General features: G+C 33.9%; 9 protein-coding genes and 1 long non-coding RNA gene across 12 annotated transcripts; 4 read left to right on the forward strand and 6 right to left on the reverse strand.

Annotated features, from left to right (window-relative positions):
- The first annotated feature begins 4,460 nt into the window (after window positions 1-4,460).
- Window positions 4,461-6,864, forward strand: LOC144855629 (uncharacterized). The gene is made up of 4 exons (XM_078713533.1): window positions 4,461-4,715; window positions 4,888-4,912; window positions 5,657-5,722; window positions 5,861-6,864. Exons 1-4 carry the CDS (start codon window positions 4,476-4,478, stop codon window positions 6,370-6,372), a joined length of 843 nt encoding a protein of 280 aa, XP_078569659.1. The 5' UTR covers window positions 4,461-4,475; the 3' UTR covers window positions 6,373-6,864.
- A 3,669-nt stretch (window positions 6,865-10,533) lies between these two features.
- LOC144855654 (uncharacterized) lies at window positions 10,534-12,843 on the forward strand. The gene is made up of 7 exons (XM_078713569.1): window positions 10,534-10,694; window positions 11,157-11,205; window positions 11,407-11,441; window positions 11,785-11,880; window positions 12,104-12,174; window positions 12,297-12,432; window positions 12,611-12,843. The coding sequence occupies exons 1-7, from the start codon at window positions 10,635-10,637 to the stop codon at window positions 12,647-12,649; spliced, it is 486 nt and encodes a 161-aa protein (XP_078569695.1). The 5' UTR covers window positions 10,534-10,634; the 3' UTR covers window positions 12,650-12,843.
- A 946-nt stretch (window positions 12,844-13,789) lies between these two features.
- Window positions 13,790-16,187, reverse strand: LOC144855655 (uncharacterized). Its single transcript, XR_013614847.1, has 2 exons — window positions 15,759-16,187; window positions 13,790-15,556 (listed from the first exon to the last, which is right to left on the reverse strand). It is a non-coding gene; the product is annotated as an uncharacterized LOC144855655 (long non-coding RNA).
- A 118-nt stretch (window positions 16,188-16,305) lies between these two features.
- Window positions 16,306-29,908, reverse strand: LOC144855639 (TBC1 domain family member 30-like). 2 transcript variants are annotated; one of them, XM_078713549.1, is made up of 13 exons: window positions 29,237-29,908; window positions 28,479-28,643; window positions 28,226-28,287; window positions 26,226-26,417; window positions 24,217-24,402; window positions 23,889-24,057; window positions 22,975-23,143; window positions 22,651-22,756; window positions 22,127-22,376; window positions 21,488-21,715; window positions 20,481-20,532; window positions 18,492-18,571; window positions 16,306-18,129 (listed from the first exon to the last, which is right to left on the reverse strand). In XM_078713549.1, the coding sequence occupies exons 1-13, from the start codon at window positions 29,811-29,813 to the stop codon at window positions 16,841-16,843; spliced, it is 3,525 nt and encodes a 1,174-aa protein (XP_078569675.1). In that variant the 5' UTR covers window positions 29,814-29,908; the 3' UTR covers window positions 16,306-16,840. The 2 variants fall into 2 exon arrangements, with proteins under 2 accessions (XP_078569675.1, XP_078569676.1); XM_078713550.1 differs by lacking the exon at window positions 20,481-20,532 and having other exon boundaries at window positions 18,492-18,575.
- Window positions 29,909-30,059: 151 nt separating this feature from the next.
- Window positions 30,060-36,699, reverse strand: LOC144855646 (protein-serine O-palmitoleoyltransferase porcupine-like). Its single transcript, XM_078713558.1, has 13 exons — window positions 36,641-36,699; window positions 36,060-36,317; window positions 35,341-35,539; window positions 34,813-34,856; window positions 34,296-34,477; window positions 33,658-33,764; window positions 32,901-33,026; window positions 32,686-32,786; window positions 32,314-32,390; window positions 31,999-32,062; window positions 31,585-31,667; window positions 31,093-31,200; window positions 30,060-30,729 (listed from the first exon to the last, which is right to left on the reverse strand). The coding sequence occupies exons 2-13, from the start codon at window positions 36,310-36,312 to the stop codon at window positions 30,628-30,630; spliced, it is 1,446 nt and encodes a 481-aa protein (XP_078569684.1). The 5' UTR covers window positions 36,313-36,317; window positions 36,641-36,699; the 3' UTR covers window positions 30,060-30,627.
- A 4,949-nt stretch (window positions 36,700-41,648) lies between these two features.
- On the reverse strand, window positions 41,649-51,710 carry LOC144855161 (peroxisomal acyl-coenzyme A oxidase 1-like). Its single transcript, XM_078712976.1, has 15 exons — window positions 51,562-51,710; window positions 51,046-51,208; window positions 50,290-50,444; window positions 49,776-49,883; window positions 49,275-49,394; window positions 48,893-49,008; window positions 48,398-48,567; window positions 47,963-48,125; window positions 47,606-47,796; window positions 47,139-47,297; window positions 46,797-46,902; window positions 46,365-46,511; window positions 43,586-43,656; window positions 43,098-43,233; window positions 41,649-42,678 (listed from the first exon to the last, which is right to left on the reverse strand). The coding sequence occupies exons 1-15, from the start codon at window positions 51,677-51,679 to the stop codon at window positions 42,616-42,618; spliced, it is 1,986 nt and encodes a 661-aa protein (XP_078569102.1). The 5' UTR covers window positions 51,680-51,710; the 3' UTR covers window positions 41,649-42,615.
- Window positions 51,711-51,822: 112 nt separating this feature from the next.
- Window positions 51,823-53,664, forward strand: LOC144856566 (uncharacterized). Of its 2 annotated transcripts, none has more exons than XM_078714586.1 (3): window positions 51,823-52,200; window positions 52,576-52,711; window positions 52,899-53,664. In XM_078714586.1, the coding sequence occupies exons 1-3, from the start codon at window positions 52,056-52,058 to the stop codon at window positions 53,266-53,268; spliced, it is 651 nt and encodes a 216-aa protein (XP_078570712.1). In that variant the 5' UTR covers window positions 51,823-52,055; the 3' UTR covers window positions 53,269-53,664. The 2 variants fall into 2 exon arrangements, with proteins under 2 accessions (XP_078570712.1, XP_078570711.1); XM_078714585.1 differs by having other exon boundaries at window positions 52,896-53,663.
- On the reverse strand, window positions 53,633-71,787 carry LOC144856565 (inner nuclear membrane protein Man1-like). The gene is made up of 14 exons (XM_078714584.1): window positions 70,582-71,787; window positions 67,251-67,285; window positions 65,989-66,058; window positions 65,741-65,835; window positions 64,479-64,573; window positions 63,976-64,133; window positions 63,252-63,353; window positions 61,990-62,065; window positions 61,488-61,647; window positions 59,982-60,021; window positions 59,596-59,683; window positions 58,948-59,056; window positions 58,367-58,445; window positions 53,633-57,956 (listed from the first exon to the last, which is right to left on the reverse strand). The coding sequence occupies exons 1-14, from the start codon at window positions 71,783-71,785 to the stop codon at window positions 57,802-57,804; spliced, it is 2,466 nt and encodes an 821-aa protein (XP_078570710.1). The 5' UTR covers window positions 71,786-71,787; the 3' UTR covers window positions 53,633-57,801.
- Window positions 71,788-76,542: 4,755 nt separating this feature from the next.
- On the forward strand, window positions 76,543-84,524 carry LOC144856265 (uncharacterized). Its single transcript, XM_078714210.1, has 3 exons — window positions 76,543-76,661; window positions 82,538-82,627; window positions 82,981-84,524. The coding sequence occupies exons 1-3, from the start codon at window positions 76,604-76,606 to the stop codon at window positions 83,181-83,183; spliced, it is 351 nt and encodes a 116-aa protein (XP_078570336.1). The 5' UTR covers window positions 76,543-76,603; the 3' UTR covers window positions 83,184-84,524.
- An 877-nt stretch (window positions 84,525-85,401) lies between these two features.
- LOC144856264 (ATP-binding cassette sub-family C member 9-like) lies at window positions 85,402-103,641 on the reverse strand. Its single transcript, XM_078714209.1, has 31 exons — window positions 102,997-103,641; window positions 102,488-102,730; window positions 102,066-102,257; window positions 101,530-101,682; window positions 100,424-100,579; window positions 100,006-100,140; window positions 99,572-99,734; window positions 99,234-99,274; window positions 98,717-98,989; window positions 98,222-98,425; window positions 97,943-98,021; window positions 97,509-97,614; window positions 97,119-97,217; window positions 96,757-96,922; window positions 96,176-96,313; window positions 95,547-95,769; window positions 94,751-94,962; window positions 94,141-94,295; window positions 93,725-93,794; window positions 93,315-93,472; window positions 92,783-92,875; window positions 92,357-92,459; window positions 92,031-92,144; window positions 91,761-91,872; window positions 91,493-91,623; window positions 91,321-91,399; window positions 90,519-90,627; window positions 90,272-90,375; window positions 89,226-89,359; window positions 88,686-88,748; window positions 85,402-88,056 (listed from the first exon to the last, which is right to left on the reverse strand). Exons 1-31 carry the CDS (start codon window positions 103,621-103,623, stop codon window positions 87,919-87,921), a joined length of 4,773 nt encoding a protein of 1,590 aa, XP_078570335.1. The 5' UTR covers window positions 103,624-103,641; the 3' UTR covers window positions 85,402-87,918.
- Window positions 103,642-119,747: the final 16,106 nt, after the last annotated feature.

The raw sequence follows: 119,747 nt of genomic DNA on the forward strand, positions 1-119,747 counted from the left end.
TGTCTTGCAACATTTTTACGAAAGTTGACTGATGGAATATAAATGTACAAATACTCAATTGTAAAACAATAAAAACAATTTATGAGATAAAAATACTTGTTTTTGTGTCAGAAATGCTTTATTATATTTGTTATTATAGAACAAAATAAATTATATAAAATTATATAAATCCAAAGGCAAATTACTGAAAAAATGACAATGCTGTGGGTATCAGTAGTTAGATCTCAATGGAGATACAAAAAAAAATAAGGAAAAAGCTAAATCAAAACAATAAAGTAAAACAGCCAGAAACATTAGCAGAGCTCTCGGGCAACACTAGCCCTTATAAGTGGAAGTGCAAAATAACTATATATACAGTATATATATCAAAACATTGACTGGAAAGCATGACGTTGTTGTCTAGGTATAAACAAAAATCATACAAAATAGATTAGAAAAAAGAATCGTTTAGTTTGTTTTCAAGGATTTTTTTCACACAAAGAATTCCAAAAGAAGATGGAGGTCCAAAAAAAAAATTTTTTTTTCTCATGGATAGTGTACATGAATTTAAAAACAAATCATTATTAATTTAAGTTTTGTTTGTTATGGTTTTTTTAACTTTGCTTTTGTAAACACCTTTCAACTTTTGTATTTTTTTAGTTACATTCTACTTCTTTTATTTCTTTAATTGTTATTATTATTAGTACTAAGCTATGTGCATATATTTCAAAAGCAATTTATGTTTCCTTCTACATATCTTTTAAAGAAAGTTAATATTGGCTTCGGAGTGGTCTTGAGTTTACAGAGTACAAACCACGCAAGATAGCTCAAGACTATCTTCATACACCGAACAATTCAATCCACCACCAGATTGATTGCATTTTCCCTCAACGAGGAACAACGTACTGGCTTTATTATTAATTTGACGGGTGCTATTACTATCAAAAACAGACTGGTTTTCATCAACGCATATGAACTCTGTACGCTTACGGTCGTCCCGAGAGGTCATTAAATATCCATCATATTCTTTAGTCCAACCGTTTGGACATTCTGTAACAGCTGGAATCATAAGTGTGACACTTCGTGGGGCTTGACAAACGGCACGTGATTGTCCTTCAGTGGAGCAAACTTCATATCTCCGTACCTGTATTCTGTACCATAAACTGACCCTCTTTGCTCTTGAGATAATCCTACCGTAAACCTGTATTGTGGTTTGTCAGTCAGACAGAGATAGTTTGCGCCACTCCCAGTTGAACCATATGGTGGCCCTGCTGTCCTACCTAGGATTGTTAAAAGTTTACCACCAATTAGGTTTATTTTTTAAATGTAGTAAATGGGATCATAGATAATGACAATAACAAATAAACAACAACAATACCGAAATTATAAATAAGGTTTAATTTAATTTATTAAAGATGTATTGTCCCCCAAAAACATGAAAAATGAAGATTAACTAAATCAGACTTTGAATAGGTTATTTAGTAGTTTTTTTTTTTCTTCCATGAAAAAAACCCCCCAAAAAAACAAATAAATGGTCAAATTCAACCAAAAACCTATTGGCTCGCAGCCAATTTGACTATATTTTGCTTTGAATTACAGTTTTTCAGGTAAATACATTTTTTTTCGATTCAATTTTTTTTTAAAGTGGATAACTATTATGTGACAATAAAATGGCATATTCAACAAGAAAAATGTAAACTAGATTTGAACTCGTCACTACGGACGAGTTAGGACTACTAGGTCCCTAGATAAGTTATTTACCACAATTTAGCGCATAGTTAAATTACACACACAGTAAAATAGCCAATCAGTACTTAGTCTTATTTGGCCTGCTACATTATAGGAATAGGTAGGAAATAAATGATTTGGGCTATACCAAATGCCGTTACAGTATATACAGTATAAACAGTATAATCTTTATACATACTATATACAGTTCAGAATAGATGAAAATAAGTGACCAAAGTTATTGACGCTTTTGAACATGATGACGTCATCACAATTTTTAAAATAGTAAATCATGCGAAGGATAATTGATGGACCTAGACAATATACAAAATTGGAGGGAAATGGAATACGGATAAGTGGAGATGTGTTCTATTAAATGTGATGAGCTATGACGAATAAGACAAAAATCCAACGTTTTATATTCGAGTGGCCATACAATGACTTCTCAATGTGTCCGGTTAGCCATATTAATGCATGATTCGATAAATACTCCTCATCAACTTCCAGAATATGTAAATTAAAACACGTCACTGACAATAACAAAGGGTTATCCGCCAAGTGCGGATAACCAAAAATTATTTTTTCAGGGGGGGGGCAATACATCTTTAAAACTTGTTTAAAGAGGGTAACCCTAAACAGCATATGCTGACAATCAAGGGGCCTTCATAGAAACATATATTAAGACAATCATATATGAAAAAAAAACAAAGAACTAAACAATTTACCTTTGTAGATCAATTCCGCAGTATTAGGACAGTCAGTACGCCCCCAACGAGTGAATAGAGTAATTTTAGTAGACTCAGGAACTGTTGAACAAAGTAACAAAAACATGTAAATGTTGTACTGAATACTAAATACACAATATTATGATTTAACTTTTATTGAGGGCTTTGAATGATATAAAGCCTGTGCTTGCCTGTGCTGTACCACAAAGCAAAACATCTGAACATGCTAACCAAAACTTTCCCTATTGTATAAACTAATTTAAGACTAAACAAACCAGATATAGGCTATTTTACTTCATTTTAAAGGTTCAGGGACGATTCGGCCCTGAGACGATTCGGCCCGGGACTATTCGGCCCACTTTTGGTGGGACGATTCGGCCCACTTTTGGGCCGAAACATCCCACTTTGTGGGCCGAAACGTCTCACTTTAGACCAAATTCATATTCATTTTTTTTTTATTTATCAAGTTTTTAAAGGTGTTTAACAATCCGTATTTTATTGATATTGACAAAGTTGATATAATATATATAATAAATTACTAAAAAAACGTAATTTTATATTCAATTTATTACTTCGAAAACCTTGTTTATTTCGTGCATTCGCCAAGCGGCCAACAGGTAACTGGTAACTGGTTTACATCGTTCGCGTGACTAAAAAATGATTATTTTCGACAATGTTTTCAAAATGTTTGCTTTATTGCATCTTTATCCCTAGTAGTGCTACCCCATAGTCTCTCTGAAAATAAAGTTTGGGGAAAAAAGCTTATTTTATGCTTATAAATGCTTATCAAAGCCGATAAATGTAAGTGTGCCGAATCGTCTCAGGGCCGAATCGTCCCGGGCCGAATAGTCCCGGGCCGAATCGTCCCAGGGCCGAATCGTCCCGGGCCGAATCGTCTCAGGGCCGAATCGTCCCGTTACCATTTTAAAAACCCTACTGTTTTAAGAGTATAAAAAAACCTACCTTTCTGTGACTGGATAGTCATGATACTGAAAACTGCTACTACAATACATACAAGAATGACACATGCAACAGCAATACCAAGTGAAACATGGTGTTGCTTCTGTACAACCACCACTTGTTTTCCAGGAGGAACTGCATCAACATCACTATCTTGGCACTTGCCTATTCCTTTCTCTGTATTCTCCTCACCGGCTATTACTTCCATATACACATTTTCCTCCTGTGTCTTTTTAAATCCTTATGTTGTTTGTCCTTAATACTAAAGCAGTACAGACGTAGCTCTACAAACGGCAAAGTAGCAGGTTGAACAAATGTTTTAATCGTAAAACAACAATCTATTAATAATCATACTGTAATACAATTATATTTGAAATATTAACAATTAATTATTATTTAAATATTATATTAACCTCATCCTTCTAAGAAATTAATTATTGATTTTTAATGTACTACTGTTAGTATTGTACTACATAAATAATGATAATAATAATATCCTGGATTTATATAGCGCCTAATGTTGTGAAACCTCTAAGCGCTGTACATAATCTAATACGATAAAAGGGAGTCCAACCATGCCCAAAAAAAACCCAAACCGAAGCTCATAGCCGTTACGCCATTGCTTTGATCGTTCTCCTGTTTTATATATACTGTACCGCAAACTTTATATCAAAACAAGTCAAGACCCATAGAAGAACCACTTCAAAATTATGTTTCATAGAAAACGAACGAAAACTGATGTTACTGTATTGAAATTAAGAATTTGTTTCAAGTATATCCGATCGGAAATTAATTTACGGATGTACAGTATGCCAACTTGTAATTTAATCTTGATATATAACACATTTTAATGTGTTATTAAAACTCTTTAAAAAAGATGTGTTGTGGTCATTTTAGTAGAAGTGAGGAAATAATTGTTTTAATGTAGTATAAACAAAAAATCTATGTACAATAAGTAATTACACATTATTACCTAGTAATTAAGCTAAATAGTTTGAAGTTCCTCAATGTGCGGTTTTGCTGTTGGTATAAAATACTGTTAGTGTTAGGGACAGACAGACAAACAACAAGAAGAATCAAAGAATGGCAGAGATGGATAATAATATGTATATGGAAGTAATGAGCAATGAGGGGACCCACAGTAAAGAGAAAGGAATAGGCGAGTGCCAAGATAGTGATGTTGATGCAGTTCCTCCTGGAAAACAAGTGGTGGTTGTACAGCAGAAGCAACACCATGTTTCACTTGGTATTGCTGTTGGATGTGTCATTCTTGTGTGTATTGTAGTAGCAGTTTTCAGTATCATGACTATCCAGTCACATAACGTAAGTAGATGCAATTATGACAAACATTACAATACCTGTAGTAGTATTGACAGCATGTTGTTGACAAAAACAGATTACCTATGTAAAGTACATAATTGGCTAGATATAATAGAAATAACTTAAACCGAATTTCAACATCTTGGTAATGAATATTTTTTCGGCTTTAATTTAGGAAAACATATGTTCACAAACTAAAGGTAGGCTTTTTTTCTACCCTTTAAACACAATATTAAATAAGGAAAATAAAGGTTCGGCCCCTAGAATATGACAGCTTTTAAACAGTTTTAATGAACATTTTGTTTTCCTCTTCAATAATATGAATGTGAGTGTCCGAGCGATTAAGACAGTGGAACCGTAACTCAGGCACAACATCAGAAAGGGTTTGAGGCTCACTCAGTCCATGGTTCTGGTGGTAGTCTTCTCGGATAAGAACTATAAACCGTAGGTCCAGTGTACACACATTGCTTGTGTGCACTTTAAAAAACCTAGTACATCTTTCGAGACGAGTAGGGGGTAAACCCCAGTGTACTAGTTCACACTCAGCTACTGTGTCGTGGACAGAAGAGAGAGCTGCGCAAGTGGCTGCAGGATATGACAAGACCCTTAGGGGAGAAGTATCTTATTGAACATCTAGTCCACAGCGCCTTGAGCACTTTAGTGGATATGTGCGCTTTACAAATCTTTACAAATTATTAATTTACTTGTTGGGTATAATAGAAGGCTGCTTAGAAGGCTGCTATGAATGCACCTAAAAAAAAGTGGAAGACCAGGCTCATATGCTGGGTTGTAAATGGGACTAAAATTTGCTTTGCAAATTGTCTCAGCTTAGGTGGAAAAACTGAATAATTGGTTGATTTGAAATCAATTAAAAAAAATGTGGGGATCAAAACCCAGAATCGCAAATAATCTTGTATTAAAATTTAATTTTTTAAAATTTACAGTTTATAGTTTATACACACGTTGGGGGCGCACGGATTGTCCAAGTACTGCTGAATTAATATACAAAGGTATTTAAATAAAATGTTTTATAAAGTAATGAAGATGATATGTCTTTGCAGAACATACTGTAAATGATGAACTTACCTATCAATGTTTTGAGGTAGTAATACTATAGCCCAATATTTAGGGCATATTTATATTTCTAGGTGTGATGTCTGGTGCACCACATAGTGATACTGGGAGTGGTACAAACTATCTTTGTTTACCTCACCAACCACGATACAATTTCACAATGGCGGGCTATCAATCCACGAGAGGATCAATCACTGCTGTGGAATTCAGGGAATCAACAAAAAAGTTTGATCCAACAAAAGATCTCCATGGTTTAAACTTTCCTTGCGCCGTTTGTCAAGCCCCACGAAGTGTCTCGTTACTTTTACCAGCAGAAACCGAATGCCCAATTGGTTGGATTACAGAGTTTAGGGGATACATGATGGCTTCTAGAAAGGACGAAAAACGTGCAGAATTCGTCTGCGTAGATGAAAGTCCATCTTACATAAAGGGTTCAGATAAACCTGATGGTGATGCGGACTGGGAAATGGCAAGCAGGCTATTTCCTGTTGAGGGCAGATGCAATGCAGAAGCTGCAGTTGGAGGGTTGCCTTGTCCACCCTACGTTGATGGTTACGAGTTGACTTGTGCAATTTGTACACAGTAATTTACTTTACTTTGACACTGTAATGGCGATACAGGTGTCATAGGGTCTTGCATGCTAATTTGTATCCTTCCTTTTTATTAGTTCGTTGCAAGGGGTCTTGCGCAAACTTGCCAAGTTTGTACTCTGTAAATTCAACACATCTCTTGGCAGTTAACCTCTATGGATAACCAATCCCATACTGCACCTTCTTAGAAAGATGTATAGAATAGATTTTTTATGGTAAAGGTAAAATATTTACTCTGGTTCTCAAGCTACTGAGGAAATTTGGGTTAGGTCCTCCAGGTACCCACAGCAGCCTACTGTCTTTGTTTGCCTATCTCTGATCATCATGAGGCTTCCCAGTGCTAAACAAATGTTTAATACAGTATATAAAAGATTATAGGCCCTACAGGCATAGTCTAGCCTAGTAATAATAATGTTATTTCCAGGTGCACTAGACTGCTATGAATTATTTAAAATGTTTTCTATATCTACGCGACCACATGCTTTTCTTGCTTTGACATAATATTTTGTATACTATAGCATTAACAAAGTTATTAACATTTCTGACTCAAAACTACTATTTTCGTAAATCGTTTTTATTGTTTTACATTGAGTATTTGTACATTTATATTCCATCAGTCAACTTTTGAAAAAATGTTGCAAGACAAAAATATAGTTTCTGATATTTTAGCATTTAGCATTCTACCATAATCTTTTATTCACAACATAATATTAGTAGGCCGCCTACAATACAATATCTTGCATGAAACGGATATTTAAAAATACACTATAATGAATTACAATTCTAATGTAAAAGATTAACAAAATAAAAATTGAACAGTGTTGTGTGTTGATCGCGAATAACTAACAATACCATCTTTCCCACAGCACATGTGCACACTCATTTGCATAACAAACGCACGGCATACCAAACTATACGATGAGATATTAATTCTCTTCTAAACACGTAACGAAGAGAATTTTTTTTACATTAAAATAAATTGAGGGCGCTAAACATAACATTTTAACCATCAAAGCAGTTGGCGAGAGCCAAAAAAAAAGATGGTAAATGTGCTCTCCCTGCCTCAGCACTAAGGCCCTGCCACAGCCTTTTGGGGTCGTTTCCACCACATCACCAGATGCATTGATGTTGTCGCCTCATGATGTGTGGTGGAAAGGGGGACGTATGATCTGTGAACCCCAAACACAGTGGCCGCATGCCTTTAACTCTATTCCACCGACCAGCGTGGGAATCGAACCCACGACATACGTGTGTTAACACGACGCTCAGACGACTGAGCTAACTGATCATTTTGGTTTTAGAAAAGTTAATAGGATATTTATGACGTAATGATGAATTACGTAATACACGTATAAATAGACTATTATCAGCTGTTCAGTCATGTTTCAGTTTGTGGTGCAACGGGTAATGCTCAGTTTTGGGTGCTATCAGATGGGGTTCGAACCTCTACGGATATTTTTTTTATGAATATTGTTTTTTTTTTTTTTATTTTGTATGGCATTCACTTTTCCATTAAATAGACACCATAAAACCTCGAAAAGAGCCCATGTGTTCCTCATTTTTTAGTACTCTTGGGTACGGTGGGCTTCTTTTCAACGGGTAAGCTTCTTTTCCGCATGGGGTTCTTTTCAAGATTACTTTTGCAAACTAAAGGAGGGGCGCTTCTAGGTTCCCGCCCGGAAAATTGTATCTTTACATGATTTGAATTTCTAATAAAGATTAGCAAAATCAAAATTTTACTTTTAAATTTAATTTTATGGCGTGTTCACCGCGAATGACTAACAATGCCATCTTCCCCATTACACCTGCACAAACTCATTTGCATAACAACGCACGGCATACCAAACTGTTTAAAATAACTACAAGGTCCCCAGAAATGACACCTAAGTATTTTGAAACATGATATATAAGAGTCTTCACTACCCCACCATGATTGGGGCTGAGCAAAGACAATTTTGAAAAAATATTTATTGAAATATGAAATTAAATATTAAGTCTCCAGTTAAGCTCACCATGGTTAGGGCAGAGCTAAGAATGAAAGCTTATTCCCCGGAAATTATGAAACGAAATATATAAGTCTTCAGGACCAGCCATACAATGGTGGGTGTTTCCCAAGTGTGAGACATGCAATGCACGCGGCCGTGACGGTAATTCAACAAAACAAAATTATGAAATACAAACAGAGCGAGCACACAAAACCTACTTACTAATCTTATATTTCTATAATTTAGAAAACAATTACAATTATCACCTTTGATAATTATAATGTTAAATTTCAACTATCCAGATGCGAATTTTAGGTTGGGTTTTAAAAAACTTGACTTCATATGCTTCAATTTCGAAGATCTGCTTAAAACATATTTATTTATTTATTCTACCATAAACTTTTATTCACAACATAATATTAGTAGGCCTACAATACAATATCTTGCATGAAACGGATATTTAAAAATACACTATAATGTAATAAATCTGCGAAAAACGCCGAACGTTTTACAATTCTTTAAGAAATTGATATCCGCGTCTGCTTTTGCGACCTTCTTGTGTAACGGTAGAATTACAATTCTAATGTAAAAGATTAACAAAATAAAAATTGAACAGTGTTGTGTGTTGATCGCGAATGACTAACAATACCATCCTGCCCACAGCACATGTGCACACTCATTTGCATAACAAACGCACGGCATACCAAACTACGATGAGATAAAATTAATTCTCTTCTAAACACGTAACGAAGAGAATTAATTCCCTTTGTTTTACATTAAAATAAATTGAGGGCGCTAAACATAATATTTAAATCATCAAAGCAGTTGGCGAGAGCCAAAAAAAAAAGATGGTAAATGTGCTCTCCCTGCCTCAGCACTAAGGCCCTGCCACAGCCTTTTGGGGTCGTTTCCACCACATCACCAGATGCATTGATGTTGTCGCCTCATGATGTGTGGTGGAAAGGGGGACGTATGATCTGTGAACCCCAAACACAGTGGCCGCATGCCTTTAACTCTATTCCACCGACCAGCGTGGGAATCGAACCCACGACATACGTGTGTTAACACGACGCTCAGACGACTGAGCTAACTGATCATTTTGGTTTTAGAAAGGTTAATAGGATATTTATGACGTAATGATGAATTACGTAATACACGTATAAATAGACTATTATCAGCTGTTCCGTCATGTACTTTGTGGCTTAACGGGTAATGCTCAGGTTTGAGTGCTATCAGATGGGGTTCGAACCTCTACGGATATTTTTTTTATGAATATTGTTTTTTTTTTTTTATTTTGTATGGCATTCACTTTTCCATTAAATAGACACCATAAAACCTCGAAAAGAGCCCATGTGTTCCTCATTTTTTAGTACTCTTGGGTACGGTGGGCTTCTTTTCAACGGGTAAGCTTCTTTTCTGCATGGGGTTCTTTTAGAGATTACTTTTGCAAACTAAAGGAGGGGCGCTTCTAGGTTCCCGCCCGGAAAATTGTATCTTTACATGATTTGAATTTCTAATAAAGATTAGCAAAATCAAAATTTAACTTTTAAATTTAAATTTTGTGGCGTGTTCACCGCGAATGACTAACAATGCCATCTTCCCCATTACACCTGCACAAACTCATTTGCATAACAACGCACGGCATACCAAACTGTTTAAAATAACTACAAGGTCCCCAGAAATGACACCTATAGTATTTTGAAACATGATATATAAGAGTCTTATATATTTTGTTTCATATTTCAACAAATTATGTCGTAACATCATTAGGAAACAAACCAAGATAATCTTTTGTAAAATGTAAATGTGAGGAAGCAACGTTGGTTCTCACTAGGATCATAGTCAATAGAAACTTTCTATTCGTACATAAGTTGGGAACCCTCATGAAACGTCACAAAATAAACATGAATATTCATTAGTCATATCCATAAGATGTGACGTAAGAATTGAGCCACCAGTAGAATTTTAAACAAGATTAAGAACCACACATATAAAACAAGTATATTTAAAATATTTAGCACTTATAGACAGAAATTTACTTTCTAAATATTAATAATTAAATTGATATATCGTAAGTTCTTATGTGCTTTTAGAATATCTATACGCCGATGATGTTCATGACCTATTTTTGCGTTTAAGTACCTATTTGCCGACGAGTATTAAACGCATTTTGGTGAAGCAGCGCAGTCTCTATTTTTTCTCTCCAAAATAAATCCTGTTGAAAGTTGAAAAGCGAAATAAAAACAAAACATAAAAAGCAGAAAAGTGGTGAAATGGGTGGCGGTAGCAGTAGAACAATTACTTTGGAAGAAGAAAGAGACGGTGCAATAACGGTAATATTAATGTTAGAAATGATTAACAGGATCTTAGCGAAATTAATATTTTAAGCTAGGCCCTAGCTTAATTAGCAGAATCTAAAACCTGCACCGACACTAGCCTAACCTCTCTGTTCTCCTGAGCAGCATAATACGTAGGCCTAGGTAGTAGGTGTCAGAATCTGCCATAATAATAGGCCTGCAAGAAACACTAAAAATCGGAATTTACACATTTTCTCATTTATTGTACGCTTTGCAATGCAAGCTAGGCCTACATATAATTTAAATTAATTACAGTACTAGGCTAGGCCTAGCTAGCTAGCTAGGCCTAGCCTATATAATAAATAAAGGTTTAGGTTGGGCCTACAGCAAAGTAGCTTACAAAACATCATATTCATAGTATATCCTAGCTAGGCTACTCACTTAGACCTGAATTTAATAATAAATATATATTAATAATTATTATTTTATTTATTTAAGATATCAGAAAATGTTCTGAAATTAATGATACAGTCTTCTCAAGTACAAGGTAAAACTTTATTGTTGTTTCATTGATTTGAAAAACATATTTGAAGATAGAAATACAAAATTTTTTATTTTATACCATGTTGGGGAAGGGGGTAATTATTTAGAAAGAAGTAAGGATTGTGTTCAAAAGATGTTTGATTTGTAATTTATATAATATAATTTTAATTTTTTGCCTAAAATTAAATTGTGTTCTCTTTCACAGATGAACATGGCAACATGACAGACTTTAGCCAACAGGTATTTTTGTGTAAATTTGAAAACAAGTTACATACTGTATTAAAATAGACCAAAATAATTCAAAACATTTTAGAGTTAAAACTTGACCTGAAACCACAAGTTAACCCGATTGCAATTATGGAGAATAAGAATAAAAAAATATAAACATTTTTCTCCTTAAATAAATATTTATCTTATTCTATTGTACCAAACAGATAGAATATTTCATAATACTGCAGAGGATTCTAAACTTTATGTGACAAAAAAATGTGATGTGCCCATATATGGACATGATGATGTCACATCACTACCATGTTTGGGCATACCACTACCATATTTGGACACATTACACTTTTATTAACAGGATGAGCAACACACCCACAGTGACAGAGTGTGGCAAGAAAGATTACGACAAATTGAAGATCACTGGAGTGAGAGGCTAAGAAAGGCTGAGGAAAAGGTGAGGGCAGTAGAATAAACTATAAATCCAACAAAATTATTGAATATGGAATAAATGTAGCTTGCTTACCAATGTTGGGGTCAAGGGTCATCCTATAACCAACCTCAGAAAGCACAGGACGTGTCCACAAACGTTGGTTTGTTCCCAGTCTTTATATATAACTGTACAGTACACCCTTCTTTTGTGAAAACCAGATTTTAAATCGGCATAATTTTATTTTTAGAACTCCAACTTAGCACAAATAACATCTGAACAGTTCAATCAAGCAGCCGAAAAAGTAGAAGCAAAATTTATGTAAGTTTAAACAAGAAACAAAAATAGTTTTTTTACAATGATTGAAATGTACAAAACATATTCTTGTAGCAAAGTAAAGCCAGTGTTTAGTAAATACAGTATAATGTTTTTGTTAATGACAGGAAAGATAAGTTTGTTTGCATATGTGAGAACCTCCAGCAAGCCGTGTTAGACTGTTACCAAGCCAACCCTAAGCAAGTACTCAAATGTTCAGATGAAGTGAAAGCATTTAATGCATGTGTTCAACAAACACAAAATGTACGTACTTTATTTAGCGTAGCTTTTAAGTTTAAGTGCTTAATACATTTTGCTTAGCAGCTTCTATAGCAAGTGCTTAGTGAATTTCAGCATTTACAGATTTGTTACTTCATCTGCTCAAGTTGTTCTTTAATTCTAAACACAGATATTTATCTATTATGCTCTATTTTTTTTCCAGAGTATTTTGACAAAAAAAGGGATGCCCCTTTCAAGTTAGCCAACAATATTCTAAAAGTTGAAACAATAATCTATGAAAGGATACTAAGTAAAGAGACGCCACTTTTAAGTTCTGAAAGAACATCAAGTAGCGACACCAACAGTATTTTCTAAAATCTGTGAATAGACGATCAAAAATGGCCAAGGAGTGTTGGAGTTAAATATACTTACAAATAAAAAACAAAATGCAAATTATTAGTGTTTGTTGTCAATCCATTAAAGCCCACTTCCCTACGTTTTTTAGATCTAATTTAAGATCACAAACTATATTTAATGTAAAAATAATACTATATGGTCCTATTGCGATAACTTTTTTCGTCTTTAAACGGTTAAAAATGTGAAAAATAAGTCGATTCTAATAATTATAGTGGCCCGCTATAAATCCCAAAATGCATTGCGCGCGGATTGATATTTTTGTTTTTCACCTGTAATTCGCCCACTTTTCGATCGATCGTGAGGCCAAAACAAATGGAAGACTCCTAACTTTTCAGCGAAAATACCGGGTTTTCCCCATTTTGTATCAACGGAGTCTGGCAAAAATAGAAAGACAATTAATGCAGCAACTATACAACATCAGGCTAGGTATATAGCTAGCGTACGATGTTTGTACGTTACCGATGTTTACCAGCTAGGCCTACAAAACTAAGCCTAGCTAGGCTAGGCCTAAGACCGTCCACGAGAGGTCGATCGCCACGAGCTACTTAGGTAGTGCATTGTTTCTCACTTTTTATCATAATTTACCATAAAACGTACATTTAAGACAAGGAATGACATGGTTTAATGTTTTTAAAGTGATATATATGTATTATTTTCCAAAAAACGTCCAAAATTGCAGGGAAGGGGTCTTTAAATTGGAATTGTTATCCAAAATAATTCCTGAATGGTAAAGCTCTGTCTACACTATCAAATAAGTTTGACAAAAGAGTGTGATGTGCCCAAATATGGTAGTGATATGGTCAAATATAGTATTGATGACATTATCATGTCCATATATGGGCACATCACATTTGTTTTGTCACATAGTCAAGTTTGATAGTGTAGACAGAGCTTTAAACAAGTTTTATAAGTATGCTATTGACTAGAAATATGCTGTTTGGAAAGTTTAAAATAATGACATCTATTAAAAAAGTATGAAAAATAATTAAATTATATATTGTGGTTTAATCTTTCTGTCTTCTTCAATAAATGCTATTGCACAAACAAAGACAAAAGTACAAATAATTATTAATATCACATGAAACGGCTTTGAAACAAAGCCAAAAAAATTAAAATAAACTTGACAAAAGAGTGTACAATTCATTCTGTAGCACCATGGGTTGGGAGGGGAGGTTAAATCAAAGTCCCATGTATGCAATCTAGTGGTTTACATGTATATATGACATTCAATTAATAAACACTTAAATAATAATATAGTACAGTAATATAGTTTCAGCGTAAATAAAAAAAATTGGCAAAATCCATTGGGGACTAGTGAATATTGTTTGTGAGTATTAAGTGGAGTGTTTGTGTTGGGGTATATTCTACATGTCATAGTGACCATCCCCGATCTCTTCAGTGGCATACCCCAAAATTAAGTTAGTACTCAATGACAAGGGCTTGCATTAAATATGTGTACTTTAAGGCTACAAGACTTTGACTTATGAGAACAATACCGTCTGTCTGGAGAGCTTAAGATTTGCTAGGACTGAGTTAGATCAGGTCATGTTAATGTGTCATCAGTCATTGCCTCCTGGACCTAGAAACTATAAAACTATTTTGAGGTGGGAAGCAACAAGAAATCATGTCATGACTTTCGCAAATGTGCAAAATGAATTAATATGACGTAGTTAAGTCGTCGGAAATCAAGGCCTTGTCTACACTATCAAACTTGATGTGACAAAAAAATGTGATGTTCTCATATATGGACATGATACAATATTTGGGCATATGATATCACTACCATATTTGAGCACATTAAACTTGGTCAAACTAGTTTGATAGTGTAGACAGAGCTTTATAGCATCTACATGTTATTTATTATCATTATACATGAATCTTAAGTACTACACACTCAGGAGCTGGATCTGACGTACAACTATAAACTAAACTGTTCATGAATAACTTAATAATAACTTACAGTTTACATATTTTTCAAAGAAGAAGCCTCTACAATAAAAACATACAAGAACCGAAACAGTAAAATATTATCAACTTCTCATTGGTTTTCATCCTAATTGTCACACACTAACGAACAGGTTTTAAGGAGAGTGAATGCATATGAATACTGATTCTCATTTATGGAACCACAAACAATTTTAAATTTAAACTTCTTATTTTTCATAAATTAATATTTATAATTTAATATTTCACATCTATACTTTACACATGTAAATTAGTAAAATTAAAATCTGAAGATAAGAGAGCAGGGTACTGGTTTGTGAAAAAACGCAAAATTGTAAATACCCCCGAATTTACTGCCAATTCAAAATAATTCTATAAAAAATTAAAAACTTAACTACAAATTAAATTTACCTTGAATTAAAATGTTTTTCATTATAAAATCAATTTATCAAAAAAAAGAAGAAGAAAAACAACCAAAATTGGACAACGAAGAAGGTGGGTTTAGTGTGTAAGTGTAAATAATAAATATGGTTGTATTTACAGTATTATTATTGTAATTTACTTAATGACCTAGTTATAAGCCCTGGGTGGGCTTACAGACACACAGTATGATATCTAACTAATCCCTAATACCAATAAATTCAAATTCATCTAAATCTACAAAATCCTGATTTGTTCCTTTGTTCGTGTCATAAATTTCAAAATCCAAATCAGATGATCTTGTATCAAGTGATTAGGGGGAAAAGCAGATCTTTGGTTGTAGATACTGTAGCTGACCTGGATAGGGGTGCAACCAAATGTAGCTGACCTGGATAGGGCTGCAACCAAATGTAGCCGACTTGGATAGGGGTGCAACCAAATGTAGCCGACCCGGATAGGGGTGCAACATGGTGTGCAACCAAATTTAGCTGACCTGGATAGGGGTGCAACCAAATGTAGCTGACCCGGATAGGGGTGCAACAGAGTGTGCAACCAAATGTAGCCGACCTGGATAGGGGTGTGTAGTTGACCTGTATAGGGGTGCAACCAAATGGAGTGGGTTGCAAATGAGCCACCAGTGTATATTTTGTTGCGGAGTATTAACAAATTAACAACCAATCAAATATCTGCATGTTGCTTGCTCAACTAATCTAGATTCAGTGAAAGCCTTCACAAATTCTACCTTTAAATGTTATAAAATATATTACCTTAAGCTTGGTTCCCACATAGAGACGCAAGGACGTAAACGCAATGTAACCGTGTTGACCAATCACAAGCGACAGTTTGAATAATTCATCGCTTGTGATTGGTCAACTCACTTACGTTGCGTCTCAGTGGGAACCAAGCATTACAGTTAAATATCATTATTCATTCAGCAGATCTGATTTACTATACATCTTATATATTGCCCCGTGGAAAGTATCCCTTTAATAGGTGTGTCCCTTTAATAGGCGTGTCCCCTGAACAGGTGTGTCCCAAAGGAGGGGTTTGACTATAATCCCATAATTCTTGGAGGTAATGTCTGGGACCATCAGGAAACAAGCATTCAATTCATTGCACAAAAATGGAATGATTATGGAATAGTAAAATAATTAACACCTTAAATAGATTAAAATATAAATTCAATAATTTAAATTGCTTTTGAATAAAACGTAATAAAAATGAAAAAAAAAATAGTTCATTCATAGACATCTAAAATTATTTAATTAAAGTATAATTATTTTTTTTTAAAAGTCTTTCATAAATAAATATTTATCTTAATAATCCCTATGTATGTAATGTATTAGAAGAACAAAAACTATTTTAGAAGGCCAATAAAAATTTATATTATCCCACATAAAATAAATACAGTAATTGCTTTTATAATTTAAATCTATTCAAATATAATTAACCTTCGAATGTAGATAAAAATTAGAAGAAGGTTTCATGATCGAACTTAAGTTTGGAATGCGTCTCAGTTTGAGGCCTCCTCACGTTTTAAGTTTGGAATGCGTCTCAGTTTGAGGCCTCCTCACGTTTTAAGTTTGGAATGCGTCTCAGTTTGAGGCCTCCTCACGTTTTAAGTTTGGAATACCTCTGAGTTTGAGGCCTCCTCACGTTTTATTGCCAACACTTAACTTTTTGATCCTACAATGTGTCTTAAGTGCGCGTTCAACTCTCGCGATAAACACTTATTTACTTGAGATTTTTTTGGTGCATTTTTGTCATGAACAGGAGGGTACAACCCAACTTTTAAGCCATTTTTAGTTCTTTGGACATCATGTTTAGTTTTTCTTGTTGGAAACGGATAAAATTCTGGAGACTTTTGGACAAAAGGGTCGCCGTCTAAACTATCACCACTATGACTGCTACAGTTTGAGGAGGATCTTGGACGCATGCGATGCGACTTATGCGCCTGAGGTGTGTCAACGAGTTGAGGCTGGAAACCCATTGTAGAAACATTAAAAGTACTCCCATCTGGCGTTACAGGTGTAGTAGGACGATCAAGACTACTTGTCCGTGATAATGGCGGTTTACTTGTCACTTTTGCTTCATACAAACTACTGGCAGTTGCCAGGTTACCAGCAGTTGCCAGGTTACTGGGAGTTGTCTGGTTACCGGCAGTTTCCAGGTTACAGGCAGTTGCCAGGTTACGATGTTTTGATTCTATGTTACAGTTGTTCATATTGTGATTTGTATCTAACTTAGTTTTTGATTTTTCATTAGAATTATTCAAACTAGTGTCTTTCTCAATAGCAGACATTGTATTTTGCTGTTCAGAATTCATTGCGCTTTCTTCGCATTTACTTTCACTATCTATTTTCTTGGAATCTTCTACACAATTATTTTCTGTTTCTTTATCATTCACTTTCTCTTCGTCCTTGTTTTCATACTTTTCTTTCTGTTTCATCTCTTCGTTTTCATCTCCATTTTCTTCAGATGTTTTAATCTCATTCTTATTTTCCACGGACACACCATCAGGACTGTTTTCGTCTTCATTTTTCTCACCACTTTCAAACCCAAAATCAATCAACCACTCTGTGACCTGGTCACAAACAGACTCCTCTTCTGTGCTGCTCCTCAGAACCTCTCCAATAATCTCCTCTGCTTCTGCCATCATCGTCTCCGTGCTCAGGTCAGAGTTCATGGACGTGTTACAATCTAACGACGATCCTGACGTGGTGATTGACAACCTATCGTCATCATTCAAAGAGGTCAGTGTACTGCCGCTACCGAAATCTTGACCCGAGGACTGCTGTGAAAGACTGCCAGTACTTCTGCCTCTGCCTAGTCTTCTATCCAGACCCTTGAATGTTTTTACCTTTCTTGCTGGATGATGTAGGCTACTCATTACTTCATCTATATCAACAACGGGAGATATATGTGGTCCAACTGTAACTTTGATGTTTTTAGCTCCCAGACCTATAGAAAAAAAAAAGTGTAAAAGGATATCCAAAATAAATTTGTTCGTGTTATATATTAATTAACCATTCATTTAAAAATAAATGTAAATGGGAATAACCTGTGACTTGCAGCCTACTGGGCTGAACTGCACACAGGTGTGGACAACACATACCACACCTTTCCTAAGGGTCTCTTCATGTCGAGTGCTGCCACTAAACGGCGCCCGTTCGTCTGTCCACAACGATCGTGGCTGAATGGACCAGTACACCGGGGTAACCCCTACTCTTCCGAAAGATGTACTGGGTTCTTTAAAGTGCACACGAGCCAGATGTGCACACTGGACCTCCAGTTTTAAGTCCTTATCCGAGAAGACTTCTTACCTTGATTATCAACAAACAGGTGATTCATTGCGGCTGGAGACTCAATCTTAGCCGTCAGGCCTCTCTTGGAACCAAAATTTCTACCTGTTAACATATAATGTATTGATATAATTTTACTCTCCAGAAAATGATATTCATAAATACAAGTATCTTAGGCCTGGGATGTAAATAGGCCATCAATAACTAGGCTCTGGGCTATTAACAGTCGATATACACTTTATATAGAGTTGATATAGATGACAGTTTAAGTGGAACTTAGGGCTAAGTAGACAACCAGGAACAAACTAAGGTGAAGATTTGTGCATTGGTGGTATCAAATTATGCCATATTAAGATCCCATCAAACTTGAATAAAAAGACGTTATAAAACAAAGCATTTCGTTTCAGAGATGTTAACAGCTGTATTTGTTTTATGTTATACTGTAACCAGGGAGGAGAGGAGTTATTATTTATGTATCTAATTAAAACTCCATGGTTATAATAGTAAAACTAATATAATAAGCACTGTATACTATTTACGCTTTTAGGAGTCTACAACAACTTTGATTGTCAAATAACTAATTTACACACATGACAAAATAATTAACAAAACAATATATTCAGTATACATATGCTAAAACATATAAAACTATGTACTGTATAGTGAACATACTGTACAGTATACAAATAACTAAACTAATAACTAATTATTACAAAGAATTTGTATTTTAGTTCTAGTTTCAATTATATATGTTTCAATATAATAATCTTTAGAGATATATTGTCCCCCTAAAATTGTCTGTCAGACAATGGTTTTTGGTTAACATTAACTGTTTCTTTTGTATTTTTATAGGTCAAATAATTATTTTGTTGTTTTTTTTTTTACATAAGTGAATAACATTATTAAAACTGCAAAAATGACCTATTAAAAGTCTGATTGTATTAATCTTCATTTTTCATGTTTTTGGGGAAAATACATCTTTATTATAACACTAATTACTACCTGTAACTATATGCCTTCAATGAAACACTCCATTTTATTCAGAAGAAAAATTAAGTTTAAATTCTTTAAATGGAGGGAAGCGTGTAAACAAATATTACTAAACTATAAAATAACACAACAACAACAATAACACAACAACAACAATAACACAACAACAATAACACAACAACAATAACACAACAACAACAATAACACAACAACAACAATAACACAACAACAACAATAACACAACAACAACAATAACACAAATTAGGAAAATCAAATATAATTTAAAAAACAAATTATTAAAAACCAGCAAAATCTAAATGAATTAAAACTAGTACCACTTACAAACCTCTCTTTTATATTTAGTTATTTACAAAGATTCTGTATCCCTTTATAAAACGGTTCTCAAGAATGAGACTCCACATTTATTGAGTTTCTTGGAACCCTACAGCAGAACTATATTTACCACACCTGTGGCTGTATTCATCAATCACACATAAGTCAGATATTTAGGAGAATTAGTTAGTGTTTTACTTAGCCCAAGTGTGATTGGTAAATACGTCCACTGTTCTTTAGGACCCCAAATGTGTCATATAACCTTGTAAAATATAACTTATAATAAATGAGAGATTTGATTACACCATTATATAAATATTATACTCAACTATAATAAGTGAGAACATGCACAGTTGACTGGTTATACCATATAACATGATGATCCACTAAAAGCTATCAAATCAATAAGCTTAATTGGTGGAGTATTGTAATGAACTCAACTGGAAAAATCACAATTGGTTGTCATTCAGACAAAAAAAATTAAAAGCGTTCAGACTAAATTTTGTTTTTCTGACCGAGATTGAACTCCCATTAAAAAAAAAATTATAATTGATGATTTGTCTTCTACAAATAAACTTTATTAAATAAATATTTTTTGAAATTTTATAAGCAAAATGTGTTTCTTCCATTCCAAACATAAATTTTAGTGGATCTAGTTTAGTAACCAGCCTACTTTTAAAACGCAACCTACCGTCCGATTTGTCAACCACAGTAACGTGGCGTTCTTCTGACGCATCAGCTACATAAATGATTAAAAGCACCACCAAAAGAAAGCAAAGTGAAGAAAAAAGAAAAATGTGACCATAACCAGCCCAAAAATGATGGAATGATCAATAAAAGGTGATAAGAAAGGTGATGAGAAAGTGATGCAATATTAGAACACACAAATGGTTGATAAAATGTTGTTGTTGACTGATAACAAAGAAAAGATTAAACACATCACATAATGATAATTAAAGATGATAATTTTGATAGTGTTGTGATTATAATTTATTTACAATACATACAGTACAGTGATAATTTTGATACTATGCAGTTTGGTATCTGCTATAATCAATAGACCAAAATAAAAGTATATTTTTGGTAGTTGATGTGAAAATAAACTAAATAGTGACATATCAAACAATTTACACAGATACTTTCTACTAAAGATATATTTGAATATCTTAATTTGTTTGGATTTTCACAAAAGTTTTCCCACAAAAATATAAATGGTAGGACTAAATAAAACATGCAAAATTTAAAAATATAATTATAATATAATAATGACCTTGAAAAAACTTAAATTCATTAAAATAAGGTCAATTTGTGACTAGACCTATAAACGGTAGTTAATCTGACCCTATCACAAAAAAAAGAAAAGGGTAAAAATTTAGTTTTCAATCATTAAGTGGTGGAATGTGTACCGACACCAAAGAAGTACCACCCACTCAAATCTGGTATAACTCTTAAGCACTGTCTACACTATCAAACTTTATGTGACAAAAAAATGTGATGTGCCCATATATGGACATGATGATGTCATATCACCACCATATTTGGACATATCACTACCATATTTGGGCACCACACTTTTTTCGTCAAACTAGGTTGATAGTGTAGACAAAGCTTTAAAAAGCTAATCTAATATTCTCAAAATGAAAAATGTATAATTAAAAGGAAAAAGTAGGTAAGTGGTTAAGTGTTGGCCTCACCTCGTTGCTGTGTATTGAGCCTAGAGCCAGGGCCATAGATAACATGTGCTTGTTGTTGTCTCCTTTGTATACGTCCATACTGTCTTTTCAATGCTTGTATGTCAACGGTCATTCTCTCCAACATGGCTACTGAGAACTGGTTAGTCTGGTACTCGCTGTTGGCGCCAAACGCACCAGGACTCGCGCGAGTTATATCGTTGCTGTCGGCTGACTGGTTTACATTTTCACCTTAAAAATATTAGAAATTAAAGGATTCTTTGTCATCACTTTACTTAAATTGTTGAAACAACATTTCATTATCCTTTACTTTAATTCATTTTCTAAGTTCTAACTAAGTTCTTGGTTCACTTAAACTTAAAAATAAAGTTTAGTCTCAAATCAGGAAGTATAATTTAACATTGATTCTGTTGATTATGATACAAGGATATACAAAATACACTTAATGTTCAATAGTATATGTCTATTGAACATCATGTGACCCACAATCCTCCAATCAAATGACAACTTACCCTGCTCAATGCTATACTTGGGAGGTGTAATGGGCACTGGAAAGATACTTAAAAATACTATTGCAGTTCAATAGTATTTGTCTATTGAACATCATGTGATCCACAATCCTCCAATCAAATGACAACTTACCCTGCTCAATGCTATACTTGGGAGGTGTAATGGGTACTGGAAAGATACTGGTAAAACATGTTATATTAATGTCCTCCTCGTCCTTGTCAGCCTCTTCATCACTGTGTGACGTAGGCTTGCCTTTCTCTTTCTCATCTTCTGATGACTTAGCTAGCGAACCCACAGGTGAGAAAGGCGTAATGCTGAACATGTACTTCTCTCGTATCTCACTCAGGTGGGGAAAAGGAAATGGAGCTATTGAATATATTGTCTACAAAAAAAAAGAAAATATGTCAAAATTAATTTGTATGTATATGTCGGTGGTTGTTCTACCTAGTGCTATCATGGAGGAAAACAATTTTTTTTTGTTCTATGGTTCTATTCAGCACACCCAATAGCTTAAACTCACTAATTCTAAGATAAGAAATAAACTTGTATGGGGCTTAGGTGATGGCGCTGTTTTTGGTACGAGACAAATCCTGAGGATTCTGGGATTGTTAAGCATACCAAGCAACAGTTGCACTAAGTGTTGTTCTTAAACTTACTTGGATGAGATCATCAGCATTGATGTAGTGTTCATGTAACATCTTTTGTGACATCATCCCCATTGTTGTGTAGAATTCATCTGCTGTACTGTTCTCTTCAATTTGTCTACAAATAATTGAAAAATATAATAATAATAAAAAGAAACCTATAATACGCTACATTAACATGTATAATAATGTAATAATGTTAGCTGTTTTTTTTTAAATGACAAACTTTTTTTTCGTGGAACGTTTATGTCTGTTTTCTTTATGTTCATGTAATGTATTATGAAAGCTATACATACAAAAATGTATAACAAAAACATAGAAAGAACAAAAACTTACGGTCCTAATTTAGCCCAAATGGCAAGGGCAACACGCAGAAGCACCTCGGACCCTTCTAGGAAGATACAGTCCCAGATTCTAAGCACAAGGGACTGAGGTAGACAAGTTGCAAACAACGTCAGGAACCACTGCATTGTGAAGACATTAGTTAAAGGAGGCTCATAACAACCTGTATAGAAATGAAAGGAATGTTATTCTGATCTATAACTAAATAAATTCCTGTCATTTGATTGGACGATTGTAGGTCACATGGTGTGCAATAGAACATACTATTGCACGATCGTGAAATTTATATGTACTATTAATAGACCAATAATAAATTCATTTAAAATTTATCTACAATATGTGTATATTTTCTTAAAAGCTTGAAACCAGATATGTGCTTATAAAGTAATGATACGTCAATTGTCCTTAAATGTAACAAATACCAGTAACTTAGATGATTCTTAGACATTCAAGTACTACAAGTTCATTCTTAAGTGCACACAAGAGATGAGTCTACCGTTAACATTCTAAGAAATAGTCTTGGAAATTAAAAATAAGAACAGTCTAACAAATCTAAATGGTAAGCCATTATTTATAATGCTGTAAATGTTCAAAATTCACATACATGCATTTTCGCTTGTGTAAATTATGATTACATTGTAGTAACTCCAGTCAAATTTTGTTTAGTTACCTACGACAAGGAGGTTATGTTTTCATGTGTGTGTGTGTGTTACCTTCTATATTTGTTAGTTAGCAGGATTTCTCAAAAAGTCATTTCCCGATTTTCCTAAGATTTTAAAGGATGGTTTCATAGCTGTATGGGAACATGTGATTACATTTTCATATGCCTAGGTGAAGGTTTGCGCTCTCTGTGTACCCTTCTAGTTTTGTCTTCTTTTTGTTTGTTAGAATTCTTTTGTAATACTTACCAGTTGCCGGGTCATGATCAGCTTTCTGTAGTTGGTCCAAATGACGAGAAAGCTCTGGCAGTTTGAAACGAAGCAGTTCGCGGAAAACCGCCATGTCAACGGACAGCGCCCTCAAGTTATTTGCGAAATAACTATCTGGTAACACATGGTCTATCAGAAAAATCATAACCTAAAAAAACAACAACAATGTGATTACCTTTGTTCACAAAGACCAGTCTGTGATTCCAGAATAGATAAATTAAAACCTAAAATTTAGAAGCAGAAAGTACTGAAAACTAAGAATAAAAAATTCTAACATCAGTTTAAAATTTGTTGATGATTAACTTACTTTTAGTGCATCATCTTCAGCCCGGTCAACGACCCCTAGTATCAAAGCAGCTATAACATTAAAGCCTTGGCAGTACCCAACAGACTTGTTCCAACGTGCATAGGCCAACAATACGCGCTTTAACACCACTCTGTCTTCCTCTGCTTCCTGGCCACAGAACCCACTGCAGCCAGTCCTATGAAGATCCTGCAAATACATCAAATAAACTATCAATAAAATGACAAAGGATACTGTATATATCCTCTGGTATAGTCTCACCCCACCAGAACACAAAATTGGGCAGACTTTGAGGGTGGGACTATACCAGAGGAAACCCTGGTTCACTCAAAAAAGATTGGTAAGCATTTCTTGTAAAAGAACTCATCTGAACTGGATAGAGGGAGGCCTACATCAAGACCAAAAATCAATACTGGGACTATATGTGGGGATGGGGTGGGATTAGACCAGAAGTGGTATTAAACTATTATACCAGAGGATATACGGTAATCTAGGCTCCGTGGGAATACACTCACTATACAGGTTAGTTACTATCTTACAACAATTCAATAAAAAACAAAAGGTTGCTAAAAGTTCACCTTTAAATTGTACAAACAAAACCAATCAGAGCACATTTATTATTTACTTATCACATCCTGTTTGTGGGAACTATTGTAAGGTATTGACAGAACATTCTAATCCATTTGTGAGAGCTTAGCTCTGAGATTAAAAGTACACCTAATAAGTACACAGTGTACTAGCAGATAATAATCTAATATAATGATAACAATAATAATAATGAAAGAAATACAACAATGAGTCTGGGAAAAATTTGTCAGTGGTGGTCACCTGACGTATGATTTGTCTGATGATTATAATGGACAAATTTCAAGTGCCGTTGAAAATTTTGAAATATTTCATAGAATAATTCATCATTGTAGTAAAACAATATGCAGTGCTTTAGTAAAAATGCCAATATAAATAATACAGTCCAGTAGGCTTAACTATTGAGACAAGTTAACTCTAATAATCAGAGATATTCTTATTCTATAATTCAACATAGTCTGGTCAGTAAACACAATAAAGTACTTATGTCAATCCATAGGTCAAAGTGTGACCTTCCAATAATCCTATATTATGACTTGAGAACACCACTTATTTAGAATTAAATTTAAGTATAAAAGAAGTCAATTTATTTCTTCAGTAAAATATATAATTGTTGTGCCCGTGGACCATAAAAAAGTCTAACCTTACTAAAATAATCAGCGTCACTGCTGTATATAACAATATAGTTAATAAACTGCAAAAATATATAATAAAAATAATAATTGAACTTTTGAGAATTTCTAAGTCAATCTACTTAAGTCTAATTCCTGGTACTTGTGGCATTCATATCAATGGTTCATAGACGTCAGGTTAATTGTATTCTGTTCTACTTAATATTCACTAACAATGAGTTTTACAGTGTTTTCATAACTCTAAAGCTCTGTCTACACTTTCAAACTAGCTTTAAAAAAAATTGTGATTTGCCCAAAAAACATTTTTGGATAGTGTAGACAGATCTTAAAGCTCTCTGTCTACACTATCAAACTTTATGTAACAAAAAAATTTGATGTGCCCATATATGGACATGATGATGTCACATCACTACCATATTTGGGCACATCATACTTATTTTGTCAAACTTGTTTGATAGTGTAGACAGAGCTTTAGGATATAAATTTAATATAGTTTTAAAATATCACTGCAACACATTTTTAATTGCTTTAATAATATAGTACCTTGCTGTGAGTGGGTGTATTCAATTCAAGTTCACATTTATTTAGCAAAAGCATGGATCTTAAGCTTTGTCTACACTATCAAACTAGTTTGACAAAACAAGTGTAATAATATGGTAGTGATATGACCAAATATGGTAGTGATATGACATCATCATGTCCATATTATGGGCACATCACATTTTTTTGCCGCATAAATTTGATACAGTGCTTTACAGAAGCAAAAATCGCTTTCTGTGTTCAATAAAATGTTACCTTAACAATCTGCACGCCAAGAGTATCGTCGTCAGGGTTACTGTGGTCGTTGAATGCGAATCTTACAGTCTTTTTCCAATCAATCTTGAGATGGCTGATGTGTCTATCTGCTAGGCTTAGCCACACTTCCTTACGGATGTTGTGAGGAATGCCGTTGGGAAGACGTGAAACAGCTCTCAGGGCGTCATACCACTATAAAGATATTAACATGTTAATATAAATAATACATGTATTGTATGTCAGTATTGTATCTCCCAATACAATAATACCAAGTATACATTCTATTCTAATACTGTACATATTGTTATTGTGTGAATGAATTATGAATATATGAAATAAACAGTAAGATGAATTATTAAAAACCAGAATTTTTAAGAAACCAGAATTGTAGGTGTCCGCTGCTCTCCTATTCTGGAATATCATCAAATAACATTTACAATATTGCGGTTTGCTTTAATCATAGCAAAACATGGTTAATTTTTAATGCTAATTCTCACTTGAGCGATAACTATTGACGTACGGCCATTTTGTTTACGCCTTAACGGGCAGACACATAAAAACTTGTCACCTGTTATTGTAAACAGGTTACTATCTGTATATTAATATTTACTAGTATGTGTAAAACAAAGCCCTGTCCTTGACTGCGACTGGATTGATGTGGTCACATGGTTCTTTTAATCTGATTTGTAATCCACTTGTAGTACAGTGTTGGGAACTGATTTGTTGGTACGCAATTTATTATAGGATTTTATTACTTGCCAAAAAATCAATTTGTTCTAGGACTGTAACAGGTACATACAGTAGCTACAGTTCAGTATGTATTAATGGTTTCTGGTAAATAGTATACAGAAAATATGACAAAAATGATGACAATCAGGCGCGGATTTAGGCGGGGGCTAAAATTTAACAGCCATGTCTTTTTTAATAAAATAATGACTGTTTTTATTTTTCTGCAAACTGACGGATCGTTTTTATCATTTATGAAATATTTAGCCTCCCCTAATCTATAACGCTAGATCCACGCCCGACAATGATATGACATGATTTGAAACCTTCTAGTAGGTACAATACACAGTCATTTTTACTCGTTACCTCGCACTATTAAAAAATATTCTCTGATTAATCATTAAATAACTAATTGCAGCTAATTACAAATATCCAATGCAAATAAGGTGTTCTCCTTAAATACAATTGTACATATGGGAATACTCAAGTAGATTTCTACTTAGGGACTCTAGGCTGTTTTTGCTGGTTGGTTGATATAATAATGGTAAACTTTGATCAAATAATATGGTAGATTGTTAATGTTTGTTTTTACTAAAAACATGATACTTTATATTCTCTAATAAGGAAAATGAACAATTTACACAATTAAAAAATGGATGCATACAGTATACACAGATAGATTAACAGTTACATAAGAAGTGATTATCAGATTTTAAAATTATAATTCAAATATTTTGCAAAGGCATTCATTACTTTTATTCTAACAGCAGATGGTAATCAAAATAATATCCTTATGTTGTGTTTATTATTCAATGACTCAAATCACATAATAGATTAAATCTACTCACATCACTATAACTACACAACAACATGCATTACTGACATATTACATAATGACAAGATGTTTCTAGACTGAAATACTATGAAAAAAACAATATAAAATACAACTCAATATTCATCGATCTATTGACCTCAAATTAAAGTTGACATTAAAACTACTTTAATGGATTGAATTGATCATTTTTAAAAATTATTAAAATAGTTCAAGTCATCCAACAAATGAACTAACCAAAGGCAGTTAATTATTAGATGAATATTATTACTTCTAAAGTTCTGTCTACACTATCAAACTTATGTGACAAAAAAATGTGATGTGCCCATGGACATGATGATATCACTACTACCATATTTGGGCACAAACTAGTTTGATAGTGTAGACAGAGCTTTAACTAAGCTAATATTAAAAAATTATCTTTGTTTGTTGTTATACATACCTGTCTGAATGCTCTCTTTCCAGATCTTGGTCTGATACTGAAGCGAATCCGTGTGTCAACTCCTGCGAAGTTAAAATGAAATTAATGCTTATAATTTAGTGTCTACTTATTTTTATATACTTAAGGTATTAAAAATAATCTTTATTATTATGTTATTAGTGCATATTCGGAAAATTATAAACGTAATTAGATCTCAAGTAACGTTTTTGACAAAAAAAAACAAATTGACATTTGCTTTTTTTTTAAAACTTACTTCGTTTTTGTGACACGGCTTGAAGGATAGCCGTTATGACATCCTGGTTCTTTGTTAACTTAGCTAGGTTTTTATCCCTTCGTTTTAATTGTTTTATTAATCGACCTGACATGACCCCAACTCTGTTTTTTAACTGCTGCAGCATCTCACGAAGCTCATCTACATCTGAAAATTAAAATAATTAAATTTTGAAAATGTAAATATTTACAGAAGTTGAAGCAAACAAGATAAATTAATTTACCAATAATTCTTAAAATAATAAAATCGAATAAGTCGGCACAATTGAATTCGTTAAATCATGGATTGTTTGTAGAAAGTTAAGATGGAAAATGTATTCAATTCATACTTTGACAAAAAAAAAAAAAATAAGGATAAAAATATATTTTACAATAATTATGCACTTGTCAATTGTATGACCCACTATACGACCCCCGGGAGAGGTGCGTCATTTGTCCGATGTGTGTCATACCTTATGAATACCATGACGCACCCATGCGTCAATAATGTGACTTACTTTAGGTGACCATGACGTACCCATTTTGACGCACTGTGACCATGTTTTTTATGGTATTTTAGGTGGTAAAGTGACGGACATTGACACACCATTGGTCATTGATTTGACGTACCATCTAGGTTTTTTGACGCACCCCTGCGTCAGTAATTATTTGTAAATGACGCACCCATGACGCACTTCTCCCGGGGGTCATATAGTGGGTCATACAATTGACAAGTGCATTATATTCGTATTTTAAAATTACCTTTGTTAGCAAGAGCAGCTCGGCTTAACCGAGGTGTACTGCTACCAAACCCATCGCCTCTACTACTATGGTATGCACCCTCTGATGTACTTGAATATTCAGTATATCCATCACTATCAACTGTATATTTTGACGGCTGACACCGATCATAAATTTCAGACAACAAATCATCAACAATTGAAGATTCTTTACGAATTTTACTAAATCTATTTTCTCTAACTATAGATGATAAATGTTCATCAAAAGAAGAATCTTCTTCATCAATTTCATCGGTAATTTCATCAAAAATACTGTCATCATCATCAAGATCTAGAACCACCATTTGGCTGGCATCTGCACTGTGTAGAAAAGGGGTTGCGACTGGTCTGTTTGCTTCTAAACTTTGATGATGATGAGGTGGCCTAGCGCGCAAGTCGTTCGCTCCAAAATGATTGGGCGTTGAAGTATTACGAGTCCATTCTGATTTATTAAAATTCCTTTCTGAACCGAAAGGTGTTTTTATGTAATCTTCGTCTTCTAATTCTGAGCTTTCTTCTGGTGAAAATTCATCCAAACTCCTACGCCTAAGATTTGCCATCTTTTGCCATGTTGGCCACCCGACAGTCAGCTGCAGAGATACCGTCTGTTATGATTCGTGAAATCGACCGATTCCTGACGTAAAGAGGGCGTTTTTAGTAAACATTTACGTCATCACAGAAGTTCAACAGAGGGCAGCAGACATTAATATCATAAGAAATAATCAAATATTTTGGCACAGAAATTATTTATTGAAAGTTCCCAACCACCAAAAAATAGCAATTTAAAAAAATATATTCAAATAAAAATTTATTTAAAAACATATCATAAAAAATGTTCAGAATCCATTTTTGGATGTCCATATGATTTTGTAAAATAAAAAATTATTTTGATAGTCCAAACTAAAAACTAAGTAAATCAAAAAAGTAAGTCAGTATAGTATCAACCTCCACCAGCAGAACACGACAAATTCTTGAAAGACTATCAGATTTATAAAAAGAAAACGTTGTTTAAAAAAAGCGACAATTTTTACACTTTTATACAGAGGAATTCTGTATGCTAATTCACGTGAATAAATAAACAGTTTGGTCTCGTACATAAACAATACTTTATACGTATTATACAAAACTTTAAACAAATACATTTTTTTCATAAAATATATCTATTATTTATAAGGCACATTTTTTTTTATTAAACCATGTATATTTTTCAGTCAAGGCAAATGAAATTAGCAACACAATTGACAAGACAGGCAAGCTAACACAACTGCTTTGAAACCAATGTTAACTATAATATGAACACTGTTTCTTCTTCTTTGCAACATATTTATTCCTTCTTGTCATTTTTTCTTCTTTTTGACGTAAATTCATTCATCTTCATTTTATCAACCAGTAGAAAATATAAGTTGCTATGGCAACATAGTGACTAGCAAAACCCAATTCTGACCATTTATCAAGGGTGTGGCTCATGTCGTATCCCTACAAGAAAACAAGTCACATGAGTATAATACAGTAACTGCACATTGAAAGGCAAATAAACTTATAGATAAAATAAATATATTTTTTTTAAATACATCTGTACTGTTTCAAACCTCCATGTTTAAGTATAGAGGCTTATTTTAAGTAAGAACGGTCCTAATATTTAGTACGTTAGGAATCATGTACTAATTAATTTCCTGCAGTTACTGCAGTAACTGCATTTTTACTTTTTATGAAGAAGTCACTGCAATAAGCAGTACAGTGTGTTTATAAAAAAAAATGATTAAATTATTGATTAAGCAGGTTTTAAAGAGAAATCTAGTTACTGCAGTAAGTGCAGTAAAATAAACTCTAATTTCTCACCTCTTCCTCTTTCTCAGGATCACTGTCGAACATAACACCAAGATAAGCAAGATGAAACATAGCGAGGGCGCCAAACAGTATATTTATTAATATGACAAATACATTTGACTGCAAAAAGAAATAATACATTTACTTATTACAATACTATCAAACTAGTGCCCAAATATGGTAGTGATATGATTAAATATGGTAGTGATATGACATCATCATGTCCATATATGCGTACATCACATTTTTTGTCACATAAAGTTTGATAGTGTAGACAGAGCTTTATTCTTTTAATGTTACTTTATAAGCTTAAATCAATATATTGTATATATATTTTTTTTTATATCTATGGTTTTCTGCTAGAAACTTCTAACATTTTATATTGATTTTCTTTATATATTTTTAATCTACTCACAATTCAATTTTTATTGCAAAGAGTACAAAATAAAAAGCCATAATAAAAAATATTGCAACAAAAAAATCCATAAATGTCACCATACTTACAGAAGGATATTTGTGTTCACATTTCTTACACCGTTTCGCTTGAATACACGCACTGTAGATCTCAGATAATCTTTTCCTAAAAACTGTACACAACAAAACGTATTATTAGTGAGTTTAAACTGACTGTAAAAAGTGGTAGGAGAGAGAAAGGTGTAGCGTTGCTCATACTAAAACAAAACATATTATACATTTTATTATGCTGTCGGAAGTTTGGCAACATTATTCACAACATCACCTTAAACACTTCAGTGTCAATCAAGGACTTACAAAAGTTAGAAAAGCTCTCGAAAAAATCCGTAAAAGCAGCAGCTGATATAAAAGTACCATATTATGTTTATATTATCTCCTTATAATGTAGTTTAGTTGTTACATAACTCAAAGATCTTATTAAAAAAATACAAAACCAAATCTTACCATACTCAATGTAGGTATAGAGTCCTAATGAAAGCAATACAGCAGCAAGTTGAAAGTTAAGACCCTGATAGAAAAAGAAAATAATTGATTTATCAGACTAGATATCAGATTGAGCTAAAGATTGCTTCAATTATTCATTCATTTCTTTATTTCTGATAGTACACCCATATACAAATCATACAAAAAAAAAACCAAAAAGAGAAACATTTATATAACTGTAATCTAAGATTTCACCATTCTTATTAAACTTATTAATTATTTTTATTTATTAATATTATTAGTCTTTTAACACTAAATCTACAAATAATAACATACATGTAATAGAGAGCTGGCGGCATAGGTCATTAGAATTGCTGTAAAGTTACCAAACTGTTTCGTAGTTTTAAAAACATCTGAAATAATAACAACAAGTATTTTATACAGTACCATATATTTGATAAAACACAATAAAGATTTTGGAATTTGTATCAGAGAGATAATCTTAAGTCGTACAATCGAACAAATAGCCAGGAGCTCCGGGGCCCTGAGCAGTGCCCAGAGGAAAAAACAGGCATTAAAATATGTAGAAAACGGCTTAGGGTTCCTAAACCAGCGGCCTCAGGTCTCTACATTACACTGTAGATGGGTTTTATTGATCACCTTAGAATCAGCGTTAAGTCAGTCTTAACTCTGAGCATAGATACTTACACGTCTTAAGCCATGTGTGCATTGGTAAGTTCCAATTGGTAACTACTTCTACAAGTGATCTAGGAATCTCTACCAACGATGGCTTACTAACGGGATAATCCCTACAAAACAAAACAACCTGTTCAATACTCTCATTCATTATCAGTTTGAAAGGCAAAAACACAAAGACCACTGGGCCGTACTTAAAGCTTGTAAGTTGGTTCTAAAACACTTACCAAGTTGTTGAATCGCTACTTGACTTGTAACCAAGCCCAGATGCTATGCAAGTTAACGAAGACAAATAACTGATGAAGTAATGACTAAAACGGAATGATAACGCATCACGATATGCATGCAACCATCTACGGAAAAAAAAACAACTATCAATAAATAATATTGTACAATATGGGTTGAAGGTTTACTTGGGGAGTATATATCAAACAGGTCTAAGTAGAAGACAATTAATGTATGTGTGTCTTGTGTTTGACAGAATGGTTAGGATTTTTTAGTTTCTTTCTAATTGAGAATTAGGACTGGTAAAGCTCTATCTACACTATCAAACTAGTTTGACAAAACAAGTGTGATGTGCCCAAATATGGTAGTCATATGCTTAAATATGGTAGTGATATGACATCATCATGTCCATATATGGGCATATTTTTTTGTTACATAAAGTTTGATAGTGTAGACAGAGCTTAAGAATTCATGTGTGTTATTGTATAGACTGAATTCAATGGTTAAGATTTAAATTGTTCAGTTCCTTCAGTTAGTTACAGCTACTAAACATGTGGCAACAAACTTAAGATGGGAAGTAAGAATAAGGAGCTTTTAATTTGAGATGACCTATGACATATGCATTGATGTGTCATTGTCTGGACCTAGAAAAAGCATTGAAGCTGTTGAGAAATAGAGAATGTCCCAACTTCTCTGCATGGCTGTCGGTCATTCTAATCAAAAGCTACATAAGTAAGTTCTTAGTGACAACTAACTAACCTGTAATCGTAGGTGAGAAACATAGTGGTAGCTATACACGTTGATATGAGTAAACACACCATTGCTTTCACACAGGTGACGAACATACTTCTGACCCAATTAAAATTCTACAAAAAGACAAACATAAATTGATGTTAGTACCAACAACTGGCATAATGAATTGAAAATGATTAATAAAGATTATGATGATATCGATAAAGATTATGATAATGACAAAGATTATGATGATATCGATAAAGATTATGATATCGATAAAGATTATGATGATATTGATAAAGATTATGATAATATCGATAAAGATTATGATGATATCGATAAAGATTATGATAATATCGATAAAGATTATGATGATATCGATAAAGATTATGATGATATTGATAAAGATTATGGTGATATTGATAAAGATTATGATGATATCGATAAAGATTATGGTGATATTGATAAAGATTATGATATCGATAAAGATTATGATGATATCGATAAAGATTATGATAAGTTTGCGGTACACCACATATATTTAGTTCTGAAAACTGAGTTTTTCGACGTTTCGATCAATACACTTTGATTGTCTTCAGGAGTGAGAATCTCCTCTCGTCGCCATGCAAACATTCAAACAATAGATGATAATGATAACTTACAACTATTGGAATGTTTGTAAGTTTGCAATACGTTGAATAACTCATCCAGGGTCCGTAAATGACGGTGCCTGGGAAGAACACGTAGCCATAGAACTGGACAATGTCCGGCATCTCCTTGACCACACCATGATCACAATCAAACGCCAATGATATTAGTTTCATTACAAGCACCATTTGAACACCTACAAATTAAAATCATGGCAATACACAAAATTACTTCTTAAAACATTTATTTATTTTTATTATTTTTATTTATTTAAAACATATTTATACAGGATAAAAACACATTAGTTGTAGCACCTGTTTTAAATATGGTCCTAAATAAAAGGTTAAAAACTAAAGCTCTCACTACACTATCAAACTTCATGTGACAAAAAAAGTGATGTGCCCATATGGACACGATGATGTGATATCACTACCATATTTGGGTATATCACTACCATATTTGGGCACATCACACTAGTTTGATAGAGCTTTAGAGGATAAGCACTAAGTTCAATAAAGTGCAATACTATACCTCTGATTCTATGCCATTCTGCTGGTTCTGCTATGAAGAATTCCCTTAAAAAACAAGTAAAACATGTTGCAATCTAAATGTGTTTGTATGATGTTTATACAAAGTTTGCAAAAATTCCTTTTTGTTATGTACTGTAGAGAGTGGCACTGTAGCTTGGGTAGTAATCATGCTTGCCTCCCAATCCCAGAGTCTTGGTTCAAATCTGACTGGATTTGTTTCATGGAATGAAAAATGCTTTTAACTAATATACTTTGTTATTTACTGTATAGAGTATATGCATGCAACTAAGTGTGTATGTTGCTTGGTTTAATCAAGGCGGAGAATATGTACATAGTACTGTTGGTATTTTTCACAGCCAGACACAAGATCTAAGGACTGTTACGAGTTCCTATCTTGGCAAGGTGAGTTCAGTGTCCTGTTGTTAGATTGCCTCGGTTTAATGTAAAGGTTTGTCATCTTTCATGTGCTCACACTAAAAATATTAGGCTAGTTCATTTTCAGTCAGTACAGTAATTTAAAGATTCTTACCAAAAGATTAGGTAGCTAACGAGACCTACACCAACATAGGCACCTTTTTGTTTGATATCAAGGAGTGATGTGATCAGAAGAAGAGTGTAACCTAATACAGACAGATAGATTATGTGTAGTATTAAGTTCTCAAAAACCATGGCAACGCTTGTAAATCCAACTGCTATGGACAAAATGTGAACGACGACGGACGGCATACCTGCAGGAAAAAAGAACAAAAATGTTGAATTAATGATGAATTTTATTTTCATTGTGACATTCTCAACCTTAATTTATTTCCTTTATAATAGGGTTTATTCATCATGCAAACCTTTAAACTTGGATTTACTTTCGCTATAAAATATAAAAGATATACTGTGACCATGCACTTTTAATTTTTTGTTTGTACAGTTCATGGTATGTTTATTGGACATTAAATTTTAAGGTTAAGGCTTGGTTCCCACTAGAGACACAACGCAGGGATGCAAGTCACAAATTAGTCAAACTGTTGCTTGTCATTGGTAATCAATGTCTTGCATTGCGTCTTTAGTGCAACCGAGCTTTAAAGCTCTGTCTACACTATCAAACTTTATATGACAAAAAATGTGATGTGCCCATATATGGACATGATGATGTCATATCACTACCATATTGGCCATATCACTACCAGATTTTGGCACATCACACTTTTTTTGTAAATCTAGTTTGATAGTGTAGACAGAGCTTAACAGGAAGCTTACCAACTTGAGCTACGATATTAATACTAATACAAAAGAATACAAGGTGTGAAAGCATGGCTGCTCCTTGCTGTAACGTTGGTATCATGCACTCGGTGACAAGTTCTGTGTACGTCGGTGGCTCCATCCTTTGATTACCATAATCTGCATAGTCGCCATAGTCACCGTAATCTCCCCCCATACCTCCCATCATATTGTACAAATCATCGGGGTAATCGCCTTCATCCGGATAATCTCCATAATCCATCATGTCCATATTGTCTAATCATAAAAAAGAAATTGTTAAAAAAATGTTTAGTTCAGTAGTAGTGTTTAGTCTTCAGAAATTCTCCTCATTCAAAAATCAGAGCTAGGCCCAACTACCACTACACACTACTGCGGTAGAAATGGACTGTGCAGTGTCAGTGTAGGAATTTTACTGTGTGGTGCTCGCTTACACTAAATTCCCACACTCTGTGCTAGCCTAGCCCTAACTATAGTTAACTGAAGGATCTTCTAGCATATAGTTGTGTGGCGAATATAATAAAATTAACAGAATCATATACAGCAATTTAAATTCCATTTTAAAAAGCTTAGAAAATTACCTTTTAAGTGTAGAAATGATGCTCGCGTGGCACACAAGGTTGTTGCTTCTCTGAGCCCTTTCACGGTTCAATGATCCTAATATTTACCAAAAGGTCACGGTTGGTTGGTTCTTGGTTGTTGGTGATTGATCGATAATCGATTGTCGATAAGTTCATTCGACATTCTCTCTCTCATGTTTCTGAGTATATCGAATGATTAATGAATTGTATTTGACTTAGTTCATTATAAATTATAACTTAAAATTGGAGAGGAATAATATTTGTTTTGGTATTTGCCGCCGGTCCATGCAACGGAGGAGAGGACAATCCTCCCTATCACGATCTTTGGCTGAACAGGCACCGGCGCGCGCGTAGCACATAATTGATTGCTATGGTACGCGTTTCCGAAACGCATTTCCGGTACGCGCATTCTGTGGTTTCATTGCGTTTTACGGTTTTTGCAACACAAAAAGTAATGGAAAGACTCATCCGTTACACATCATAGTAGACAGTAGACATGTACTTCATTGAATGAGTCGGATTACTACTATTTTGATATCTATGCAAAACATTCTAATTTATACTTCGCTGGATTAACCCCCTCTATGCTGTCTGAATACAATCATAACATTATGTTCCATCATCCGAAAGCTTATAAATGGAAACATATTGTTAATTTAAGTCTCAATCTATTTGTTAACAGTATCGTGGAATAATTATAAATTACTCAATTGTAATGAAATTATATTTGCGCGGGAGAAAGTGTCAGTGGTTCAAATTACCGTCGTCTGCTCGCATATTATTACATAGTTAGGCTATATCATTCTTACGAGTTTTTAATTAATTAATCCTGATTTTTAGACGTTATCTCAGTGACTGGCGCATTTTGACGATCGAGAATCGTCCATGTAACAGCAGGTACTATGTTTATGTTTTATAATATAAAGTGTCTGATATAGTAAATCGTCAGATTCTATGTCAAGTCGTATAACTGTCTTAATTGCAATTCTGTCGTGTGGACAGGACGTAGCGCACGTACGTTCCATTCTGGGATTCATTAGCTGTTATCAAACGAAGACGGAACGGCTAGCTGTTGTAGACGGGTTGACAAGCTAATTCCTTAACGTTAAACCTAAGTAAGTAAACAGTGGATTTTAAGTCGATAGGACATATTTCACAATGGCGGTAAGCTGCACTGTAAAGCTACTGTCCAGATCGTCAATATAGGCCTATTGATGCTTTAGGGTATCACAGCCCATGATCCATGTACGGTATTAATTACAACAGCAGTCATACATAATGTAAGCACTGTTATGTCTAGTGATAGCTTTACATATGCAATGTTGTCAGTGAAACCAAACAATATTGGTGTGAAACAATACAAATTCGACGCGTGCGTTCAAACAATGATGAAAATGGCACGCGCGTAAAAAGACGTTGAACAAAATGTACCACCAAAGTTATATCATTATCGGTTTTATTTACAGATATCTGTGACTGGTTATCAAGTCTGACTGCACACGAGGAACTGATCTACAAATCTTCTTTAAAAAAAAATTATTTAATATAATTACTCAATTCTTGTTCAATAGATAACAGAGAATGGCACTGCACATGGCAGTCTGGGCGTTCCTAGTAATCTGTAGTATCATCTTCCTGCTGTTTATTATTGTAATTATTCTCAGGATCTGCCATTATGGCGGACGGCGTGACTCAAAGACCCGACAATGCCGGTTACCATGGGAACTACATTTAGACAACGCCCAACAGGGAAAAGGGGTGGACGCACAAGACAATGTTGATGTTCTTCTGCCAATTCCGTTTAACAAGGTGGCAGAAAGGGAGTTCGGTGAAGGGGCCCCGATAATGATTGGCCATAATCAGTTCTGGAACGTATATGATTGAGAGCTTATAAATGACTGGACATTAAATGACCGTTGGCTGGACATTAAATGACCATTGGCTGGACATTACATTACATCAGTTTAATTGATGAACATCATAATAAGCTGGGAGTTTGACGAAGCTCAGAGAGGACAATGCAAAACGTTGTCTATCTGCTGCTGCTCTCTGACCAGAGAGTTGCCGAACAGAATGATGTGGATGGATGGAGGAGAAAACATTGTCCATGTATTGTTTAAATATCTGCCTTGATTATTATTTTATAATGAGGAAAGTTTGGCGACTAAAAATTGAGAGTTGGAACGCGTTTCGCTTTTGTAACGCTTAATTCCGATAACTTTCTCGAAACACGTTCACTTTTGTAACGCGTTTATGCGTAATTTCGTGTCAACTTATTTACTTGTAAACGCATGACGTATTTTACGTCACGTCTGCTCTAATCGCACGCACGCACACAACAACGATGTAGGTCTATAGGGCCTAGGCAATGACTACAGATTACATTTAACACATTAAACTATTTTTTAAGGAGGATATATTCACTGTACAATATAATACTAATTAGAAGACTACGTTACTTCATTGTTTCATTCAGTATATAGCTTATGATGTTGATTACAAGATTTGTCATTATATATTTTATATTTTTTCAATTGTATTACCGTCGTATATGTTCCATACATTAGTGTACTGTACTTCACTGTGAACAACAACGTATAATCTTGATTGATGATGTACATAATTCGTAACAGGAACATGATTTTGACGCGCGCGTCCAAAAACTGATTATCATCATTTTGAGAATACGCTCATATGCAGTGTATGGCTTACTGTATTTCATACTATGAACAACAAGGTATTATAGGCTATACCTAATATCTTGATGAATGTTAACAGTTCGTACATTTCAACACATCCTATAATACCGATCACAACATGAATTTAACGCGCGCGTTCAAAAGCTCAGAGTCATCATTTTGAAAATGCGCTCTTCGTAAATGTGCAAGTCTTCGTGTCACTGACGAAATGTGACCATAGGTGGTCATATTATTCTGTTATCTACTACTTCACTGTTTATTTGTATCGGTACTTTATTATGTATTCGCTCATTTATCAAGTAGCTGTCGACAGCAACAATCCTGCCATTTGTCAATTTTAAATATATAAACACGAGTTGCGAAATGGAAGTAGTATAAGAATTTTGATTTAAACCTTGAATTTAATATTTAATGTTATAAAAAACCTTTAAAAAATTCCTGTCATTTGATTGGATGATTGTAGGTGTCACATGGCGTGCAATATTACGCACTATTGAACGGTCGTTCTGTAAATATTTTAAATGAGTAAAGACATTTTGGTAACACAGCCTTTCATTTTGAAATAAATTGTATTTTTAACGAGCAATATATCGTACGGTATAATTTCTTACATGTTTCCCGTATATATACGTAATTTAAACAGCACGGATACGTAAGTTTAAAGGAATACTGTAAAATACGTAATTTTAAAAGATTAATACCGGAATACGATTAAATTCAATCGCAGTTTGTATAATAAAAAAAAGATGGCTTCATTGATCGACAGGAGAGAAATATTTAAATCATCGATTTAAAACTGACCCCAGATAAATAAACTAAACGTGTTTGAATGAGGATATTGTATACGCAATTAGTGACTTTAACAATATCACCTGTACAGTACATAAGCAATATGACATAACAGTCCAGCCTTCATCAACCCGCGTGCCTTCCCGATTTATGATTGGACTGAGTACAAGGACCCACCTGGCCCCCATCTACATTTGGGTTTCAAACTAAAACATCTAATAATACACTCAACTAAGATATGAAAAATGGCAGAGTATAAATAGAAGCAAAATAAACTAAACAGGAGAGTAAAAATGCTAAAAAGGGTATGACCTGTTGAATAATGGCTCGAAAGATATATGGAAAGCTATGTATGAAGAATGTCTTCATCTTAAACATGATTCCGCCGACGCAACGCAAGGACGTACGCGCAATGCAAGCGAGTTGACCAATGACAAGCCACTGTTCGAATAATCCACCGCTTGTGGATCACTTAAGCTTGGTTCCCACTAGAACGTAACGCAAGGACGTAAACGCAACGTAAGCGTTTTAGCCAATGACAAGCGAAGTTATAGACAGTTAGCAATCACAAGCGAATAAGCCATCGCTTGTGATTGGTCAATTCACTTGCGTTGCGTTACGTCCTTGCGTTGCGTCGCTAATGGGAACCACGCTTTACGTTGCGTTACGTCATTGCGTTGCGTCGCTTGTGGGAACCACGATTTACAAGCGATAGATATAACTGCTGCTTGTGATTGGCCAAATACATGCGCAGCGTGTACGTACGTGCGTTGCGCGCCAGGAAACAAGCTTTTAATTACGAAGTTTTGATTTTGATTTAAAAATGTCAAAATTAATCCTTTACTGTTATTCCATAAGGGTCACTGTCCTCCTTTTCTAATGTCGCATTTAAAACAGATAATCGCGGAATACAGAATTTATGTAGTATGATATATAGACCATATGTATAGAATATCATCATTACGATACCAAACTAAACGTTGTACAAAACACAACGTTAAATATATCGAAAAAACAACGCAGCTCAATCTGTTAGGCCTACTACAGCACGAACAATTACAGTATGATTTTTGCAGACAAGACCCCTTTCTTATTCATATTCTCTGTATATCTATAATATGTACAGTATCATTGGCAAATGCTGTAATACAGTATCACACATGGATCACATGTGACACCTGTATCATAGGCCATTAAACTAATTAACATAATACACAGAGAGATATATGTGAGAGATAACACCATATGTGGAGATACAGTAATATTTACAGTGATTTTGTATTAACAGGATTTGAACCAAAACCCTGGAATTTAAAGGCAACCTTACCATTAAATCTGAATTGTTATCGACTGTATTGCTTAACGACATTAAATTAATAATGTCTAGTTTCTAGTTACTATCTAGTTTGAATGTAAATATTTATTAAGAGATGTTTAAAGTTTGCTGCCTTGATAATGAATGTCATTGAACGGAGGTACACTTAATGTAAGTAACAATATTATGGAAAAACATTATAATTATTATAATTTAAATTTAATATTCGAACAATATTACAGAAGAACAATATTTATTGTATTGAGTTCAGTTACCTCATCATCATTTTATCAATACATTTTTCAATTAATTTATCAATAAATTTTTCAATTCAAAATATATCCCAACAACAAATACAACCCCACCCCCAATCACCCCCGCACCCCCAAGCATCATTTTTCATCGTTTGTACTTTTCACTCTTTCATATTTGCATACATTATTATACTACAGCATTCAATCATGTCTTGATTATCCCCAATCATTCAACCCACACACTTGCTTCCAATTTTCTTGGAAACATTAATTGACAGAGAAAAATATTTCATTTTGAGTCACTTTATGAAGGCGAGGAAGTGGTTTGTTTTTCCCAAATCGTGTTGATCTCATGAATATATAATATAATTAAAAATTGATAAAATATATATAATTTTTTCACCCCCAATAATAAAACCTAAACCAAATTCAACACTGTAATAACAAAATAGAATTTTTAAAATTGTCTATACTGTACTGTGATGATTTGTATCATAAAATGGTATACAATTTAAATTAAGATACAGTAGAGTGTATCAAATGGGGTTACCCCAATTGGGTGAATTTATATTTTGCAATATACCTTCTAGTAACACCTAATAGCCCCCAAAACATCATTCTAAAATGAAAAAAAAATCCATTTCAGGTCCATTTTAAGAGACCCAACAAAGTTTCTACAGAAATAGGGGTTGTTTTCACTGGAAAGTGTCCCCTAATAGAAGTGTCCCAAAAAAGGGGCCTACTGTAACTTATTCGGTGGTGTTAGTAGTAGTAAAAATATAATATAGTAATCATGTTGCAATAAACAAGTTGATTGGTAATTATAATCCTGAGTGGGTTCATGGAACTATGACATCACAGACTTTAACAATGACATCACAGAATTCAACGATGACATCACAGGCTTTAACGATGACATCATAATTTAGATGGCATTCCTTTTATGAGTTGCACAAGGTATTTGTCATATGTTTCGTGTACCTGAAGATAATAAAATAAAATTTTCTCATTTATACTGGAAAAAGAAAATAACCAAAAAAACTGTAAAAAAATATAAATTGAAAGTATAAAAAGTATGTCAAATAACTCAAAGGTAAATTCTTTCCCAAAACATTAATGCATTTTTGTTTTATAGATGACAATTAAAATTTATGGTGCAGAATATAACATTTTTTTTTAGTAGATCATACACATTTTTCCAACAAATGACAGGCCTACAAGATTTAAAATCATGCTTGCGATGATAAAATGTTGGTGCTTTTTTGTAAACTTATGGGACAAGGGTCAAAGGGCAATATGAAAAAGATTCAGCATCTTAATCTTATTCATATTGCCCTTTGACCCTTGTCAATTAAGGTTAAGCATCTTCACGAAAGATAAAAAAAGGTTAAGCATCTTACTGGCGACTGATTTCTTGCTCCTCTCTTTGCAAATTCATAAAGACGTTGATAAGCGTTGCCATCATAACATCCTAGCGTAGAATGTACACATTCATCACGATAGTCAAACGCATCCACCAGACTGACTGCTTCAGGCCTATATACAACATTATTCATGTTAAGTACATATAATGGATACAGTATTTATGTAGATAAAGAGTGCTATTGGTAAATAACTTATGATAGCATAGAGACTTAGAAACAGTTATTTTTTTTCCGTCAACGGTTATTTTTATTTCAATATGACATGAATACAGAAAAAGTTTACATAATAGACAACAAAGCAACTAGAATCATATTGAGGATCTATACTAGAAGAATAAATCATTCTTGTCACGTATAAGACCCTTTTCAAACTAAAATAATATAATTAACTAAACAGATAAAGAAAATGAGACATTGAATAGTTTATAAAACAATGTACACGCCTTGTATATTGCATGTCTTACCTTATACTTGATAGCACTTTAAGGTATATTTCAGTTGCTTCTGAAATCTGTTCTTGGGTCAAGTACCCATCCTGCAACAAAACAGTGTATTAAGACAGAATGGTAAATATTGAAATTATCATAATAATACTATTATATTTTGTATGACACTATCTGTGAGAAAGAAATTTCACGCTGCTCCGTGGCGACAAGTCAACTTTTTCGCGCAAAGCAAACTAAAATTATTTAAAGTAAAATGTTTTCTTTTATTCGTGACATTTATAAAAATTTGATCTTTTTAATCCAAGTTGTTGAATTATATTTATTGTATTATTATTATATTGGATTGCTGATTGTAACCTACATTCACAAAACAAATTACAAAACAACAATTTGAACACTAACATTTTATATGTGTCTCTAGTTTATGAAGAAATATTCAAACCGTAGAAGGATTATAACCGCAAATTATATGTATACACGACACCAAGACAACAGAATGATAAAGATCCGTGAATGTAATTAACAGAATAGTGTCATCGTCAAAAACAGATTAATCGAACCAATTAACGTTGAAACAAAATCTGTGCTACAGACTTGAGCTTGTTAATCAGCCTGCTGCTGTATAAAGGCATACAATCAGTAATCATTGGATCAGTGTCATTTAATGAATGCACTCATAAATAATCATGTTGTTTTTATTTCTTAGCTCCTGATTTAGCTTAAAGTGTACGAGACCGCATGTATTAAAGTCTCTGTATCAAACTGAACAATACAATAACTGGATGTTCTGACTGCCTGGTGTAGTTTGTAGAAAGTATATCAGTCCACCTAAATTTGTAAAAATCAAATCCTATAGTCTGGTGTACATATCAACACAGCTCTAAATTTGAAGAAAACTATAACTTAAGCTCTGTCTACAATATCAAACTTTATGTGACAAAAAAATGTGATGCGCCCATATATGGACATGATGATGTCATATCACAACCATATTAAGCATATCACTACCCTATTTGGGCACATCACACTTTTTTTGTCAAACTAGTTTGATAGTGTAGACAGAGCTTAAACAAACAATAAATGCCAACTGTCTGGTGTATATAATATAGAAATACACCAGCCCACTCAATCTACAGTATCTTGTGTGTGGGTAATAACTACATCTAACAACTAACAACTATAATCTAACAACTATAACTAACAACTATAATCTAACAACTATAACTAACAACTATAATCTAACAACTATAACTAACAACTATAATTAACAACTATAACTAACAACTATAACTAACAACTATAACTAACAACTATAATCTACCAACTATAACTAACAACTATAATCTAACAACTATAACTAACAACTATAATCTAACAACTATAACTAACAACTATAACTAACAACTATACTCTAACAACTATAACTAACAACTATAATCTAACAACTATAACTAACAACTATAATCTAACAACTATAATCTAACAACTATAATCTAACAACTATAACTAACAACTATACTCTAACAACTATAACTAACAACTATAACTAACAACTATAACTAACAACTATAACTAACAACTATAATCTAACAACTATAATCTAACAACTATAATCTAACAACTATAATCTAACAACTATAATCTAACAACTATAACTAACAACTATAATCTAACAACTATAACTAACAACTATACTCTAACAGCTATAATCTAACAACTATAATCTAACAACTATAACTAACAACTATAACTAACAACTATAATCTAACAACTATAACTAACAACTATAACTAACAACTATACTCTAACAACTATACTCTAACAACTATAACTAACAACTATAATCTAACAACTATAATCTAACACTAGCCCACCAGTGACCACTGAATTTAATTTTCATGTGAAAACATCTATACACTACTTTTTTAAAAAAAATGTTAGGAGTGTAATTCATGTAGTAAATGTAATGTCATACAGTGAACATTTTGAGCTGAGTGCTATATATTATTGTATAAACTTATTTATATTTTAAATGTGAATTCCAAGACATGTTGATATTGTGATGAAATACATTGTAATGATTCTATAAGTATGTCAGTGCAAAGATAGCAGAAGATAAATAACAAAACTAGAGTCGTAGCCATTTTTATTTCTCTTTGGAGAAAACAGTTGTAACAAATCTCCCACGGGAAAAAGTATAGAAATTAAATGTATAGAATACGTTTATGAAATATGTCTTTTTTGTAATTGCTGTGAAGTAACTTATAGCAAATATAATTATTAAAAATAAAAGTGATAAAAGTAACTTAATTAATAGATAATTTAATTTAATAGATTAATTTTATAGATTTATTACAGCACCTTTAGAAGTTTATGAATCGCATTTTACATAAATAAATTAGTGTAAAACACAACTAGCACATTTGATATGCTTTTGTAGATAATAATAATATGCAGACAAAAACATGAATATAATGTTACACATTAAATGAGATGTGAATCCACTTTATGTTATTTGATGAATGTGATTTATGTAAAACAATACAGAAAGTCCTTCCTAATAGCAATAACAATCTCAAGCTTTAAACCAGTTTGATATGCCCAAATACGGTAGTGATATGCCCAAATACGGTAGTGATATGCCCAAATACGGTAGTGATATGCCCAAATACGGTAGTGATATGCCCAAATATGGTAGTGATATGACATCATGTCCATATATAGGCACATAGTGTAGACAGGGCTTTACATACAACGAGAAGTGAAGTTGAATCTGTAAATTATTACATGTACATACCATCATAAAGTCAGCTCTATGCTTTGTTATGTAGTACAATCCAAATAGCTGGCATAGGTCATTTAGTTTGCTTTGTATAGATTGCATTGTTTGTAATTCTCTAAGACGTTCTACGAAGCCACTTAGAACAAAATACTGCATATGAGCCTACAATCAGAGGTAAACAAAACAGGTTGTTAGATCCATAATGAGAAAAAGTGTTTAGGAAATTACCCAAATAAATAATTTTCCTTTTATTCTATGCAATCTGTATTAGTATTATAATAAGATAATTTTTTTCGTCCACAAAACAAATGGAAATAATGGTGCTTGTCTCATACAAATATAAAACTTAACGTAACATATCAAAATAATTCTATCCTATAGTTACTAACATCAATATCAAGTCAAAAAGTCAAATCATCAACAAAATAGAAAAATAAATCTCCTTACTTCTCCACAGTTGACAAGTTGAACTAGGCTCTCGTTCCAGGCCTGACCTGGTGTCTTGCCACTGGCTAACAGAACACCAATCTTCTGTCCAGCAGCCATCACGAGTCTATCAAAGAAAGTTAATGCTATTATTTTTAAACTTAGTAGAAGTAGTGGTAAGAGAGATCTGAGTTAAAATCTTGTATGAGTTGGATAATCTTTGGATGACAAACACAACTCTATTTTAATATTTGGATTTAAGCTTATTGACTCTTTCAACATGAGTAGAACACATACAAATATTTATATTCATAGATATATTTTAAGAAACACATAACAATAATTAAAATAAAATAAACATACTTGTAAGATCTTATTTTAAATGCATCGCACAAGAACTGAGGCTGAGTCCAGCAGTCATCATACGTAGTGAGTTGATCAGCAGAAATGTCAGACAGATACGAAGCTGAGCCCTCTATTGTCACCCCTTCTTGTGCTTTCCTCAAACACTTCAACAAATATCTAAATTCAATTACAAATATGTATAAATATTGAAACATACCAATACAACAAAATATACAATACAATTAATAGTATAATTTTCTTTTACAACACAGCCCATAAAATCAGCTTAAGTTCTGTCTACACTATCAAACTTTATGTGATGTGCCCATATATGGACATGATGTCATATCGCTACCATATTCGGGCATGTCACTACCATATTTGGGAACATCACACTTTTATCATAAAGTTTGATGTGTAGACAGAGCTTTAGGCTGGCATGCTAAGAATCTAGAAATATTGTGAGATAATTTACACAAATTTACCGTGAAAGCTGCAGCATCATGACAGTGTTGTCGCCCTCGTATGTGCATGATGCTGAGAATCTTGCGTATATTGAGGGCAGGCCACTTGACATCAGTAATCCTTGGCCGCCACAAGCAAACCGACAAATATTAATAAATTCGGCGCTAGTAGACGTACAAAAAGACTTCAACCCACAACACAGCGCATGAAGCTGGAAAAAAAATTTACAAACTTTCATTCAAAACTGAAGATAATATATAATTATTTAGAGTCTGAACTCCTATGGAGCTCATGCTCAAAACATAAAGAAAAGGGCAGTTCCATGGAGCATATTTTTTGTATAAATATAAATGTAAAACATAAATGTATTAACCCACCTCTGGCAAGGATTGGAAGTTGTCCTGCATGATTTCAGCTTCCATTTTGTGATACATTTTTGTGATTTTCTGATGAATAAAACAAAATGCATATGCTGTAGCTAGGCCTGGAAATAGCTTCTGTTGCTGTGTTTGGTAGTCAAGAATTTGCACTTCTTCCCCTCTTGATTTATAGGAATAAAAAAATGGGATATTAGGTTGTAGGTTTAGCAAACAAAAATTCCCCATAATTGGGGCTAAGTTTAACTTTTGTACAATTGTTGCATTCTTAAACTACATTCTATATAATAAAATAATTTCATCTGGGTTCTGTCTCTTATACAAAAAGAATTAGAAATTGATTGGAATAAATATGTACTGTAACCGGCTCAATTTCTGGTGAAGTGCTGAAGACATCGGATAATTTCTACATTATATATTTAATTTAAAACTTACCCAATTTCTAGTGGTGCCTGTCTTCTCACAGCGCTGTACCTAACAGCAATAGTAAGGGCGCGTGCAAGTTCAAGGAAACTGAATGCTATAATCGTGAGCCTGACTGCGATCATTGTACCGTACGTTACTTTGATATTGCCAGACGTACTGTATGTTCCATCAGGTGCTACCTAAAATGACAATGATGTTAGAAACTTGGTCACATGTCAGACAATGAGGTCAATCACAATTACATATACAAATGAATCTTATTAAAAATATGAGGCTGTGTTGACACAATACCACACTCATGAAAACCCTGTAAGGTTCTGTCTACACTATCAAACTAGTTTGACAAAAAAAAAGTGTGATGTGCCTAAACGACATCATCACATTTTTTAGTTAGATAGTGTAGACAGAGCTAACACTAAACAAAACATCCGGAAGACATTTTGTGACAGATGATGATTCTTTGATATGAATATTGAAGATGAATTTTGGAAAAACTGAACAAACCTTAGTATATTTCATTAGCATTTGATCTCTGGGTATTCTGACATTATCAAGACGTAAGAAGCCGTTATCTACAGTGCTATAGTCCCATTTCAATCCAATGTCTCCCATTTGTCTTCCTGAAATATGAAAATAGTAATAAAATGATACAGTTCTTTATTCAAAATATTATATTCTCAAAATAAGATGTGGATTGTATGGTCAAAAGATTAAGTTTAAAAGGTCTTTGTGTGTGGCTGATTATATTAAACATTACTGGGCGTGGCTGGTGTTACACATACCAGGGCGTGGCTGGTGTTACACATACCAGGGCGTGGCTGGTGTTACACATACCAGGGCGTGGCTGGTGTTACACATACCAGGGCGTGGCTGGTTTTATACATACCTGGGAGGGGCTGATGATTATGAAGACTTCGTATTTTCACCAAAAATGCATGAGGTCCATATTTTTTACCCTGAATCACAAGCTGAGCCAACAACACAGCATAATTGCAACTTAAACCCACTAAATAAAGATAAGTCAAAAGTATTAGATGAAAGAAAAGTTACCTTATACTAGGAGCTAGATTGAACTTATGGGTAAACTGAACTGTAAAGCTCTGTCTATACTATCAAACTTCATGCGATGTGCCCATATATGGACATGATGATGTCATATCACTACCATATTTGGGCATATCACTACCATATTTGAGCATATCACTACCATATTTGAGCATATCACTACCATATTTGAGCATATCACTACCATATTTGGGTATATCACTACCAAGTTTGAGCTTAAGACATCCTTTCCTCTAATTCTGTAACTATAGTGGGTGGGCTTTTGTATGAAATCACTGTAAATTATAAGGTAAGCTCATACCTTTCAGTTACATATACTTACATCCTCCTGGCCACCATTTCATAGATGTTAAAGTTGGTGAATTTAAGACAAATTGCTGAGTTGATGCATCATAAGTTGCAGTAGTTTCAAGTCCACCTAAATATGTTCCTGAGAATTATGCAAAATAGTTTGACTTTTAAGGTGAGTTTTGGACGATTGTTAGAAAACAGAAGTAGCGGTGAATTGATGGACAGACCAAGGGTGGAGAAACTGGAAGCCTTATTCAAATCAAATTCAATAAACATTTATTTCATCATACAATTAATGAGCATAAAATGTTGGCCCTTTAACATGGTTACAAAAAATAATAAGTGAGGATAATGAAGCATCAGTATTATGATACAAAATGAAATGTTTAATAAAGATATTTCTTAAATTGAACAAAATGTTTCACTTGTTTTATATTAATAGGAAGCTTGTTTATAAAATAATATTTGTTTAGTTTGATTTACAATTTATTTTCTTTATAAAAAAAAATGTCCATCTATGCAGTAGAATTAAACAAGTTTCTCACCATGGCCTAGTTCTGTCTGAGCATACGTGCCAATTATTTTGAATTCACTAGCAAGTTTGATCCATTTTGCTTTTTGTTCGTTGGTTCCAAGCCTCTCTATCGTCGGCATAAACATTAGAGAGTGAATAGATAAAGCCAAATCAGAGTTCAAAGTTCTAAAATAACATAAACACAATGTGTTATACATATTTTGTTGATGAATTGACTTTTTGACTTGATATTGATAACCTTAGGATAGAATTGTTTTGATATTTGTTTTTCCGTTGTGTTTTAAATTTGTATGATACAAGCACGATTATTTCCACTTGTTTTGTGGATGAAATAAAGTTATCTTATCTTATGTGTGTACAGTGAAGAAGTTTATTTAGCAATATTGCTATAATAAACTGAATTTAGTGTAGAAACATAGTTTTGTATTGTATTTTTTGCTATACATTGTTATAATTGTGTGGCAGTAAGTAAGGTAGTTTTGATGCTACATTGGTGAAATTATTTCCTGGTGTATATTAGAATTAAATATATGCATTACTCCAGTTTAAAAAAAGGAGAATTATTCTATCAAAAGGAATTTTTCCTAAATGAGGAACTATGTTATCAATATATTTCAATAATAAATAATGCATAAAAAAAAAAGTTTTTTGGAAGGTTGCAAATGACATTATTGGAAGGACAGTAGGAATGTGAATAAAATGAATGCTTCATCATGATGTTGTATGCAAGACTTTTTTTTCACTTTTGCGTACTGCAAACACCAACCTTGATATAAGAAGCAAAGCGTCACCATCTAGTTTTATGTTATGCTTCTTCAAAAGTTTAGATAAGTGCAGTGACCTTTTGACTGAAAGGTCATACTTTTCTTCTGGACCAATCAGGTACCTGTCTTTTTCATCAAATATTGGGTCTTCAAGAAGAAGTTTCTCTGAAATTTAGAAATTGATATATTTAAATAAAACATAATCTTAAAATCTGCATAGAAATAGTAACCGATCATTTTTTTTCAATTTTTTAATTTGACACACAACCGGAATAAATGTGAAATGTATGAAGTGTTAGTAGTAGTAATATCAGTACATCTCTCTTCAGTTTTTTCAATGAAATTCTTTTTATTGGTCCCTGGATGGGCTAACTGCACGACGCACGACCAATGGATGGCAGACATGCATGGCTGATTTAGTAGATAAACTTGGCCTCTGCTACGAGTCCTCTCATCATTAATGATCTAGCTAGGCCTAGCTAGCTAGTAGGGTAGCCTATTTATTTATCTATACTTACCAACATAATGCCGGTAATTTGTGTTCTCTATTCCTCCATCCAAAATATGAGTTATAAGAGAAGAATCAATTGTCGCTTTATCTCTTTCCTTCTGTAAATCACGATTAATTGGCGACATTTTTAGCCTCCTCTACTCTTTCCTGATGTCGAGCTAGCTAGCCTTCTAAACATGCTCTGTTTATGTTTTTTAGTCTTTCCGCCCTCAACGTCTCAGTGTCGTTGACGTCATAGGTCACGCCACCGATAACGATACCGATAAAACAAAAGCAAAATGGTGGATAGAGCAGTTTAGTTTTACGATTTTGTTAACGTTAAAACGCCAGTCAGCAGTACGTCTGAACAATAACGTCGACCGATTTTTTTTTATCAACGACGATAAAAAGTTTCAACCAATCAGATACGTGCATGCCATCGATCGATTTTCCTTTTAAAAGTTTTTAAATTAAAAGTTAAAGTGTGTTTTTTGTGCCAGTTGCTAGGAAGTGTTGTTAAATATGACTGATGATCACAAAATTGAAACTTTGATTGCAGAAGTTGAACAAAATCCTATGTTATATGACAAGTCTGACCCGAACTTTAAGAACATTCCAATGAAAAGGGACATGTGGCAAGAAATAGGGATGAGGACAGGGATGAGTGGTGAGTTAGGCTACTTCCTCTATTTAGGTAGGCTTAGCTAGCCTAGGACTAGGCCTAGGTAGGTAGGTAGGCCTAGTCCTACCTACCTACCTAGGTAGGTAGGACTAGTAGTAGGCCTAGGTAGGTAGGCTAGGACTAGGTAGGCAGGCATTGAATGTAGCCTGGCATTGAATGTAGCCTGTAGGCCATTTAGAGTAGGCTATAGATAGGCATAGCCTAGGCTAGATTTTAAAATTCAATGAATTCAATTAATGAAGTACTGACGTACCACAAATCGATATTGGTGTGTTAATTGTTGTATTTGTATAAACAAAGGCTACCCTAGTTAGCTTAGAAAAGAGATACAAATAATGTAATGTTTTTTCTTTTGTTTAGGAGAATTGGCACGGAAAAAGTGGAACAATGTGAGAGATGCATTTAACAGCAGCCGCAAGAAAGTTGCAACAGATAAAGTTATAAAGAAATACAAATATGCAGATATTCTCACATTTCTGACACCACACTTCAGAGAGTAAGTACCACATAAACTAAATAAAATAATATTTAAATAAAATAAAAAAAGAGTTAGCACATTTAATGGAAGCCATATATTGATGCAGAATTCACCACTAAACACCTCTTAAGGAACTTTAATGTAATTTATCCAGCACCTCAAAGTTCTTTAATTTAACCATTTTTTTTCCACAATATTTTAGTAGCAGTAGCCTTGAAATACCAGACACTGCAAGTGAGGAAGAACACTACAATAGCGTCGTCAGTATCATTGAACACAACGAAGACGAGTATAACCACATACGACAAGACAATCCCTCGTTTGTTTCCCTAACATCGACATCCGCCCTCGCTAAAAGACGACGCCCTTCCACCAATTTTGATGCCAACGATTGTATCACGGAATATTTAGCGCAGAAGGCAAAGATTGCCGATGCGCAGAAAGACGACCTCGATTATTTTTTTTGTTCGATGGCGGAGACGATTCGACGAATGCCAGAGAGGGTTAGAATCGAGTTAAAGTTTAATATTCATCAGATGGTACATAAAGCGGAATTGGAATTATTGAAAAACTAAGTGTTGCTATGGAGGTTGTTAAGGTTGTTGCTAAGGAGATGAAGTGTGGATTGTACCCCTTTCCTGTACCGTACACAAATTAAATTTCTGGGGTATTTTATCTAAATATGATTTATAATTTCATATTAACTTAAAATTAGAGTAGCATTATATTTAAACTATAAATAAAATCTGCCTTCTTTTTAAAATGAATTTATTAATTTACACACTGTATATATATAAACTGTGTAAGGTTTGATTTGGTAGTAGGAGGCTGCTCATCGGAAATGAAATGCTAATTTTTATTTATATGCTGCACTAATTACATTGGTTACCATGGTAATATTTGAATAATTAAAATTTGATAAATAATATAGTAACAGAGTCTGGTGTATTTAATTAAAACATTTTTTTTTTCATAGAAGAGCAATCAAATATTTATGTTTGCACTTTGTTCAAAATGGATACAAATCCGAGACGGATGGAATCAGGGATCAAATATTGTACAACGACCGTTACAAAACTTCCTTTTTATTTGTTGTTATCTGGTAAATTACACAAGTTTATTAAATAAGATAAATGAAAAAAAAAACAAGTAATTCTAGCAATACAAAGGCCTATCTTAAAGACATGCTAACTAAACCATTGTTTATACAGTGATACTTGGGGCTTGTAACGACACAACGCCAAAGAATATCCATGAACATGTGAACACATCGTGTGAACACCATTGTTTGTACAGTAATAAGGGGCTTGTAACGACATGATGCCAAATATCTATGAACGTGTGACACATCATGTGAACACGATTAGAAAGCTTTTGATTTGTGAAGCTAGGTCAGAGGTCAATGTCTGGACCTAGAAACAATTTAAATTGTGTCATGGTGGGAAACGAGGAAGCATGTCTTAACTTCCATGCAAACGCACAATAAATTAGCATGACATAGTTTGGTTGTTGCAAATCAAACGCTCCCTACTGTGGGTTGTGGAAGCTATCAGAACATGGATTGGTTAAAAGGCATGACTATAATTTGGTGTCATGTTAATGTCCTTATTCTTCCCCCAAAAATATTCTTACAAAAATTCAAAATAACATTTGAACAATCAAATCAGTTTCAATTAAGTTGCATTTTTGCATGAGATTGTTATAACAGATTTTAATATACACCGACTGAAGACACCTCAATATTCTTACAAAAAATTCAAAATAAAATTTGACCAATCAAATCAGTTTAAATTTAGTTGCATTTTCAATGATAATTGAGATTGATTACAGATTTTAATATACAAAAATACAAATACAAAAAGTGCTTCAAAATAGACTGAAGCAGAGCATGATTGTTGGCTACAAAAATCAAGTTGGGATATTTACACGTTTATTTGCTGCTGCTAGCTGTAGGGGTAGTAGCATGCAAGGCCAGCAGAGAATGGAAGATTTGATTGCATGCCATGCTTTTAACTATCAAACATCTGTAATATTGGACTGCGAAATAAAATGTCTAAAGCTCTGTCTACACTATCAAACTTTGTGTGTAGACAGAAAATGTGATGTGTCCATATATGGACACGATGATGTCGTATCACTACCATATTTAGGCACATCACATTTTTTTTTGTCAAACTAGTTTGATAGTGCCGAGGCAGGGCTTAACCTAGGAAGTATGCTATGCTAACTCTCCCAAAACCAGAATTTCTGACGGCCTAAAAGGTATTTGAAATACATTCTTAAAAGCATTGGAGTAATTGGTTACCTAAATTGGTTTTAGGAGAGTTGTACTTATAATTAAATGATTATTCAGTAGACTGTATATATATTTTAAGCAGTTAGTACTGTACTGGAATCTATCAAACTTTAGGAGTCTTACTCCCTTTACACAAACAGTGTATGGATATATGTCAAACTGTTGTCAATAGCACATATTAATTCATTGTTCTTTTATGTAGTTCATCACATGATGATGATATATTATCATGACAACATTAAGTGTCAACGGTGGGTATGCTCAGTACTAAGAAATGTGTCCAGTACAACGACGAGAGCGGCAGCAGGACTTAATGGAAGCATCGTTGCTATATGTATACAATTCGCAAATTATTATATATTTTGTTTAAAGAACACCTTACTTAATATTGTACTTAATATTGTACTTAAACAAAAACAAATTTCTAAACTCCAACACAAAAGGCGTGTAAATAAGAAATGGGCGTGGCAGAATATATACAAAAATGGGCGTGGCATGATACGTTATCAAATATGCATTTGATGCTATTTGCGATACAGGAATTGGTTACTAACATTCAAAGTATATTGTACATAACATTGTATATATATAAATAGTAAGTAATTTTAAAGATGAGTTTAATGACACAAGTGGAGAGTACATGAAAATATACAAAGAACATCTTATACGGGCTAAATCATATAAATACATATTTACATAAAAATGAATAAGTTGTTTAGTTAGCACCATATAACAACATGAATATTCATTGAGTAATTGAATATATCAGTATTCTGGGTCATGAATATTCATTGGCTAAATGAATATATCAGTATTCTGGGTCATGAATATTCATTGGCTAAATGAATATATCAGTATTCTGGGTCATGAATATTCATTGGCTAAATGAATATATCAGTATTCTGGGTCATGAATATTCATTGGCTAAATGAATATATCGGTATTCTGAGATGAAACATTAACAGTAAGAGGCATTAGGGAGGAGAAGAAGATAAAATGGGGAGTGGGGCGGGGAATGTTGGAAAAATTGTAAGGGTTTGGTTTGAATGATCGACTGTATACTGAATTCAAGACATTTCAATTGTCTATTATTTCTAATCATCATTTGCACCTTATGTTTTCTAAATCCAGGACCTAGATACAAAATGTGATTGAGGCAACATAAATGACATAAAAAATGCTTCCGATACATCATTCATGTACAGTCAATAACATAATAAAGGATTAACAATGGGCACACATTTCTGGATGACCTGCAGTGGCATAACACATGGTAAAAAGACCATAGTTTAGCAATCCTAAGGGGGCCTTCAACTCTGGGCTGCATATGCTCAGGGGCCCCATAACCTCTGGAGCCCCTGGGTTTATCTCATAGCCATCACGCCACTGATGACCAGCTAATGATCATTTACATTGTTGCTTTAAATTCAATCAATTCTAATTATGATTACATATTACTTCTATATAATAAAAATCTAATCGTATCACACACATAACACACCGACTGTATAGGCAATATACAGTTGGTTTTCATCCTTATATCATTCCCCTTTCTACAATCTAATATAATACAATTCAATGATTCATAAATTAACGCATTATGACAAATTACAAAGACCGTAAATGATAAATTAGCCAAAAAAATTCATTATCACCGTGTATGACCAAAGCATAGGGAATAGCTAAGAAATTTGGGAAAAATTATGGGATTCTACTTGGATTATATTAACAATGGACTTAAAAAACTCTGGTTCAGGCAAAATTAGGAGGTGGGATTGTACTAGAGCATGATATTGTGTATATATACAGTATAGAGCTCTGTCCACACCATCAAACTGTATGTGACAAATACATGTAATGTGCCCAAATATGGACATGATGTTGTCAAATCACTAGCACATTTGGGTACATCACTACCATATTTGGGCATATCACACTAGTTTGATAGTGTAGACAGAGCTGTAGGTTTGCCCAAGACCAAGCATGGTATTTGTAATTAGCCAAAATCAGAGGTAAGATTATTTAATCATGGAGAAATTATTTAGGTCCTCTACAATTCAATCTATTATGTGATTATACTTGATCAAATAATACAAATAGATTATAAATAATGCAGAATTGTTAGAGATAACCTATGACCTCTATATCAGCTATAGCAACAAGATTGATTAGTAATAGGTTAACCTATGACCTCCATATTGGCTATAGCAACAAGGCTCACTAGTAATAGGTTAACCTATGACCTCCATATTGGCTATAGCAACAAGGCTCACTAGTAATAGAAAAACATTACTGTTTTCAAAAATTGTTGTTCAATTTGAACCATAAATATAAAAATTGATCTTGTAAGGATTGCTTGAGACAGCACAAAGATTACGGAGCAATGGAGCGTAACAAACATCTGTGCATGACCAATCAGCAACCATAAGCAAGGACCAGGTTTGAGAATTGTTCATTACGCTACTGTGCCAGTAGGTAATGCCATATTTGGGCAATAGTCCTTTATCAAATATGGACACCAACCAGGTCACAAAATGGTCACATCTATTGGTAAAAAAATCTTACCAGTAACAATTTGTTGATACATTACCAAAGATGCGTTTAATTTAGTGACATGCTATTTAACTATCGTTGCAAACCAATAGATATTGAATGGAAATCTGTTTATCACCATTCCATCAAAGGCCGGCTGTCATCACATTTTAAATGCTCATGAATATTAATTAGCATATGCAAATGTTGACCAATTGAAACGGTTTCTGGCACTGCTCATTCAAAATCTTCTGGTTTATTGGCGACTAAAGTTGATGACTTATGTTGACTCAATAGTTGGCCTTGCAAAGTCCATGCTTGAAAGCGATTGCTTTTTACCAGTAGAGGGCACCAGAGGGGTCACCATGTCACGCGCTGACGGAAATCGGTAGTAATATCGATCTGGCTTTAAGTACTTTACAGTTACTAGACGACCTGTAAAAAAAAACAACAAAATATTAAAGATGCTGATGTGAAAACAAGGAACAAAAAAGTCTGTAAGCTCTGTCTACACTATCAAACTAGTTTGACAAAAAAAAGTGTGATGTTATATGGTAGTGATATACCCAAAAAAAAAAACATTTACTTTTTATTTTAAAAGTTGAAATTTGTTTGATTTGATACATTGGGCACCATTCATCATTATAATATGAAACATTTCAGACAGTACATTTGAAAAATCAGACAAATTAAAATTTAAATATACACTGGGCGGTTAAGAGTTTCTCTGTGTCTTTACATTTATATATTACATAGCTTAAGTAAATAAGTTATATTTCCCCTCTAAGCAGGCAATATCTGTATAATATATACTGTAGAATAAAAGATATGATAAGATATTATACCATCAAACCAGCTGCCCTGGAGTGCTCTATAGGCATAGCTAGCTTGCACAGGGGTCTCTATCTTGCTATACACACAACCCTAAAAAAAGAGGAAAAATCACAATTAAATCAAACATTGTTATATTTGAAACTGCCATGTTTAGATAGCTCAGCTGCAATCTATGCTTAGTACAAACTCAGACCTTGGCTTAGCACAAACTCAGGACTGCACTCAGCACAAACTCAGGACTGCACTCAGCACAAACTCAGGACTGCACTCAGCACAAACTCAGGACTGCACTCAGCACAAACTCAGAACTGCACTCAGCACAAACTCAGGACTGCACTCAGCACAAACTCAGAACTGCACTCAACACAAACTCAGGACTGCACTCAGCACAAACTCAGGACTGCACTCAGCACAAACTCAGGACTGCACTCAGCACAAACTCAGAACTGCACTCAACACAAACTCAGGACTGCACTCAGCACAAACTCAGGACTGCACTTAGCACAAACTCAGGACTGCACTCAGCACAAACTCAGACCTACGCTCAGCACAAACTTCTTAGCATAAACTCAAACTAAAAATAAGTACTTACCTCTGGTGAGTTTTTATCGACTGCAATATGGAGAACCTTAACACCATCTCCAACCTTGTCTAAAATAGCATCTTCTATTTCTACCTGCCAGTCATTGGTGTTTGATTCTCTGTAAACAAATACAAACAAATCAACAATATAAACATATATAACCACTGTGTTTTATGAAAATATTATACAATACAAACAAATCAACAATCAAGATAAATCAACAATATAAATAAATGTTTATAACCACTGTGTTATATGCAAATATTAATAGTAATACACACAAACAAAAATGATTTACTTAAAAAAATTGTAATTTAAAGCAAAAAATTGTTAACTGTTAATACTTTTTCTATGGAATTGATTAATTTATCAAAACTTACAAAATGGTATGTATAAAAAAGTACGATTTAATTTATTTACATGTTTTGTATGGTTCTTTTTTTTTACTATCTACTATCTTAACATTTATAAGTTATTTATTTAGAAGTAGTAAAGTGTAAACTAATGAATAGTTACAAAGTAATTGTTTCAATAGGCACGCCAACATATATTATTTATCGCAATATAAAGGGTCAAAATTTAAATCTTCAAAGTGCAAGATCCTAAGCCATCACTCACATACTATGAATGAAGACTAAAATAAATAAATGTTCTTACAATGATTGGTCAAACATGTTGCGTATCTTCAAAAACTGAGTATAGATACCAGGAGCCGTCTTCACTGCCGTGTCCAAGTTCTCAAAAGCTACAACAAGAAACCTTTGATTAGCACAGCATAATTATTATGATTGCATTCAAGATGTAAACAATACAAAAGGCTACTGACATTGGTATAGTCAACATTTCTGGAAACTTGGCCTCCAAAATGATTTTTAAAAAAACTTTCTCAAAACTTGGCCCAGTTGTTCTAGCCTAAGGTTTTTCAGACTGAAAACAAAATTACTTATGGAGAAATTTGGAAGAGTTTATTTAAAGAAATTTGGAAGATTTGATTGAATTTAAACTGTTAATTTAGACACAAAAAAATAAAATAACTACCTTACCTTGACCCTGCCAAACTTTGATTTTGCCCGACTTCATATCCTGCGAGAAAAAAGGAAGACAAGTTTTATTATCAACATCATCTTCATCCGAGGAAACCATCGTCTCCGACGAGATGGGCACAGCACTAGCCATCATCAAAACCTTTACTACAGACAAGGAAATGTAGTGGCCTGGATATAGAATGTGATGAGGAGCATACCAGTACTACGTCTACTCTTGAGGCCTGCATCTAGGCCAGTAGCCACTATTTATATTGTCTCATTGATATGTCTGTCTAGACAGTCATTGTATTACTTACTTACAGCTAATGAGTCAAATCTTTTGATATGTATTGTTTGTTATTAAATCTATAATTAAAAGATTAATACCTCCTAACTAAAGCTCTGTCTACACTATAAAAAAAGTGCGATGTGCCCAAATATGGTAGTGATATGCTCAAATATGGTAGTGATATGACATCATCATGTCCATATATGGGCAAATCACATTTTTTGTCGCATAAAGTTTGTTAATGTAGACAGAGCTTAATACAATATTAGTGCCACATTCCATTTTAACACAACATTGGGAGGGAGTGAAAATAATATTAACATCATTAATGGTTCTAAATTAAATACAAATAATTAAACAAACATTTCTTATTATCTATGTACTTTCTATTTATTTAAACATTGACAGATTTCATTTGAATAATTATAATTATAAAATGTGTATGAAAGGTTTGTAATTGGTAATTTTTCTTTCTCGCGTTCTCCCTTTTTGGCAGTACATTTTAGACCTGTACCGTTTAAGGAAAATCAGATAATTTTATTGTAAATTGTTAATAACTTACAAAAAAAAAACTTCACAAAAAAGTTAAAAAAGTGATTCATTGAAATGAAGTCAAGGATGACAAGATAACGGAAAGAAAACAGACAGACAGACAGTCAAAGAACTTGATTATCATGACAAGATTATATCTGTCAAGAACAGGTAAAAAAACTGTTGGTTTAATATCAGTATCATCTGGTATACAGACAGAGGCAGTTAAAACAACATTTTACTGATTCTTAATTTGACTCCAGTGTGCTTTCTTTTCCTCTTTTTCTTGTTTTTAAATTTTTAAATGTGTTTTGAACTGTATATTGATAATTAATTGTATGTAGTTAAGTTCTTCTGGGCCCAGACATTTCATGTTATGGTGACTCTGTTGCTTTTGGGGTCCCAGGACATGATATCGAATAAATAAATGAAATGAGAATTCATGATTCAGCTAAAATTACATTACATTAATTGCACTCCACAATACATTCAGGGGTGCTGTAGGTGTGCTGTTTGTATTTTGGTGTGTAGAAGTTTACCAAATTAAAGTGTGTTGTAAATCACACTCCTAAATTTAGGAGTGTGTTAGGTGAGCGAGTGAGTGAAAAGGCCTGTATATTCCTTGTTTATGTATTTTAAATGTATTGTTGAATGAATAAATAAAAAACAATAATACGTTGTATTGAGTTAATTGTTAAGCTTACCGTTTCAGTTGTCGGTGTAAAAGAAACAGCCGTTTGCGGTTGCAACCACCGCCACGTAGAGAAGACTTCTCCCACAATGCTTTGTGTCTCTACTCTAACTCTTGATTCTTCGGAGTTGATGTAACGGACAGCTCTGTCCCAAACACGCTGCCTCGATTTCCTAAATGATAAATTTAAATGTTTGATAAATACTGTAAATGTGTAGCATACTAAGTTGTGTTAAGTTCATGCTAATTGGAGTAAGTATTAAGTACTTCTGTATAATCTTATTACAACAACTAAGTAGACTTATGGTGATTAAATATTGGATGAATTTGACCAGTGTGAACAATATTATGCATAAGTAGGGCTCCAACATTCATTCGTTTATACACATTCGGGGCTACAAAATAATCAGCAACCATATTAAGGTCAATCACTTTGACCAGTGCGTATAATATTATGCATAAGTAGGGCTCCAACATTGATTAGTTTATACACATTCAGGGCTAGTTTCTTGTACCTTTCTGAGGGCGGTATTAGACGATCCCTGACATGTGGTATAGCTTGACATTTATCTCCGTTGATTTGTAAGAATTCTGTACAAAAATAAGAAGTTATTTTAAGGACATTAAGATCATACATTAAGCACAGTAAACTCTCTATTAAGGGGACACCTTTCGGGACTCACAAAGTGTTCTCCTAATAAAAACATTGCCTTCGTTTGACTGAAAAATGTCTCTTTAATTAATAAGAGTGTCCCAAACCCTCCATGTACTTTTCCTTTCATTCATTTTATTATTTATTCGGTCTATTTCAGTACAGGTATATATATATAAAAAAAAATGAAATTGGGGAGACCAGGGTCAATCTAAGTGAACCTAATCACTGTAGCTGAGCCGTGACACAGAATACAGTTAAAGCGAATCAAAATGAATGTCGTCAATTAATGCAGCACCAAAGTTCAAATTGGATGTCTATTTTATAGTGCAAGTTCACCAAATTCAATTATGTCCCACTCCTCTAAACCTTAGACCAAACAAACCTAGTTAATACACACAAGTTAATGACTGGCACAATTACCTGTCTAGACTATTAATAGCAGCTAAAGCTAGCCAGCAAATCTACAATTAATACCATTATTATAGAGCATGTGTAGACTGTATTAGTCACAGAGGGTTCAAGTTACACTTCTTATTCAGGCCAATTTGAATGGAGTCAATTTATGCATGTTACCATGGTAACTACACATCCTGTCATCATTGTAAAATGCAACCAACTGGAATAAGTGTTTTATTAGTCACATTATTTGTACTTTTTTTAAACTGGTTCAGCTGTCAAAATGCATGTAAATATCTTAATCATCCAATCGTACAGTATAGTGTAGTTCAACCAATTCCAATTTAAGGATGGGTCTAAATATTGCTGTGACTCTTTATTAAGCTCTCTGTACACTATCAAACTAGTTTGACAAAAATGTGCCCAAATATGGTATTGATATGCCCAAATATAGTAGTAATATGACATCATCATGTCTATATTTGGGCACATAACATTTTTTCAAAGTTTGATATTGTAGAAAGAGTTTAAGACCTTAAGGTCACTTAATGTGTGTTTATCAACGTTAACATTTTTTCTATTGTACTCATTACATAAATGTTTACATTCATGTCAATGATAATGATCCCATGTATGTTATTATGTCTTACCTATAATTCTATCTACCAGTTGATACATTACATTCATGTCAATGATAATGATCCCATGTATGTTATTATGTCTTACCTATAATTCTATCTACCAGTTGATACATTTGGCCGAGTTTTTCCTCCTCTCTCACTTGCCTGCGTTTAATGAATACGTACACACCCCACACGATGAATACAACTATAAGCACAAAGCAGTTATAAAATAAATATTAAAAGCTTATTAAGATACAACAACATTGGGCCTGTAGTTAGTTACCTGGGTCAAGTTGATTCTTACACCCCCACCCATAGCTAGTGATAACTGTGCCCAAGGAACCAACTTACACAGGTAAATAACTAAGCCACAACAAGCACAATATTGTGTGTTGTAATCAAGACTAGTTTTTAAGCAATGATTTATGCTAAAAGTTTATGATTATTTAAACAACAGAGGGCAGCATACACATAAATGACATAAACAGACTGAAACTCTAAACATATCATGGCCTGAAAAAAACTATGATTACAATGCTTTATGGGGCTGGTGCAAAGCATCCTGGGACTGTAAAATGTCAGCATTGTGAGGACACATTAAAATATATGAAGTAAAGCAATGTATTAGCTTGAAAAAGCTGAGAGAATCTAGATGTTTTGGTCAAAATACATTGACAATCCTGCCATGTGTCCTCACAAACCTTCAAACAATGGTAACATATTGAATTGTTAAGTACATGTACATGTGTCCTCACAAACAATGGTAACATATTGAATTGTTAAGTACATGTACATGTGTCCTCACAAACAATGCTAACATAACGCACCTGAACCGAGCAAGAATAAACGCACGAATACATAAGAAATGGAACGTGAAACACGGCACTTGAGGGGCATGATGGGATGCGATGATTTCAACCATTTAACTTCTTCCATCATGAACGTCTTGGTAACGTGGTTCACTGGTCCGTTGTTATCATAGGATCTGCAAATAAATAGTCGTAAAATAATACTTCATTTGGTTTATTTTATACTAAAATAATAAAAATCTTTCTTTCCGGATATAGTTATTTAGAAGATCTGTTGGTGCCTTAACTGAAATTTTTACTATAAATGTGACAACAAGTATGGGATTTGGAGAGAACCTGCAATAAAAAAAACATAACAAATTATAGAATTAGTAATTGAATTGTAATAGTTTGTAAATACTGTGGAGTAGTTTGCATCAGGGTGTTGAGTAATTGGTCAGATGTTTTGCCCTACTCTGATGTAATTTGTACTTTATACTAAGTAATTCTCGGGTGGTAATTGTTTGCTGTCATCATCTGACCTTAGACCCCATTCAGGGTGTTCAATGATGTTCTTCAGCATGTCTTCAAAGTGTTGCAAAGTATCAAACACCGACTGGTCTTGTTTTAACGTTTTCTAAAAAGCAAAACAAAAACCACATGTTAACAAGGATGAAGAACAAAAGTAGAGTGTGAAGCATTAAATTCATTTTTCCTTCCAATAAGTTAGTCGCAATTTGATCAGAAAAGACAACATTACAAGTTCATTAAAGTTTTTGCGCGCCAATGTGACAACTTATTTACTATAGTCTGAAAGTTTACACGAAAACAGTTAAAATATTTATTAATAGCTTATGGTACTAGGAAAACATTAAACTATAGTGTCTGAAAAAAAAAACCACAGAAGGAGGTAATGTTTATTAAAAGTATTAGTATGGATACAAAATGAAATGATACGCATGGCTGTGATTGAAAAGGAAATCATTTTAACAACTTCCTAATTGTAGTAAAGATAAAAGCAGTTGTAGCAGACTGTGTCATGAATTGTCTGGTCCTTCATTAGTCCCCTCCTTCTGCTAACTTTTCTGACTGTTTTACTTATCGTTTTGATTTAGCTTTTCACTTTTTTTTTGTATATCCATTGAGATCCAGCCACTGATACCCACAGCATTGTCATTTTTTCAGTAATTTGCCTTTGGATTTGTATCTGCATTCTATCTATATTACTAATCTATATACTACTACTACTACTAGTAGTAGAGTCAGACTTCCATTTAAACATTTTTACAGAGTACCTAGTGTACTTTTATGGTTTAATTTGTACTGTACAACGTTATGATTAAATCTTTTCAGTTATCAGATACAGTAATGTGTGTCACAATTCTTGACGTTGTTTAATGTCCCCTCCCATTATTACCCTATATACTACTATGACTTCCATTCAAACAATTTTATAGAGTACCTAAGTGTACTTAGTGTTTAATTTGTACTGTAGAACATTATGGCTAAATCTTTACAATTATCAGATATACAGTAGTAATCAAACACATTTCTTGACGTGACACAACGGCAATAAAGACACTACTAATTACTATCTTATGATGATTATAAACACTTTATTAGAAAAGATAACCAGTCAAAACACTAACACAACAACACTCAAGCGAACTAAAGCAGCGAGGGGCAATCAGCCTCGCTGGGACGCCAGGTGGCGCACTATAAAAACAGTGATAACACAATAGGAGACGATTTGTTGGCGCAAGATGACATTTGAACATTAAAAATCATTTTTAAATTTACTTACCGAAATCTCAGTTTTTAAGAATTTCCTAGCTTCAGGTAACGACATGTTGGATTGACGAGAGAACTCTCCTGTACCACTTCCACAGAAATAATCACCTAATCATGGAAGAAAAATGGACAAAAAATTTTTAAATCAGTGTTTCACTGAAGTGCACAGTAGTCGTTGATTGGAGGAGGGACTTAATAATTAATTTAATTTTTGAGACACCTGTATGTAAATTGATATTATTCAACGAATGCCCTACTTACCTGCCACATTGCCCAATCCTTTATACAGGATTTCTACCATTGTCACAATGTGATTCCCTTTTAAGCCACACTGTCAAAAAAAAAATATATATATAAAATAATTACATCTATTTAAAATATCAAAATCCCAGATATTTCCAACGAATACAGTACATACTTTTTGTAATATTTTAAAATTATTTTCTTATGGTTTAAAAACAGTTTAAAGAAATTGCAATCATTAATGTAAACATTTAACATAGGCAATGATAACATGTCTCATGACTTATAAACATAATATAATATGTTCATATCTATGAGTTATATAACTCAATATTATTTTATGAGTTTACAGTCTAATGCAGTCTGTTGCTGCTGCTAATGTATATTTTATGATTTTACCAACTTTTTTTCGCATTAGAAACCAAGAACATTACAGAAAAGGAAAGATATGGTTGAGTGAGTCTTATTAAATTGGGAATATTTCTGGTTTTTATTAATCACTTCAACTTTAACTTTCATTTCAATCGATCAAAGATCAAGATAATGTTAACTGTATCTGCTGCTCTTTTACACTCCATATCAAGGACTCTTAATTTTTCCCTTCAAACTTATCTTTTCCCACCGGAATAAATTCAGAATCGACCTTTGATATGGAAATTTGGGATGGGAACTGTATCAACAGGTTCAGTTGGGAATTAGTAGCTTACAAACATAGTCAAGTGAATTTAATCATTAATATTATTGCCAAACATTATCATAAAGTAGCAAAAATTAAAAGACATTTAAAAATGAATAAGGTCATGAATATATTATTTGCCAATTCACACAAATATTTATGTTTACTTTGTGAGCTGATGATGCTAGTGAAAGACAGTGTTATCAATGATGGGCAACAGTATACCCTCTTGATAATACAATATTTGCCAAATCACACAAAATGTTTAAATTTATTCTGTGTGCTAATGATTAGAACGTTCCCAAGTGGAAATCAGTGTTATACAGTAAATGATGGGCTACTGATACCCTCTTGAAAGAAGACTAATTAATTCATAATCAATCATTTTAGTTGTAAAATCACACAAATGTTTGGAGTTGCAATATTAATCACGCTTTCGTTTTGGGACAGTAGACGAAGAAGATGGTAAGTTAACAGATCATGAAAAATGGAACGTGTATTCCGTCCACGTTACAGTCGTTATGGTCTGTTAAAATTACCGTCTAGAACGTTTACCCTCTCCAAACGGAAAGCTCGCCAAATTAATATCCAAAATAAAAATTACCAGAGGATCCTTGTTAGCACAGATCTGCAATACAGCTGAAATAAACAAATAAGTATTTTGTTAAAAAGTTATAAATGAATTATCAATGACATTCAATAATCTATAATCAATTTAATAATCAATATGTCAATCAATTCCACACTGAAAACAATCCAAGTATAAAACAACTGTAATCATTTTAACATGTTTAGCAAATTTAGGAATAAAGATTGTACACATTTTTGTAGAAGCAAGCCAAGTTTTTCAAAATTGTGTGACATTATTATTTTAAACATATGCCTAGAAAATAAATACATTATCCTTTTAAACTTCAAAAAATTGCATTTGGGAAAAAAATAATGTGTCAATCCCAACACAGAACAGGATACAAACTCTTAGTGTGTTTCCTCGCACTGATTTTGATGTAATTTGGGAGAAAAACACTACATCTACTTAATCTTATAGTCTACTGTAAAAAACAACAAAAAGACAGCAACTACTGTATTGTAGTAAAATTGTTACAATCTGTATTGTGAATTTTGAAAAATAAAGGTAAAATTTTGAGAAAAAAACCTACAATAGACAGACATTTAAAATTGTATTTGATAACATTTTTAAATCAGCAACTTGATATTTAAGCAGATGTTGTTTTTGAGTTGTGGAACAGAGTGTGTCAACTGAGCAGGGATGATCAAACTAAGTTATCAAGGGGAAGCAACGTCACATGACTCCTAATGAATCTTTTCCATGTTAATTTAATGTCTGTTGCATGAAATATAAATACTTCCTCAATTGTGAGCAGCTTGCAAAAAACACAAACAAGAAAATATCAGAACAATTATGACAACAGTTGTAAACATTTGGAACACCTTGGGAACGAAGGAATATAGAATATGGACATAAGTATTAGGGTACACAGTAACTGTAGTATGTGGTTTGATACAGTATATGTACAATACTGTACAGAAGCACCACTGAAGATTCCTCTTGAAAACGAGCCTCCCAAAATAAATTAAATAAATAATAATTCAATTTAATAGCGCAAAATGCAGGGTGCCTCTAATATGCAGGGTGCCTCTAAGCGCTGAACAATCAACAGAAAATGTTATAAAAGAGCAAATGTATGTTTAAGTAACTATACTTATGTAGTTACAGTTACTGTACTTAACTGAACAGAATTATAATTATAAAATCACAAGATAAAATCCCAGGCCGTCATCATTTCCAGGGTTGTGTTTTTGAAAATTGAAAGTCAGTGTTGTTGCAGACTGTTTTCTTTTCATACACATATTCCCTTATTTTTATAAAGTAAATTTTATATTGAATATAATTTGTCCCAATTGAAAATGAATTAAATAAATTATAAAAAAATTCCCACCAATATTAATTGTGAGGCATGGAAGATACAGTAGTGACTGAATCCTCAAACTACAGAACACACTGTACAGTACAATGGGCCCCAGACATACTGTGTTAAAGTGATGAGCATCATACAATACTGTATATTAATTACAATAGACAGTAATAATACAGAGTGTACTGTATATTACTATACATGAATAACCTATTATGACTGTCTGGGACAGAAAATGTGCATTATTACAGTGGAAAAGTTTAGGTTAAATTAAACAATAAAGGCAGTTAAATTTTAATGCACTGTATTAAAATTTAAGTACACTAGAATCTAATAATCTAAGTATAAGAACCCCTGGTTCTAATCATATGCAAGGCTACATTAAATTACTGTGGGGATTTCCCTAAATTATCCCATGTTGCTACACATTTTTTTTTATTATTTCATATTTTATTCAGCAAATGAAGCCTTCTCAGACGACAACACAGCACACGCAACTGTAGGTCCTACCTCAGCCTAGCTTGTCGCAAATCGAAAACACTTCGTACGCAAATTAAAAGACAGTCAAAGCCATGATTTAAAGAGTCACTACCACCTAGTCTTTGATTTAAAAAAGAAGCAATTTTGTTTTCTAATAATCAGCAGGGTTTCATTTTGATAAGAAAAAATGTTTTTTAAGTCTAATGTCTACTACAAGCCCGGCTAACACACATCATTAACATTGCTATTTGCACAAAGGTACAGACATCATGGTAGGCAAAGCATAACACCATGCTGGCCTGGCTAGACATCTACAATTTATTATACTAACTGGTATATTGTGAAACGAGCAATGAATTTTCCAAAAGCAATAATAAAAGAGAATTTGAATTTTATTAATATACTGTACTGTAATGTTTAATCTGCATCACAATGATATTCATAGTATTACCAGTGACTGTATACTTAATAGGCCTGCCGCTGTTCAAGCTTAGTTAATTTAAGCACTAAGTTCGCTTATTGCTACAGTATACTCTTGTGGGTACTGGTAACCAGCATACCCGGGTAAATTCCTAATTCCTGCCCAACATGAATGTACAGTAACTTGTTGCCGGTAAAATTTCCTTTCCTCATTTTAAAAAAACATTTGAAATGGTACAATATAATTTGCTATAAGATATACTGTATAAAACAATGTAATTCATTTAATAACTCAGTTGTTTATTTTAACTAAAGTCTTCTTGTAATTAGCAAGTGATCATACTGTACACTCTTAGCATGTTTGTCAACATTTTACAATACAGTCTACTGTATAATGTGTTTGTTTTGTACATTCAGCCTATAAAGTTGCCATCTGAAATCAAAGTGGACTTTTACAATTCACAGTAGACAACCAAAGGTCAAATGTTATCATCTTATCAATATTTTTTATACAGTATATAACAGTAGCTTCCCTATATGATGACATCATTCAATAAATACCAATTGACTGCTTTCTGGTTATAAAGCTCTGTCTACACTATTTTTGTGAAAAAAAAAATGTGATGTGCCCATATGGACATAGTGTAGATAGAGCTTAATACATTTGATGTGAAAATGAACTTAAATATGTTTTAAAAAATGAAACAAAGTGAATTTTAGAATTTTCCGACATTTCAGTTGGGTTGTTACGCCAAAACTGCCTTCTTGAAGACGTTATTAACGACCAAAACGTCAAGACATTCTTGCATTTATATTCTTATAGAAACACATGGTTTGTCTAGTGTAGTGAATTTGCAATAAACGGTAAAGTGTTTATTCACCAAGCAAACCTAAAGCTCTGTTTACACTATCAAACTAGTTTGACAAAAAAGTGTGATGTGCCCAAATATGGTAGTGATATGAGATCATCATGTCTACATTTGGGCACATCACATTTTTTTCTTAACATAAAGTTTGATAGTGTAGACAGAACTTTAAAACAAAACGACTACAGTATAGTACAACATAAAATATGAAAAATAATGCAGTTATACTTACTAGGAGATTCCGTGTCTGAACCCATGCTAAGATAAACAACTGTCAAAGTTACAAAGAACAAAAACATGAACACCAACAGCATCATTGAAACGTAATGTCCGTATTTTGAAGCCCAAGTTTTTGTAATGTTCTCCTCTGTTTGGAATTCACTTTCCAATTGTCCAGAATGTTTGTGATGGTCACCGCCGCCGCTTGCAACATGGTTAGCGGTTTCAGAAACATGATTTGCCCCTCTCTCTTTGGTTGAACGTCGTCTCAAGGACCGCGGTGTACGGTTTTCGTAAACAGAAACATTGTCAGACGAGGCCGACGTATTGTTCGATTTGTTATGACTGCCGTGTTGTGAAATGTCAGATGATCTAGTTTTAATCGGGGTACCAACTTTCATCGGAGTACTAGTACTTGAGTCATTTTGTGAAATAGATTTACGACTTGTCGCTATCAAGGTACTACTGCTAGGCCTAGCCCTGGATATTTCGGATTTATCTGGCTTATTACTGTTCCTCATTGGAGAACTTTTCATAAAAGTTTGACTTAAAATACTGGAAGAAGTAGAAACAATATCATCAGATTCACCCTCACCATTTACGGCTTTCATTTCATCGATATCTGAATCTGAAAAATCATCATCTTTTGAATTAGTTGCATGATTTTTATTATGCCTATTTGTGTTTGATAAAAGAGTACCAACAACTTGCAGAGATCGCCTGCCCGATCGCCGTGTCGCTGTACTACTTGTTGTACTTGCAGCCTGATGATTTCCTAATGATCGTCTGTTTCTTGTTGTGAGTTTATCTTTCAAAACGCCAAGGCTAGGCCTAACATCCAAACTTTTAACTGACGAATCTACTTCATCTTCGTTTATGAAATCCTTTATGTTTCGCTGCGATCCCCTTTTTCGTAGGCTACCTACTCCATTATCGTTTACAACTTGCGTGGCGGTGACAGACGGTCTGGAGCGACCTTTCCGCCAGCTTGACTTGCCCTCCTCCTCATCGCTTTCGTCGGAACTGAAGCCGATAAGGGGTCGGTTGGCTACGGGCTTATTTTTGCCCTTTTTAGCCACAATCTTTTTTCCAGATTTTAAAGTATTTAACTTTCTAATATACAGACCACGAGTAGATGCTGTCACTGGCCCTGGATCAAATCCTAATCGTTTTAATTCAGCACGAAGCTCAGCGTCCGTTAGCTCTGTGTCCGCCATGTTTCCTTTCAAAAGGTGACATTCAATGCCCCGGATGTAATTTGGAGGAGCCCGCGATCGAGAGAGCTAACCACAAAAGGGGCTTCCTACAGAAAAGTTAACCGCAAAAGTTTTTTGATGCATTTGATTAATTGCAACTGCTGCATAGCAGGCAAAACCCGATGAATTGAAATCAAAATATGTATATTTAAATAACTTTCGTTTTAGCTATTGATAAACTGATGATAATGGCAATATGCGTTTAATGTAATATATTATAAGTTATCTTGCAATCCAATTAATTGATATCTAAAAAAAACATGATACATTTTCACAATTTAAGCAGTATCAACTTTTGTTAGTTTATGTCATACTATACAAAATTAATTAAAAACAAGCATTTTAGTTTATCTATGTTGAGGTACTGTTAGGATACTAGTTTTAATGAAGTATTTCATGAATATTAAAGATGGAAAATACATTTATTTTCACTTCCATATCAGTACGGGAACTATTGAACTGGGATTATCAATAGAGGGGGTAGTTGTGGTTTTTGCTGCTATCATACATTTTTGAAACTGAACTTTTTGCTAGTTATTGACCATTACCGTGTTAAATTATGTTGATTTAAATCAAAGAGTGGTCTATCCATGTTTGAGGTGCTAGGATACTAGTTTTAATGAAGTACTTCATGAATTAAAGGTGTATTATGATGGAAAAATACATTTATTTCCCTATCAGTACGGGAACTATATTGAACTGGGATTGCCAATAGAGGGGGTAGTTGTGTTTTTTACTGCTATCATAAAGTTTTGAAACTGAACTTTTTGTTAGTAAATCGACCTATATCGTGTTAAATCAATTTGATTAAAATCAAAGAGTGGTCTATCCATGTTAAGGTGTTAGGATATTAGTTTTAAATGAAGTATTTTATGAATATTAAAGGTATATTGAATATTTAAAAATAGATTTATTTTCGATCAGTACGGGAACCATTGAACTAACACTGCGATTTTTACCAATAGAGGGGGTAGTTGTGTTTTTTGCTCCTATCATAATAATTGTTGAACACAATTTCTACATATTATTTAAATATTATATTGACCTATATATATCATAATAATTTTTTTTTTAAAGCAAGATGTGGTCTACCCATACGGAGGTGCTAGGATACTAGTATTAACGAAATATTTCATGAATAAATGTGTATAATGATATGATGGAAAAGTAGATTTATTTTTACTATCAGTACGGGAACTATCACGACATTTACCAACAAAGAGGGGGTAGTTGTGACAAACAATACAACTACCCCCCCTGTTGTTAATAGCGGTCTCCACCAATGTACTTCTATTAAAGATGTAAAGATATACAGATGTATTAAAGATGTATTAAAGATGTATTATAAATGTTTAAGATACGTTGTTTAAATAAAAATTAGCCAATAATGCAGAAAGAGAAATGAATCATCATATTTAATACTAACAAAGACATAGCGACACCTTTTACCATAATGTATCAGTTTATTAATCATATTAATATCGAACGATATTCGAAGGGGACCGCGCAGAAAAGTAAAATTACTATTATATATTTTATACGGCGTCAGATGGGGCAGAGTTTTAACCACTGTAGGCTCAATTTTAACTTGTCTATTGGACCGACAGGAACGTTTGCGCAGGCGCGCTCAAATGTTGTTACTGCTTTGTACACGCGCGCGTCAACTCTTTTCGTAGAGTACGCGTTTTGACACGGTCCCTAAGAATCGTTTACTTTGACACTTGCCGCCCTCGTCAGCTGCAAATTGGATTAAAATTCATATTGCGTGTTCTTATCTATGTCGGGTCCACTGGTAAAGAGAACTTTGAACACTCGCACGATACAACAATGTTTAGTTTCCAATTGATTCTGAAGAATGATATGTCAAAAATAGAAATTATACTGGACATCGCATTACACGGACGTTTGCTCTAAAAGTTGAAGCTGATGACGAACCAACCGGATTAAAATAGTCTTGACGTCTAGAAATTGGATTTTTTTTATTAATTTTATTTATCTGTCGACGGAAAAAGAACTATAAATCTTGTGGACATAATGGTGGAACCGTTAGACGAGAAAAACACGACGGAGATTGTTGTACCTATAAACGGAGAGGCGTTTTCAAAGACGAATACTCCAGGTAAGGATAAAATTAATCAAAAAAACAACTTTAAAACAGTTGTAATGATTTGTACCGTAAGGTTACAATTACTTACAAATTAAAAAATATAACATTAGCTATCTATTCTATTTTTATCTAAAACTTGTGACGTATTAAAAGTAAAGTATAGTCTTTATAGAAATTATAAAACAAATCGTCACTCCATTTACGATTTGAACCCGGTATTTGTATAACTTTATAAATACACCCTGCACACCAACTAGGACTGAGAATGTCGTTTTCTATTTCTTCAACACCACGAGGCGCTTCACAAGAAGTGTACGCGCACACAATCCAATATCAACAATTGAACGCACGTGATAAATACTGTATTTTGTAACAGTTATTACTTTTCTGTGTATATTTCATGTTATAATTGAGGTACTTGAGTTTCACTAAAATAATTTTACAAAACCACCATATACCGTTATGAAAATGATACCGGATTATCATAGAATAACTTTTCCCAAAATCCACTTTCTTGCAGTAAGGAAGTGTTTTTGTATTTTAATTTTTCGTTACGCCATTTTTAATTGGTAACCATATCAATCATTATCGTGATAATATCATGAACTTTGCCCATAAATGAAGTTCATATCTGTACAGCGTAATACAATTAGGCATTAGTAATAGAAATAAACAGAAGAACACAATATGAAAGGACGTACACAAACACAAACAATTTGACCAATCACACAACAAGATTACTTTGATTGCGCGTACTGACGCGTCCGTCACGTCTTTGCGTTGGTTTCCTACGTTCCAGGACGAAAAGCAAAGACGCAAAAACGGCGCACCTCAATTTGACCAATCACACAACAAGATTACTTTGATTTCGCGTACTGACGCGGCGTATTGCGTTGGTATCCTAGGTTACCATCACTAGGACGAAACGCAATGACGTAACCAGCGTATCTCAATTTGACCAATCACGACGCATGGACCATATGAATTGTCCTTTTTAAGTTGGAACTAGATATCCATGGTACATGACAATGATCGACGTAGACCGTATCTATAAATGGGTCAATTAAATCAAAAATACCAATAAGACAACATAAAATATATGGTTAATTGTTATCGCTTTCAAACCATAGTATTTATAGCGTACATTAAATTGTCTGCTGCCGCAATTCTATGATGAGCTTACATCTCTCAACAAAAGTCATTTGGTTTATGTTGTACTGATGGCTCAGAAATTAACTTATATGAAATGATCAACCGACCTACATACTGTATATTATACAGGTTTCAAATAACTGATAACATACTTTGGGTACTGTACCCTTACCCACAATTCCTTTGTCGTTTAAAACCATATAACCCATCTTTTATGACACCCAAATTATAGGAACACTTTCTGATCCCGTGAACGAACGAGGAGAAATCTGTGTTCAAACACTACGGCCACTAATTTAGGGATCACGTTTGGGTCCCGAAGGTGTCCTCCTAATATCATTGCATGAATTTATGTACAGTATTATGCATATTTACGACGTCGCTTCAAACTGTAGTGGAGACCAAGTTTATGTTTAAATCATAAGGTTCAAAAGTTGAATTACAGATTGAATCAAACATGGCGTAATGATCAAATACACGGAATTCATCATTAATATTCTACAATCATTAACTACATTCAATCCGATAACGTTTGATAAATATTACCGATACCGGCTTAACGGTTTAACGACCCGATCATTGTTTCTAAACATAATTATGCGACTGACGAAAACACAACGAAGTAGACAGTAGGGATCAGCTAAGAGATTTGCTAGGCCTTACTTGTTTTCCTTATTCAATTTTTCAGTTATCATTCCATAAATCAAGCGATTAAATCGTCATCAAAATATTCTATTTACAGGAAACATGAGCGCCGTTAAATCAGTAGATAAACAAATACATGTTTGTTCATCGCTAGACGGACGCGCAAGAATCGCACCAAAATAAACCGTGTGTCGGATAAAAACGTTGGCATGAATAATTTGAAGCACAAAACCTACTTATTAGCGACAAAATAAGGAAAATAAATGTATTTTATTAACCAATTAAAATATAGTCAACTCATTCTAATAGACTGCGTGCGCACACTTCCTCTATTGCTAGCGCGCACTTTCTCCATTGCTAGCGCGCACACTTTCTCCATTGCCAGCGCGCGCACTTCACACTTAATTACGGCGCTGTTTATGTCTTGATCATTTTAAAATGACTTGCTTTGCCGATAATTTATAACAAAGGTTTACGAATTATAAATCTATTGTTTTCTTTTAACCGCTGTATGACCTTTCCATTATTCCATAATTATGGCCAGTAGCACATCAATAAAACACATCACAATCTGCATACATCGCCATAAAGCAATTTCCATTGTCCTGCTATATAGCTTACAGCTCCTAACTCCAAACTTGATCACAGTCTTAGGCTAGAAAACACATCACGGTGTTCTATTTTTTGGTCCCGTCTGAATTATAATTGTATCCATCTTAAAGTTTTTTATTTTCGCTGTGACGTTGTCGTGACTGGCGCATGTCAGTTGAGACGTTTTCTTGTTGTTCGCGGAGGCGTGTAAGTTAAACGTAACGATTCGTATTGAGAAAACCGTCGTCACACACCATGCGAACGCGGTAGAAAGGCAGGCCAACATGGCGAGGCCGGGAGCATATACCAACACTACAGTCGTCTACAAGTCTCTCAGACAAGGTATGTTTAAGTATTCACTATATAAAAATATAAAAAAACGTTTACATTTATTATTTAACGTTAAATATATCAGTTAATAAATAATAAATTACATTTTTGCGATAGATTTATGATATCGGATATGCGATGAACAATTTATGTTAAGTATCTTCACGATTGCTTGGTTACGGTCTGATGGTTATAAACACATTTCTTTATAATTAAAATATAATATCCTCTTATTATAATATTTAATATTATTTGGTTTCTTTTACAAAAAAAAAATCCATGTAAAATATAGATTTATTCCTAACAAAATATTTGTTCGGAAACGAACAGCTGAAGCACGCCTTTGATATTTATTATGTTAAACTCCTCGCAATCAAACAAACATTATAACGCTATTTTTAGTGAATCATTATAATTAACTATATGAACAAATTAGTATTGCTATGAGAAGATATTGGAATATAATTTTACTACGTTTAATATGTAAACGTGTTATACGCATCTATTCATTTCATTAGCATTTTTACATTGTTTAAAAACACCCACGAAAAACATGTTTTTTTCCACATCGGCGGGCATGATGGAGTGTCTGTCTAGTAATGTTCATATATTATTCTGAACTCAACTCAAAAGCACTACTGAAAAACCCCAGAATCGGGAAACAGAATATGAAAACAGATTCTCAATGAATTCTTAATTAATGACCTTAATGTTTTCACTTAAGCACGTCCATGCTTGTAATATTAAATTGTATAGTTTTCACAGATATAAATATTTGAACAAGACCCAAAAGCAAATTTATTCTGGAACAAATAAATGTGATGCTATCGGGTATGTACGCATAATTACTCATTGAACACAGTCATCACTACGTTACAACAGCCACTTAATACATTCACTGGTAATCATCACCCTTCGTAAATTGCTTAAAATAAATTGATTCGTATGTATGTAGTAAACATGCGTTCACACGGCCCTTTGACACGACTGTCTCATTCCGATATCCTCCCGATTTAAAAGGATAATGACGTCATAAGCTTTGAAACCTATTACTTAAATTAAAACATGTTCTGTGTGTGGTTGTTATTATAATATTCATCTCGCGGGAATGTAGTGGATCGATATTTGTCGATTCGTTGTCTTGTTATTTCTAAGCGAGTGTTGGCTTTCTGATTATACACAAACAGAAGACAATTATTCACCGAGGCTGAAGAAAATAAACATTCGATGGAATTTGAGACAATATGATAATGATTATGATACATGATAATGATTACGATGATAATGATGGTGATCGGAGCATTAAAATTAATATATAGACTCCAACTTACACCTCAACACGGTTTAGTAGTGATGACAGCCCTATTTGACTATGCCTTAATCAGGTAGACGGTATTATATGATTTGAGGGAGCGGCGCGCAGTGGAACATCCTTAATTTTACCGTTTCTGCCAAATACGATATAGGCTCTGATCAACGATATTTTTGTCAGTCGTGTATATAGGTGAAAGCCTAGCCTATCACTTAATAATATAATAATGTTTGAAAATCTGTGTTTACACACGGTACACAATCAGTGTTAGTTTAGCGACATTTCTGGCCTCACGGGAAACAATACCGTGTGCATATTTGTTAACCTGTCGTCGTTTGGTATAGGCTACGTAATAGACAATCAGTTCAACCAATACTTAAATCTTGGTTACCACTAGGACGCATCGCATGCAGGGACGTGCGTAACGCAACGTAAGTTAGTTGACCAATCATAAGCGATGGATTATTCGAACTTTCGCTTGTCATTGGTCAACACGCTTGCGTTGCATTTACGTCCTTGCGTTACGTCCTAGTCAGAAAACCAAGCTTAGTAGTAATCACGACACAGAATATGATTCGAACTGTCGTTCGTAATTGGGTAGTTCACATGCGTTGCGTTTCTGCGCTGCGTTTAAGTGAAAAACCAAGATTAGTAGTAATCACGACACAGAATATGATTCGAACTGTCGTTCGTAATTGGGTAGTTCACATGCGTTGCGTTTCTGCGCTGCGTTTAAGTGAAAAACCAAGATTAGTAGTAATCACGACACAGAATATGATTCGAACTGTCGTTCGTAATTGGGTAGTTCACATGCGTTGCGCCTACGTTTCTGCGCTGCGTTTAAGTGAAAAACCAAGCCTTAAAATCGGCATATCATTTTCATTTGTCAATTCTAATTCATTGATGAAATTAAATTTTCTGGAATATATCGGGATTTCCCTTTTTAGTGTGTACTCAGTTAATTACGGTTTCGACAATGCTTAATGTGTAGCACGTACATTATAGCCAATATCTGATGATAATTTGTATATTGTTGTATACTTGTATTATTATATATACTGCATTTAAAACTAAATATTAATGTATGTAGGTCTATTAGTTTATTTAAATCGCTTTGTGTTCCACACAACGCATTGCAATATTTTAAAGTATGGTTTCCCTAAGCACTAGCCAATTAAGATGAGACCAATTTACTTTAAGTATCAAATAACCATTACAATTTACAGCTGGATTGTTGGCATTTATCATATAATATTGTTTTTTCCCATTTGTATCTTATATCCAAGATATATTTAGGGATCTCCTTAGAATCACCGCATCCCTAATATCTCTTTACATCTTTCGCATTTCTTTCAAACAAAAAGATTTTTTTTGCTATGATATGTTGACGACGAAAAAAGAACCCGGATGGTTTAAATAAATATAATTCTTGTAATTATCAAAATAAAGAAATAACACTCATAATATTTTAATGCAATATCTACAAAATAATGATAACGACTAAAAACAGTCGTAAGACACTATAACTACGTTTCATTGGTCTTATAAATACGTGCTCTATTGCTACATCACCACTTGATATATTGCAAAACGTAGATTATTAAACGAAGCACGCTTCAGCTGTCTAGCCTCCTACATCATTAGTATGTCTTTTTATGTGACTTTCATATCATTAAACGCGCGCTATTAATGTTATGTGAGCAGGTCTTGCCTGGACTCAGTAATTCTGATTAGTTTCATAGATGCTCTATTCATAAACAAAATATTGCAGGAAAATGTTCCTGATAATATAATTATAAACACTTCTCCTTATAACTTTTGTGTTTTGGAAGCAATAGATAGATTTGTAACACTTGCCTATGGTATTACTCCCCTAGACAATAATATGTAATAACTTTTTGTCAATTGGTGGTTCATTTCCACTTATGCACGCGTACGTACGCAAAACAAGAGCGTACGCGCAACGCAAGTAATTTGAGCAATCACAAGCGACAGTTCGGATCGCGGTGTGATTGGTCAAACGTTGCGCTTACGTCATTGCGCTGCGTCCAAAAGTGCCAGCCAAGCTAAAATGTACAAATGACACCAAACATTATTAAAGGAATTATTGATTTGTGTCTATTATTACACGCATGCGCATTTCAGACAGCTAAATTATAGCCTTTGATTTTAAGAGTTTACCATTAAGACGTAAATGAAACTATTATTCAATTTTCATTGCCGCTAAAGTGTATACTTAATTGACGACTTAAGCACGCCACCATCAGCAGTAAAACAATTTCAAAGAACTGTTTCTATTTCTGTTAAGACCAGTAATTTTGCCTACTTTCTCGCGTTTCGTTTCCTCGATTGACAGCGTACTAAATTACAGCATTTTAATGTGAACGTGTGTGAACTTAAGTGGTATTAAGCAAGTGCTTAGATAACATAATTTACTCAGACCATGTAATTCCTAATTCATACTCATCACATTATTTACATTGGCTCCTTTGCAAACTACGACCGTTTGTTAATTACATCTAAGATATTACTAAAATATTTAAAACTGTAGTCCAGAGGTTGAATTGGGTATGGGAAGGTTAATAAAATGCAAGTTGTATAAAACACACCTTATTTCATCGTTGCTTAATTCTGCAAACTAAAGAAATGACCGTTTCACAATCAGTGTAGGCCCCTACAAATCCTAAACATTCTCAGTTAAAAACCTATGTTTTGTAGGCCTACATAAATTAGACTGCTGTTTACAATGCAAGGTAACCACGTGACTGTGACGTAATCCTGATCAATATTCGTTTTCATTAGAATGGTTTGATATAATTTATGACTACTTAAACGACAACGACGACATACAAATAAAGTATCGCTGCTAGGCGATATAACATTTTCTGGGTACGTTAAATCAAAGTGACAATGATGTTGTGTATTGGTTATATAATAAAGCTAGCATAAATAAAATGAGGCAGTACATATACATTCCTACATATTTTATTAATAATTCTTTTTTATTGATGTTTGATGTCAATATAATTATGTCTGATAACTATATTACTTCATCACAGTCACAAAGTCTACGCACGCGTACAACGTTATCATCGATGTTTAAACGCGTGCCACAAATTTCAACGATGTTTAAACGCGTGCCACAAATTTCATCGATGTTTAAACGCGTACCACAAATTGTATCGATGTTTAAACGCGTGCCACAAATTTTATCGATGTTTAAACGCGTGCCACAAATTGTATCGATGTTTAAACGCGTGCCACAAATTTTATCGATGTTTAAACGCGTGCTACAAACAGTAACTTTTGTATACAATGCACATCATTGATATTTATGCATGGATCAGATTCACAAAATAAATGTTTTCACGGACTGTTCATACAGTACCTGAACGTGAATAAATTCCTTTTTGAATTATACTATTGACGTGATGTATTTTAAATAACCGGCAAACAGAGAGAGCAACTGAAATTAAATTCAAATATAAATGTCATTATTCAATACCACGTCGTGTCATCGGATTATGTAACATTATACAGGACTACAACTGATTATGTAAAACCATTTCAACTTTCGAGATTTTACAAATCAAAGTAGGCTATTTCACGACCGTTAATAATTAGTTTGGATTGGTTTATTTATCAGCATTATGTCAGTGATATCACGAAGAAGGAACGCATTGCGCGCGTACAATTACACATCGTGCCATTCGCACTGCGCGCGTACAATTATAAATCGTGCCATTCGAACTGCGCGCGTACAATTACACATCGTGCCATTCGCATTGCGCGTACAATTACACATCAGTTTTAACATGCGTGAGAAAAACATAAAACCGTGAAATGTCTAAAAAAAACCAATTATTCACCAGATGTCTAGAATTAATTATGATAAATATGAACCGTGGACGTTAATCCGATGATGGGGATATTGTATTAATCTTAATCTTAGTCTTGTTTAACACAGCACATTGAACTATCATAAAAAACACAATGTCAATTTATGGTCGGAATCAATCGTACTGTTTATGATAATTTGTAACATTTTGTTTTATGAACATTACATATTAATGTTTGCATTACTCTGTTCTGTCATGGAGGAAAAATCTGCATGATTTTTTCTTTACCACATTTTGTCTATGGCAATAATGATGATGGCCTAAATTCACCTAAACACTTGTTTGTAAATTATTATTCAATGAGAATGTTGCTAGAGGCTTACCAAAGCACCTAGTGCATGTTATAGTAACATGTTGGCCACGAGGAGAATTCCTTTTTTTTAGTCTGAAACAAAGTGATCAATCAATCAATTATGTTTAAGGAGTGTGATAGATAACGTATAGTGTGTACAATCGAGTGAATTGGAACAAGCATTGAGAAAATAAGAATAATGTATTAGTTTTATGTTATTTTTATGGAACAACGAAGCTGGAGACAGAGTAAAATGGCGTCCGCATGGCGCGATGTTGTCCTGAAGTGGACAGACAACAGCTGAGAAGGAGGAAGATGATGATTTTATGGACGAACACGCCTGACACGTATAAATTAATGTTTTTTTAATCGTTTTGTTTTGTAGAGAAACGTTGCTGCGGTGGTCTATGTTGTGGACAAGGTCTAGCACTTGGAATCCTAGTATGCATTTACTTCGTCTTTGTGTTACCTCTCGGTGAGTCACGATTCAACCGTCATTATCATTATGATCGCGCGCTAAAGCGTGGTTACCACTAGCGACGCAACGCAAGGACGTACGCACAACGCGAGCGAGTTGACCAATGACAAGCCACTGTTCAAATAATCCATCGCTTGTGATTGGTCAAATCACTTACGTTGCGTTACGTCCTTGCGTTGCGTCGCTAGTGGGAACCAAGCTTTATTTTTTGCTAAGGTAGATTCTGATATGTTGATACGATGCATGACGATGTCAATAAGACTGATGTGGCGATGTTGATGAGGGGTGTATTATGGAACCAAATCAAAATTTATAAACATAATAATACCGTGTTTTCTTTTTTTTTCTAGGCCTATTCCTGGCGATGGTCGGCGGGCAAAAGCGACCATCGCTTATAGGCATCGGGCTGGCAGTTATTTTCGTACCTCTGATTTTCTTTGTGATTGCGTGTTTCATGGAGACGAAAAGAAGAAGGAATCGAGACCAGTTCGAGACTAGATTGAGAATGAACTCAATCGAAGAGGGCTCATCTCCGCCGTCATCACCGAGTTAGATGATGCTACAACAGATAGTGTTTAACCAGCATAGTGTGACGCGGTGGACATGTTTGAAATGATCAAATCCAACGCGTTTCTAAACTCGCTTTGTAACGCATTATCGAACGCATTTTTGTGTGCCAAATGTTTACTGAATGCATCCATCGATGACGTCATAGACTGATATGATGTAACATTTTTGATTTGGCAATGTTTTGCCTTTGATCGAGAGGGAAGTATCAAATGAAAGATGGCGTCCGAATAATTTATGTAACGTATACATCTTGCTATTGTTGTTAACCCACATTCCAGTTGTACGCCGTTCACAAAATTACAATTAATAAATAAAATTCAGAAGTTTGAGTGAAATCATATCAAAAGGTTCGGGCATATAAACGTCTGAATGTATACGCGCAAACACATGATCATGCGCAGTAGGCCTATCAGATATTTGAAATATCGCTAAGCGCTTGTTATTTTCAATGATTTCTGGACGTACAATATTTGAAGTTGTAATAATATGTTTAACAATACTAATTTGATGCAATAAATACCCCACCTTTTGTACCCTTTATACGATCGGACCAATAATTACCGTATCGGACCAATAAGTACCGTATCGGACCAAATTACGGCCCGTCGAGTTAATTTATCTATCGAAGCCTTTCCGTAACTATCATTCCGTAATTTTAAAAAACGTTTGTAAATTGTTATATTTTGTTTCTATAATGAATGTGTATAGCGGTTTCTAATTTTTTGAATGTTTGTATATATTTAATTATTTTGTGCAATGATAAGCTTAACTATCGCATTCAAGTATTACAGCTGTGTATTATAATATTATATTGTTGGTGACGTAATAGCACAATAAAGCTTGGTTCCCACTCAAACCAAACTGTCGCTTGTGATTGGTCAACTCACTTGCGTTGCGCGTACGCCATTCCGTTGCGCGCACGCCATTGCGTCCAATTGATGAGAACCAAGCTTTAATGATGGGTAGTCGTAACAAATCACTTACACATTGACATTTGACCTAACCACGCCCATATCATAAATGACAATATATGAATATATTAATTTTGTTAGCAAGAAAGAGTACTTAATATTTACTGAATAACTAATGTACGACATAAAATGCATAACATAATACACTTAAAAAAATAAGCATTACTTAAGTATTAACTTAAAAATGAAGTAATTATTAGTTCGTCAGTGTTATAAGTAAGATACTGTGTTGGTGTGGTATCTGTCTTGTACCATTTGTAAGCCAGTCTCTTAAGACCTAGCAGAGATGACGGGCATTATATATTAGACATTGTATTACTTTATAAATTAAATCTTCATAAATTGAAATGGAATATTGATATCGTCGTATCAAGTTTATTTACATTTGTTAATCGTGATATCTCCTCCATACGCAATGTAACATCATTAATATCATGCGCGCCTTACGCAGGAGAATGATGTTGTGGCATGGATGGTGTCCATGGGTAGTGATGTCAACTATGACGAGGGTCACAAATTTCACGCGCGCGTACTAAAGCCGAGCAATTATTATCAGTCTTAGAACGCACGCACCAAATGTTGTACTGTTCGTTTTCTATCATCGTAAACTAAATTAGTGTTTGTGTATCGAGCTCATAGAATAGCAGAATGTGTAAACGCTATGTCTGTAATGTTCGACACTTAATTTAAGCATCGATCATGCTGGTCTATGGCGCGCCAAGCTGGTCATACCGAAACATTCAATCTCAACAAGAAGATTTCGTTTGTGAAATATTAGCAATGCGTATTTACCCAAGTACAGCGGTTTTGTGGATTGCTTTGTAAATAATTGTTTTAAGGACGGTTGGTCGAATATCTTCTCGATTCAATTTTCTGCTCCGTCGATTCAGCTGTAAAATTGCTTCAAGACTTCCATTTACCACGCATGCGCTTTTGGGTTCTAAAATTAAATTACGATGGATTCTTGTGTTGTTGGCGCTGAGTTTCGTATATCAATCAAATGGTTTTTACCAGCATAACACGACTACGAAACAAATTTATGAATAAATAATCAATAATGCGAACTCAAAAGAAAGTTATTGATTTGATTTATTAAAACGCTAGAGGCGGCGTAATATCAGCGCGTAATATCAGCGCAGAATAAAACACAGAGCATGAATGACAATTAAACATACAACAACAACATTTAAGTATGGCATTTATATATTGGGGTTATGATTGGTCTTCACTACATATGTCCTACTTGCGTACAATGACGCCAACAGCGCGCAACGCGTTGCGCGTTGACAATAAGTGTACGCGTGCGTAAACATCGTGTCTTACGAAAGTTTATAAATTGATACCCCGTATAGCGTAATATTTGATAAAACGCACAGGTAATGTTTTATTTATTTATTATTTTTGCTATGATCATTGCTAGCTATCTCAACCATTGGTGTAATTGATTCAATATCACACTGATGTTATTGTTCATTACAATGTATCATTAATTATATTATGTTATTCCACAGTAGTATATGTAGTATGACAACATTAATGGAATGTGAAACATTACTATTGTATAGATACATTTTAAAATACACAATATTAATAACATAAATTAAACTTTATCTTAAAATAACGATAGTCTGGTTTCAAATATCAAACGTTCATATTGGTTATGTAATAAACTATTAATAGATCATGGGCTGTAATGATCTTTCAATTACGTCACAGGGCATAATTTATTATTATAAATGAAATGTATTGATGAAACAATAGTGGCGTCAGTTGTAGCGCTATTTCTATACAAGGTTGATGAGTAAAAGAAACATATTAGGCTGTTGTACATTTCCAACAGCCACGTTGTAAAAGTGCTACGTTCAATGTTATATATTTTGCAATTTCATAATAATGATAATATATATCGGATATATTTGAATAAAATGTGCGACTCCTAATCATCATGACGTTGTTTCGTTTCTGATTTCATATTTAGGGACAAGAATAACGTTATCATGTTTTACAACTGTTATAACAGCATTTTTCAAAATGTTCTGATGCCGCAACGAAAATCAATGTCAGTTACATCACAAAATGAACGCGCGCGTACACAATATGTATTGTTTTATCAGGGTTTAAACGCGCATGACGTCATGTGTTTCTGCACAACACTACTGCATTGTGTATATGCACGTAACAAGGAGGACTACGGCTAGCTAACAATTAGATATTACAGATATCTATAATTATTACAAAACGTAAAACAATATTGCACTGTTTTACTCGTTGCATCTGTTCCTATTAATCAATCGTTTTAGTCCATCAATTTCGTAAATTACAACATACACAGATTAAGGTCATGAGCAAGTAGTGCTTAGTAACAAATGTTACAGCGATTTAATGACGTCATCAGATGTCATTACAATAATGTTGTGTTTAATATCAGCAGGTCGTCGAGTCTGTAGTGAAATCTACCTAATCGATCACGTGGCTCAGTAATACATTACAATACGCGACACGTGACCGATCGATCAATGAGGTATGTGTATTGATGAATGATGGGATAATGAGAGTACATTTGTATGTTTTTATGGAATATGCTTTCAGGACATAAATTATACATAATATATGTTGTGGATGGTGTTTTAGCTGTGTTTAAAAAACAATATTTGTCAATGACTTGTTTGCTACATTTTCTACTTTACAGCAAAGAAATACATTCATATGATATACGATAATTATTATAACGAATACTTTATATTATCTCCAAATAAATGGTAACAAACTACATTAATTAATTATCTACTATTAAAATCATTAATTTGCATTTTCGTGCTTACTATTTCAGAAACTCTTTCCTACTGGAGGTGAACTTTAATTAGGATATTATGCAGTGTTTTGTTAGACATTATGGTTACTTATACTATGTAATATAATTAAGAATGTTTTATTTTCTTTCGCGGGATATCCTTTCCGGTTTGTACAAGTTTGACGTCATAAACTATAATTTGGTAATGCATAGTGTTGATGATACAAATGGAAAAAGATTGCAAAATACATAGAGGTAGTTTGTTTGTTTGTTCTCTCTTATAGGCATAGATACGGTTCTTGGTTCTTGTGGACGGTAAATAGCCATACTAATGGTGTACACACACCAGTGGTGGATCTAGTATATTGTAATAGTAGGAGCTGGGGTGAGCGGTTGGGAAGGAAGGAAAGGGGTGTATATGCCAACACACCATATTTTATATTTTCATTATAATATATTCTATAAATTCTAATATCATATAATAGGTTATCTAATTAAAAGATTACATTCATTCTAAATACTAATAAATATTGTTAAATCATCATTGCATTGCTTGTGCAAAAGTATCATAAAAATATTATTAAACATTTTTATTATTATTAAAAATATTATTTTAAATCATTGCATTGCTTGTGCAAAAGTATAATCAAAAATTGCATTGTTAAATTAAAGTGTTATATTTTTAAAAACAGCCACAAGATTGTGAGACACTATGATATACCAGGGAATACGGTGGATTTCTTCCTCGGGTATAGGGCTACGATCTGTTAATTTCATCCATCTGCTTCTGGAAGACCAAGCTAACTTATTTACTAGCAGTTGTATCATTACGTATTAGACAGTAATTTCTGATAGTAGACCCTTTATTTACTGATTGATTGATACATTGATTGTGTTATTAGTCGATTAGTAAAAGTGTTATTGTGCAGGTTAAATAACCACTCTGATTGGCTACATTATTTATTTGACTTGACCAATGAGCTGAAGATACTGTCATCACGTGACAGTAGATTTGCCGGGGTGTCAAGTTCTTTGACCTCCCCGTCACCAAGTACGAGGATAGTGTCAGAATTTAAGATCGTTGAAACACGGTGCTAAAAAATAAATAAAACAAATGTTAGTAGATATGAAACAAGTAACACCTTTTTTCACTAAAGTAAATGCTCTAATTTTCTGTAGTGTTGTGTAGCTTGGTTTCCACTAGAGGCGCAATGTAAGGACGTAAGCGCAATGGATTATTCAAAATGTCGCTTCATCATCATTATCTTCCTATACTGTGCAGAACCTTATTTGAGTATAGTCACACATGGTTGAATTGAATTGACCCAGAGGGCCCAGTTATGATCAGTGGCTGTGTGTATACTAGTACACCGAGGTAACCCCCTACTCATCTTGAAAGATGTACTAGGTTCTTTAAAGTGCACATGAGCTAGATGTGTACACTGGACCTACGGTTTATAGTCCTTATCCGAGAAGACCTTGCATTGCGTCTTTAGTGGGAACCAAGCTTTAAAGGGTATTTGTTTCCTTGCATTGTTTGCGCCAATAAACAATTTAGTAAAGTATAAAAAAGACAAATCACAAAGTGCTGATGATAACAAAAATACAATGTTAGAACAAATATGTATACATTACTATATTTATATGAAAATTAGATGAAAATAAAAGTGGGATGAACCCACATAAGACAAAAAAAAAGTGTTGTAAATGATAAATATCTTACCGCAATTGTTAAAACTGTTTTATCCTTAAAAGCACTTGAAACAACTTTCTGTAAAATTTGATCCTATGGAAGAAGAAAATGTATTAAATTAAGAAAATAACAAAATTAAGGGAAACACAGAGATAATGGGTACTGGATGACCATCATGTGATAGCAGTCAAAGAAGAAGAATAAAAGAGATATACGCCATATAGTAGTTACTTCAATGATGTCACAATCAAAGGTCTATCCTGCTTAAAGGTGGCAATCCTGTTCACAAGACAAACATATACACAAGATGCTCTACATAAGTCTTATTACAAGTCTTTGGGAGTGGAGTTGTAATTTGTCATTAGGACTTGAACCCTGGACCCTTGTATTGGTTGCCAAGCGTCATAACCACCAACCACTCTAGATCATCATTCCATCATCATGATGGATTGTGGTACATAGCATGTACGTGACGTCACAATCAAAGGTCAAAGGTTTGCAATCAAAATACATTATTGTTCCAGACATCATTCCAGACATGATTGAGTAACTCGATGGATCTTTGCTCACCGTTTGCATGTCAATAGAAGCCGTTGCTTCGTCCATGATCAGAATCTGAGACTTCCTCAAGAAAGCTCTGGCCAAACAGAACAGTTGACGTTGACCAACGCTGAAATTCTCTCCTCCTTCAGAAACTTTGTAGTCTGCAAGAAAAACAGACAGAAAATAAATAAATAAAATCAAACCTAGAAAGTGATCACTAACAGAAAGTAAATTGTATTATTGGGAAATATGGTAGTGGTATGCCCAAATATGGTAGTGATATGACATCATCATGTCCATATGGGCACATCACATTTTGTTTGTCACATAAAGTTTGATAGTGTAGACAGAGCTTTAAACTGGGATCCACTGCAATAATATACTTGCAATCAATACAGTGTACACTTTGTAGCATTTAAATGATACACTTATTATCTCCATACACCTATTTGTTTGCTAGTTCACGGTTGTATATTTGTTTGTACTCTTAGTTTATTTGTAACTTAGTTAATTATTAATAGTGTCAGCAAATATGACATTTAAATTCCTGCTGTGGACGCAAGAAGTGTTTACTAATCAAGGAACTAGACACTTGTAACGTAATACATTGTACATTGTTCAATTTAAATAGCTTTACACAAGATGTTTTGTTCACCAGACTAATATGGTGTATGTTAAATTTGAGGCCAACAATATTTTAATCTAATTTACAGTAAATATGAAAAATAATGTGTAGAGGAATGCCATCATGTCTTTTGTAGTAGTTGTACACATATCAGATATCTGATCTAATATTAGTAATATATATCATTTACTTACAGGAACTACATATGTCCATAGCATGTGTGGGGCATGAATAATAATAAGGTATATTTATTGTCCAAAAAAAAAAAGACGATCAAAAATACAAATAGCCAAAGGGCTGGAACCGTAACATTTTACAAGAAAAAGTTTAAAATTCATAAGAAAATATATGCATATATTTAAAAATGCATAGACAATTAAATATAAAACCAGAAAACAGCATTCAAATAAAAATAAAAAAGGACTTAGTGGTACACACATCTACTTACCCAACAGCCCTTCCAATCCACTGACAACATCCTTTAATTGAGCGATTTCAATTGATTCCCATAATTCCTTGTCTGTCCTCAGATTCTCAGGATCGAGGTTGTATCTGTAAGCAATTCATTTCAATAAACAGTAAAAACATTTCGTTATTCTTATTTAAAAACTACATGACTTGTTATAACATTGAAGTAACGGGCAAACAGGAATGTTTAGCAAATATTTTATTTTTTTTTTGGTATAGAAACTTACCGGATAGTGCCAGTAAACAGCACAGGATCTTGCGGAATTATAGACAATCGCTGCCTTAAAATTCTCAACGGAACTTGCGCAATATCAAATCCATCGATTATAATGCGACCTTATAGAAACAAAAAACAAAAAGAACACAATTATATTTACATTAGTATTAGCTTTGTTAAAAGTATTTCTAGGTATTATATAGTGTGTTTGTTTGGGAGTCTGACATCTTATTTCAAAGTTTCCAGATTTAAAAAGAAAACCTGAGAAATGATGTCTTAACATTCAGAAATTAAGAGACAAGATCTCCTGTGAATCTAAGTTTTTTAAAACAATATCGCTCACATACAAGGGAAGAATACAGGTATGCCCTCTCTAACACACCACCTACACCTCTCTCTCTCTAACACACCACCTACACCTCTCTCTCTAACACACCACCTACACCTCTCTCTCTCTAACACACCACCTACACCTCTCTCTCTCTAACACACCACCTACACCTCTCTCTCTCTAACACACCACCTACACCTCTCTCTCTCTAACACACCACCTACACCTCTCTCTCTCTAACACACCACCTACACCTCTCTCTCTCTAACACACCACCTACACCTCTCTCCCCCTAACACACCACCTACACCTCTCTCTCTCCCCAACACACCACCTACACCTCTCTCTCTCTAACACACCACCTACACCTCTCTCTCTCTAACACACCACCTACACCTCTCTCTCTCTAACACACCACCTACACCTCTCTCTCTCTAACACACCACCTACACCTCTCTCTCTCTCTTGTCTGATAAATTACCTTCAAATGTATCAATCACTCGGAAGAGTGTTAATGTCAATGATGATTTACCGCTTCCAGTGCGACCACAAATGCCAACCTGAAAAAGAAACAGTGTATTTGGTTTTATGCAGGAATTATGATGGAGTATCAAAGAGTGTTACTAACTTACAACAGAACAGGTTGTACTTACTTTCTCTCCGGATTTGAAGTGAAGACTTATAGACTTAAGTACAGGATCAAGGTCTTTAGCGTATCGTACTGAGATATTCTGTATGTCGATATCTCCTTCGTGAGGCCAAGACTCAGGTGGTACAAGGGTACCTGGAAAAGGGTGTATTGAAAATTATGTTATTAATTAGATGGTAAAAATGCAACTACACAATAACACAAACATTTAGTATACTGTAATACCAAATATTGCCCTATTGGTGTTCCATAGAAATTTACCCTTCACCCACCTTCATAGGGTTCATTCTCCAGGTTGGTATAGTAACTGACACGCTCCACTGCATTCATAGCCATCTCTGTATCTGCCATGTTTCTTACTACCCAGTTCAGATAACCAGAAACCTATAAAAAAAGTCAATAACAAAATTAAAAAGTACAAACAAATATTTAATAGGACTAAACATTTCATATAACACAATGCAAACTTAAAACAGATTTTACTATGAATAAACTGAGCATTTATAAAGGAACAAATTTAAAAGGACAAGGAAGATATTTACCTGTAGTGCATATGTGATACCAAGGCCTACAGAGCTAGGGTCAATATTGCCAAGAACTGCGCTGATGACGGTTGTCAATCCAGCAATCAACACGATAAATGTTCCGATAAAATCCTACAGAAATATAAAATAATATTTAAATTTCGCTGTACCCTTTGTTTTTATGTCATATCACTCAGAGCCAAGCATCTGTAGATTTAAGCAATCCTCATGAAACAGTGGCCTGTAGTGCATTGAAATATGCATGTTTGCTTTTGTTCACATGAATTGGTTGAAGCTTACAACTTACTAAAGTAAAATTTATGTTTTTCTTAAGTTTTACTTACTAATCTGACTGCCAGCCATCGGTTGCATGTTTGGAGATAAAGATAAGCCAAAGTATTTAAATTTATCTTTTTTAAAATCAAATTTTGGAAGCGTTTGCCAGCCCTGAAATATGGAAAATAATATCATTAACAATAGCATTCAGTGCACTGTTATATATCTGTAGATGATCTACAATTTTGAGAGTGAGTCAGCATTTTACTTAAAGTGATACCGATTCCAAAAGAAATGTTGATCTACGGTAGCACTGTTTAGCCAGCCATAGCAAAAGATACAAACATCATACTCTAACTAAATCGATTACAGATAATATATATAGAGGAATCTTTAAAGCTATGTCTACACTATCAAACTAGTTTGACAAAAAAGTGTAATGTGCCCAAATGTGGTAGTGATATGCCCAAATATGGTATGATATGTCTGCTTACTTGTACGCTCTGATGGTTGTCAATCCGCCAAGAGTTTCAGAAAAATATGCAAATATCGGGGACTTTGTAATACTGTCTAATCTTTGAAGTTCTCTAGAAACGAAAAACAAAAACAAATTATGTGAAACATGGTTAATGGTTTACTGAACATGGTGGCTCTATAACAATAATAACATTTGGGAGGTTTTTTTCCTTTTCAATTTTTTTTTCATTTTTTACTCTCAATAAAAAAAGTCTTGTGCTCAGGAAATTCATAACAAAAAAAAAAGAATATCTAAAAGGAAATGTCACATTAAAATATACTAGACAGATTTCTTTGGGGAGAATTTGTTTGGCCAAGATGTTCAATACATCACTGTATAGATGTATACCATGCATGTATTATCAAACATTGTCTCTAAAACTGTTTTTATTGGTTGTATAAGAAAATAAAACGGTTTAGTGCCTGTAAGGTTTAGAGAAAGTATTTCTTTGTATTGGATTCCTACATATTATATTCTTTGCATGTCAAGTTTTTAAATTGTTAAATTACCTTGAGGTTGCAATGAAATATTTTTGAACAATGTAATAGGCAACCATAACAGGAAAAACAATAGCTATAAATACTGGTACAACAATGGTGTTGACGATGAGGGCGGCAAGACAACTCATGCTGCTTCGTATCAGTCCGTTGACAAGTTGATTCAATCGCTGGTAAAATAAACAAAATTATCAATAATATCATAGCTTTGGTGAATTTGCTTGATATCTTCTAAAAGAAATAGAAGTTGAGCTCGATAGGCGTGTAGTTGCCTTTTCTCTCCTTCATTTTGTACATATTTTACTCTTGTTATATTGATGTTTTTGTGCTTTTTATATTTTTAATAAAAGAAACATATGTAATATTTACTTTTCAATCACCTACATCAAACATTACTGTTAAAAAACTGAATTGTTACTTACAACATCGATAACTTGCGTATCATTTGAAAATCTATTAAGAATACGTCCAATGGGTGTAACATCAAAAAACCTTTAAAAAACAATAAAAACAAAGTTATAATTAATTAATATCATCAAATAAACAATGATAAAATAGATTTTTCATTGGAGAAATGTATCAACAATGGACGTCATTACCTGACTGGTACATTTATTACATTGCGAAATAGATTAAGAAACAGTTTCTTTACTTATTATATTGTTTTTACTTTTGTACGTCTGGTTTTGTTTATGTGATCCACCAGTGATATCAGTACAAATGAAGGTGTCTTCACAATAAAGACAGAAACAAATAATATATATTTAACTATCATCATCAAATAAACAATGAAAAAATTGATTTTTCAGTGAAGAAATGTATAAAATTAGGACATTACCTGACTGGTACGTTGATTACGTTGCGAAGTAGATTAATAAACAACTTCTGAGCAGCATAGATACATACAAACACAAGACTGACAGAGGATACCATCGACAATACAATGGTGGCGATGGACAGACCTGCATAGCCTACAATGTACTCTTTAGTTGTCTGCAGATAAAGTAGAACAGTTATAAATAGAAAAGGGACGATGTAGCATGGTGATGGAAATGACGTTTTACAAATCCAATAGTTTAATTCTAGTTCAATTTATGCTCTGTCTACACTATCATTACTTTAGTGACAAAAACATTTGATGATTTTAATAGCTTAACTACAGTTACACAATCTACAAGCATTAGAAGCCTGACAACTGGTTATTTCACAGCCTTTATGTTCTGATAAATTCATTTTATATTTCCCTTTAATATTTTACTCCTTTTGAAACATTGTAAATATTGTCTGTCTTTGTATTGTGATTTTACAGTTTTATTATTTAAGTTTGTTAATGTCTTTTTATGAATGTTTTTAATCTATTAATCTAAAAAACAGGACCATATGTAAAACAGGTACAATATCTATACCTGATATGTTTTTAAATAAAAATCTACTATGTTGTTATTTACCTTAGTGTTATTTGATACATCCAGGCCTGACTCAGACCATTCAGATAGCCAGAAGTTAGTGCCTACCATCATGCCTGTGACAGATATACAACTGATGATGACAAGAACTGATAGGAACTTGCCCATAGCATTGATGTAGTACAGATACATGGTGTACGACACAGAACCTCTCACGATCTCTTCATCTTCAATAAGTTTTGTTGTATCTTTGTCTGAAAATAATGAACATAAATTTGAATATTGATACAAAACATGGTGAATATAGTTTGTTGATAAGGGTCCCTTGAATTTACCTTGAAGATTTAAGGACTTGAGGACTAAGTTCATTTGTCCCTTTGATGTCAAATCTTCATTTACATACAGGTGAAACTTAAGGTGGTGGTCAGACCATGCTTTAGCCATTCCCGCTTTGAATAGCTGCTAATAGCTGACAAAATTACACATTTTTTTGGTTTAAAAACAAGAATTAGGTGATACCATAGATACCGCCTTTGTGATGCATATAAATATAAGTATGTTAATGTTAAATGTATTATTCTGGTCCTCAAGCTTAACTGAAAACTGAAATTCGGATTAGGCCCTCCATGGACCCACGGCAGCCAGCAGTGCAGATGGTGGATATAGTGTGTAAGCTACTCATAAATCAGACATGTTCAGTGTGTGGTAAACAAGAAATAGGTGGTACAAACATTAGGACCTAATAAGACAGGCCACTACATTCAACAATCTTAAATAAACCACAATAAATGTCCTTTTGAAAAAAATGATAATGATGATCTCATGAAATGGACTTTACCTTTTGTAGTCTGTTTATCTTCAGTGGATTCTTTAATTGAGAGTTGTTTTTTCAACTTTGCTCTTTCCTCGTCAGCACTCTCCATTCCCGACATCTCTTGTTCGCTCTCTGATTCTTTTTGTTCCATTGTTTTTCTCCAAGACAGATACAATTCAGGATCACTTGACTGGATTTCTTCTAATGTTCCCTGCGTTAATATCTTTCCTTCTTCCATAACAATAATCTTACAAAATATTAATATAATATTGGTACAGGTTCAAGGTACTCGTACTATCATGGTAATGGTGAGAGAGAACAGATAATAATAATATCGAACATTTATAAAACTTACTTATGGGGATAAAACACATGATTTTAAATTGGAGGTCCAGTGTACAGATCTGGCTCATGTAAACTTTAAAAGACCCTAATGTTCTAATCTGTCAGGGAAACTAACTACTGTACAGATAAATTATAATTATAAATCTACATTGCAACCAAGAAAGAACACGCTATTAAATTCGCATTTGTTCAATACATCAACCGACACCGCAACCAAGACATTAGGGGAGAACATGCTGTAAAAGACACACTGTAATCATTATTGCTATAACACATTTTGTAGTCTCTGTGAGACCACAACCTCTCACCTGATCAGCATGCTCCACATACTGCACTTGATGTGTGACAAGCACAACGGTTTTACCTCTTTCTATCAACAATCCCTGAATGCCATCATTAAACAGTTGACTTCCAACATGGACGTCAAGAGCAGATAATGGATCGTCCTAGATATAAGACACTTATCAAGTTTAGTATGTCATGTACAAACAGTGTACCGTACAAGAGTGATGTGACACTTTTTGTTAGTTTTTCATTTATCTGTTTTTGTAAATTTCAGAGCAAACAAAATTTCTATGTATATTTTATATGCAAATGACAATAAATGGAAGTAATTTTCCACTGATAAATGAATGAATGACAGAGACACACATCAAGTTTTTGTTCTATAGCTTGATGTTGATTACCAAGGTTAGAACACAATTATTCAAAACAGCGCCACAGTCAAGTCATAAGAAATCATCCATATAACAAAATAATCCAGTTTTTGTTCTATAGCTTGATGTTGATTACCAAGGCCATGGTTAGAACAGTATTATTCAAAACAGCGCCACATTCAAGACATAAGAAATCATGTATACAAAATAAATAATACAATATGTATATATACCAATATAATGACATCAGCATCTGTGTAGACAGTTCGTGCGACACTGATCCTTTGTTTTTGACCCCCACTCAGGTTGATCCCCTTCTCACCAATCTCTGTCCTATCTCCTCCTGGTAAGATCTCAATATCGGGTTTAAGAGCGCATGCTTCGATAGTTCTGTCATATCTAAACAAAACGAACATAGTATATATTCAATTTTCAATTTTATTCTTTATTTCCACAGTATACCACCTACATATGAATGGTAAAAAATTAAAAAAAGGGGAGGGGGATGGGGGAGACACGCATTGTTAAGGAAGATATTTTAAGAGAATGATAATGTTGCTAATAATGTAATGAGAAAGACATTCAATGGTCGTACCTTTCATATTCGTATTCAGATCCAAACAGGATGTTTTCCCTCAGCGATGCGTTGATTAACCACGCCTTTTGTGACGCGTACGCAACATCACATTTATCTCTAAAAATAGAATGCTCTTGGTTACCAAATATTTGGAAACGTGATATCTACACAAATTTAACACCAAATTAAGACACAAATAAATTCTTACAGAGTTTGAGGTGAATGTAATAATGAGTCTTCATGTATATCTTAAGCTCTGTCTATACTATCAAACTTTATGTGATGTGCCCATGTATGGACATGATGACATATTTGGGCACATCACACTTTATTTGTCAAACTAGTTTGATAGTGTAAACAGAGCTTTTGATTAGATTCAGAATTATATGACGAGGTGTTTCTACCTACCTGCTCCACGTCACGTCCCCTGATATTGTTCTCATCTCTCCGAGTGCAGCCGCTAGCAAGGACGATTTACCTGAGCCAACCTGACCGACAATTATTGTTAATTTACCTGAAATATCAATTGATTAAAACAATAGTTTTTTATTTTATTTTCACAGCACCACAGCAAATACATGACTCAGCAAATATGGGAAACCCATGCATTCTAATATGAGGCTAGGTAGTGACACTCTATTGGCCATCAGAAAAATGCTGGAACTATGCTTGCACCCTGGGATTGGTAAGCAAGCCTAGCAACAGTTCCACTACTTCAAATGTTAATAATTTTCTATAATACAACACAACTGAATCTTGTTATAATATTATTCCTTCCCAAAGAGAATGTAGAAATTGATGTTGACATTTTTGGTATAATTATGATTTTGATGATGTCATACCTGAAGGTATTTCAATATTGATATCTGCAATACATGGAATGCTTGTGTCAAGATCCCAGCAAAAGTTACCATCTTTTATCTACCAATAAAAATATCTTTTCAGTAAGTACAAAAAATATATATATAAAGTGTTGCCCGAAAGCTCTGCAATTTTTCTGTTTTAATTTATCATTTTGATTTAGCTATTTGCTTATTTTTTTTTGCATCTCCATTGAGATCCAGCCACTGATACCCACAGCATTGGATTTATATATGTATATACATATTATCCGGACTTACCCTAAAAACAATGTCATCTGGCATGTCATTAGAAGTGATCGAAAGTGACGTTGACATGCTGCCGTATGACCCAGTATGATTTCCTGATGACGTCAATTTGGATTTGTCATCGTAACTATTAAACGCCATTTGTTCGTCATTTTTTGAGTGTCTCTTCTTTGCCTTTCCACTGTTGCTAGGTACTTGGAAGTCTACACTTGGCAGCTATATTAAAATCAATCAAATATTATAAGTCAATAATATTACTTTGTCGAGTAATTTCAATCGTCAATGTTTTGTTTACAGAGTTTGTTTTCACTATGCTATTCTAACTAATGGAAATAAACAACTTGTTTTTACCAATTAAATAGAATATATTTGTATCAAACAAAGTTTGGTGAAGTTTTAAAAAGATGGAATTTGAAAGAAGTTGAACAATATCTTGAAAATATTTTATAGAAAAGTATGTGAAAATTCTATTATTCTCAAATAAATATAAAAAAAAATTCTCCAAACCTTCATAGTACTAACTTCGTCAAATCCTCCGTTCTTATGAACTAAACCATTTTCCTGGTGTTTTTGTGGTCGGCCATTATCAGGTTTTTCAATTTCTGGTGCAATCAGAAAGTTTCGTAAACGCTTTGTGCTCACAATTGCGTTTACAAGAAACGCAAGCGTCATCGGTAGAAGGAATAGTGGGACAGCCAGTTGTTGGAAGAGCGCCAGTGAAGAGAACGCAATATCAGGAGTCAGATCAACACCTTCAATAGCACTGTATAGTGAAAACGACTAAAACAAAAACAAATGTTGATATTAAAACACAATATGTCATCATTTGTTTTGTTTTTTCACTAATCAACTTATTAGGACTATAGACTTTCAAGCACGACATCTCTTAAGAAGACTCTGGCTATGAGAGGGTGAAAAGGACATTTGAAGCAACTCTCCAAAACAGTACACAACTTTTCTTTCTTGGCTTGAAACCAAAGGTTAAAAATGTATAGGACATCATGTAATTCCCTTAAATACTTACCAATAATGTTACCATAACTGGAGAAGATATTACAAAGAAATCTAAAATATAAACATAATTAGCATGAATATACTGGTTAATAACATTCATACAAGTGGTTTGAGGAGAGATTAACAATATTATCAATGATAATGTAAAAATACAAATCAAATTAAGCTTTTAAAAATTTACAAAACTTTTCTCAAACTTTCAAAAAAGTAAACAGAAATTACTAGGAAAAAAATCTATTCGATTTATTATATTATGCATTTACAACACTAAAAGTTTGGTTTGGAACTGTATAAACCAAATACTTGTCTGATTATAGATCTGTGTGATAAGATAATACTCATACTTACACTGAAACACTGTGCATACCCCCATCCGCTTTAGGAACTTAAACTCATTTGCTCTGACGCCCTCTATCATATTAGCATACACCTTCTCCCAACCATACACCTTTAACAACTTTATTCCTTGCAACATTTCATTCGATAGTTTAAGTCTTTCATCAGAAAATACCTGTGAAAAAATAATAAAAATAACATAATAGATAATAATATGTACAAGAACAGCTACAAATGAAATACATGGACATTTTAGTTACTTTTCATTTTCTTTTCTCTAACAGCTTATACAAAATTAACAACTTTTACAGGAGGCAAAACAAAGCAAACAGACAACTAATTAAGACTAAACTCTTATACCAGCTAATTGTGGTTGAAGTTACCTAAATCAAAGTCTTTATTGTATTTCTAGAGGATTATCAATAAAAAATGTTTATAATTTTTACCATAATCTGCTTTTGAATCTTAGACATGAGTGCACCAATTCGAATCTGAATGGGGAAAGTTATGAGAAAGACACTAGCACCAATCAGAGCTGAAACACCCATCTGACGATACAGCAGGCCTAGAGTTATACCAATCTGTGGCAAAGAATAAACATATTATATTAAATACAAAGCAAATATTTAAGTTAATTATTATTAAATATTCTTTTTCTACACAACGTCCTCATTGTCTCTTTGTGGCAGATCCTACAGAAACAATAATAGATAAAAAAACGAAAAAAAAAACAAACGAAAGTGTTCCACTATGAATTCTTTTCAGACTCAGAGAAAGATTTTGCTTTTCCAACAATGTTTTAAATTATATTTTTTATATAAATAATACATATTTCCAAATAAAATTTAATAAAACTTTACTTACAATTACTGGTATTGACCAAAGTTGGTTGCCAAGTTGAAATATATAAACCAGTGACATTGCATCAGTGGACATATGGTTGGTGATTTGACCCATTGTCATTTGTCCACCTGTAATCGCATAGGTTGACAAAGCCAATGATTTCTCATAGACAATCGCCTGTAAAGAACCCCTACTTGGTTACTGGTACTGAGCTGAGACACGTTTACTAGTTGTATTAGCTCTGTCTACACTATCAAACTTTATGTGATGTGCCCATATATGGACATGATGATGTCATATCACTACCATATTTGGGCACATCACACTTTCTTTGTAAAACTAGTTTGATAGTGTAGACAGAGCTTTACACAGCAGAATCCTTGAATCCTTTGAAATATTCAATGGACACTCCCATTGAGGTGACACTTTCTCATGAAACGAAAAAGGGGCAATGCATGTTTTAACACTAATAGTCAGCCGACAGAGGACACCCCCTAAGGAACACTTTGTTAGTCCCCGAAGGTAACCCCTTAATACAGGTTTTACTGTAATTTTAAAATGAGCATTTGTCTCATTGAGCTTAGAGCAGTTTCGGTATACTGGTATTAGCATTCAATTCAACTTTATTTCAGACAAACTGTCCATTATGAAACATATACATACAATAAAAAAGAAAAGAAATACAAAGCATAATGTGACAACCGTCATGGAGAGAGGACCAAGATTTATCTGTTGACATAGTGCCTCTCTCCACTTAATACATGATTATGTTTGGGGATTTATTGGATGTTTTCCAATAGAACTGTAGATATATTATATAGTTTTCATGACTCATGTTTCATATGATTTGATGTATTATATAGCATTGAGTTCCTGGACAAGGCACGTGAGTAGAAAGAGAAACAAAGTGAAACTGAATAATAGTAGAGAAAAACAAAGATAGTAATAAGAACAATGCAAAGGATATTTATTTATGTATGTGTAATATAAATGTAAAAGGGAAACCACCTTATTAAATTGCGAACATTTGTAGTAGTTACAATAAAAGTAGAGTAAAGAAAATACTATAAAAATATTTTCAAAAGTTAAATTTACAACAATAGTTAAGAAAACATAGCAATTGTTACCTGAACCGCCACTCGTACTTTCATTGACTCCAAGATTGCCAAATGGAAGGACGTCTGTATGCAAACAAACTTGCCTACTCCAGCAAAGAACATCAATCCTACTAGGATGAACCCATTATCGAAATATTCTTTCGTTGTTACAAAGTGACTTGGCTAGGAAAATAAACAGTTGTATATTTTTATATTATAGTAACTATTTTGAAAATTGTTACTTAGCTCACTAACGCAACTTGGACGCACGTAAGAGTATACGCGCAACGTAATGGCATACGCGCAACGTAAGGGCATACGCGTAACGTAAGGGCATACGCGCAACGTAAGGACATACGCGCAACGTAATGGCATACGCGCAACGTAAGGGCGTACGCGCAACGTAAGGGCGTACGCGCAACGTAAGGCATACGTGCAACGTAAGGGCATACGCGTAACGTAAGGCATACGCGCAACGTAAGGGCGTACGCGCAACGTAAGGCATACGTGCTTGCGTTGCGTCCAAGTGGTTTATTACCGATAAAAAAAACAAGACGATATTGTACCTCGTTGTCGGTGTCTGGCTCGTACATAATCGTAATTACATACGTCACGATATCGCCAACAAGGACTGGTCCAATGAAGCTAAGAAGGTTACCACATAAATTGAAAAGACCAGAAATGAGAAGACTTTTACCATACACAACAGCAAACGCCCTCCAAAGAGAAGGCAGAATGTGTTTACTCTCAGCTCTTTTCTAAAATTAAAAACATACACATTTTAAATGATTATAATATAATAAATATAACCAATATCAATAAGAACATTCAACGATGTCAAACTAAAATGTTTCCTTCATAAATGAAACTGAAATTTAGTGAAATAAGGTTTCATGCACGATCTCGCGCGCGTCTTTTAAAGCTACGCATCGCGCTACTAGGTTGGTTTCCCAACTGTTCAGTATAGATCATTTCCTTTATCTATTACCTTTTCATTTTCAAATGCTTCGTTAAGATCGTTCAATTTATTCCTACTGTCAAAATCATCAGGAACCGATCCTAGATCATCTACTTCAAGAGGGCGTTTATAACCCATTCTTAGCAACCAATTTAGCCACCAAAAACTAATCTGAGAGACAGCATTGACATACTGGTCCTTGTAGTACATATCACCCTCAAGCATGTCACCACTGTCAAGATCACCATAGGTGAGACAACATACACGGTAGGCCTGTGTGAAAAGGGATCATCGTAATAGACAAAAAATGGAATAGAAAACATGAATGTATTTTACAATTTTCTTTTCTGCTTACATAAATGATAAGCTTGGAATAGTACAAATAGAAACAGTATGGTCATACAGTGTTTAGAGAACAATATGTTATACTTTATATCTTATTCAAATGCCTTGTATAACAATCTATATATTATTTATAAACTTAAAAGATAAATACATTATTGTATACTTAGTTAAGAACAAAGTTAAGCAGAACTTACCTTTCCGCGAAGAACATTTAATTCAACAAGTAAAATGATCGAGTATCCAACTAACGATATCAAACTAACATTAAAACGTAATGTTTCAACAGATGCCAGGCCCATGTAGTCCAAGCCAACTATTCTAAAGGCTTCTACAGTAATGGCAAACATCCAGTAAAGTGCGCACATTATTGATATATACGTCGAGTTCGCCACCTCCATACATTGATACGCCGCAAGAGACGTCACAAGCGTAATGACTGACATACAACCAGTGAGATAAAGATGAGGCTGTGTCGGGTCACCTTTAAATGTTTGATCCGTTAAAATTCCCTCTCCGATTGACGCTATTAAAACCATTAGTAATACACTGGAAACTAACCATCGGACAACGTGTCCGGGAAAACGGATCAAGTACCTTGTTGTGAAAACGTTATTTTTAGAGTACGCAAGGTATGCCATGATGATGGTGAACACGACGAAAAACAGCGCGTGCGGGATGACATATGACGCGCTCATAAAACACGTGTTCCCGTACGTGTAGTTCTTTTCCCATTGGAAGTCATCGAAGAAGGCAAGGTCTGGAGAATTCTTGCCGCAGAACCATTTCCAGTTGTTTGGTTTAGTACTCTCTATTGCCGCCATGGTTCTTGTCCAGGTTCTTCTTTAATATGAAATTAGAAATCTGGAAAAAAAAAGACGACACCAACATTACCAAATTGAAATCACACTGCATGCCCTCAAAACTAAAATGAAAAGTGAACCATGCATTAACTCAATAGTTTAGTCATGTTCCCATTAGAGACGCAAAACAAGGACGTAACGCAACGTAAGTTATTTAACCAATCACAAGCGATGGATTTTTCGATCTCTTGTCATTGTTTAACTCGCTTGCGTTGCGACTTCGTCGGCGCGTTGTGCGTCTCGTCTCTAGTGGAGACCAAGCCATAGTAATTTCGGCGCGTTGTGCGTCTCGTCTCTAGTGGAGACCAAGCCATAGTAATTTCGGCGCGTTGTGCGTCTCGTCTCTAGTGGAGACCAAGCCATAGTAATTTTGGCGCGTTGTGCGTCTCGTATCTAGTGGAGACCAAGCCATAGTAATTTCGGCGCGTTGTGCGTCTCGTATCTAGTGAAGACCAAGCCATAGTAATTTCGCATTACGTTTAAAACATAGAGCCAAAATATGTTAACAGAGAGAGTACAGTAAATAACGTTATAATGGTCTCATAACTATATAACGAGCTTACAAGGAATCAGTAAACTGGTGACCAATGCTACCTTAATATATAGGGCCTACAGACCATGTCACACAGCACTACACCCTGCTATTATATAACACAGCAGCATCCATTATTAAGCAAACGTTTCTTCTTATCAGAGAGAGAACTCAAAATAGTTTAAGGTTATATGAAAAGTATATAGACTTAACAAAGATATCAAAATCTGTCGGGATGGGTTGAAACTGTACTGGTCTATAAAAAAGTAGTATACACAAGGAGAGTATACATCCTCCGCACGTTCCTTCTCATGTAATCTGTAATTGTTCTGGTCTTACCATAAATATAATACAATAACACATATTCGTGTTTATATCTATATTACCGGTCCATTGTATACCCCACCTGCCCGATCCATTCATTGTTGATTCATTCATTCATCGGTTCACTATTATGTTTCTCGGTACAGTACTTTGTTTATTTAAAGCTTAGGCCTATATAATCCTTAAATGCTTATCTTGCTTCCCATTCACCCTTCGTATAGGCAGGACATATCCAGGGTAGGCCTACTGTAACTAATAATTTGTAATAGTTTGTGGGAGTACACACACCTTCCTCTTGGTTTTACATTTATTTTCTTAGGCTATATTTTGTAAATTGCAATCTTGCTTCGAGCTGCTGTGAGTTCTGTTTCGGTGAGCTTTCCTTACTCGGCCGGGAGCTCTCAACGTGCTGAGGAGGAGGAGGAGGACGGAACGGAAAATGGTTCCCATTGCATACTTTCCATGAACCTTTTTGTGGATATTTAAAGAATATTTCATGCACCCTTCTTTGTGTAGTAATATTGCGCTATAAGGCCGCCTATAACTACATGTTTTAAAAATGAATTAAATTTAAGGTTTACTATTACAGTTACCAGTATACTAATTAAATGATCTTAATTATATTTCTAGCAATGCTAGCTTTAAAAGCTGCTTCAATATTCATGATATCAATAAGCCATGATAGATGTATACAATATTTATCATTAATACATTTATCACCTTTTGGGTTCAAACTTCGATGTAGGTGAACTTTGATTAGTAGATTAGTCTAGTACCTACTATGACAGGGTATTTTTCATTGAGGTGTAATTTCTATTTATGCATCTCATGGCTTTTAACAGTATTTTAGTTACACAATATCGTATTACTATACCATATAGTATTATAATAGGGTTCATGGTTATACACATTATTTTAAACAAACACGCACAGCAACAACTAAGCACATAGGCGCAATATTCAGCCTACCATGATGAAATTTCGAAATGCAAAAAAAGTAAACTCATTCTGACAATCGATAATACACAACACTAAACATATATACTGAAGCCTAGTTCAAATTTAGACGGAAAAAATATACAAATAGAACAATTCGTATAATAATACTAAACTTTTATAAGCATTTAAGAACCTACTTAATTCTATGTAAAGCGCCTTTGAGCATGTTTTTTCAAGATAATATGGTATATAAATGTGGTATATTATTATTATAATTGAATTTACATTTTCGTTTAAATCCCTCACTGTTTTGTTCTGCAATGTCCCTGTTTAGTCAGTCATATCGACTCACAATCACATGAGTATACAAGCTTAAAGTACAGAAAAGAACAAGGCCAAAACAAAGTATTACAGCGGAAAGAACCCATGGACTTGAATACAAATGACATGCGTTATACTTATGCATAGTCGTAATACGCCAAACTTACTCGACGCTTCTAACTATAACACCTTTGCTATAAAACCTATTATAAAACCTATGCTAAAATATGATATAAGAACAATATACCTTTACCTGCAGATGTAATAATCTGTTCCAATGGTGACATATTGATGTATATATCACCGACATTCACTGAACTTAGCTGCTGCAGAAGTTGTGAGTCAGTACTTAACATTTTGAACGGAACCTGGAAATATACCTAAAAGATTTGTTGATGTCATGTGATGATAATCTGGCTGGATGTACAAACGGAAATGCTGCAACCCGGACCGACACGAGTCTACCAGTAATGGTCTTAAAGAATAGTGCACAATACCGATTCATAGGATACATTTTTTTTTAAAAATATCAATTTTTTGTATTTTTCAAATTACGGGATTTAGTCCATGTCTGCGAACTGTAGGCCTATGTAATAAGAATATATTGCAGTTTAAAATAATGTTATTTTATAGTATGTAACATACAGCATATCAGGCTTATTCTGGTAAAATGTAAATGTATATTTATATTATATTTAATTGTATAATAAGACTAAACCCAAGAATTGAACCCGATACTTTGATTTATCACACTACAAATGCACGAATGTGCCATGTAGAATGCAGAACACGTGAATAGTTCAGATTATTGGGTGCACGAAAGGCCCAGGTTCGAATCCACAAATCAGTCCCAGAATCAACCTTGGTTTGATTTAAATGAAGTTCTTTATAGAAAATGAAATGATAGGCTTACTTACACTCTTGGTAAGCTACACGTTATACAAAACATTTTTTTTTTAATGGCGCCACCTTCGGTTTAGGTTTGTTGCGTACAATAGAAACTGTTCGATAAATCATGGACAAATGGACACAGTTGTTGTCTGGGAGACGGTTTCGCAATCCGAAGTACACAGTACATAAACAAAATCGAATCGGCGACAACGAACATTATTTATCGCCACATTCGACACATTTCCGCAACATCTCTACTTCCGTTTAAGAGAGCAAAAAGCCAAGGTTAGATTTTTTCCTCTCTCCGCAAAAATGTTGAATGTGTTCAGACCTACGAAGATATTGACAATCGTGCGCCCGTTGGGAAACGGTATCATGACGTCATCAGAATCCCCAAATTGCATTCTTTCATTTAGTTTCTTTGTCCGGCTTTAAGATGATGAACAATGTGTGATTCAGGGGTATAGTATTAAACAAATATTTGACAAATTGTACGAAATGTTAATCATTCGCTCAATTAAATAAGCAAATAATTAATATAATTAAAAAAAACCAACATACATACCAGAAGGCATACCTACATTAGGCGGAGCCATCTAAAAGTACACTATTGTCATCTTTTGATCTAAAATCAAAATTTCATATGACGATGTAATCATCATCAAACCAATTCAATTAAAATATGTATTTGATTAATATGTATATGACGTCATCACAGATATATAAGATTGGGCGTAAACCTCTTATGAGAAAAAAATAGTGTTCAATTACATCCAGATCGTTGGGTTTGATGACGTCTATAGGGACCTCGGAAACGACGACATATTAATAACGATGATTTATGAACTAGGCGCGTTGACCGTTCATAACGAATAGACACAAATTGACCAATATCATCAACGTCTGAACGCACGCGTACGGTATATAACCAATGTCATCAACATCTGAACGCATGCGTATATCCAGTGATCATCAACGTTTAAACACGCGCGTAAAACATATTAGCCTGTGTAGTAATTCAAGAATCCCGTATCCATGTTTTAGCAACAAAGATATAACTCTAAGTTAAATTTATTTGTTATCGCCCACGCCTAGGTGTTAAGAGCCTATTGATCGATACGAAGTAATTTAATACTGATCAAGTATGACTATCTATCGATAATCAATATCTTGCATAAAACATTTTGTTTTCTGATATTTTCAATTAAAAAGTAACGCTAAAACATATATGTTGAGCCAAGGGCTATTGGGTATAAAATATCCAAAAATAAATATCAATCAACAATTAGTCGACCACGTCCGCCCTACTCAAAACAGCCTAACTCCCAATTCACATAGCAACCTTTCCGGAAACGAATTCGCGCCAATAAATCAGCGAACGACAACACTATCACGCAATACAGTAAATTGTGTGCAGTGAACGCGTGTAAATGTGAACAAAACATGTCATTTAATACAGATGAAATTACCGAATTTTAACAGAAACAAGACGAGTAGTATGCTGCGGTTGTGAATGTACTATTTTTGTCGTATGTGTTGACGCGCCTATTGATACGTAAATAGAAGACGGAGTTCTCTTGGGGACTAACGGACAAACTGACATTTAGCCACAAAAGTACGATAGACTCCCAGGTATGCATGTAACCTATGGGATTTACTAGTTCACGATCATTGGAATCACACAAACAGTCTCATAATATCATTTTGTTTTTTACCCAAATAACTATTAAAAATACCAATTAAAAATTACATCGTTTAAAATGATTATCTATAGATGTTCGGTGAGATACTGTAGGCCTAGTTGGAAACCAACTAATATATTTTCTTTCACGACCATTGGAATCACACAACAGTCTGATAACATCATTAATTTTTGTTTTCTACACATTACAACTAAAAATACCAGATCATTAAAACAAAATTACATTTTTAAAAATTATTATAGATGTTCGGTGAGATACTGTAGTTGAAAATCAACAAATATATTTGCTTTCCGTAATTATTTTAAAACACAGAGGGCTCTTTTTTCTGAAATCTTACACAAAACGACAATTAATTTGATTTAAGTTTTTAAACAAATACTAAATAGACCGATCGGGTGATTACAGTTGCGTCATCGTTGGTGTAGATATCGGAAATATTTAATTTTTATCCCCGTAAAATAAAAACCACTGAATTTTTGGCATATCTCAACACAATCTCTCATTCTCTTAATAAACTTTAATTTGTATAGAAAATCACGTATGAGTAAAAATTGGTAATTTGTATGTCAATTTTACCGTTGCGTAAACATTGACAATACACCATGAAAAGAAGCAAACCAAGTCACCGCTACCTGGCACAAACTTATCAATAGAGATCATATCTACTTGAGTGCGTTCTTTATTCTTCTATGCTCAAATAATTGAAATCAAAATGTTAGGCACCATTATTTATTCTGATATATATTAAGAGAACCCACACACCATGTATTACTTCATTGGTAGCAGGAGGAAGTGACAGCAACCGCAAATTAGCTTTAAATAACCCAAGATGTTTTCTCAGCTTAGGCGGCTTGTCAAGTCCAACTTGAGGAGTTGTGTAATGGAATTTGAATGGTACATACCCCAGTCCACGCTTCAATCATTTAACATCGCTCTCATAGAAAGTAAATGTTCATACGTTATGCATACTAATATATATATATACATATTAATATGTAAAATTGAAATATAAGACAAAATAATCATGATTGAAAAATATCACACAGAAAGGTAACGAGCTAGAATACCATTAAAATGTACACAATCGGATCGTATAAAGAAAATGCCCAAATACTAAAATACAACATACTGTACATAATTAGTTGTTGATAAAAAATAACAAGTACCACAGTAGACATAAGTTTCTTTTTGTACTTTTCTGTGTTTTTATCCTTGTTTGATGATCAACAAAATGAATAAATAAAAAAAAAATTAATTAAAATACAAAGCATATATTTGTGTGACATTATAGGCGATCAGTTTTTGTTGAGATATCGTGGCATTTATTGAGTAAAAGTTTCCCATATTAGGCGATTGGCTACCATGACAACGATAGATAGTACATAATATCCGTTTCCAATCACAGTAGCTTATTATCTAATAAACTACAATATCTGATAAACAGATCCTGGATGATAATTTAACATGTTTTCGTTGGTTAGCTGGGCCTATGATTTATATAAAAGTATATTTTTAGTTTTAATCTAGTCTGCAATCATCTATATTTTTGTTTCTTTAAAAATATGTCTTGTTTACTCTTAAATATTAATATTTGTTTATGAAAGGAGAGATGTGAAAATATCAAATATATTTATTACGACAAACAAACATGAACGGATATTAGAGATTTTTTCTTTTTTTGTTAATCCTATTTTTTCCTATCGATCGAAAATTACTAAAAATGGTACTTACAGTACAACGTTTCGCATAGTTCTAGTGGCTATGGCTTCCGCTGTTCAATTCAATAATAACATTTTATTTCATAAATTAAGAAAAAGTTAAAACAATAATATACAAGACTTAAGTTTGATCTGGGTACCGATTCACTATAAAAACACACACAGCGCATGCGTCGCGCGTCGTTACTAACTGTGTGTATGCACGTGCGCAAAATGTTGAAATCACTCGCAACATTGTTTATCTGTCAACACAAACCGGGTACTTTCACTTCTAAAAATAATACATTAATATGCAACATTTCGAGAGTTTTATTTTTAGAAAACCAACATATTAATGATCATTATTTCCATTTACATTCCACAATACATCCACTTTCATTCATGGTTTGTTGTATAACTTACGGTTAAATGAATATATCATCATTAATGAGAATAGATAAGCAGGCGTGTCATGTACAGCAAAGGGATGTTTTGAGTCATTAAGAAAAGGATGTCGAGTACGTCTACAATTAATATGTTCCTAGAAGGATAATATTTACATAATCTAAATATGGTATGATGATACAGAATTGTAGGACACGCCCCTTTTTAAAGTATTCCGTGATGTGTGGGTCGTCAAGAAGAGAACAAATGTACTACTGGTGCTAGATTCCTTTTACGTAATGTTGTGGCGAAAGTGTTCCTAAACACGGACACAAAAGTTAATTAATAAATATATTGTTTAATTCATTCGTTAAATTAACAAACCTCCCCGCCTCCTTACATGCCACCTGTATAGATCCCTATGAATTGGCCAACAGTACCAGGTAAATTTATCCTGGATCCGCCTCCTATCGTGGTTATAATTATCGACGCCACCGTACGTAAGAGGGCCTAAAATATGATAACTGGTAATTCCAACAATAGTTATACGATTCTGTAGTATTTTTATCAATATAATAATATTTGATTAACTTTAAGTTCCTGGATAAATTGCGATGTTTTCGATACTTTTATTGACATGTTTATTTCAAATTACGTCACCAAAAAAACAAACAAAATATTGTTATCAAATGAAAAACATTGAATATTTTTAGAATATTACAGCTTCTGTTTGTCTCCCAGGGCGTACGTCAGCTGACCAATCACAAGCGACAATTTAGATGTTTCCCCCCTTTTGATTGGTAATATTAATTGCGTCGCGCTTACGTCCTTGTTGCGTCAAGCTCCAGTTCATTTCTTACCCCACCAAGCCAATGTGAGACGATGCCTTCCGATCCGATCAACCCGGATTTAACTAAAGATAGTCCTACATTGTTATGTTTGGAAAATTATTTTTCTCCCATTATTTCCTTCTTGAGGTAACTACTATACAAATCGATACCACACTTGGTAAAATCATTAGGAACCACAACAACTTCAAATTGTCCCGTCGTTCAACATTTTTCTTGGAAATTTAGAATTAAATGTTCACATGGGAAAAAATGTATATTATATAATACTAATAATAATACGTTTGATCATAGCGCTTAATGCCTTCAAGCGCTTCAAATGTATATTTCATTTTTTTTTATTATCAAACATGGAATTGATGGAAACATACTCCAACAATGCTGCAGCCAGTAATCAGCGCATTGTGCTTTGACCTAAACCTGGGTGGAGAGAGGTAAACATAAGTAAAGTGTCTTGCCTAAGTATCTTGCCTAAGTATACAAGCAATGCCGCAATGCGGCGAGAGTTGGATTCGAACCCACGATCTCTCACGATGAATAGTCCAACGTACAACACACTGCACCACATGCCCGCCCCCTCTCCAATGCCTAACTGAAGTTCTGTCTACACTATTAAACTAGTTGGTGTGATGTGTCCAAATATGGTAGTAATATGCCCAAATATGGTAGTGATAGACATCATTATGTCCATATGGGCTTTAAATACAGTGGGCATTGGGATGGATTTAAGTACTTGTTTTTTTTTTTCGTCAAGTAGTTGGATCTTAAAAACATATCATCGTATTTCTTCAACCTTGGGTTGTTTCCGAAATGAAGACATTAACTTATCTATATCTTCCGGTGGTATAGACTGGTAAACTTTAATAAATGCACCTTTACAAGTGGGAATTGTTTCGTATGGCTGATGTATTAATAAAAAGGCTTAGATTAGCCTATTTAAGGCTAGTAGATGACTGAATAAATCTAAGTAAGAACTTAGGTTCATGATTGAGACACGATAAGGAAAACACATTTTTAAAGGGACCGACAGACCAACCTTTACAGCGTTATCGACAAAAAAGTGAGAACAAAAAATTGCGGCTCGCTCTGACAGGTAAATAATGATCGACCTTAAAAAACCACTCAACGCATGATAAACCTGGGTGTCTACAAAACGTGCACATTGAAAGAGAAAAATGTATTTATTTAAAAAAATATAATAAATTAAGAGATAAGAGGTTGTTCAACCTACGACCGGGACGCCAAACAATACCGTTAATTCAATAAGTTTGCACTAAAACTCCAACAAGTCAATTATCTACAGATTTACGTCAATAAACTTGTTGAAAGTTAATTTATAATAATAATTAACAATATATTTATTAATTGACTTTTGTGTCCGCGTATAGAAACACTTTGGCCACAACATACGTAAAAGGAATGTAGCACCAGTAGTACACACACTTGTTGGTTTATTTAATACTATTAGCAACATATTAAAAACATGATATTATTATTTATTATTTAGCCCGGCTGAAGTAAATCTACGTCATCGGTGTTTGATTAGAATTCATACCGGACCGTAACTACAATTTATCTTTTTATTAAAACTTGGTTCTCATTGGTCGCAACGCAAGGGTGAACGCGCAACGCAAGGGCCAACGCGCAACGCAAGGGCCAACGCGCAACGCAAGGGTGAACGCGAAACGCAAGGGCCAACGCGCAACGCAAGGGCCAACACGCAACGCAAGGGCCTACGCGCAACGCAAATTTGACAAATCACAATCGACAGTTCGGATTAACAATACTGTGATTGGTCAAATTACTTTACTTTGCGTCAAAGTATAGAAATTAAGCTACTTTTGATAAAGTATTATATAAAGTGCTTGACATACAATGTTAGTCAGTATCGAGTACAAGTAAAATAATTTACTCCTCTATTTTATAATTAACAACATCATGTGATGATAGTCAAATAAGCCACAAATTAGAAATTTCCTGCCGCCAACATATACAATGTGTATATTTTATAAATCAGATCAGTACTTTCATATTTACTGTCGTCTGCTCGCACAAAGACGGAAATGGAATATAGCTATGTCTCAAAAGTTTACTTTTATCATCTCATAACTGAAAGAAGAACGAAGTTACATATTTTAGTAATTCTAATGTCATCTGTTATTCATGGAAACCTCACACATATTACGTCTGTCAAACACTCCATCCACATTCCTCCACCCCCACCCGTCTGCCCATGTTTTAGTCCGAGAACCAGAACACAGAACTGAGCACCAATGCCCATATACGTACTGAACATAATCTCTGGAATAATTTCAATATCATAAATGTGGTGCAGGTTTGTTGGGGTGCAGGGATTGCACCCTTTGGGTAGATCGACACAGATTTCCTAAATCGGAATAAAGACGGATAGTAACGTCACGTCCTATGGACATTTCACTTTCAGTATCCGCGTGCACATATAACCGCATTCACAAATTAATAACCGGTGTTTAAAACCGCTTATTACTGACGATGAGAACTGATATACAACAACTACTTATTAATCCCCAGGGGAGGGGGGAAGGGGGTTGCATAAACCTGACAGTATTTGAGATAAGTGTAACGGCTCTATCTGGTATTATCTGTAGCTTTAAGTGAAATTAATTTTGCCGGGTGGGTAAATGTTGATGAGCTTAGATAAAGTAGGTTTATTATCGGATAAGCACCACTAATATTTGATGATTGTATAATAAAAACATACCAACAAGATAATAGAAAGAGTATACTACCGAAAGGCACACGTTATTGTACCTATTTGTACGGTATGGTAACATTATTTGTTGAAAGCTTTAGTTTCTAAATGTTGTAAGAACAGAAACAGTAAAAAAACATCAACGCACGCGTACCATCAAAGTTTGAACGCGCGTGTTCAATGCGTGCCCTGCGTGTGTAGTGTCTGGTGATTTGTGCGAGAAGATAACACTTTATTTAAATTAGGTGTATGTTGGCAGATAACACGGTTGATTGAGATGGTACGATCCGTTGTATACCCGCAATGGCCATTCACGATAAGTGTATGTAAGTAAGTAAGTATGTAAGTAATAAGTAAGTAAGTAAATACGTAAGTAAGTAAGTTCAGTAAGTAAGTAAGTAGAGTAAGTAGAGTGAGTAAGTAAGTAGAGTGAGTAAGTAGAGTAAGTAACGTAAGTAGAGTAAGTAACGTAAATAGAGTGAGTAAGTAGAGTAAGTAAGTAGAGTAAGTAACGTAAGTAATCAAGTAATCAAGTAGAGTAGGTAGAGTAAGTAATAAGTAAATAAGTAAGTAAGTAAGTAAGTAAGTAAGTAAGTAAGTAAGTAAGTAAGTAGAGTAAGTAAGTAAGTAAGTAAGTAGAGTGAGTAAGTAGTAAGTAAGTAAGTAAGTAAGTAAGTAAGTAAGTAAGTAAGTAAGTAAGTAAGTAAGTAAGTAAGTAAGTAAGTAAGTAAGTAAGTAAGTAAGTAGAGTAAGTAAGTAAGTAAGTCGAAGTTTAATGTAAAATTAGTTACAGTAAATGTTTCTAGTGGGTGTTTCCGGGTTCATACAATTAAAGTGGGTTACTTTAACCACTAACAGACTATCAATGATCACAGGTAAACGACCACCAACGTATGTTCACTTTGTGACCATTGTCATTTTGTAATAAAGGCCAATCATTTAACCCGCTGTATTCAATCGCGTGCGGCTAATTATATCCATTTATAACTTCCTTTTAAAATATTTCTAATAATAAACAAAGCTTACTTATAACCAATACACCACTATACGTTAATTATGATATGAGGGAGGGGAAAAGAGGATCTATTCCATTACAACTTATAAAGAGAGGGTGAAGGGGACGTACCTATTCAATTCATTGTACCTATTCAAGATAGATAGTAGTATAGTAGAAGTGGAGGCACTTTCTGTGTTCTTGGATTAATTTTGGAAAACTTCAAAAGTTGTAAACGCATCAAATATTTACGAACATTTAGTTCAATCTATATTAAAGAGTCAGGATAAGGTTATAATTAATTTAATAAGGCAAGTTATCACCATTTAATTATGTTAATATTCTTACAATAATCCAACAGACAAGTAAAGCTACTACACTCACAATGTTCAGACAAGTAAAGCTACTACATTCACAATGTTCGGTTTCACATAAGTTTGAATGTAGCCTAATAGTCGTACAGTATTGTAATCAAAATGACGTAGTCAGTAAACGTAATGGTTTAAACAAAAACAAAAAAAATCGCCATTTAAATATCATTTTACGTTAAAAGGAGGGAAAATGGTACCAATACGGTACCATAAGAACATCCCACAACTCCTATTCGTTTTTGTTGTTTTTGTCTAAAACAACAATGTTGTTTTCTAGGAAATTCGCCCATTTCCTTTGCGGACGGTGTCCACAACATTTACGCAATACCCGTTGTAGAACACAATACGACGACGACTACTAGACAGTGTATCGAAAACAAGTATAGATATACGTGCCTGATAGCGAACCACAACCTTCAATGTCGCAAAATATTATTGTCTAAATATCAGTAATAATTATTTACTTAATGTATTTATCAAGGTCTTGTATAATAAATGTTGAAACATACACAAAAGACTGATAAGGTTTGGATTGGGATTTGAACTCATTCCTTCATACATTGACGTATGGCATCAAACCTATCGACCACTTGAGCGATCTTAAAGTTGAATATTATCGAAACCCTTTAGACATACAGTAGTATAACCCAAAGAGAGTACTATAGTACTAACATAGAATGAAAGCCATGGAAGCGATTTCATTCATTCATTCATCTTTTATTTCGGAAAAAAAATAATTCTCCATAGCTCAATGTACATTGACTGCTCTATTTTTAACGAGGCGGAGCCGAGTAAAAATACCTTTGTACGACTATAATAATGATCGCGATGTAATAATGTTAACAGTCATTTATGACATAACATATTCCTACGCATTCAACATTTAGCCTACTATTGGAATTACGTGGTTCACAGGTATTCTGGTAAAATATGAAATACCACAACATGTTTAAAATGTCGCTGGCCCAATGCCTACATAAGACCTATACCTATACAGTTGAATACAAAAAGAACTGTTGACAGTAAGACGGGACCCTGTACCTAACTAAGAACAGAGAGGAGTATATCTTCCATGTTTAAGGCCAATTCACACAGACGAGCGGTAACGGTCATAAAAATATAGAATCTATGTTATTCCTTGACCATTTACACACAACGCTCAGGATAGATACAGATTCTACGCGGGACAAGCTACGCGGTTTTTCGCTTTAGGTTGGTTCTCACTAGAAACGCAACACAAGGGCGTAACGCAACGTAAGTGATTTGACCAATCACAAGTGATGAATTATTCAAACTGTCGCTTGGTCAACTCGCTTGCGTTGCGTCTACGGTCTTACGTTGTGTCTCTAGTGGGAACCAAGCTTTACCGTTACCGCTCCTCGTCTGTGTAAACAGGCCTTAAGAAGTCTATGGGTTTAACAAGTTTGATTGGGCCTCGTGCCAACACTAATTTCACCCTGGGGTGTTATAATAACTGTTGAAAGTACTCATTCACTCATGATTGAAATATAATACAATCATCCAACCTTAAGTCCTAGTATTAATATGATATAATAAATCAGTCTAGTTACGTCAGCGGTTAAGACATGACTTAAACTTGTCGAGTCCCTGGGCAGACGATTAGATTAACAGCTCAACTAATACCATGAATACGAACCAATATAAAAACAAAACATATTGGAATAATTATTAATGTTACGTGAATTTTAACAAGACCTATTAATTAATTGTTACCGATATCAATTATGTAACATGTTGTAATCCCAAATTAAACTATCAAACTAGTTTGACAAAAAGGTGTGATGTGGCAAAATATAGTAGTGATGTTCCCAAATATAGTAGTGATGTTCCCAAATATGGTAGTGATATGACATCATCATGTCCATATATATATTAGCACATCACATTACATAAAGTTTGATAGTGTAGACATGGCTTTATCGATTTGCGATGACTTTGAACGAGTACCTCTCCGGTAGTGGTACTTGGCACATTGTATCGTACGTTGTCCGAGTTCTACCTTTTTATTTAGTCTAACTATTTATCCTGGCGTCGACATTTAGAATACATTGTGGCAATACTCATAAACTTCATATTAATAACTTAAATATTTGTTTTGGACTGTATTCAAACTTTTAATGTTTCATAATTTTACTGGAATTTCTTCCTGAACTGTAAAACATACCAATGCGGGGGTTCGATGTGCGCATCAACTATACCGGCATGTCGACTTCATGTTGATGATGTATGTTGACCAACATCTATCCATTTTATACGCATAATACTGATGTGTTCCACTAAATATTAATTAATTAATTAATGAATGAAGATACCACTGTTTAGGTTAATGGTCCCCCTTCAAAATCTAGGACTCACCCAACTAAATACGATGTATGATATACCTTTGGTATCCAAAATCCAGATGTTATTCATGTATACAAAAATCTTTGCAGGCTATTGCTACGATTCTTGTTTTTTTTAGATAAAATGTTTTTTTTGCCGAATCTTAAAAACTTCGGAAAGACAACATTAAAATCATTAATGTTAGAAGACACGTACTGAATGACAACCATGTCACATTAACCCTCCATCCATAGAATGTCATTTATATTAACCATCCACAGAATGTCATTTATATTAACCCCTTGCCCCCTGAGGACAGAAAGTACGCTACTCGCATACTTGTGGCTAACTTTCAAACGTTTTAAGTTTCCAATGCGACACCTGATTACCTTTAGATTACCTTAATTTAGGTTGAAACGCAAACAAGAATCTAGACGGGTAACAATGGAGGCCAAAGTGTCCCCAAACCACACAATTAAAAGCTAAACATTGTTGGAATATTCAGTGCAGGACAGATTTCAAGATAGGCTAATTGAGGCTAATATCTAATTTAAATTCATATTTATCACATACCAATGTCGGGCTTATCTTGTCTGGAATTTTCACCTAACTTGTGAAATACAATTGTTTTCGTATTCTTCACAATCAATAAGGTTATTATTATTATTTCACTTTCTAATAAAGGAGAATAAACTACTTTTCTTTCTGTAGGGACAGATTTTACAGGATTTTATCTAAATACATTACATAAAACGCTTTGTTTACATCGCTAAACAAATAGCATTCGAGTTGTAACTGTTTGATTTACACGTATTAACCTATAAAAATGTTGATAACATAAAAAATAAACACAGTTTGATTTACGGAAATAATACCAAAAATAGCCGCGTAAAAATACCCCAATTAACAGTATATAAATAGTAATATTAAAATTTATGGCCATAACAAATACATGACCTCTTCAAAGTAAATATATTTTGTAGCTAGCTCCTTATCTTCATATCAGTTAACCCGTCCTTGTAGAGTTTCGATAGTTAATGCAGGTATATTTAGCTTGTTTTGTAAAAACATATTCTGAAGGAATGCAATTGATAATTTGTCAAATTTACATAATGATTCCAGTGTTTGAAAAGACTGCTTATTTCTTTTCTCCATTGTACCTAGTTTATGAGTTCTACTGTTCGTTTTCGAAAAAGTCGCTCCACGTTATTACGAACAACCCATTCAACTTCCGTGATTATTTCAACGCATTAGAGAAATCAATTAAAAATGATAAAATTGTGTAATAATTGCGTTACCGTTGTCAATTGAAAAATGTAAGGCCAGTAGTAGTACTAGTAGGCCTACAAATAACTAAAATGTGTGTTTACCTCTCAGCCACTCACAAAGACGATATTATACGTACGGGATTTAACCAATATGTAACGCAAAATGGACACATGTAACGCGTTTGGTCCATGGGGTAAAGTTAGATAGCAATCCGAAGTCACATATACCGTTAATTCTATGTAAGTCTTTGGACAAAAGAACCTTTTAAAAATGAAATGATATGCACTATTTCAGCAGTCCATACCCAGACCCATAGCTACATTGATTTGAATCTTGTCAAACGGGCGGACACAAAATGACGTCATTTTTATTAATAAAGAACATTCCGTTTATTGATTACTGTCAACAACCCTAACATAGATTTTGAATGAATTCTAATTAGAATGACATCATATGCTATTTTAAAGACAAAACGTAATTAATTTATCAATCAATCAGCTTGGTCTAAAAGCCGTGTGAATCATCTTTAACGATGGGAATATTTCAGCTCATATGTACAAATTATGTCTAGACTTATTAGTTACCTGTTCACACCAGGTGTATTACGTTAACGACTTAGTAGGCCTGGCTCCTCAGGTGAGACTTACCAGGCCTAACTCATCGCCCTAGGCGTGTAACGTAAAGCTATCAGTAAATATCTGTTTGATTGATAGAACCGTATGCCTAAGTGGTAACCAG

The sequence above is a fragment of the Antedon bifida genome, chromosome 11 (assembly GCF_963402885.1).
Source record: "Antedon bifida chromosome 11, ecAntBifi1.1, whole genome shotgun sequence".
NCBI lineage: Eukaryota > Metazoa > Echinodermata > Crinoidea > Comatulida > Antedonidae > Antedon > Antedon bifida.

Bases quoted from the DNA above. Each gene is read 5' to 3' on its own strand.
- LOC144855629 (XM_078713533.1), top strand. From the start codon at position 4,476: ATGGCAGAGATGGATAATAATATGTATATGGAAGTAATGAGCAATGAG. The intron at 4,913-5,656 runs GTAGGCTTTTTT...TAAAATTTACAG, and splicing joins CATATGTTCACAAACTAAAG to TTTATAGTTTATACACACGT. The intron at 5,723-5,860 runs GTATTTAAATAA...TTATATTTCTAG, and splicing joins TGCTGAATTAATATACAAAG to GTGTGATGTCTGGTGCACCA.
- LOC144855654 (XM_078713569.1), top strand. From the start codon at position 10,635: ATGGGTGGCGGTAGCAGTAGAACAATTACTTTGGAAGAAGAAAGAGAC. The intron at 10,695-11,156 runs GTAATATTAATG...TATTTATTTAAG, and splicing joins AAAGAGACGGTGCAATAACG to ATATCAGAAAATGTTCTGAA. The intron at 11,206-11,406 runs GTAAAACTTTAT...TCTCTTTCACAG, and splicing joins ACAGTCTTCTCAAGTACAAG to ATGAACATGGCAACATGACA.
- LOC144855639 (XM_078713549.1), bottom strand. From the start codon at position 29,813: ATGGCAAATCTTAGGCGTAGGAGTTTGGATGAATTTTCACCAGAAGAA. The intron at 28,644-29,236 runs GTAATTTTAAAA...TTTAATTTTCAG, and splicing joins AGCTGCTCTTGCTAACAAAG to ATGTAGATGAGCTTCGTGAG. The intron at 18,572-20,480 runs GTTGCGTTTTAA...GTTAACAGGTAG, and splicing joins GTTGACAAATCGGACGGTAG to AAATTTTGGTTCCAAGAGAG.
- LOC144855646 (XM_078713558.1), bottom strand. From the start codon at position 36,312: ATGGACATGATGGATTATGGAGATTATCCGGATGAAGGCGATTACCCC. The intron at 35,540-36,059 runs GTAAGCTTCCTG...TTTTTCCTGCAG, and splicing joins TAATATCGTAGCTCAAGTTG to GTATGCCGTCCGTCGTCGTT. The intron at 32,787-32,900 runs GTAAGTGTTTTA...TTTGTTTTGTAG, and splicing joins AGTAGCGATTCAACAACTTG to GGATTATCCCGTTAGTAAGC.
- LOC144855161 (XM_078712976.1), bottom strand. From the start codon at position 51,679: ATGTCGCCAATTAATCGTGATTTACAGAAGGAAAGAGATAAAGCGACA. The intron at 49,884-50,289 runs GTGAGAAACTTG...CATAATTCTCAG, and splicing joins TCAGACAGAACTAGGCCATG to GAACATATTTAGGTGGACTT. The intron at 49,395-49,775 runs GTAAGTATATGT...ATCTTTATTTAG, and splicing joins GAAATGGTGGCCAGGAGGAT to TGGGTTTAAGTTGCAATTAT.
- LOC144856566 (XM_078714585.1), top strand. From the start codon at position 52,056: ATGACTGATGATCACAAAATTGAAACTTTGATTGCAGAAGTTGAACAA. The intron at 52,201-52,575 runs GTGAGTTAGGCT...TCTTTTGTTTAG, and splicing joins GATGAGGACAGGGATGAGTG to GAGAATTGGCACGGAAAAAG. The intron at 52,712-52,895 runs GTAAGTACCACA...ACAATATTTTAG, and splicing joins CTGACACCACACTTCAGAGA to TAGCAGTAGCCTTGAAATAC.
- LOC144856565 (XM_078714584.1), bottom strand. From the start codon at position 71,785: ATGGCGGACACAGAGCTAACGGACGCTGAGCTTCGTGCTGAATTAAAA. The intron at 59,684-59,981 runs GTAAGGTAGTTA...TTCTTGTTGTAG, and splicing joins CAAAGTTTGGCAGGGTCAAG to CTTTTGAGAACTTGGACACG. The intron at 58,446-58,947 runs GTAAGTACTTAT...CTCTTTTTTTAG, and splicing joins TCGATAAAAACTCACCAGAG to GGTTGTGTGTATAGCAAGAT.
- LOC144856265 (XM_078714210.1), top strand. From the start codon at position 76,604: ATGGCGAGGCCGGGAGCATATACCAACACTACAGTCGTCTACAAGTCT. The intron at 76,662-82,537 runs GTATGTTTAAGT...TTTGTTTTGTAG, and splicing joins CTACAAGTCTCTCAGACAAG to AGAAACGTTGCTGCGGTGGT. The intron at 82,628-82,980 runs GTGAGTCACGAT...TTTTTTTTCTAG, and splicing joins CGTCTTTGTGTTACCTCTCG to GCCTATTCCTGGCGATGGTC.
- LOC144856264 (XM_078714209.1), bottom strand. From the start codon at position 103,623: ATGGCGGCAATAGAGAGTACTAAACCAAACAACTGGAAATGGTTCTGC. The intron at 102,258-102,487 runs GTAATAGATAAA...TTTTAATTTTAG, and splicing joins AAGCATTTGAAAATGAAAAG to AAAAGAGCTGAGAGTAAACA. The intron at 92,460-92,782 runs GTAAGCAGACAT...TCCATATTTCAG, and splicing joins ACAACCATCAGAGCGTACAA to GGCTGGCAAACGCTTCCAAA.